General features: G+C 39.5%; 3 protein-coding genes, 1 long non-coding RNA gene and 2 other non-coding genes across 11 annotated transcripts; 1 reads left to right on the forward strand and 5 right to left on the reverse strand.

Annotated features, from left to right (window-relative positions):
* Positions 1-8,755: 8,755 nt before the first annotated feature.
* On the reverse strand, positions 8,756-16,426 carry sox19b (SRY-box transcription factor 19b). The gene is made up of 2 exons (XM_044342374.1): positions 15,322-16,426; positions 8,756-11,075 (listed from the first exon to the last, which is right to left on the reverse strand). Exons 1-2 carry the CDS (start codon positions 15,984-15,986, stop codon positions 10,814-10,816), a joined length of 927 nt encoding a protein of 308 aa, XP_044198309.1. The 5' UTR covers positions 15,987-16,426; the 3' UTR covers positions 8,756-10,813.
* A 28,201-nt stretch (positions 16,427-44,627) lies between these two features.
* Positions 44,628-57,379, reverse strand: eif4a1a (eukaryotic translation initiation factor 4A1A). Of its 2 annotated transcripts, none has more exons than XM_044340915.1 (11): positions 57,291-57,379; positions 55,863-55,905; positions 55,381-55,513; positions 54,007-54,146; positions 49,658-49,826; positions 47,991-48,100; positions 47,579-47,722; positions 47,251-47,388; positions 46,775-46,864; positions 46,068-46,147; positions 44,628-45,616 (listed from the first exon to the last, which is right to left on the reverse strand). In XM_044340915.1, the coding sequence occupies exons 1-11, from the start codon at positions 57,311-57,313 to the stop codon at positions 45,472-45,474; spliced, it is 1,215 nt and encodes a 404-aa protein (XP_044196850.1). In that variant the 5' UTR covers positions 57,314-57,379; the 3' UTR covers positions 44,628-45,471. The 2 variants fall into 2 exon arrangements, with proteins under 2 accessions (XP_044196850.1, XP_044196849.1); XM_044340914.1 differs by lacking the exon at positions 57,291-57,379 and adding an exon at positions 56,214-56,269.
* LOC122974565 lies at positions 48,740-48,880 on the reverse strand. The gene has a single exon (XR_006400417.1). It is a non-coding gene; the product is annotated as a small nucleolar RNA SNORD10 (small nucleolar RNA).
* Positions 52,683-52,822, reverse strand: LOC122974564. Its single transcript, XR_006400416.1, has one exon. It is a non-coding gene; the product is annotated as a small nucleolar RNA SNORD10 (small nucleolar RNA).
* An 85-nt stretch (positions 57,380-57,464) lies between the features above and the next one.
* On the forward strand, positions 57,465-59,679 carry LOC122973427. Its single transcript, XR_006400016.1, has 2 exons — positions 57,465-58,800; positions 59,298-59,679. It is a non-coding gene; the product is annotated as an uncharacterized LOC122973427 (long non-coding RNA).
* Positions 59,680-65,083: 5,404 nt separating this feature from the next.
* senp3b (SUMO specific peptidase 3b) lies at positions 65,084-97,479 on the reverse strand. 5 transcript variants are annotated; one of them, XM_044341017.1, is made up of 13 exons: positions 97,120-97,479; positions 95,438-95,488; positions 95,188-95,313; positions 91,573-92,256; positions 89,426-89,539; positions 87,315-87,426; positions 81,565-81,712; positions 79,198-79,245; positions 75,904-75,981; positions 74,628-74,765; positions 69,885-69,968; positions 69,616-69,666; positions 65,084-66,742 (listed from the first exon to the last, which is right to left on the reverse strand). In XM_044341017.1, exons 3-13 carry the CDS (start codon positions 95,273-95,275, stop codon positions 66,632-66,634), a joined length of 1,656 nt encoding a protein of 551 aa, XP_044196952.1. In that variant the 5' UTR covers positions 95,276-95,313; positions 95,438-95,488; positions 97,120-97,479; the 3' UTR covers positions 65,084-66,631. The 5 variants fall into 5 exon arrangements, with proteins under 5 accessions (XP_044196952.1, XP_044196951.1, XP_044196954.1 ...); XM_044341016.1 differs by lacking the exon at positions 95,438-95,488 and adding an exon at positions 96,796-96,837 and having other exon boundaries at positions 97,120-97,478; XM_044341019.1 differs by lacking the exon at positions 95,438-95,488 and having other exon boundaries at positions 97,260-97,478.
* Between the last annotated feature and the right edge of the window lie 46,700 nt (positions 97,480-144,179).

Here is a 144,179-nt window from a genome sequence, read left to right on the forward strand (position 1 = left end):
GGAAGATGAAGATAGCTCTAAAACCTGATCGATTTCCACCTCAGGGATATTATTAAGACATGGGTTTTTGTTTAAGATTAGATAAATATTCAGATAAACACTATCCTTTATATTAACAGGCTTTTGCTGCACTCAGCATTACAGATTGTCCTAAACAGAAAAAAAAACAGCAGCGGTTGTTTTGTTCAAATGCCTAATGCGACCTATGTTTATGACAGGCGGAAATGGAATGACTGTCTCTCACATCTAAAAGTGGAAGTGTTATATAGGAGATGACTGTTAGCAACATGTATCCTACTAACAATCACTGTTGGATATCCAGGCACCGGTCATTATTTATAGTCAGATTAGCAACTTGAGATGCAAGAATGGACTTGGAGTTGAGAGACGACCTCTATAATCAGATTGTTTCACAAGTAGCCAGTTTATGTTTCTCCACACAACAAACAAACATCAATACTTTTTTAAGTGTTTTAGGTCCAGACGACATTTCAGCCAATGCATTCTGCCTCTCTCACTCCCCACAGGGACTGCTTACCTGCATGCAGCCAAAGTATGACCATGGTCTTTCTAAGCCAAATTAATTTCACATAAATCTCAACTCAAAGAAAGAAGGACAACAGTCACATCTGACACCATAGACCATTTTTTGGCAGAGACAGAGGGTACCATCATCCCCCATACACAACCACCTGTCACATAACCAAAGTGCCATACTTAGATCATGTTATGACAATTGATCCAGCTCCATTCAGTAAGAAAATCTGTGAGATGCTCCAAAAAGCTAGTAAACCCTAGTGCAGACTACAAGACTTTGATATTCCAGAATTGCTGTGGAGCTCACATTCCATTTTTGGTCCCAGACATGTTGGTGTGGGTGTGGACAAACTATTCAACTGATCTCAGACAAGGTGTGCTGTTTAAAGTCTGCATTCTGACCCAGAGACTTGTATGTATCAAACAGAAGAATAAGCATTTTTATGCAGATGCAAATGAGTTTTACACAATCTCGAAACCCATCAGCTATCGTCTGATGACAATTTAACCTCTGGAGGCAATGGCGAATGTTTAAGGGCCAAGACTTCCTCTTCCGTGTGCCAGTCATTGTTTACCGTCTGATTAGCAACTTGATATGTGAGAATGGAGTTGGAGTTGAGAGACAATGTTTGTGACCGGATTGTTTCACAAGTAGCCAGTTTACGTTTCTCCACATAGTACACAAACATCAATACTTTTTATAGGTGTTTTAGGTCCAGACAACATTTCAGCCAATGCATTCTGCCTCTTTCACCCCGACATGGATTGTTTACCTGCATGCAACCAGAGCATGACCATGCATGGTCTTTCTAAGCCAAACTAGTTTCACAAAAAAAATAACTCAAAGAAAGATCAAGGAGGACATTCACTGACACCAGAGGCCATCTTTGACAGAGACAGAGGGTACCAGGCTTGTCCACTGCTGTGGGATTAAAACAGTCTTATCCAGTCCCCAAAACTGGAAGTACTTGAGCACCTTATGATAGGAAAAAGATCAGTATCCAAATCAGAAGTGGAGAGGGAGACAGTTATGAGATTGAAACAGTCTCATTAGTATTCACAAACAAATGTCAAGTAATGTAACTTGCAAAAGAGAATGCACAAATAAATGCAGAATGATTTGTATCTGTAAAGCTGTATCTGTATCTGTGCCTCTAATTTACCACTCGTATATCATCATTTGTACCTTACCAGTTACATTTGCTGTAGTGGTTATATGAATTTAGGACCTGAAACCTTCAGTGAACTGATCACTAAAGCCTTTTCTGTGTTGTATTTAGAGTGAGCTACAAGCAGCCATGGTGTGTTTTTCTGCTGTCGTCTGATCACATCTGATCATCTGTGCTGAACAGATTCCTTCATCTGCCACAGTGAGAGCCACCAGGATCTAACCAGTATCAGCAGGTAAGAATGTAGTTCTGACTCACAACACCATAGAAAAGCTAGTTAATGTTGCAGAAGTGACACTATCAATCTGTTGACAAGAAACCTGCAGAATGTTTGTCTACAAGTTAACATGGCAAAGAATTCAATATTGGTTGATAGTTTATCTCTTCACACTCACACTGCCGATGTGAAGTTGTGAAGTTGCAGTGATCAATTTGAGAGGTTGTAATCACTGAGTTGTGGTTGTACAGGAAGATGGACTCAAGTAAAAAAATAAATGAATATGAGTAAACGTTGGATTACAAGTTTGTAGCTGTCATTCTATTTCTCTAAATATCAGTTTACACATTTGTAAATATTTTGTCTTCGAATTCAGCTCGCATATGTGTGAATATTTCATATATTTCAACACAAGTTAAAATTTTTGTTCTACAAGTTCTCACATGAAGTCTACAAACTCGCATTTTGCAACATATCTACCTTCATATTAAAGTTGTCTTGGGGGAAACACTGTTAGCCATGCTGCTGCTGCCCCTTCACCTCACAAGCAGGCAACCACACAAGTCTTGGTCCTGATCTTGGTCTTGGTTTTGGGCTTGTTCTTCTTCTTCTTCTTGTGTTTAATTTAACAGCAGTTGGCATTCATAAATGTTGCATTATCACCATCTACTGGAAAGCACTTGGTCTTCCCTGCAATTGTGGATTTTGTGTGACACACGGTGCGGTACAACAGTCTCAAAGGGATCCACACTAATAGGTTGAAATTCACAAATATATTTCAATTTAAAAATGCTATATTGATGTACGAATGATGATATATGACTGGTAAATTAGAAGCACATATACAGATTTACAGATACAAATCACTCTGCATTTATTTGTGCATTCTGTTTTACAAATTACGTTACTTGACATTTGTTTGTGAATACTAATTAGACCTCTGATTTGCACTCTGATTGGATACTGATCTTTTCCCATCACAAGGTGCTCCATCTACAAGTACTTCCAGTTTTTGGCTGCAATTCAATTAAAAATGTTTGAAAAACTGTAACAGCATCTGGGGTAGCTCATGGGCCTGTCATGAAGGGCACAAGAACAGTTCTGTGCCAACATATGTCACTGTGTCAGATTAGGCAATCATAGTCATAAATTCTTTCTGTGATTTGGCTGAGGACCTTAACCAATCATTGCTTGGCATCTTTCAGGACTTGCATGATGTACACGGATGATTGGTAAGCCGTCATTGTTCCACCTGACAGCATCAATAATAAATAATTCTGTATGCAATCAGTGTTGTCTAAATAATGGCTCTGTCTCCTTCCTACATAATGAGGACCCTGAAAAGTCCATTATTTTCTATATCAGGAGCGCATTATCATCCATGACCACCTATCACAGGCAGAAAGAGAGGCTTTGTTCAAATTGTAATCCATTTTTTTTTAAATTAGTGGTGAGATCCATTTCACCAGCAATGTTTACAGTTAGAGCAATTTAATATACCTTAAGCACTTACTCAGAACAGTGGTTAAACTAACTTTTGAACAGACCTAAATTATTTCTATAGTTTTTCATTGCTTCACCTCTTACTCAGTGGACACACCTTGGCACAATATCAACATGACTTATTTACACACCTTAGCAAGAGAGCTTGAAATGAAAACCTGCCAAATGCACGAGTAAAAATAAACTGGAGGGTAGTGTCATCGACTTACTGGTCAGGTTAAGCACTAGGTAATTTGCACAAAGACAATGACAGCACATCCAACTACACCTGCTATTAACATTCATATGTGCAACAAGCTATGTGCAAAATAGTTTTGTAAAGTTGAAGATAAGCTAAATACACAGCTAAATAACTTTACATTTGCTTTACATTGTTTCAGAAAGAAAACATAATGTCCAAAAACTTGCTATCTTTTGGCTGCATATTTGAGGTGTCATACATTATTTTCCTGCTAACTGTAACTGATCTACACTCTCCTCTTCATTTTTAACTATCATATAGGACAGTCTTTTCTAAGTTTGTCTCTAGGCCAGCTTTGCTGTCTTTCATAGTGTCATTCTTGATATTACCACTAGATGGCCCAAGAGTGGTCCACACAAAGGGGATTTAAATTGAGTGTATTGTGTGTGTGAACCACTAAGGCAATTGTTAAATGTGGTTGCATTTTTAATTAAATATTTACATGTGTGTTTCTCATCTCCACCATGACTCCACCCCCATCACGCCACAACAGTGCATTTTGTGAAACCGATGGAGCAGAAAACACTGTCCACATTGTGTCCATTAAGTGTCCAATCACTGGTGACCTGTCCATCAAGGACATTTATCTCTGAATGCAAGACTAGATTTATTTCAGAAATATCATCCCCTCAAAAAAGAATGCTGTTGCATTCAATTAGATTTGGTCGCATGTACATGCTACAATTAAATTAGACTAGAATGATCTGAGGTAAATGTTTCCGGGTCATCGGCTGGTCATCAGGATTTTATTTTTTCTCTGGTTTTCTCTAAGTTCTCCTGGTGAGGTGTATAATCTCACAGTTCTGTCAATATTTTGCCCAGGGTTATTTTGCTGAGTAGGTGGTCTTGATTTCACTCAAGACTGACATCAAAATTACTGCACTGACTCAGTGTTATGTCATGACCATGCAAAATAGTTGTTTCTGATTGGGTAAAATCATTCCAACCACCAGGGGGGAGAAAAGGAACAGGTTGTTGTTAAAAACCAAGAGAGGAGACAGTTTTGTTGATTATGTCAATAATCAATGGTGAGGGATCAAGTTGATATAGGGACCATGCGAGTACATGCAAGAATTAGAGGATAAAATACACATCTGTGTGTATGTACAGACCTATAGGGATCATACATCTGCAAACCTCCTCTGCCTTACATGCACAAAATGCATGGGAACGCATGTATATACGATGGTGTTTGCCCTGGTATGCATGCAAATAGGGGCTGTCGCTCTGCTCCTGGAGCAGGTACTTTATAATAAAATCAAGGCAGCATTTCCATGACTGCTCATGAAGTGGTGGTTTCCTGGAGTAATGTTGCCGAACTCATTCCTGTCTGTGTTGATATAATTCCTAATTCCGCCATTTACTTGTTATAGTGTTCATTGAAGAGAGAGACAACAGTAGCAGCCAGTGAATGAGAGCTTGACCTGTCAGTCAGTGAGCGTAAATTAACCTTGCAGGAGAGAAGCTGGGATTCAAATTCATTTTCTGCAAAAACGTGGATCTTACAACTAGATTGTGTGTAAGCAAAGTGAATGTCAATTTGCACTTAAAACTCACCACCTGATTCTCTCTCTCTTGCTGTCTCTCTCTCTATCTCTCTCTCTCTCACACACACACACACACACACGCGCGCACACACACACACACACACACACACACACACACACACACACACACACACACACACACACAGGCTGACCACAGCTCTTTGTGGAGACTTTTAAGTCACTCTCAGCAGATCCATGGCAACCACTTGTTGAAGCCTCACTGCTTGTTGCTAAGTGATGGGATGTATTGGACCAGAAAATCCCTCTTTTGACACTCCCTCCACCCACTTCTCCACACCCACCCCTCTCCCACTCCCTACCCCATCCCCACCCACACATGGAGCGCAGCCAAAACAACCCACATATATGCTCTAACTTCCGCTAGTTACAGGGCAAAAAATGCTCCTTTGATTCTTTGCCAAAATCAACATGTATTTAAATACACTGTCAATTATCGAAAGTTATAAAAGCACCTTTTAATCTCTTCTGGAGAGCAAAGTTCTACATGCTCCATATGTTCTTATGTTTAGGTACTATCTAAGAATGTTTGAATTGCAGCAGTATTACATGAACCATGCCCAATGCTTTTCACTCAGTTTTTTACAGATTTCTTTTTTACAGATCAAAAAGTAATTTTAGATTTGGTTTATACAGCTCTATAAACTCCACTTTTTGGCCATACGTTCCAATGGTTCCAATCAACATGTAAGAGATTCTTAACAACTGAAATAAATGTTTCAGGGGGGATCTTAATCAATAACCGTGGCATGACTAAATAAGTACATTTTAACAAGGTCCATATGTATGTATATATGTGTGTGTGTGTGTGTGTGTGTGTGTGTATGTATGTTTAAACAAAATACAGGTATGTTCTTTAAGAATAACATTTCGATTAATTCTCAATGTTTAATCTGAAAGGCCCCAAGTGGTCCCTGAAATGGTTCTATGCGTCCTTAAGATAGTCCCATGGGTTCCAGGGATCCTCAGGGGGCTTAGATGGGTTTGAGGGCGTCTCGGAATCTTTCAGAGGGTTCGGTTTCAGTTCAGGGGGTCCTTACCAGAGTTCCACAGGTCCCCATGCAGCAAATAAATAAGAAATTAGAATAGTTTCACTATTATTTTATTAAACTTTACATCACGGGAAACCTCTCTGTACACAATTGACCGTTGCAACTCACAGGGCTTTCTAAAAACTCAACTAAATTCTTCATTTGGCTAAGGCTAACTAAAATGTGGCATTACCTATGAAATGTATTCGGATATGTGCTGTTTGGGAAATTTGAGAAGCTATTGATTTTCGCCGACCTCCCTGCATTTGTTCCCCGTTATCCTTTTCCCCCTGTTGATCCTGGTTCCCTCATCTTTCTCTCCCCCCTTTCCCTACCATCCCATCCCCTCCCCTCCCCTCACTGACCGATTAGCCGGTGCGGGGTTCTGTCCCATTTCCATGAGAAAGGCGGCGGTCGGTGAAAGGGTTAAGCTTGAGGACGAAGCCGCAAAAAGCAGCCCTAATTTTCTGCCCAGCGGGAGAGTGGGGGAGGCGGGGAAAGGGAACAAAGACGCCCGGGGGAGGAGCGGAGACTCCGGCTTTACTATATGCACCTGCGGCCTGAAAAGCCGCGGACAATGCGCCTCTGAAACGGCCAATTACGAACGGGCTATCCACCCGCTTTCTCTGTTGAGAGACGCAGGGGAGGAGGGAGACAGTGAAAGGGAGGTGGGGGGAAAGGAGAAAGTGAATTTTAAAAGAGGGTAAAGATAAGAAAGTAAATAATCGAGCTTTAAATCATTCTAGGCACCATTCACCCTCACCCATCACGTCTTGCCACCCCGGCAAGACACCCATGTTCTCCCGCTAATGTTCACTTTTGTCCGGAGTTTTATTCTGAGCGGCCTCAGGCAGCGCTGATGGCTCCGCCTGTGAAGACGCTGTGAAAAAAGTGAAAAAAAGGTCAGTTTTGATTGCTGGTATGCCATTCTTATATTCTGCAATGATGTCGATGAATGAGGTCATGTTTGAAGCAACAGCTGAGAAACACCAACACTCATCTGGTGACATTCAGATAACTGGATTTTCCAATTCAGAGGAGAAAAAAATATTAGGCCACTATTCATCTGGCCCTTCTGGAAAAAGACTGGTTATAGCCTATTTGAAAATAATAAGCAAAAGAATAAACTGTAAATCTATCAGCAATAATATCAATAAAACACATTAATGTAATATGATAACATTTAGGCTGTAACAAGTAATGCTTAGCAGTACGTATATTTATAAACTGTAAGCCTACAGCACTGTGTCGCTTTAGAGGAAAATTCCAATGTTTAATCTCCCTATAACAGTCTATATTTTACACAACTGCTGACCATTTTCCAAATCATGCTGTAGAGCTTCAGATTTTTTAAGAATAGCCTATATAAAATAAATTCGAAATCTTTAAATAGGCCTATGTGCTACAAATGTTTAAACCATCACAGTGAAAGTCAAATCTGCAAAGGTTTTCTTTAAATTTGATTACTGCTGCCTAGAGGGAAGTCTACTCTGCATTAACCTAGAATGATAATATAACTATGACACAAATTAATGAAGACTTGGTATTCAAAGCGAGTTTAATTACAGGACTCAAGCTAATTTTAAGCTTTCATATCCCATAGATATGAACAAAATAACTAACCGCCAAGAACAATAGGAGAACTAAATTAAAAACTATGAAAGGTTGAATGGAGGCTTACAAAATATATATACATGAACTGAATTGAATAAAACTTGCTAAATTACGAGTATTGTCCTTTAAATGCGTCCATATTTCGCTAACATATAGTATCAGTGGTGCACCAATGTTATTATATGTTAGAGTTAACAATTTTGAGCAACTTGAATTTTACTTGAGTTTTACTTTATGGTAAATTCTACTCCATTTCATTTCAGAGGAAAATATTGTACTTTTTACTCCATTAGATTCGTTTCACAGCTATAGTTATTAGTTACTTTTCAGATTGGGATTTTATATGAAGTTGCCATTTATTTTGAAAAAAACTAATAAGCTATAAGTTGTTAAAATTAGCTGTGCTTCGACCTTAAAATGCTTACATGTACATATCAATAAATCAGTAATAATATTCCAATATATATGATATATATGATATATATGATATATGATAAACATAACCCTCCAGGGCCATTTTGCATAAGTACTTTTACTTTTGATACTTTAATTCCATTTTGCTGTCAGTACTACTTGAATGCAGAACGTTTGAGGACTTCTCTTTGTGATATATACTTATGTAAAAGGTCTCATTATAGATTTCTATGATACAATGATGGAAGAATTACTATATAGACTACTGTTTACTACAACAATTTTGTGTTAAGTTTTATTATCTTTTAACTATCTTGATTAATCACCATGTGAATAAAAATGGCCTCCATAAAAGGAACTGTTCATGGGCAAAATAAGACTTCACTAATTCCATTTCTATTAATTCCATCATATACATACTGCCTTTGAACTAAAAGCACACAGACAAAATTTATCATGCAACATAAATGGAAAAAAAGGATTTGTACTTTTTATTAATATTGTCATGAATGCCATAACAAAGATTTTTTAATCAAAAAGGAATCAAGACTCTTAGTATAAGAGCCTAAAAATGTATACATTATTTACATGAATGCTACATACAGTAATTCTAGTATCTGGCAGCATTTACAAAAAGAGAATTCATTCTAAAAATAGAGATACAAGTCAGTGTAACAGTTAATTTTCAAATACTCGGGTAGCAATGTAAACATTCACGTATTACTTAAATATACCTGCTCTCCCCCCTTTTCAAAAATAAGTCAGGCATCTGTTTCTAGTGCGTGTTTACAGTAGTTAGTAATGAATGCTTTAAACTAAAGAACTGTAAATAGTCTACCACATGCAGCATTCGCAGTTTTTGTAGGTTGAAAATATACAAAAAAAGCTCCCTTTAGGTCCATAGCAGCACTAGTAACCAGACAGAAAAACAGACAATGACAGTACTGTCGGTTTGAGAGAACTAGGATTAAAAACACTGTAGTTTATTCTTTCATAGAATGATTTAATTATCCACAGGTAAAATTATCTGAAATAAAGTTTAGAAACAAAATGGAAGGTTTGTTAGAGATATAATCTGAAAATTTAATTTGATATATTCTCTTTGCTGGTGGTAAAAACACTTAGAAAGGCCATTAAAAACATGCCTGGAAGGCTTTTTGTCAGTTCAGCGTACTTGGAAGATATAACTTGCAAGTCTTAATGTGCTATTTGGAGTAAAACTACTCAACTGAAATACAGCCTTTCATATCAAATTTCATTCACTTAAATGATCAGCCTATACAATGCCTATTGCCTAGAGCAAAGTGACAATGAATACACAGAGCAACTCAGGACAATGCCAGAACAACACAACTGAACATTTACATCAAAAAAGTCCAATCTAAAACTAATTATAGCGAATAAAAACATACAGGCAGCAAAAACAGTGTCACACATCTTCTGAGACTCAAAGTTGTAAATCCAGAGATCTGGTGAGAGTGTGGAGACTTTCACTAGACCTACTGTTCAGCATTTTGTACACTTTATAGAGAACGAAGGAACCAGGCTGGTTCTACATTCTAAGCAACACCATAGATCATAGAAGCCAGTGTTTTATGTTCATTTCCAGTGAATGCAGTGCTGATTGTCCAACAGGTGTTTTCCATGTCATCCAAAATTTTCATCAATTAAAAAAATATAAAAATACAAGAGTACTAAACCAAAGCCAAGGCACAAAGAGTTCATTTTAAAAAAAAAACACCTCTGTTATTCAAGTTGTGCATTTCCTTCCCATTTTACCCACCCAGCTGTTCTCCAGCTCCACTCACACATTAGGACAGCAACAACAATTCAACAACCAGAGCACTTCAGCTCAGGTGATTTGTCTGTCACTAGCTGAGAGATTCTGATCCATGGACCAAGTTGGCATTTTATTTGTCTCTGTGCTGTGGTTGTACATGGCAGGGACTGGCTGTATGGTCAAACACTGGAAGACTAAACCCAATAACAGAACCAGTCTACAGGCACTGACTGGGTATGGTGGAACTGTAATGAGTGCCAGTGTCACAAGTTAGGGAGGTATTAAGGAGTCTTTGATTTTAAGTTATTACGGATAACTTCTAAAAAATATAAAAAGGCAAAGTAACATTTCCTAATGTGTACACAATAAACAGACATTGTCCCCGTCTTCACTGCAGTCCTTCATGGAGAGAAGTCTGCTGGAGGGCGGTGGGCAGGAAGAAGTCTCAGTTCTGTACGTGTGGTGGCAGGTGTGTGTGGTATTTATCTGAACAGATGTGGCACCAAAGAGGTAGAAAAAACTGCTTTATAAAATAAAAAAAAATGTAGTGATCTTGTGCCTTTAATTGCAGACACATGTGGAACTATAAGAGCCCTGAATGCAGGAACAAAATGTATTTTTTCTTCACATCTTGTGTCTCTTTGCCAGTAAAGTCCACCACACTGACTCCAACTTCTTCACCCACCCCTCCCCTCCCCTCCCCTCCCCTCCCCTCCCCTCCCCCATGATTCCCAGTTCAATTCTAGATGTGTGTGAGTGGGACGGTTCCAGTGAGGTAGTGCTGCTGGACACTGCTGTAGCCCCTCTGTGCTGCTGTGGGGTCACCGGCATCCCCTCCTGGTCCTGGGATGTACATGCTGATCATGTCCCTGAGGTCACCCTGCAGAGGACCCCGATGGTGGTTTGGTGTCCCCGTCGGAGGTGAGTGGGACACAGGTTCTGCTTTCACCATGGACATGGTCACAGGGCTCGGCTGCTGGGGACTGCTACTGTAGGACATGGGGCTGTGGGTGCAAAAGACATACAAGTAAGATGCCTCATCTGAGAGTTTAAAATATAAATATATCTGGTTACTGGGAGAAATCAGACTATGGGTTTATGTCTGATTTCAGGATGCACTGTTGCAATAACGTTTTCATGCCCCTGTCCTTTATGCACAAGTTAATAAAAAAGAAAAACGTAGCAGAAATGTAGCCATGTTAACAGGGCTTCTCTTATTAAGATTCCAGATTAAGAAAACATCTTTCTCATTCACATTTAATAATCAGGTTACTGAAAAAAACCCAATGATAATTGGGTGACTGTCATGTTAATTCAGTGATGATTAGAGAATGGGCCATGTGTGATGTAATCTGTTAGACACTTTGAAAAGGAAAACTGCACAATTTCAGTGTCTCCAACTGTAGAGTACAACAAGTTTGCCGTTTGAGGAAATAAAAAATTAAGCCAAACTTTGCTCCAACTTCTAACAACTGATATTCTGAATGTCTTCTTAACTTTTAAGTTTTATTTTAAAAGGAGTTATCCTTTCAAGAGGAGAATCAGTGTTCAGCAGCATTAAAATGAATGAACTGGGACTTGATGGAAATGATCATCGTATTACTTGAGTTCAGTCTTGGGAATAATTGTATCTAAATGTTATATAGGAGTGTTCATGGCACAAGTTCAGTAGACAGTAGAGGACAATTCCAGATTACTTGTTTACTGCACAACAGAGATGCTCTTTTACCAAAATGAAACCATGTTCACATTACATCATCATCATTACGTGTAAGTAGCTTTGTAGCTTTAATTTCCATTTGAGCAGTGACTGCTCTGTTTCTAGGTTAAAGAAGTTGAGGCATCAATCATGTATTACATTTGCAAGTGAACAAAAGGGTAGGCCAGTCCAAAACCATTTGAAATAGTCTCGAAACCTGCTATCACTAAAATTTAGAGGATTTTTAAGAGAAGAATATGAGTTATTCATAGGTTTTTGGTCCTGGAATATGGTTTTAAACATAAACAGCTTCAGAAATCATTAACTTAGTGGTGTTTACCTAGCTAAATTAACACTTAACACACTCATAAATTAGGTGCTTGCAGTGTGAATAAGTGTGCAGGTGTCTTTTTTCCATATGTAAATATAATTTATATGATCAAAAATACCTCAGAGGGCTTGTACTTCTTAATGACTTTACATTTAAGCATATTTTATTGACGTGTAAATATTTAAGTAATACAGACAATGCTAAATTTTACCTGTAATGCAATATTTTACATTGTGGTGTTGCTACTGTCACTTGCACTGCTTGGACTGTTACAAGAGGCAATGAGTCAGAGTACACCAGTGTTCAAACTACGACAGATTTTTCATAATGAGCACCTGCATGTTGAGACAGAGCCAGGATCAGGGAGAGTAACCACTGTATGTTTGGTCTACAGATCAACACTGGCCTAGTTTACAACCCCACCTACAAACTCTGAAAGCCTTCAGTCAGAAACACCTCTGCTATTCACCAGCCTGAGCACAAAAAAAAAAAAAAAAAAAAAAAATTCTCACTCTGAGTCTCAGTGGGAACATTCATTTCTCATTTAAAATGAACATTTAACCTTCAGGTACAACAAATTCATTCATTCACAAGAAACTGACACTCTTAGCAAACTTTTGCTAGGATATGTTAAGAAAAGTTAATCCAGTATGGGGGCTCCTATTCTGGAGAACAAAGAATTTGGAGCTGCACTGCTGCCATTATAATTCTGACCAGCACAGGAGGCTAAAAATTGATTTATGGATAATTCAGCTGGAAGCAAATTCAGTTTAACAGAGCTCCTCATCCTTGTGGAGGTTAATGCTGAATCCACACAAGCCTGCATGTGGAACTAAAAATTGACACAAGCAAAAAATATCCATCATCTAGCAATCATAGCAACGAGTTCACAAACAACAACAGGACAGTAATCCCAAATGAGGAGAAAGAGTGCAATGCACCCAGAAGTCATGGAAATGTGCACTGAAGTGTCACTGTAGAAACTTGCCAGCAGACAACATCCCACTCAGTTCAAATGGTTTCTCTGCAAAAAGCATGTCATTGAAGTGTTGAAAAAGTAGTGACTTATTTTAAACCATCTTATACCAGTCTAATTGGGTCCAGTTTTATATAGTTAGAACATCCTACTTATACAATATAATGAAGAAAATGTTTAAAACCCTTAATCAGTTGTATTTTTGCCATTTCTCAAACTCACAGCCCATAAAGATTTATGTCAGTTGACAAGATGTTTCTTTTTTCCTAACTACAAACTTCCCTGTGTTAGATTCCATTTACTATGCCACAAAGGAACAGGATGGACATCAACAGACTTGGCCTCCAACATGACTCTAAACTTTTGACTTCTAAAACGTAAGCTTCCGTGGAAGATACTTTTATTTGTGGGAGAAAAAAAAACAGTAAGAACAAAGATGTCTGAAATGATAACACTGCAAATCAGTCAAGGGAACTTCGAAATGATCAAATATTGAAATAAAGTTCAGCATCATTCACACTACAACATTTGTCAAAGTGTTCTATCTTTCAATTGTATCTACTGTAGTTTGGGGGACAGTAGACCTACGGCAGAAGGCAGAGACCCAGAAGTGTATCCGGACACAAGTTTAGGGTTAGCAGGAACAGGGGATTGTGGGTAGAGGACCACACACAGAGCAGTCTTGCCTGCCATCAAGTCATCCTGATCAACATTCCAGACAGGACCCAGCCCACAGCAGAACGCCACACTCATAACAAGTAGGCAACAGACTGAAGCCTGTTGTTTCTCAGAGTTTTTCAATGGCTCAATGGCACTGAATAATTTATCTCAACATTTCTTCCCGATTAAAGTCTTATTTTTAAAGTGCTCTCTTACAGGTCCATTTTACATCTCTTACTCTGAAGATTGAGTAGTTGAGTGGTTTCAGTGTCAGTGTATTTCAGGTCATTTGACATTACTTTTTCCTTTCTTGTTTGTTTTTTGTCCGTTGGTTTGAAAGTTTTATTCAGAAATTGTTAAAAAAAAAAAAAAAAAAAAACACTAAATCAACATCAGAATTCTCAGTCCCCTGTGAGAATTCAGGCACCCCTCTTCATGTCTGACAAGCAAATCCAGTTCAGCAACTAATAAAGCTAATTGTCTGTCACTGTTGTGGCATCTAAATATGATATTGGTTGACTACTTTTATTTTAAAAATAACTAACTTTTTTTAGCTGCTAAAACTATTTAAAACCATTCCTGGGGTTTGGGCAGTACAAATAAAATGGGGAGTCTTTCTATCCAATGATCAAGTCACAATCTTGTTAAAAAAAAAGAAAGAAAGAAAATACAACTATTCTGTGAATGTGAATAGAAGAGGCATACAGTATATGCAAGTGTAACTATGTCTTTGTTTTGTGTTTGGAACTGCTGACATGGACCCACTACAATAAGAATAAAAGATCAATCTAAATAAAAATCCATATTTTAAAAAAAATTATTAAACGCCTCATTCTAAATAAACTGATTCATGCGTGTGCGTAATATTTAATCTCTGCCATGCTCTCCACTTGATTTGAAAGTGTTCTGTGCAGACCTCTCTCCTCAACTGATTGTCGTTGAGAGGCGCTCCCTTCTTCAAATCCATCTTTTTTGGAGAGCTATTATCAAGTCACGTGATTAACACAGTTTGCCTTTTGTTCAGTAATTCCAGAATTTGTACATTTCAACAAAACTGTTTTTTCTGATCGCAGCAATCAACCAATAATCGGCCTACAGCGCGTGCTGGAGACCTTATTGGGAGGCTGTAAACAGGAGGCACCTAATTTCATCATTTTATTAAGCATGTTAGGCTAATTCTTGGGATATTATTTACTTTGGAGGCAACAAAAACGGCCTTCAAGGAAAAAAACTGCAGATAAATTAGGCGAAATGAAAACCACCATTCACTCAAATTTAATAGTTTTGATCCTTGTGGGAAAGTTCTGAAGGGTTTGCTTGATGGACAAAAGGGTCACAAAAATTACGATAAATCTATTATATCCTCTTTCTATAGGCCAAAGTATTTGTAAAGCAGGCCACACTTTGATACATTTTGGCCCTGACTGGAGAAATGAGGACAGGCTGAACAATCAATGCAAGGACATTCGGACCAAACTGCCTTTGTTGGTTAAACAGCGAAAATGGGACACAGTAAAAACAAAAAGTGATCCTAAAATGTACTTTAATTTACTGCACTGTAGTTCCCGTACAGCTGCAGCTCACCTGTACGAGTTGGCTCCGTTCATGTACGTCTGTGCTGCCGTCATTGCAGGTGGGTACTGGAGAGCTGACAGGTCATACCGGTGTAGCTGCTGTGTGTAGCCGAGCGCCTCGCCCTGCATACCGGCGTACCCACCGGTGGGGCCCCAGCCGTAGCTCTCCATCCTCGGACTTCCACCTTGGCCTTGCGCAGCCGCAGCCGCCAGCAGGTTACCGGCTGACAGCGGGTACTTACCCACCTGAGTGTCCTTCTTCAGCAGTGGCTTTGTCTTGCGGCGTGGCTTGTACTTGTAGTCGGGGTACTCCTTCATGTGGACGGCCCGGAGCCGCTTGGCCTCGTCGATGAAGGGCCGTTTCTCGGCGTCGGTCAGAAGTTTCCACTCCGCTCCCAGCCGCTTGCTGATCTCAGAATTGTGCATTTTGGGGTTTTCTTGAGCCATCTTGCGCCTCTGTCCCCTGGACCAGACCATGAAAGCGTTCATGGGCCGCTTGACTTTATCCATGGGGTCGCCTCCAGGTGCTAATGCCGTTTTGGAGCTCGGGTGTGAGTTGCCGTTGGTGCCCATGTTCCCGGTCATGTTGCCGGTGACCGGTGACATTCCTTGGGAGGTCTGATGAGACGGTGGCTGGCCGGTCGGCTTCAGCTCGTGTTCCATTATGCTGTACATGTTGGATCTGGCAGAGTTAAGATGAGTTACAGAACAGTTGAAACGATGAAGCGCGCAGCAGCCCTTTGTCGCCGTACACCTGGCGACTTGTGGCCAGGTTTCTCCACAGGTTTAATCGGGAGCACCGGGTGATCCAAATTAACTAATTACTCACGACACACCCGGGAGAGAAAACAAACCGCAGCGGACGACCGATTTGACCTTTTTTTTCAATTTTTAAGTCTGAATGTGGCAATCATTACTTCGATACTGAAACTTACAGAAAATATGCAAAATTCAGCGAAGAAACGCAGCAACTGCCCGTTTTCAGTACTATAATTCTCAGCGGAAAACCACTTGTCAGACGGCCAGCTCAGACACTGAACTCAGCTGCCTGTTAACTCCAAAACTTCCCCTATTCTCGTGCAGCCGGCCCGGTGGGGACCAATGGGAGAGCGTAAAGCTTCAGCCTGTGCGCGTGCATTTGCAACTGAAAAGGCTGCGATGGTGCCCGAGATACTTGGTGATGTCGGAGGTGGAGAGAGGGGAGGAATCTTAATAATCAATTCTAATCAGCAGTAGACTACTTAACAGATTGTTTGTTCACATTTAAACAGTGTTTTACCAGTGTTCTCTTCGTCAAGTGTGCGTATATAACACACACACACACACACACATACACACACACAGGGAGAGAGAGAGAGAGAGAGAGAGAGAGAGAGAGAACGTGTAAACTGCTACAAACTTGAAGGTCTATCTTGTTTTAAATTTACTCCGTTTTTGCCAGGCGAAACACACAAACACCAAAATATTAAATATAAATATATTTACGTTTAAAATTGCAAAGGGATAAAACAACAAAATATATAAAAGTAAAATAAATTACAAAAAATATTAGTAATTATTATATGAATAAAATCACATAACACAAAAACCATCAACAAAATATATTCAAAGTAAAGTTTAATGAATTATTTAGAAATTTTATACTTGGTGAAATCCTTCATAGGATTATTTTCCAGGAAGTCTGTTAATAAACCCTACATATTTTCATAGTATTTTATTGCAAATACCTTGACAGACTGCAAAATTTTCATAAACAATAAAAGTTAGATTTCAAATAAAAATGATGTACAACATTCACCCTAACCTCCTAACCTGTAGTTGGGCAACAAGGTGTAAACTGAGAGAAAATCAAGCCACAACCAATAGCAGTGGGTGGCGGCAGTGCATCACTCTATTGTTTTGCCAGCCACTATAAAATATAAAAAGAAGAAGAAAGGTGACCACAACAAACATGTCAGAGGAAATGCAACAGCCATTAGAAGTAAGAAGAAAAGAATTCAATTGGCAAAGGATCAGTATGTTGCCTCAGGTACCAGTCAGAAATGATCCAGGAGGTCCAGTTGGAGTAACAGATCTGTGAATTTGAAGGCTTCTCAGATGCCAAAAGACTTGCTTTTGTTCTCCATCCTGTTCTTGTGTCAAAATATGTTGCCCCTGTTAGAGAAGTGCAGTACCCTTGTCGCTCAGATATCAACAGATTTAAATGCACCAGTGTCCTGTGATTGTCACTGGTGGCAGCAGCAGAGGCCACTGCTCAGCAAAAGTTAGTCTCACTCTAAGTTACATAAAGCTTCCTATATATAATGTAATGTAAAGTACCACAAAAACAAATGTTGTTTAAAATGTTGTTTATGTTTAGGGCCATTTTAACTCCCTTGAGGTCTCCAGGGCAAAACTGTTTTTGGGCTCCCTCTTTATAAAGCAAGGGATCTCTGTTTGCAATACATCCGCCAGGTATTAAGTAGATCGGATCAACTGTTTTCAAGATATGTGAAGGACAAACATATACACGTCTGGGGACTCAAGGAAGTGCAGTGTCAAGTGTGAAGTTGTCTGGATGAGCGGTTCTTGAGAAATATATAAAAATACCTCATAAACAACTTTGATTTGCTTTTTCTTCGGCACATATAGTCAACAGGCAGAAATGTGGACAGCACCACTCTGCCATTGCAACAAACATTGTGGTCGAAAGTGGGATTACATTTGTAATGTTACTGACTTGAAAAAGTTGAAGAGACTTAAGCTCTACTATTGAATTGTGCACTGTGAACAAAACTTGGCATGTACGTTCAACACTTACTGCAGGATGTCTCAGACACATTTTGAACAGGCACTGCAGTTCATCTTACTAAAAAACAAGGAATCTCTGTCTGTCTGTCTGTTTGTCTGTCAGTATTTGTGTCTTTTCAATATCTCGAAAACCATTCATCTGATCAATTTCACACTTGGCGGGTATACTGCTGAGAACCCAAGGAAATGCAGTGTAGAGTGTGAAGTTGTTTGGACACGCGACACATTTAATTAATTTAATAAAACAGGGAACAGCGAGCCACTCAGCTCCACGTCTGAGTGCATGGGGGACTGTTTGATATAAACATCATCACATCACAGTGGGGTGGAGCTTCTGGGCTCTCACTTGCTGAGCAGGACAAAGGCACATTCCCCACTCAGTTAAACTGCCCGAGAGAGACGAACGAGCATACACAGGAGAAAAAAACAGAGGCGGAGGCAATAAAACTAGCCAATAGTAGCACAGACACCTTTGATTGGCAGCAAAATCAACCAGTGGAAGGCCATAAACTGCTTCTACAGTTCAACCTCAGTTTTGTTTTTTCTTCTTTCCTCTCCCTTTAGTCATCTCACAACCCCTCAGTTTTATCTGGTGACCCCTTTGAGGGGTCCAACCCCTAGGTTGTGATCCAATGGTTTAAATGACCAGATGATGAAGTCAGAATTCTGGAGGAGCGGCTGCACTGGGAGTGAGCTCCTGATTACATCTCACACTTGGACCTAAAAAAGTGGAACATTTTTCAAAATAACCTCCTAATCTTCAGAAAGGACTCTAAAGAAGAAGTCATAACATTGATCAGCAAGAACAGAAAAGAAAATATCATCTTACCTACCTGCTGTTACCAATATTCCAAAGGAGATACAGCACTAAAGAAGCTAACAGAAGAGTTATTTTATGAAAACAAGAGGAAAAATTAAAGGATCCTTGCTGGTAATGTAACCCACACATGCTGGACCTATCCAGTCACCTCTCTGTCAGCTTCACTAAATTTATGCACTTGTGTAAACTTTTTGTGAATAATATTCCATCTCAACATCAAAGGAAATGGTCCTGGCCACATGGATCTTTTGGGGATCCTAACTGATGGTGGCCTTTTCTCCCCCGCTGAGGTCAAGAGGAGGTTCCGGGTGCACCAGGCCAGTGCTGAGGGACTTAAGAGGAGCTTCTTCCCTCAGGCCACAGAGATCCTGCATGGGATTGCTGCCTAGGACTGTCCTCCGCGGCCGTTTATCATACCCCAGAGCATGCCTGTCAAAAAAAAGTTCAGAGCAGTTTTTCATCAGTGAAAAGACCTGGGCTGTGTTTCATGGAGTTCTTTTTGGACTACTGTGTCAATGTCAATTGACGGAAAACAGCTGGAACACCGAGTGACTTTAATTTGACAAGCTTGCATCATTAATTTCTAGTTGACATTGTGGATGTATGTGATGTGCTATTGTGTGTAGTGTGGTATTTTGTATACTGTGTCCTGTGTGTTTTTTGCTTGGTACTGTTTGTTATTGTGCTGTTATATGTTTTAATTGTAAGGGACTGCAGATGAAAATTAGCTTTAAGCTTACTCTGGTGCAGTGCATCAAATGTTAACATTTATGTTTAAAACTGTACACTGTCCATAAATGCAATACAATTGCCAATTGACGCTCCTTCACTGAGTTTTCATCATAACTTACTGGGATATTTTGCAATCTATTCCTCTGTCCTGCGGCACAGACAAGCCCAGGTACTAGAGCGAATCACTGATCCAGTGGACTGGTCATCTGCCACCCTGTTTTGGAGAATAGCAGGTCTCCTCTTCATGCTGCTCCTGCTCTCTGGAGATATTCAGCGAAATCCTGGACCATTGACCCCTGGAGCGTTGCAGAACTTCTGTGCTGATTTGTGACCAAGTGTGTCCAGGACTCCTCTGGTACCAGTGATGAGTGAGCATCAACCTTCTGAGCCAGGCTTTTCCCTTAACAGACTAAACTTTGTTAACACCAGGCATGATGATGATGATGATGATGATGATGATGTCTCAATAAATAACGTTTCGCTCCCGGACTGTGGAGACCTTGATAGGTCCAGTGTCTCTCACAAACCTGCTGCTGACACCACTGTGTGTCGAAACCCTGCAGTGAGGAGGCAAGAGGTTATTCAAAATCTTCCAAACTGTCAATCATGCAAAAGTCTTGTGGGACCCAAAGTTGAAACCGTTTATTTAGTAGACATTTTAACATCAGAAGCATTACTTCTAAGAGCAATCAGCTAACTCATCTTCTGTCTGACTCAAAGCTGGACTCTCTCTGTCTGACTGAAACATGGTTGAAACAAACAACTCCTGCAAATGTGTTCACGGTGCCCAAATGCCAATGTTTTAGAAGAGACAGACCTGATGGAAGAGGAGGGGGGGATGCTTTTTGATGTGAGAGACAATATCAGATGTGAATATGTGGTTTACAATGTGGGTAACACGTTAGAATATGTTGGGATAAAAATGTGTTATCTCAACAAATGTCTTTTAACATCATAGGTGTCTATAGGCCTCCTTCTGCAGATGACACTTCATATGATCAACTCACAGAAGTCTTGAAAGAGTGCAATCTCAATAAAGAATTATTATTTATGGGTTATTTTAATGTGAACTGGGAGGATAAATCTAAGAGGTAAAAACTAAAAATGATCACAGAGAAATTCCAATTAGAACAACTAGTAAAAGGCCCAACTAAGATTGCAAAATGCTCCAGTACACAAATTGATCTGATATTTACTTAAAAACCACAGAGAATAATTTAAAGTAATAATTTAATCACTAGCTTATCAGATTATAACCCTATGTGCAAGAAAAATGACTAAAAATAGATTTAGGACCATGGCAACTAAGACTAAGGCTAAGGTGATTAAAACTAGAAGAGACACTGACATGCTAATTTATAAAGCAGTGTTTCCCCTACAATTGTAGGGGCCTGGAGGGCCACCGGGCCAACAAGAGGCCCCACTGGGCCAAAAAATAATTTCTTTAATGCGAAAAATAACGCCAAATATCCATTCATTCAGAAATCAATAATCATTTGTGTTAGGAACCTCTGTACAGCACTGTTCTGAAACATGAGTCCACTTCTATGTCATTGCCTGGGAAACTTTTGAGGTGTTGTGAGTGCCACTGCTGTAAGACCACAAACATATGGGATGCAGGTTAGCTAATGGCACCACCTAAAGAGAAAAAGCTCTAACACAGGACACAAATAATCAAATATATTACAGTTTTCTCCAAAACTCTGGAGCCAAGCAAAAATACATATGGGGAAGAAGGTAGACTGACAGAAGTGGAAGAAGTGAGAGGGGCAGATAGGAGGTGGAAGCTCAAGCTTATTTTTATGCAATAAATGCAGCTTATTAAGTCATTCTCTCCTTTTGATCTGACCACACAAACATGCCATTCAGTGTGCCTCATCTCTTTAGGGTTTTTTTGGTGCGTACCACCAGGCCTGAAAAAAATTCTAGGGGAAACACTGTAAAGGTTTAAGGAACAAAGTTATCCAAGAGCTAAGAGAAGCTAAATCACATTTGTATCTCAATATATTGAATGAGGCAAAGGGCAACAGTAAATTGATCTGGAAAAACATTGATAATCTCATGAGGAGGGACCCAAAATTTTATGAGATTTTAAACTCAAAGTACAGGAAAACTTAATTGAAGATCATCTTATTGTTGCTTCTGTCTTTAATATTTTTTTACTTGAGTTAGGAAAAAAATTTATGAAAAGGAAACTGGATATTGTTCCTATAGATGCTACAGGCCAGGTTTTCGAGCTGGTAGAGACTAATGAGTTACAGTTAACAAAATCATCAGCTCCTTAAAAAGCTCCAAAAGTAGAGATGCTTTCCAATTTGACACCATGTTTGTTAGATCACACAAAGATATTTTAACTAACCCCCATTGCTTATTTAATTAACTTGTCTTTTTGTCAGCTCCTTTCCTGATGGAAAATGGAAAAGTGCCATTATCACGCCTATTTTTAAATCTGGAGACCGCCTTGAAGCCTGTAACTACAGACCAATAAGTATACTTCCAGTAGTCAGAGGTTGCTTAGAAAGTTGTCATTGAACAACCGACAACATTTCTTAATACAAGCAGTTTTGGTCTACATTGTATGCAATTTGTCTTTAGAGCAAATCATTCCACCAAAACTGCTACCTTGCACTTAATAGAGCAAATTAAATCAAGACTTGATAAAGGAGGAGTATTTGGTGCTGTATTTTTAGATCTGCGTAAAGCATTCGACACAGTCAATCATGATGTTTTAATATTGAAACTCTCTAGATTTAACTTCTCATCTAGAGCACTGGCATGGATGTCTTCATATTTATCTAATAGGATACAATGTGTTATAGTTTGTGATGCACTGTTCAGTAACATGAAGTGCACAATGGGTGTTCCACAAGGGTCAGTGATAGGTCCCCTATTATTTAGCCTATATACTAATGATCTCCCTCAACAGTGTCATGATGTAGAACTGCAAATGTATGCAGATGACACTGTTGTGTACACACATGCTGCTGCTAAACTAACAATTGCAGTGGAAAGGATCACACATTGGCTTGATCAATCATGTCTGAGTCTAAATGTAAACAAGACAAAGGGTATGTTTTTCTCTAAAACCATGGTACAACCTCCTAATGCTGATATTCTCATAAAAACTGAAAGGATTGACACAGTCACTGATTTTAAACATCTTGGTGTGACACTGGATCCAAATTTGAACTTTAAGAAAAAAACAGTTAAAACCATAAAGAACAATTTAGCAACTTTTAAACATATTAGAAACTGTCTCTCTTTGGACTCAGTCAAGATATTTATGCATGCTATGATTCTTTCCCATATGTCTTATTGAATCACATGTTGGGGGCAGGCTGGAGAAACAGCCATAAGACCTGTTGAGTCCTCATACAAAAAAACTCTAAAAACTCTGGACAAAAAGCCAATGCATATCCATCACTGTAGGGTACTGGAGAAATACAATTTACTGAGCTTTGAGAATTTCAGATTATTCTCAAATTTGTGCCTAGTTTATAAAAATTTAAATGGTTTGGCCCCTCCTCCCCTACGTGACTTTGTGTATACTTGCTCAGAAAGTTTTATTAGATCCTCCAGAATAACCTCTATACAATATTGTGCCATACCATTTCGTTTGTATTTGGGCAATCAGCTTTATCCGTGAAAGCCACAACTCAGTGGAATGCCCTACCTGATGGTATGAAGAGCTGCAGTTTCACCAGTACGTTAAAACCAAATTAAAAAATCTGCTAAAAACTGCTCAGCTCTGTAACCACTGACTCTAAATTTCATCTCATGGTCTTCAAATGAACGCAAATAATCTTGCTTTAATTTGACAAGCTTACATTAGTCATTTATAGTTGTCATTGTGAGTGTATGTGATGTGCTATTGTGTGTAGCTCTTTATTTTGTATTATGTGCACTGTGTGTTTTTTGCTTTGTACTCTTTGTTATTGTGCTGTTATATGTTTTAATTGTGACCTGCCTAAGGGACTGCAGATGAAAATTAGCTATAAGCTAACTCTGGTACAGTACATCAAATGGTAACATTTGTGTTTAGCACTGTACATGGTCCCAATAAATAAATAAATAAATAAATACATACATAAATAAATAAAAGTAGTAAAAGTCTAAAGTAGTTCAAACTACCTCCAAACTACCCACAACAATAACATGCTGCTTACACACTGATGCTTCAGTATTAATAATCTAATGATGTCATATGTCATATATAATAATATATCAGAGGGACCAAACCACTACTTTTACTGCAATACTTAAACTACATTTTGCTGCTGATACTTAGGTACTTTCACTTAAGTAGGATTTTTCATGCATGGCTTAAACTTGTAATGGAATACTTATACAATGTTATATTGATACTTTTACTTAAATAAAGGATCTAAATACTTATTCCACCACTGCTCATAACATTGTATTAATTATTCACTATCTACCTACCTATGTAAAACTATCTACCTGCAAAAGAGGCTATACGATGTTTGGAAACATTAGCCTTGATGTAAAATCAGTAAAATCAGTAAAGTAAAATCAGGGAGCCATGGTTCCAAAATAAGTCACTCGCTACAGGTATACATTGATTTACAGTAACCAGGTTAGCACAGTGCATAGAAACACGATTCCTGATTTCCTGTGTAACCTGATTTCTCAGGGTATCCTCATTTCTTGTGTGTATTTAAATGTGCTAAATGAAACAACTGCCCTGATATAGTGGGCTTTAAGCCAAAAACCACCCAGGGTCATTTGGCAAAAAGTTGAATCCCTCTTCATGTTCACCACAAGGCAATGCAGTGTCATCCAGCAACATATTGCATTGGCCAATCAAACACATTCCTGGTAGATTTCTTTGTTACATAAACATGGTAAGTCTACTGTTTACCTCACAATCTTTGAGAGTGAGGATACAACCTGTAGACATCTTGCATAGCAGGCATGCATTTTGACATCAAAGTACGCTGGTGCAATTTGTCTCTAAACTACGCAGAAAACTGGTCACGCCTATGAGTTCAGTTGTTCACATGCAGTAGTCAAGTCAAACAGCAAGAGGCAGCAGTGTCTAGCCTGCTGAAAAGCAAAAGAAGAAGGGTTCCACCTATCAGAGTGCCGGATTCATTCCCCCTGTCATCACCTAAATATCTAGCAGCAGGGAAGATCATGATTGACAAATGCGTAATGTCATTTCAAGAGACTGCAAGTCAACAGCAATACAATATCGATTTTATCCCTCTCGTTTCCCTCCTCACTCCAGCTGGTTGGTTCATCAAGTTCTTTTAACTCCTTTGCAAATGTAAATGGACTGGGGTGGATGTGGAAAGTTGAAATTGTGAATTGAATTAACTAAAATTAACACAGACCTGCCAACTCTGAGAAAATATTTAACATTAACATCATTAGCCTAATGTTACGTAATTTGCAATCTAGCTTGCTTGTTCACCAGGCATTTAAGTTGGCAAAGTAAAGTTATATTGTGTATTTGTCGCAGATTGTTAAATGTGACTTTTCATAGCACTGTATTCATAATTATTATTGCAGCTAAACCCCTAACCATAATGAGAGGAGCAGATCATGGCAGAAATAACGTTACCTAGAAAGTTAATGGGAGGTGTGTGTGTGTGTGTGTGTTGGCACTGCAACTATAACTTTGCCTACTCTAGGAAAATTTCTGACCTGTGCACTGGTATTTGACTTTTTTTTTCTTCTCGAAAACAAATATTTTTTAAAAATATTTATATAGAATAAATATTTGTAAAAAAAAACAAACAATTTTGCTTTGCAGAATAACATATTTTTATTCAGGCACACCCCTAGTAACTACACTTGTTAGGAGAGGCACACTGTAGTTGTACAGTGTAAACCTACATTGGTTAGTAGGCTATGTGGTAACCCAGTACAGCAAGCAGTGCCTCAGCCCTCACTACAACCCTGCCAGATAGATCACTGTCACACACGCACACACACACACACACACATATTTATGCATTTGTCAGTCAAGTGCTAGGAAATCTTACCTGTCTAACATATTTGTGTGTGTGTGTGTGTGTGTGTGTGTGTGTGTGTGTGTGTGTGTGTGTGTGTGTGTGTGTGTGTGTGTGTGTGTGTGACAGTGAGTGATGATTGAAGGCTGGTGGTTGTACATAATGTTTTTCTGTGTCTGAGAATGAAAGCATGATTTGTGTTGTGTATGTGTGTGTGTGTGTGTGTGTGTGTGTGTGTGTGCAGCATCTTACCAGAAGTGTGTATAAGAGTGGGCTTCCTTGAGAGTCAGTTGGACAGTGTAATATGCAGATTTGTGTGTGCATGCTGCAGGTGTGTATTTGTGACCATGTGTTTGTGATTAATTAGAAGTTGTGAGGCTCCAGTCTCCCATTTCCATCTCCACGACAACACTGTGTGGAATCCCTTGCAAACCTAGCCCTCTCCCTCCTCCACTCCCTCCTCCTCTTCGCTCCCCTGGCTTTCCTCTTTCAAAAACAACTCACCAGCACTCACATTCTCTGCTTTTCTTCATCTGTCTGTCTTCATCTATGGTTTCAGAGGGAATAGAATGGCAGTGCAGTTTTTTCAGCTCCTTCTGTCCCCTCTCAATCTTTACACTTGTTGCATGTGTTTGTGTGTGTCACATCAGACACAGAAAAAGCCAACATGGTAGTGGGTTTCCACCTTCCTCTCGATCAGAGTCATGCTCTCTCTGTTTTTTTGTTTTGATTTGTTTTGTTTTGTTTTGCTTGTTTGTTTGTTTGTTTGTTTGATGGCTATAAAATCTTCATTATCTACTTGGTTGTCACAGTTGGGAAAATTGAGGTGAAGACAGCAGCAGTTCCAGTCCTCTCCTTACCTTCCTGTCAAGTGGGTTTTTGTTCGCACAGTCACACATGTACGCTCCTATACAAGCGATGTCATACATTCAAAGTTATGTGTCGGATTTCCTTCAGTCCAGCTAGTGTTTGGGTTGTGTTAAGATATTTTCCAGTAAATTACATCTGAGTTTTTCTTATCCTATTAAATGTAGTCTTTGGTCACAAGGTCCACCGCAGTAAACTGGCTGTAATAGTTGGGAATGCCACAGTGGTGCATGTGTTGTCCTGTTTTTGTGGTATAAACTGCTAGGGTGGGTGTGTCGAACCCAATGTGGGTGTAAATATTCCCCCTTCTCTGGTTAGCTTTGACTGCTGCAGTATCACTTGTGATAGAAATCTGGCTCATAAATCTGTTCCCTGATATCTGGAGAGACAAAAATACCATAAACTCAGTTTTGAGTCACTACACAGGAAAGCTGTGGGATAAATAAGGAATGTTTAAAGAAATATTAATGTCATCAATTACATACAAATATGTTATGTATGCTACCTACCAGGACTGTTCGAAGTCACTGTCGGGATATTATACTGTAGGAATATGATTACAGGGCCTTGGACCAGGGAAGTAAGTGAACTAGTATTACATTTTTAATGTTGCAGTATTTGTTGATACTGCTTTCAATGTTTGACACAGTCCTGCTGAGTAACATAACTCTTCTGCCTTCATGAAATGTCTTAGACATAATCAGTATCAAAGTTCACATTGAGGTTTATTATTTTTTGCACATGGAAGAGTCCATGTGAACACTCCTCAGATTTCTGTTAGCTGGAGTTAAAAATTAGTTTGTGGGGAGGCTGATGGAGCTCACTGGTAAACTGAAACTTCTGTTAAATTGTGATGGGCCATGACAACAGTAGCTGAGGTGGCTGGTAGAGGGACAACCTACACAGATCATTATTTTTTAACTAGCGCCACCTTTTCAGTCTCATTACTGCCAGATTTACACATACCACTTGAAACTAAAAGCCTCCTTTTTAAAAGACAGCTTAAGGATTCCTTAAGTCGAGGGACTCGCCGATTTAAAACAAAAAAAAATCCCATAAAACGGTGGACTTGGACACAGGAGACCGCTGTTCATTTCCCATTTCCAGCTGCAAGTTGGGACAGTTTTTAAAAAAAAACTTAACTGCAATCATCCCCTAACTTTAACCCTGTGATTATTATTGTAGCCATGACAATGAAAGTTGCCTAACTTTAAGGACATAGTAACTTTAACCCACACCACATGTTTCTCTAACCTTAACAAAGTGATCATTTTAACCCAAACCCCGATGTTTCCCTAACCCTAATCAAGTGTTTTTTGTGCCTAAATCTAACCAGACCTTAACCACAGTATTGTCACATCACAAAACATCATTATTTTTGAACAGTGATTTGTAATAGTTTTATGTCAACCCACATATTTGATTGTTTAATTTGGAGGACTTGTTATTTAATGCAGGTATAAATGCACCAGTGCACATTGTTATTAGAATGCATCATCTAGATCACATCCAGAGGTTGTCTGGCTAGCACTGTAATCAGATCTCAGCCAGGTGCAAATGATATCTGAGCAATTTGGCCACATTCTCAAGAAAAAAAACAGGTAGCAGCTCACCAAACGGTGGACGGTCAGTGTGACGTAAATTTCCTCATTTGCCCATGTCTGTGAGGGACCATACGCACTAAAAGTGCACCAACTGCACGTGCTAGAAAAAAAAACAGTACACTTGCGTCATGTATGTACTAGGGATGTGCAGAGAGCCCGGTATTTGTATTTATATCTGTATTTGTTGAGGCAGCAAAATTATTTGTATTTGTAGTTGAATAAATGTGGAACAAGGATTAAAAATCCTATATTTGGTATGCTTTTAATTTTAGAAAATTAAAGTGTTACAGTAAGTGTTCATGAATAAATTACCTTACAAAGGAGGTCCCCACACTGGATCTCGAACTGGAGTCTCCCAGATTATAGACGACTGCGCCGACTACTGAGCTTAAACTCTTATCATTGCCTCATTGCAGACAGACCTCTACCTATTTATACAGCCATAACACAGACAGCACACTATGTAATGTATAGTGAAGAACTTCAAAGGCAATTATTTCTTTGCACTTTTCATGTATTGCCTTTTTTTACAATCTAACTTTGTGGAAAGGATAAGGGGACACAACAGGTTATAGAGAGTCCCTTGGAAGCACTTTGCGTGTGTCAGTAGCTCGGCTTTATCTCTGAGGAACAGCCCCAACTCTGGGAGTGATGTCCAAATTAGGAAATGTGAGTGATGTAGCAGGTGGATGTCACTCCCCTTGTTGAGACCTGCTGATAGACGTAACAGCGGAGCAGAGGAGAGAGACACGCACTGGTATTTGACATGTTTTTTTTCTTCCTGAAAACAAATAATTTTTAAAATATTTGTATGTAACAAATATTATTTAAAAAAAAAAAACACTACTTGTGCTTTGCCGAATAATGTATTTGTATTTGGGCACACTCCTAGTATGCACTATATTCCTATTCTCATTAAGCTGACACCATTTACTTTTTTCAACTCTGGAAAGTTATCACGGCCGCAAGCTCCTCTCATCCCCTTCAAATGCAGCAGACAGATAAAAAGGATGAGAGAAGAGATGCTGAGGTCTCTGAGAAAGAGAAAAATGGTTTGCCTAAAGCATGTGCAATCCAAAAACACAGATAAACAATATAACAAATATTAATGCTGTCAGGGATAAATATTATAAATATATAAATATAGGGATAATGTCCTTTCTTCGCTTAAATTTATGTTTCAGGAAACACTAAAATTCATGGCCATGCACAATGAAAGGATTATCTGTGCAATGAGATGACCACAAAAACTACAATACAGTTTGTTTCTGTGATGCTCACGCTTGGGACCCATAACATTTCCATCATTACAATCTGCCTTATTTTGTTGTTATTTACCAAAATTAAACAATAACAGAGGATGCAGTCAGTATATGGATACACTTCCATGTGCAATATAATGCCACTGCTACAAATGTTTTGATTGCAAATAGTAAAACTTCCTGTATTAATCCCCTTGTCATGACAGTAAAAATATTTTGATTCTTAAGAGAAACATTTGCAGGAAATATCTTGCCAGCAACCATCTGAGGATGGCTATACTACTCCAAATGACTGCATCTGTGTGTGACGGCTTAACGTCTGCTGATTACAAAAAAACAGAACATCAGCTAACATTACTCACCGACCCTGTCAGCATGTTGAGAGATTTAAAAAGTGAATGAAGTGACTGCGTCTGTGCCATCCATAAGTAAAATTCATGTAGAACCTCTCAATTTAGGGACTGCAAATGAAGACACTCTTCTCATTGCCACTGCTATATGATGACTATTCAGGGGGTCTATAGTTGGACAGGGGCCCTGAAACATGCCAGGGACTGTAGAGTTTTGATACAATCTCAGAATAAACTGTTTTCAGGGTTTTTTCTAGCAGTGTCTCTTTCATTTCTTCAAAATGTCTCAAAACACTGAGATTGATCATAATCATTTTAAAAACATAACTGAGACTTCAGTGGATATGTACTGACAGTCTTCACATATTAATACTGATGAGAAAGGGCGAATGAGTCACAGTATCGAAATCACAGAAAATTATCACCCAACTCTACATCTCTGCTGAGCTTTTCAGCTCTTTTGACCTTATTGGTTTGGTTTAACACATTTACAGGAAGGTTTAAGTCCAACAGCTCTCATCAATCCACGTAAGCCAATTCAGGTAAAGAAAAAAGCTTTGATAAACCCATTGTACATCCTGTCTGTTGCAGAGAGGGTGTTGCAGAGAGACTGGTGAACATAGTGCAGCATTTAGCAGTTAAAGAACCAGGTATTAGAGAGTAGACATGTAATATGTTAGTAATATCAACTTTATATATGACATGCTTGTGCTTTATGTTTGCCTTGTTTTGGTGTTTTCCTGCCCCCTGGTGGCTCAAAATATTTTAACACAGCTTTAAGCTAATTATGCCATAATATCTCCTGCTGACTCAAATGTGGACTCAGTCAGCATGTCAGAGTCAAGTCACATGACTTCTTTTAGTGTTAAAGAGCTTTGACCATGACATTTCCATTATAGCTTCTCATTCACAATACCCGCAAAATAATGAGAGGATTCAAATGTTATGGAACTCACAGGGGTACAAAAAACAGCTTGATGGAAAGGAGGGGAAATCTGAATGAACAGAAATTAAGTGGGATGAAATCAAGAAGTAAGGAGGGCAGCCGAGTGGGGGTGGGGTGTAGATTATAGGGTGAAAAAGAAGCAGTGAAGACAGGCAAATGAAAGCCACAAAATGAGGGAAGAAAAGGAGGCTGAAATAGAGAGGGAGAGCAAGGGAAGAGGAGGAGGAGGTGGGACGAAAGGATGAAGGGATGGATGATGAAGGGGTGGGGTGTGAGGGTTCGGTGCATGAGGGTGGTTTTGGGTGACAGGCCTCATTGAATAGACCTCTATTCTCCCCTCTGCTGGCTTCTCTTCTCATGCAAAACAGGCCTGTTCAGCCTCCCAGCCATCCGTCACACAACAGAAAGACCATGGCAGGCCCTTTACAAGCCTCCCACTCGCATAATCCCCCCAATCCAGCACCCAACAGGGGGTGGAGTGGGTGACAGGGATGTGTATGTGTGTTGGGCAGTTGGGGGATGGGCATGGGTATCTTGGCCACAGAGAAAATACCTTTGGAAGAAGGGCCACCTAGGCTGAGAGCAGGACAAAAACACAGAGAGATGCAGCATGTTTTGAGGCTGGATGGATGTCATATTGGGATACTGGGGGGTTAGGAGGACTTAACCAAACTGGGATGTGGTGGGTGTGTATCTGTGTGTGTTTGGCAGGTGGGTCATTGGAAGTGTTGCTGCAGGGAGTTATATGTCATGGACAGCTGGAGGGAGCACTGTTTTTATTTGTTATTTGTGCTTGCCTGTTCAGGGCCCATCAGAGCATGTGTATGCATGTGATGCAGCTTATATGTTATGTGTTTGTGTGTGTGTGTGTGTGTGTGTGTGTGTGTGTGTGTGTGTGTGTGTGTGTGTGTGAGTACCTGGAATTACTCATGCTGTGGGGACATAAATCTGTTAACACAGTCACATTGTGGGGATTTGCCTCCCTTTTGGGCACAGAAAGCAAGTCTCAATAAGTAAATCATTACATTTTAGGGTGTAGACTTGGTTTAAGGTTAAGGGCAAGTAAAGGTTTGGCAAGTAATGATTATGATTAAGGTTAGGGAAAGTCTAGAGATTCAGGGAAACAGGACAACGTATATTGGGGCAAGCCACACAAGCCTTCTACAGCTTTCTGAATAAACATGATTTTTACATGAATCACTTCAAACACTTGTCTCTGAGTTTAACTGAAAGTACACACAGAAACTGGCTACCTGGAATGGCCATCATGGTCAACTGCTTAGGATCTACAACTGCACGTCAGTTTGTTTACATGGCTGTGGGTACAGCCTCAAACATTTAGCATGTTCATTCTAGAGAAGTAAAAGAGTCCAAATTACTAGAATAAAATTACAAAATAGACACTGTGCAGTTTTCATGGAGTATCGCTGGACAATAGAGATGTACATATCATAATCTCTCACACAGTGTTTTACCTGTTGTAATGTTTTTTTTCTTACCGAATGGAGAGCTGAGCGTTTGGTCCAGCCGGCTTGGCCTCCAGATGATTCTGGGGAGGTGAAACATAAGTCTCCAGGGCAAGAATGTTGATAAGCACTTGCAAATATGTTTGATGTAGTTCACAGCTGGGATAATTCTAGATTCTATATTTTCCAAGTTTGGTATCAACAAGTCCCACTCTGCAGCAAAAGTTTTCCTTCTCACTTGGCAGGAGAGCAGTGACTGCAGGAACACCACCAGTTTCCCTGAGGTATGTTGTCTTTCCTGACAGTCCTGTTGCCTTCTTCATTTTTCTTCTTCTCCTTGATATAGCACCTATCTGTGTACTTCAGCTCAAACAAGTATGGTTCAGAATACAGTATTACCATTCTGAAAGTCAGCCTCATCTGCAGGATGGTTCAGTAAACTGGCAAGTTGCCCTGGATAGATAGTAGATCCCTATGCAGTTAGCCATGAAGGCTGCTACAGGCAGCTAGTTTCTGTGTTAACTTTTGGTCTGACTCAGAGACAAGCATTTTAAATGATTCATGTAAAAATCATTTAAAATGATTATTTGGAAAGCTTGCCCCGATATATGTTGTTTTATGTAAGTCCTCGTTTACCCAAATCCCAATAATGGAGTTGAGGAGTGCAAAGTTATCACGACCCATAGGGGTACAATGGCCACATTTATGAAAAATATACACCATGTTGAAATAAACCGGAATTGTGCCTTTAATCACCTTCATATCAGGATAGAACACTGTGAGGGTCCCAGAGACGTAAGTTCTACTGGGTGCAGAAATACCCCTTCACCTTTAACCATGAAGTTACCCTGGATGTACATCCCTGGGCACTCAGCTGAGTGGCTAATTTCTGTGTTAACTTCATTTGGACTCAGAGAGTCTAAAAGTGTTTGAAATGAGTTTGTAAAACTGAAGTTTATTTGGAAAGCTTTTGAAGGCTTGTGCTGCTTGCCCTGATGTATATCGTTTACTGGTGTAAGATACTGGTGTCAGTTAAAAAACACAAATCCCCTTGAGGAACATGGCTCATTCCCTTGGTCAGTATAGCAAATAATGTGTGTGTGTGTGTGTGTGTGTGTGTGTGTGTGTTGGGGGTGTGTTAGGGTGCATAACACACACAATGGGTGAAAAAGCAACTGAACAAATCCATGGTACAACATGTTAGATTTACCTTTTTGGAAAGGTTAAAACTGTACCATGTCAAGTCATTGAAAGAAGACACATTTTTTAAAAAGCCTGAACATCTCCCGAAAAACTTGTTTTTGCTGACCTCCAGTGGTACAGTGCAACAGAGCACACTTCTGATCACACCCTACCGCCCCCATCGGTGGTGCTGGGTGTGGTCAGAGGGGAGACATGCTTGACAGTTTCAACCAGAGCTGGAACAGCAAAACATTTGCTTTTCAGCTTGATGTTAAGTTACTCTTTAAAATCATATTACTGGCATTTGAGACATACATAAATCAAAGTATTCAATCTTGTCTCCTTCAGCCTCATAAAAAATTCTGATTTAATTAAAATGTGTTTACAGACTCACCTCCGCTCCCTGGTTGTATTATTATTCATGACACAGGTTAAAATGGAAAAGAAAAATGATGGTGAAAGTTGGTTTATGCTTCATTTATTAGACCTACAGAGAACACAAATCTAAGAACTGTTACTAGATTGATAATCAAATCAAATCTAAACTTGGTAGTGGCATTATACCTGAATTTGTTCTGTTATTTGTCTCAGATTAAAACAGTAGTGGTACGGTCACTTTATGTTTCTGTTCAACAAAATTCGGCCCTGAAAAGGGACCTGATATAATGTATATGATGTGGGTAATAAAAAAATATTGATCAGAAACACACCAGAATAATAAGTTTCCAAATTTCCAAACATAGTGCAGCACTTGGCCAACTGTACACATCCCAAGTGAATGACAAAGATGAACAAAGGTGAACTCTCACCTGCAAATCCACTGGAGCAGCTGGTGATCACAGTGAAAGAGAAAACACAGGCTTGAATGGAGGGAATATTTGTAGGACTGAAGTGTAATGTAGGCTACACGTTTGCATACCTTTAGCAAGCCTCATATTTAATATAATTCCATCCAAACTTAGACTAACACAACTCAATCATTTTGATCACTTTTCATCTTTTGCAATCACATTCACACAAATCGTCCCTCCTATCACCAAACTATGTTAATAATTTGAAGATGAGGACTGTCTAAAAGCAGAGGAAATTAACTGAAGATATTTGGACTCAATGACAAATTCCCATGTAAAATCAGTGAATAAGCATTACATCCTACTGTGAAACAATAGGAACATGACAAAAACTAGTGAATCTGATTGTGTACAGATCCATAAGATAACATATATGGACAGTGGTGGGTGACAATTATTTACCTGAATGGGGCTACAGGCAGTAAGGGCTTCTGTTTGCACGTTAGCAATGTTGTTGTTGGTGCACTTAGCACGTAGCAGCATTATCATATCACTTTGAACATGGTACAAGTCTAAAGTGAATACCGTCAGATTAACGTAAAGGCTGCAGCAGCACAAGATAAAACATGAAGAGAGAGCACACGTCTTGTTTCGCCTTTCGCCATCACTGTAATGAATTTGTTATCTCAATCATCATCTCTTTTGCACAAAGAAAATAAAATAAGTTAAAAATAGGTTAAACTTTGAGAGAAACTATTTTAATTTGTTGATGAGATTTTTCTCCTCTATAAAAATGATTTTCCCCTAGTGGTGTGATGGGGGAAAACATGGGGGAAAACAAAGTTAAAAAACCCTCATAAAACCACAATAATAATATGAGCAGCACTCTCTCCTTCCAGCAGAACTCACAGCATGTGAGCTAATAGGAATTAAATGAGCATCCCAACTTAATGCTCTGTCATTAAATGATTGTGAATGTCAAACTTTATACAAACAGGAAGTAGAATTCTCTAATAATACTGCCAAAATGATAATTAATAAGAACAATATCAGTGAATTCACTGTAAGAAGCGGAGTTGTGCCTAATTAAGGCTTAAACAGCAAAATAAGTACTAAAATCCATCAGTGATGCGCCTGTGAAAGGTCACAGCTTTGCTCTCATATTCTGCTTTTCTGCTTTAAGGCCTACTGTTTCTGTTATAGTTACAGCAATGTTAATATGCAAAAAAGTGGCAATAGCCTGTAAGTTCAGCTACCATACCATTTTGCCATTGACTACTCCTTCTTTGTCATGTTGTTGCCATCCGCTGGGCTGGACCACAGGAGCTGGCAATGATTAATATCAAACCTAATGTAAATACTTAATTTCTGAAAAAAGTGGAACAGAGTAGCTTAAAGTCTCTGCTTCTCTTACTATAATTATTGATAGCATGAGAAATACTAATAGGGACAGCCTCCCTTGTGTAGGTTCTTGATTGGCATCTCAGCTAATCACTCATGAATCCTGTGGTTTGGTTTAAGGGCCCCTTTTACACCCATTTACTTGTAATAGATTGAAGTGGGCTCAGGAAGAGGGTAGTGGTGAATTAGTGTGTATTGCATGCCTGGGATGGCACCCATTAGGAAAGAGAACACAATATAGATTCATTTTTGCTGTTTATGTCATACTGTAGATACTGTATATATGTATATATGTATATACTGTATTTACTGATTTCAAATCCGATAATTTCTTAAGCTTGTTGATCCTGAATGACCCTGAGCCCTGTGACTGGTGGGGCAACGCATGTGCGTCCTCTATCAACCTTAATCTAAATTTATAGATATAACAGCCGAAAAGGCATTATTTCTACAATGGAAATCAAATATTATCAGGAAAGTTCTTCCCGATACTGTTGCAGAAGTTAAATATGTTGCACTCTCATGTTGCTTTGCTTTTCAGTTCATCCCAAACCAGCTTGATGACTCTGCTGGTTTTCTTCTAAGGTACAGTATTTCTGACAGCCTGGAGGTTTTATTGGATCATTATCTTGCTGTAGGATGTACCCCTGACCAGCTAGGTGTAGACCAGAGGGTACTGCATGGCTCTGCAAGATGCTGGGGTAGTCCTTTTAGTCCAGGATGCCAGTCACTCTTTGCAAGTCACGAACTCTGGATCCAGCAAAAGAGCCCCAGACCATCATGCTTCTTCCTCCATGCTTTTATACAGACAGAGGGTTTGGAAGTCATCAGCTAAAGTTGGGACACCCGTCGGAATTGTTTGAATCAACTTTCATGGTTTTATTTACTTCCATTGCAGCAGAAAAGCTGTATGTTGTTAACCTATTACTTGATCCCTGAAAATTTCTTTCTTTTTACATTATTTTTCAGTTTTTGATAACTGAAAATTTATTTTACCTAACTATATTATACAATATCATATAAACTTAGCACAAAAAGTAAGGAAATTTGTGTTTGGTAGATTATTTCTTTGTTGTAACAAAGCTTCTTAGCAATAAATCTTATACTGTTGGAAAGCCTGTTTATTTCCCTTTTAGATGGTGCCATGCTGTCCATAACCTGGATTCCAGATTTTACAGGAAGCCAATGCAGGGGGTCGAAATACCTCATCCTGTGAGACGAGAAAGCACAAAGACTCCGGGGAAGAAGCCAAGTTAGTAACATGCATTAATGGTACATGAATGCATACAGATGGAGAGGAGGAAGAGGAGAGAGGAGCTCAGTGCATTATGAGAGCAGTCTAGGCCTAAAGCAGCATAACTAAGGGCTGGCCCTAACTATAAGCTTTATCAAAAAGCAAAGTTTTAAGCCTACTCTCAAAGTAGAGAGGGGGTCTGCCCCCCAGACCGAGACAAATTTCAAGGACTGCCTTTTTCCACCTATGTAATATCGCAAAAATCAGGCACATCCTGCCTCAAAAAGATGCAGAAAACTAGTCTACGCATTTGTTACTTCTAGGCTGGATTATTGCAATTCCTTATTATCAGGCTGCCCTGACAAGTCTCTAAAGACTTTCCAGCTGGCCCAGAATGTAGCTGCACGTGTACTGACCAAAACTAGGAAGAGAGATCATATTTCTCCCATTTTAGCTTTACTGCATTGGCTACCTGTAAAATCCAGAATAGAATTTAAAATCCTCACCTACAAGGCCCTTAATGGTCAGGCACCATCATATCTTAAAGAGCTCATAAAACCCTATTATCCCACTAGAATACTGCATTTCCAGAATGCAGGCTTACTTGTGGTTCCCTGAGTCACCAAAAGTAGAATGGGAGGCAGATCCTTCAGCTATCAGGCCACTCTCCTGTGGAACCATCTTCCAGATTCGGTCTGGGGGGCAGACACCCTCTCTACATTAAAGAGGAGGCTTAAAACTTTACTTTTTGATAAAGCTTATAGTTAGGGCCAGCCAGGCTTGCCTTGGACCAGCCCTTAGTTATGCTGCTGTAGGCCTAGACTGCCGGACCACTGAGCTCTCTCCCCCTCCCCCTCTCCATCAGTATTTATTCATGTACCATTAATGTATGTTACTAACTTGGCTTCTTCCCCGGAGTTTTTGTACTTTCTAGTCTTACAGGGTCCTTTGGATCAGGGTCTGGCACTAGCTCCTCTGGACCATGCCTGTTGCGGCCGAGTCAATATGTTGTTCATGTTATTTTTATTTTGGTGAACATTCTCAAAACCTATGTGCAATATTCTCTGCCATAAAGTTAAAATTTCTGTGTATTGCCAACCTCAAAATTTAACAAATGACCCATGAATGACGTAGCTAGAAATTCCTGGCAAAAGTTGGACAACTTTTGTGCTGATAAGATGTGTTGTGATGCTCTCTTTCCCTTGGGTAACTAGCACGTTTAAAAGTAATTTATTCCAGCTTAAACTGTATGGAAATGTAAAGACAGATCATTGCTAACATGTTTTTGAGTTTTTCCACTGGTTTTGGTCAGCAAAAATGGCTGTTACTTCTGTTAAATCTGTCGGAGATTTTCCCTCACTTGCATATTTTCTGACTTGCTGCAGGGGACTGAGAGAGAGTGTGCCACTGTGTGTCTGTGTACTGACTGTGCCCCATGGTACTCTTATAGGTACGTTATGGTGTTGAATTGTTATTTGTAATATTCTTGTATACTTTTATGGAGGGACTGCATTGAATAAGTAGCCTTACAACATGAAAATCTTTACTTAATGTGTATTTTTTTTTCTACATTAAATTTTGTTTCAGTGGATATTCATTTTACTCAATTATTACTTTCATTTTTGCTTTTATTGTAACTGCTGATTTCTAATACACTTGTGTAACTACTGTAAGAGCATACTTTTTTTTTTTAGTGTGCACATATTTTATTTATAGCAGTTTATTTTAACACAAAAAAGTTGGACAGCTTTTGTGCTGGGGACTGAGAGAGAGCCTATTATTATTAATCATATTTCTACTATTATTGTTGTTATGTTGTTATGCATCTCTGTGTCTCTCTCTCCTCTCTCCCTTCTCCCCTCTCCCGTCTCCCTCCTCCCTCTTTCTCTCTCAACCCAACCAGTCAAGGCAGATGGCCGCCCACCTAGAGCCCAGTTCTGCTTGAGGTTTCTTCCCGTCAAAGGGGAGTGTTTCCTTGCCGCTGTTGCCAAGTGCTTGCTCATGGGGGAATGCTGGGTTTCTGTAAAATTCAGAGTACAGTCTAGACCTGCTCTATGTGAAAAGTGCCCTGAGATAACTTATGTTATGATTTTGCAATATATAAATAAAAACTAAATTGAATTGAATTGAATTGATGGACTTAACTGGAATGACACCAAGTTTGGGAATGATGTACATACAGCCACGCTGCGCAATTGTGTAACATTTGATACAATTGTACCCTCGGGGTGCTACTGTAATATTATAAAATGATATTTCTACAGTTCTGTTGTCTTTAATAAAATGAAACTTGGTATACAAATTCTCCATGAGAATGTGCAGGGCATAATGAAGCACGGCACCAATAGCCCCACCATGTGGCCATTAGTGAAACACCACCATACTACCTATTAACTGCCATATCTCTTAAATGTAATATTTCATGGTAACCAAATTCAGCAAAGTTGTACAGATGGGAATGCTAAACAAGACATCATCATGTTGAAAAACATAAAGTTTTTCCACTGAAGATCAAAAGGATGATTCATATTAACAAGTGAAAGAAATGAAAGCAATATCCCAATTATACAAGATGAGGCAGAATAAAACATGAACAACGCTGACATATGTCAAAGGGTAACTGAACAAATATGTTAAATGTTAAGTTATCCACATTCACAAAATAAACTTCCTTGAAAGTGAAAGAGGACATTGACGTTGTGAGTGAACTTGAAAGACGAAGAGAACAGGAACAGGACAAAAAATAAGCATGTTACAAGATCAACACTAGATCTGTTCTGGAAATGCGTCAAAAACTGTCAATATAAAAACACTCATTAAGTTTCACAAAGGATCTGTCTGATGTGACAGAAAGGAGAAAAGAAATCATTTTTTATGTATTTTGTTCTCCATGGTAATATGTGACTGTGACCATATGTGTTTATGTTGGGGAAGAGCTCTATCTAGTGTTTGAAGACATTCTCATAATGTGGTTGATTGTTTACTTTGGGATGGAGCTCCAAGGCTAGGCTCCTGTTTGCTCTCATGATGCTAAATGTAAAGGTTCTACCAAATCAAAATGCTTCCTGATTGTCCTGTATGATATTTGATATGAAGGAGATTTTCCTCCTATTTGTGATGCTTTCAGACTGTGATCCCCCTGCCAATTAACTTAATTAGCATGCCATAATGAAGAAAGAACAATGTCTCCCTCTAGTGGAGTCAGTGAATACATTCAAAATCATTTTGATATTATTTGTGACTACAAAAAGGGGGATCAGATATGATTTCAGTTGGACATGAGTAAAATGTATAGGGGACACATATTAAAAGAGTAGGAAATCAGTCCTGCTAGCCAAAATTGGTCCTCTTTTAAGACAAGTACTTAGTAATGCTTTAGATTATAACCCGATGTACAACCTAATTATTTCCGATTTACAATGTCACACATGTTCTTGTGGGCCAACTAATGGTGTTCCAGTAAAGTATATACCATAAATTGTACCATAAAACATTTTCCCCTCTCCCCCTTCCTCCTTTTTTCTCTCCCCTCTCTGCCGGTCAAGGCAAATGGCTGCCCAACTAGAGCCTGGTTCTGCTTGAGGTTTCTTCCCGTTAAAGGGGAGTTTTTCCTTGCCGCTGTCACCAAGTGCTTGCTCATGGGAGAATTGTTGGGTCTCTGTAAATTTAACAGTACGGTCTAGACCTACTCTATGTGAAAAGTGCCCTGAGATAACTTTTGTTACGATTTGGTGTTATGTAAATAAAATTGAATTGAACTGAAAAAAGTGCTCTTTGTGGTAAACAGTGTTAATATATGGTGGAAACTGATTGGAATGATGAGTATACAAATGATCTTTTGCCTACATTATTGGAATTACCTCTAAACCTGATATTGAAAGTAAACATCCCTTTTAGATTTTTCAATAGCCTTTTGATTTCTTACTTAATTTGAAGGTGCCCAATAAAGCCAGGTCAACACAAGCTGATGACAGCAACGCAAGCTGATGAGGCAAGCGATGATCCTGTACCTGTGTCTCAATCTCCTGAAGTATGGAGAGCTGAACTCATCAACCTCAGCAAGCGTAAGAAAGTGGTTCTTATCCACAACACTTTTGCAACATACTTGGAGTACTTGACTCTGTTGGCAATGAATGATGGGACACCACTATACTGCTCAGAGCTGTTTTATAGTATTCTTCCTCAGTAAGGTAAATGCCCCAATAAGCCCTCAGGAATCTAAAATAAATGGTAAAGATTCTCCTTTTAACAACTGATGACAGTGAAGCTTCATGTTTCATATCAAATATCAAACAAATGTTAATAAATGCATCAATTGGCCCATGATGATTAAATAATTATTATGTACTGAATCCAATGAAAAATGCATATGCACCGTATATATGCAAGTATCCACTTGGGTACAGGGGCTAAATAGAGATGTTTACACCTTGAGTAAAATTTTAAGGAGTAAGCTATAGGCTTACGCTGCTGATTTTTCATTTGCAATATCAGCAAATTTATTAATTTAAAAAATGCTTTTGCTGTACAGACATTATGACTCTTGTCTCTTATCAGTCTTAAGCTATATATTTTTTTTTTTAGTGTAACCTACTCTTTAAAGTTTTTGCTATTCGATGTTCAGTTCTATGAAGTTTTTTTGATGTTCCATTTTGGTGTTGTTTTTGTTGCCTTTTATCCTTTTCTATTTCCAGAAAAATCTGAGGCACTTCAATCATGAAATGTGTGGGTATCATATGAAGTTGATGTGTTTAAGAAGTTCATCCAGCAACATACGTGTCTCATCATCAGTATGTTAAAATATTCAATTCAATTGAGTTAAAACATTGTAGGTGTTATGAAGAAACTGGGTCAAACTTGCCTAATGATTCCTGTTTTATTTCTACCTTAAGGTACCAAATATGTGACACTCAAATTCAAATTCAAATTCAAATAAGCTTTATTGGCATGGCAGATCAGAAATCTACATTGCCAAAGCAGTGAAGTGCGTCATGACAACTTGTCGTCTCCTCAAAATGACGCTGGAGTGTGCGAGGACGTCCCGTTTGATAAATTCAATTCCTCCGTCCTCGCATCTCTCTCTCTCATCCTTGCTGGGATGAGCTAAGACGCGAGGAAGAGACGCGGGTGAGGGAAACGGGGAGACACGTTAGCGTAATGAAAAGCACCCATGGACTTAGGAAAAGACAACTGTGGTGTTGAGAGTCCGAATCCACTTACACTGTGCTACGTAATTATGCGACGGCGGATGTTATTGACGTGGTCTGCTGTGGTGAAACTACAATGTTCTGAAGATGGACTACAAAAAGCGCATCTTAGATACTTCGCCCCGGTCGTTCTTACCGTGTTGTTTCATGCAGGCTATATAAACGTGCACAACACGGTGAAAAATATTACTTACCAAGGTCAGAATTTAAGTTAAAAAAGGACTATAAGCTACCAGCCTCAAAACAGAAACAAAATTATCACACTGAGAATGCTTGCTCACACTCACCCTCCTGAATCCCAATTATTGTATGAAAATAAAAGTTAAATGTATGAAAGATAGGCAGAACATGTTACTACTGTACATATCATCATTCTTAAGTTTCAAACATGATGAATTAAAAACATCATCTAACAAAAAACGTCTCATATCCCTTTTTCTTGAAAGACAGACTTCTGTGTTATGGTTAATATGCCGATTATGATCTGTTATTAGCCTGTGCATATAACAGCTTAAGAACCACCATACAACTCAGTAAACACCTTCACACGAAAAACGAAATGCATTGAATATTTGTTTATCCTGTATCAAACAAGCTGAACACAGCTTTCGACGGAGGATACACGGACCGCTGTGGATGTGTAATGTGGGTTTAATCGTGAGTTTGTGAATGGTGCGTCGCTTGCTGCCGCAAGGAATTGTGGGACGGAATTATCTTCTTTCCCGTCATAAAGGATGGTCAAGTGTACCCCTATGTTCAGGGAGATTAGAAGGGAAACATTGACGCACCTTTCCTTAGAATTTAGAGAATTCGACCAGCTCTTATCATGGCTGCCACTTAGATACTTCCGGGTCATTTCACGCAATTGGGAACCTTCCTAAGCAAAATGCACTATTCGACTGCAGCCATGGTATAAATGAACAGCCAAATTATGGGACGCCCAATGCCACTCTACCGAAACAAGGAAGCACCCGTTACCATCGCAACGGATAGACGCCGTGCTTGCACGGCTGTTATACTGTTTCACAGTTTATGAGAATGAGATATGAGGTAAATTTGACATTTTTAAATTCATTTTTATGTAGGCGATGCATGCATAGAGGCATTTGTGGGTTTTCTACAAATCAAGCGACCTTCGGGAAAAAGTGATATTCTCATTTTTGTTTTATTTTTTCACACTACATTCTGAGATTTTGTTTGAGACTCTAATGTTAGCGTGAGGGAAACAAAGATACGTGTGCTTGATCTAAATGCGTGACAAAGTAGAAAGATGGAACACTCACATGTGTATATGTTGTTTCCTCCATTCTCCTGTTGCACGTGCACTTCCTGTTAGGATTATCGTAAACCTGCACCGATGCAGAGTTGCTATTTAATGGTTTCACAGTCCATTTATACTCCGCGCTAATTTCATTGGGACGGCCCTTAATATGACAAACCTCCACATGAACGCGCAAATGGAGGGATAGTGGATAGGGCAGGGAGATATTGGCTAGTTTGGGATTGGGCCAAAGTCTGCAGAAATACGGATTTACAGAAACTCTGCATAAAGGGCTCAAAAAGTCTGCGAGGGAACCCTCACGTACTTGACGATTTGACAGTGGGACAACCCTAAGCCCTCGCGGATCTCGCGGGAACGCGCCTCAAAGTCCGTTAGTGTGGACATTTGGATTGGGCCGAAGTGTGAGTTAAGTGTAGTGTGTTGGTATATTTTAGACTCAGGACACACATGCTTACTACCTGGTGCTGCATGAATGTGGACTGAAGTGCTAAAGACTGCAAGTGTGGGTATTTAGACGGATCCATAATTACTCCTTCACCTAGACGATGATACTGTGTGGGATAAGTAAAAATTTGAATTACTACACCTGCGATGGTAGTTGTTCGTCTGTCCACGCCGGCAGTTGGACCAAACTGCAGTGTTGCGGTTTCGGAAGAGCTCTGCCATCTGCAGGAGCCTATCGCCGCTCCCCTTGTAGGTTGTGTAAATCAATTTAATACACAGGATTTGGCCATAAAAACTTTCATGATACTCAACAATGCAGAGGCCAGATTACAGTTAAAGGAGCAACCTTTATTTTTTAAGACCATTAAAATAAATACTATACAGAATCCAATGTAGAAAACTTGATACACGGTTTCTGTCTCAAAAAGGTTAACAATTCCATAAATTCATTTTAAAAAATAGCACTGACCATACACCCCAAAACATGACTGTTCTCCTAAACCAGACACCACACCCCATGATGACAAGCATTTAAAGAGTCAGACAGAGAGATGAAGAGAGATTTGGGGGCAGGTGGTTGGGGAGGGGATATAACCTCTATATACGTAATTATCTGTAGTTTGGTCCTTTTATGTCAGACGCCCCCCTCCCCCAACATTTTGACGAGGTAGGTTACAAAAAGTTACCACCACCTTATCAAAAATCCAATATTTCATTTAAAAATAAAATCTAAAAGAATGTCAGAGATGAAGATCCAACCAGGTCGTCGGGGTCGAGAGGCAAAGTTTCTTTAGAACTCACCGTTGTTTGCCTCCAAACGTCTGCGGCCACCAGTCAGTCTTCAACTGAATGCTAATGAGCAACTGATGGTACAAGTCAAGCAGTATGTACAATAGCATTAAAAAAAAAAAAAAAAAAAAAGAAACAGAAGGATCAAAATGGTAAACAACTCATTCATGATGGATTTTACTATACAGGTCTTTATTGAATATGCCCTGTGTACTCTAACCCCCAAAATCTGTTCTTAACATGATCATGGATGTGTGTTATAGGCTGTGTAAGTACACTGAAAATTGTTTTAACACTGGTTGGTCAAATGCAGCACTTCCTATTTCATTTAGATCATTGTTGACTTGAGTCCAAAACTGCGGTCTTAAGTACTCACATCTATCAGTCACCAGAACTGCAGCAGCTGGTGACATTGCACAGGTGCAAATCACACCCACATTTCACAAAAGCCTCAGTCATCTGTGTTTGCATCGTTCATGTTACTCATTGAGCCAAGTTATTGATTTAATGTTAAGCATTTGCCAACAGATCAAGCCATTGCTAGTATCTTTTTTTGCCTCCCCCCCCCCCTTCCATTATCAACTTTAATGGCTTTTAAATGTGCTTTTGGAAACAAGGTTATGTTTTGCACTCGTGGGAACCAGTTAAAAACTTATTTTATGGTTAAGTCCTTAGTTTGCAAAACATCGATGTGGAAATATCCAAATGAATGCTTCAAATTTTGAAGGCAAGGGATTAGCTGCAGGAGGAATTTAGGTGCCGATATGAAGTAATGAGACTATGGCGAGCAAATAAAGCAGATCAGCAATTCATTCTTCCAATCGAGACGACCAAAAAACTATTTCAGAGGTTAGGAAGGAATGATGGCTGCAGTCTTCCTTTCCTTACAATGTAGAGGGTTAAGTCAGGGTGGAATTTAGCCAAAGGAAGTTCTTAAAATTCAGATCACATAAGAAACAAGGTTTGACTTCTAAAATGTGGGGGGCGGGGGTGGACGAAGGGCGTGTGGATTCTTCTAGATAAGATCGGCCACATTCATGGGCATCTCCTCGATCGTGGTGTTGTAGAACGTCTCAATGTCCCTCAGGGTTCGCTTGTCATCCTCAGTCACCATGTTGATGGCTACTCCCTTTCGGCCAAAACGACCACCCCGACCAATCCTGACAGGACAAAGAATTCAGTTTCACTGGGCAAAGAACATTTAGTGGCTCAGCAGCAAGAGTAATTGGGAAAACTCGTGTTCAGGTGTCATACAGGATGGGAGATAAAGATGTGAAAGCTTCTTATATTTCCTGTCAAACAACTGAGGACAGTTGTATGTGTACATGTCAACATCAAAATTGTAATAATGACATCAACAATGTTTACAAACTTGCATGAACACTAGCATGAAAAACTATTTGAAATGACAGGAATAGGTATTTGAGTAGTTAAGTGGAAGCAGTGTTACATCTGACAAACCAAACACTGAATTTCAGTCACTGTATTTGATGGATTAGTTTGTCATCCAAGTGCTACAGTGTTTTCTTTTAAAAATAATTCCATACAACAGTTTTATTGCTCAAAATAATTTGTAACTTGATTCTTGGCACTCCTCAGTTGTGTTTTTACCTGTGGATGTAGTTTTCCCTGTTGGTCGGCAGGTCGTAGTTGATGACTAGGGACACCTGCTGGACATCAATACCTCTGGCCTGAGGAGGGGATCCCAGCAGCCATTAGTTACACAGCATTAAGTAATTTGACTAATCTCAGTCACCATTTCAGTTCAGTGCACTAGAGCTCAGAAGTAAAGCAATTAAAGATGCAACAGTCCATACACTCCGATAGTATTGTTTGTTGGTCAACATGGGCAAAAGTGATTGTGAACTAATAGACTCAGTGTCTATAGAAATGTGTACATCTTCTTTAAACCTTTTTATAGTAGATTACATGTAGGGGATTTCTGCAAAAGATACGTGCAAAAATATCATCCAGTCAACAGTAAGCCCCCTCTAAAATGTTAATAAAATCATAACATGAAAGGACTAGACTAAGTGTAATCTGCCATTTAGTTGTGAGTCAAGACTTACACCCAGCCACAGTGGAGGGCAGATAAATTTCTCTACCAAGGAACTTTCAGTCCTTCACCAACACTACAGATGGGAGGAGAGGGAACCTTGGACACAGCTGAATCTATAGATGTACATATAAATACTGTACATGATGTGCCTGTGACACTGTCAGCAGCTCGTGTTTTCCAGCATACTCATTAGTCCGCACTCTGTTGATCATCTTGGATCTAGCCAAAAGTTGGTGTAAAAAGCAGTTCCTGTACATACCAGCAGATCAGTGGTGATGAGAACTCGACTGGAGCCAGAGCGGAACTCCCTCATGATCAAGTCTCTCTCCTTCTGGTCCATGTCACCATGCTGAAATATAAAGCAGGACTTAAGTGAAGATAACAGACTGATTTGAATAACTGTTTAGAAGTCAGCGCTACCATGAATCAAATTTGTGCTCACAACAGAGCTGAGTGAGATACTTTGGTTATCCCTGCCAGATTAGGACCCTGTGCCATGGGGAAAAAAAAAAAAAAAAAAAACCCCACTAAGAAGACAAAGGATCAATTTACTCACGTTGTACTTGCCACAAGTACAACGTAAGTTAATCCCTGAAATCTTTGCTAAAACAAAACCCATTATTACAGTTTGTAATTGTTATCCTACTAGTCCACATTGTCTGAGCTGACTTTACTGTACATCCTTCCACTAGTGCAACGCCTTAGTCAGGTATGACAGTGAGTAAAGGATCTTACCAGAGCAGAGACAGTGAAGTCTCTGCCTTGCATCTTCTCAGTGAGCCAGTCCACTTTCCTCCTCGTGTTAATGAAGATGACAGCTTGTGTGATAGTCAGGGTTTCATACAGGTCACACAGCGTGTCCAGCTTCCACTCCTAAGGGAAAATCACCAGGTCAGACACAGCCAGCTCAAGAAAGTTATTATCTGTACACTGCATGTCCTTGCCCTCTACTTTTTCCCCCACAAGTAGCTAATTTACATTGATCATCCTGTATTCAAACTTGTAAAAATTCATCCTCTTGTCTAGTTTGCTGAATCCACTACACTGGAAAATGTTTCTCCACCTCTTTCTCCACATTGATGTAGAACTGGCGAATGCCCTCAAGGGTCAGTTCCTCCTTCTTCACCAGGATTCGGATAGGTTCACGCATGAACTTCTTCGTGACCTCCAAAACATCAGCTGGCATTGTGGCTGAGAGTAGGACAACCTAAAACAGACAAGGGCTGGTTAAAACCTGATCACTCATTTTCAGTTCTTGCATCCCTACATTCATGAGGCATTTTCAAATCACTTAGTGTTGTTAGCTTGATGTTTGCAGCTCATTTGAAATACAAATAAAGCTGCCCCCCGTATACATCCCGTTACAGACAGCACAAAGTGAACCATCTGAAGCTAATTAAAAGTCAGTTTCAAAATCTGTTGAGGTTCCCATGCTGTCAAAAGGCCCCAAACTGGTGCAGTGAATCAACTCCTACCTGTGTGCTGCTTAACAGTTTCTGGAAGATCTCGTAGATCTGGTCCTTGAACCCCCGACTAAGCATCTCGTCAGCCTCGTCCAGCACAAACATTTTGATGTACTTAGAAGCTGCAAAAAAACAAAAAAAAACTTGTTTGTTTTATGTACCCATACTTGTGTTATTTTAAAAAGGCTGGATATGAGAATACAAGGGATGCTAACCAATTAATTGCCATCATCAAAAAAAAAAAAAATACATTCTGAGTAACAGTGTTCTGCAATTTGTTTTGTGATGTAGTTCCAGTTTGCATCACTGGTGGTGACACTTCAGTTAAGAGGTGAGGGTGTGCTGCCTTGCACTGTTCACCGTGCCAGTCTCCAGAGCTGATTAAAGAAAGATTTAGGTCTTTATGAAAACAATGTAGAAGCCTGCAGCTTGGATATGGTATGAATCAAAGTGCTACACATTAAAATCACACTGGAAATTTCAAGCAAGTGGTTGCTGTAGCTCAGGAGGTAGAGCAGGCTGTCCACTAATCGGAAGATCAGCAGTTCGACCATGCATGGTAGCTTGCCGCCATTGGTGTGTGTGTGTGAGAGAATGGGTGAATGTGACTTGCAGTTTAAGAGTGCTTTGAGTGGTGGGAAGATTAGAAAAGGCATCATATAAGTGAAAAGCAAATGGTAAATGGACTGCAAATTAGCTACACAGCTCATGCTAATGTCAAAACTAGCAAATGACACCCTTTCAGAGGTGTGATGGGTGCTGTATTCAGAAGTAGTGATGTATGATCATGCCTCTGCATCCCTGCTGTCCTGAGGACTCCAGCCAGCAGAACGCCAACCAGAATAACAAAACCACCAGGGGTTTACAGAGTCAGCTGACACGCATGGGTTTCATCATTATACAGCAGTTCTTTCTGAATGTTTGTAGCTCACAATCTGAAGTGCACCAAGCTGGAAGGCTGGATATCATGTTCAGTTGAGTAAAATTGCAGCAAGCAACTGCCTAAATTTGGACAAAATCCTCTAGAGATATGCAATTCTATATTGCAACTTTAATTTATATTGTGACAGTCAATATTGTGGAAATTCAATTATAGAGAATTGGAATTATAATAACCTAATTTGTATACACTAATCATTTCTGCTCTCAAATATTTGTTTTGCATGACACACCTGCTTTCAGGCTGTCTCTTACTCCCATGCCAGCCAAACAAATCTCACACCAAATAAGACGTGTTCTGTTTGTTGCCCACAACCACCTGTATGTAGGACTCTATTAGGGACAGAATCCAAACAAACAGTTGCAGGCAACAAATAGATCAGTACTGACGTTTTTCCAAAACATCAGAATTAGCCGACATGTGAACACAACATACATGGTGTTGTGTTTTTGCAATTAGAAAAATCTGTATGCCCTGCAACAAAGTAAAACACACCCCACCCAGTGGTATTTACACTGGGTGGGGGGGGCCTGACGTTTGTCGAGTGTGCAGAGGCAAACTATAACCTTGATACAGGTACTGTGCATTTTTCAGTAAGAAGTGACTGATTTTAAATCTGAAGCAGGAATTGTTAAAAATTGTGCAAGTTATTATTCCCCTAAACCCTCCATATTCAATTGAGAAACTTTCAGTAACATAAAGCAACTCAGATTTGTCACAATTCTGCAGGATGACTTACAGAGGTTTTTGCGAGTTAACATGTCAAAGACACGGCCGGGGGTTCCCACCACAATGTGAGGGGCTTCAGCCTGCAGCTTCTGGACTTCACTGCGGATGCTGGTCCCTCCAATACAGGCATAGCAACTGGCTCCCATGTAGTCACCCAGGGCCAGTATCACCTTCTGGATCTGGAGAAGAAAAAAAAAAGGCAAAGAAACAATATCACTTGTTGATTCATGTGTTAGGCCATGAAAGCAGTAAACATTCATCAATGCATGTCATAGGTTGTTGGAATGCCGTTTAGCCAACTCACAAATTCAGAAACAACATTTACACAACTTTCTCTACTGTACAGCTGCTAGCTCAGACTGGCTTCCTACCGCAGTTTCTTGTAGCTTCTAGGAACGCTCATTTTGTTTTCCGTTTGAACACTGTATCCCTGTATGAGACACAGACGGCTGTTACTGTTAACAAGGACCAAAAAACCCACCACTGGCTCCTGCTCCCGTTTATGTTTAAAAAAAAAAAAAAAAAAAACCCCTCTGTGCTGAAGCTAGCATGCAGACTGGAGCTGCTTTCATGAGACAGACAAATGAATCAGAGCTCAGAGGATCACATATGGCATTAACTGACATGTGCAGCATCAAACAACAATGGTCAGACTTAAGATGAAGTAAGAAGCTAAAAAAAAGCTTTTCAGTGAAGCTTAAGTTTGTTAAACTGACATAATTTTAACTGTCCAGTTTATCTGCTACTGCTGCTTTACCTTATGGTAATGTAGCTTGATAGTTTGGATAGCTTGACTGCTGATATATTCCCACTGTGTGTTTGTCCACAATTACTGTAGTTATCATAAAGCTTAAGTTCTGTTTCATGCTCACTCAGACTTTAAAGGACGGCTTTTTTACATCTTCAGAGTGAGTAAAGGAATCGGGAGAGAACAGACAGAAGCAAGGAAGAATCGCAGGATGTAACGTTAATGGTGTTGAAAGAACAACAAGGAGAAAGTAAAGAACTGATTCAAAAAGAAGGTGCAACTGATTCAAGATTTAAATAAACAGTTTAAGGATGAAAGAGAAACACAAAGGCAGCCCAGGTGTCAGGTGATGGAGAGACATGCACAAATTCAAAGCAGGAGGCAGAAAAACTGGCAAGGTCTGACTTACACCTGTATCTAGATGAATTACTGTTCTGTAAATATTTTTAAAAGCACAATCTGTTATCCAAATGTAAACTAAAGGGCATCCTAACAAGTCAAAGTACAAGATTAAACCCTGCTATAAAAGCACAGATCTTTGAACACAAGTACTAAAACTACAAAACAATTCTATTAACATGTTTTCTTCAGCTGTTAAAAACGTTAGCCTCAGTAACCATTGTAAACAGCACTATGAGATAGTTTCAGTTAATAGGAAACAAAATGCTGATTCATCATCCATCTGACTGATTCAATCTCTGATTGCAATCATACCAGGAATGAAAAACTTCACATAATGAGTGAAGCTGCAATAAGTGCGGTAAAACGATCCGTCCATTTGTTAGAAGCTCTGGTTTAAAACCAGAGTGGAAATGGAAGCCTGAAGCCAAAGTTATTCTACTGACCAGGGCTGTTGCGGTGAAGGAATTTCCCCTGTAGTGGTTCAGGGTGGTACAACAGTGTGGTATCTGGTCTATGCGATATTAGCGCCTTTTGAGATCAATCAAGGTATGTTCGTCAGGTACTGATGCTCCATTAGGCTGACACATAATCAGACTAACACGGAAAACAACTTTAAATTTGTGGTGTGGCAGATCGTATGCAGGGTTTCCACCAGTGTATTGACACCCCTGCTGGGCCTAAGCATTGGGGATTTAAAAAAGATAAAATTAAGATGTAAAAACATGTTATACAAGTAGTGTAAGGAATGTGTACGCTCAGTGCGTAGGGAGTGTGCAATCGAGAGAGCAAGCGTGTGTACAGTGACAGTGAGGCTGCACCTACCAGAGAAACCCCGCCTACCATCCAAGAGCAGGCTGAGCAGGCAGAGAGCGAGTGAGTTTCTGCCGAAAACAAGCACCGAGACCGAGGAAGACATGAGAGCAGCTGCTCACCAATAGCTAGCATTATGTGTAATTACAACACAAAGCAGGACTCTGCTGCAGCAGACGGCTACAGAGCAGACACTTGCTATGATTGTAGCATCCGTCATCCGACTAAGTATTGATAACATGCTTTATTATTTTACAAATGAGTTTGTTTTTTGATGAACGTGGGAGCTGATATGCGAAATTAAATGGGTTTTAGTTCTATAAAAACAAGCAAAACAACGGTGGGGGCATTTAGCGAGTAATCAGTATATGCTCAAACACAGTGTAATACTGGGAACACCTTTACACACGGCAACATGCTTTGCTCAGCACCAACCCCGTTAGCTCACCCCGAGCCTGGCTCTGTTATGGGGGCTGGGCGCCAGGTTAGCTGGCACTCAGTGTGCAGCGGGCAGGATCCTCTGGAGCCACCAGACTGGACGAGCTGCTGAACATTCAATACACACACATTTAAGTGTAAACCATGAAGGCCTAGCCTCAAAAAAAAAAAAAAAAAAAAACCCATGAGAATGGGGTTAGGGCGGTTGCTTGTCACCCACCGTGGATGGCTTGTCTACAGCACAGTATTGCAATGTTGCAATTATTGCGATGGCCCTACTACTGTCCAATAAAATTTTTTTTTTTTTTTTTTTTTTTACTTGTCACTTTATTGAAAAGTCAGGATCCTGTAGGAATGATGACTGAATTCCAGTGATCCAATTGGTCAGTGGTCAGTCTGTTGATAGATTTTGATCCAATCCTCCAAAATTCACTTACTCCAGAGCAGACAGCATGAAGTGGGAGACTTACATACATTGTATTGTGTGTAAAAACTGCTTTGTCTGCTCAAGATTAGCTTATTTCTGTCTGCTGTTCTCTAGCCTCAGCCCCCCCCCCCCCCCCCCCCCTCCCCCTCCCCCCCCCAGGCAAGTATCAAAACTAGCTAATGATTCCCTTTCAGAGGTGTGATGGGTGCTGTATTCAGAAGTAGTGATGTATGATCATGCCTCTGCATCCCTGCTGTCCTGAGGACTCCAGCCAGCAGAACGCCAACCAGAGCAACAAAAACACCAGGGTTTACAGAGTCAGCTGACACGCATGGGTTTCATCATTATACAGCAGTTCTTTCTGATTGTCTGTAGCTGGCACCATAAGTTAGTATTACGTGTTCAGATGTTAGTCTGTTCCTGCTGCTGTGAAACATGCTGACCATCTGAAGTGCACCAAACTGGAAGGCTGGTTTGATTCATGGTGACAAACTTCACATTTTACAAGTTGGTCTTTCCACCTCCCCACACACACACGTTTGGTCAAATACATTAAAGCAGTTTTGCCTAAGGCAAAAAAAAAAAAAGAAAAAAAACGAACATATGCATTGGAATACTGCAGATACTTGATGGACAAAAGTCTGAGGTGTACATCTTAATTTTGTAACTGCAGCCTACAGTGTCAAATTACTACATTTGAAATTTGTTGGGCTGAAACAGTGTTTTCGTCTGTACATAGAAGTCCAACAGATTGCTGCACCTCAGGCTTAACCAGTGATCTGATCAAACACTAAAAACCAACTGGACCAGGGCACTGTTTCCCACAAGCATAATGAGTGAAGACAAGCTTACAAATGATTGTAGATTAGTGAGCAACTCCTACCCAGCCGTAGGAGGCCCAGGGCATCTTAGAAGCTCTGCATATTGCAGAAGGAACCAAAAACTGTTTAACTGTTTTGTTTCTGTTTCCCTTTTCATGAACACTGATATTTAAGTGAGATTTGAAGTAAAATTAGTGACAATGTTTAAATTACAAAGAAAAAAACAAATTAATCTATGGCCTTATCCATCCATCTTGTCTTTCTACTACTACTGTATTTGTATATGCATATCGTTACTGTTTTGTTACCTGCCTTGAGACTACGGATATAAATTAGCATTCTAGCCAACTCCGGCATCTTGTATTTTATACTTCTGTTCATTAATGTGCTCTGTACCTATCAAATAAAATAAATTAACTGATCATGTTCTATGAAAAATCCAGTTATGTGATTGGCTGTACCGACATGAGTTAAAGCAGGGAAGAGACTTGGCCTCTTACTTGCCATGTTTGTAACCATGATCTACAGAACTATAGAACTACTGAGAGTGTTACATGATAACCCAGCTCTAAAATTGATTACCAGCTACCTAAAGCATTAACCTGCTAGAACACTGAGTGCAATACTTATGTTTTTAAGATGTGTTTGGATTTAAAAAAAAAAAAAAAAAAAAAAGAAGAGAAGAAATATGGTTTCCGTGCAAGAGAGTCTACCTGCTGAGCCAGCTCCCTGGTGGGGGCCAGAACCAGAGCCTGGGTGCCTTTCAACTCCACATCAATCTGCTGGAGGATGGAAATGGCAAAGGTGGCAGTCTTCCCAGTGCCAGACTGGGCCTGAGCAATCACATCATAACCTAAAGAACAAAACACAGAATAACTTACTGGAAATATTTTGTCAGAGAGATCAGTGTCTTGGTCTGATACCCGACTTGATCCAATTGCTAGGGTGGTGATGCTTCAGTGATTTCCTCAGATCAGAATATTTTTAAAACAAGTAGCTGACAGCACCAGTTGGCCCTGATAAGTTGTTTTTTTTTTTTTTTTAAATGGCTAGTAGAATAAATTGTACCAGTAACAAAGTAGACACTGACAAGTATGTGCATACTAACTACAATAATTTTAAGGTATGACAGCAGATCACAATGAGTAAGGAGGTTTGGCAATGGATTTAATTAAAACAGCAGTGTAATTAAATTGTCAAGATTAAGTTACTAAAAGTAACAAGGATAGCTCATTCAGTTCAAGTATTTGCTGTAAGTATCCATGCATCTCAAGTTTTGGTTTGTGTGGATTTATTGTTTGGCCACATACAATAATATGAGCACCCCATGAAATAAGTTACACCAATTGCAGGTGTGATGTTTTAATTTATCCAGTAGGAGGCAGTAATACACTTTAAAGCTGGTTTGCCAACCACAAACTCCATTTAAAGTCCCATTCAAACAGCTCAAAATTACTTTTTAACAAGTAATTTCCTTGTCAACACTTGCTGCTTATTTTCTCAGCCATAATGAGACTTACAGCTCAGGTGACATATTTCATTGCTACTTGCTTGATTGTTTTGTATGTTTGAAGGGGCCATTTTATAATCATTTGTCAAGATGCAACTGACTGGCACCCCCCCTTCATTTAAAAAGGGTCAAACCCACTACAAAGTGACATGAAGATGTGATTTGATGGCACGGATTGCAAAATGGAGGGAGTAAATAGCAAGGGGAGAAGAGGCAGGCCAGAGGACACAAACACAAAGTGTCCAAGCTGAAACAAAGCAGAAACTCTGTACAGTGTATGTAAAACCGAACTAGCCTACCACAATAGCACCATGTCAAATGCTTAATCATCTCAGCAGAAAGTATCCAGTCCACAGTGTGGACACTACACGAGGCATTAGCATCACAACGATGACTATTGGTAGAATACTTCACATAATATAAAATTATCAATGGCTGCAGCCCTATACACATGTACCCCACTGTTTTCAGTGAGGAAAACAGCTACAATGATTGAGTCTCTAGGCATGTGTAGAGGCATATGCACACACACAAAGAAAGCTGTCAGAATGCTTTACTGAAGGTGCACCTTACTTACCCTTGATACAAGGGATAATGGCTCTCTGCTGTATAGCGGAAGGCTTCTCAAAACCATAGGCGTAAATTCCCCTGAGCAGAGCCTCGCGCAGGTTCATCTCATCAAAACTGTCCACGATCTGGTTCCAGTTGCTCTGTAGGAGGTGGGCCCAAATGAGGAGCAACATGGCAGAAGAAATTAAGACACTCATGGCATATTGCCTCACCACATTAGACTGGCTAAATGGCCTATTAATTTAAATACATTTATTTTTCCCTTAATATCAGTTCCATGGCTAGCACCAGTGTGTCAGCATCAAATTTGAGTCTGAGCTAAGCATTCATTTCTCTAAAGAAAGGTACTCTGCTATGTTTGAAGCGTTTCCACAAGCTTACAATAAACAATAAAGTATTCCATCCTCTACACAATAATAAAGAATTGATTGAAATTCACTATACTGTAAAGGTTTTCTATGTGAATTACTGCAGCAAGTTGGGACTCACCTCAATGATCCCATCTGGCTCCATGCCCTCTGGGCCATTGTCTCTGAGAATGACAAAACAAGGCATTGGTATTATTCCTTGGAGATTTCCTCCGCACCATATGACAGTTTAAAATTCATAGCCAAAAAAAATAATTCAAAAGCCATTTTGCGTCAACTTTTGCAGCTTTGCTTGGAGGGATATTCCTTTTCCAGCCCCTTTGTGTCTTCACTCTTCTTGTCAATATCTTTCTTATCAGACGCCTGCATTTTTTAATTAGCAATTTTCGATTTTATGCCACCTCCTAAACACGACGAACAGTAATTGTTGGCCTCCTCTATACGCGTTAGAAAAATCAATTCGTCTTTTTACCCTGGTACTTCTAGGCAAACGCCTTTTCGGAAGTCCGCCATTTCTACATCTTAGATTCAAGATGGTCGTTTCTCCAGTCAGGGCTGAAACAATCTAAAGTGAGTCTGTGGAAATAGTGCCCACAACTAATCACATCGATTTAAGTCGAACAGTCTACAAAATGCTACTTATTTTTTTAGTCTAACTTATCAAATTAAGAATGGGGTTTAAGACGTTACTCCGATGCAAATGCGAGATAGTAAGAATAAAGAAAAAGCTTAGCTAGTTGAAGCCGCGGCCCGCTACAGTCACTGCCAACAGGCCTCGGTCGTCTTTATGCGGCCTTTTATCACACTTGTCAAGTCAGCGAAACCTATTAACTCCTTTATACCGACACTAACCAGGCGTTTGTTTCACGAAGGCAGGGTATGCTTTCACCTACGGCAATGTTAGGGGAAAAGCTTCCAGCAACAGCATTTAGCGGCCTACGCTACCGGCATTGTCCAAACCGCTGGTTAGCACCAGCACGACCATGTGCGCCCATCCTACAAATAGAACAAATACTTTTAAATATGCACCGCAAACTCCAAAGTCCACCCCCATCCACCGTAAGACAAGCCGGAAATGTTACATTTAAATATACTCAGATGTAATATTACACTACAAACGACAGAATCATTGAAACAAGTAGAATTTAGGAAGGCCTAGTCCAGGCTCATTCACGTGCTACCCAAGGCGCCGGTTGCCATCTACTTTGTTTCAGCTATGTTCAGGACCTACGGCGATCGGCATCGTTCCTATTTCCTACAAACACGTTTGTGTACTATAAATTCAGGAGGCAAAATACACGTTTATAACTTAAAATAACAAAACCTTACATCTGAGCTCAACGTAATGGTTTACAAAACCGGTAAGGTTTGTGTGAGACCGGGTATCGGTGGGCCTTCACGTTACTCGAGCACAGAAACACCAGGATGCTCCGCTCAATGTCTACATTGCCAGGAGTAATCAATAACCAAGACAAACATACCGACGTTAACTTGTAAATCCATTTTTTAACACAGAAAATGATCATATCAGCATTAATGTTCTCCTTACCTATTATCATATTCAGCCGACATTATTACAAAGAAAGAAACTGCGGCAGAAATGTCTTATATACGTTGACACACACAAAGAGGCTTTCTCATTGCAACAGAACGCCGTCATTTAGCTGTAATCCCGCCCAACGTTACTTGTGATTGGTCAATCTGTACGTCGTATAAAAGTAGGTGGACCGTAGCGTCTGTGGTAGTGCACGATTGCATCACTGTTAGCGTTTCAGAGGGGCGGAGTTTACACTTTAACATTAAGCTGACTGAAAGGTAACTGTGTTCATATCCTCCGGGCCACCCCGGGTATCATTTTAGGGCCCCCAATTTGTCAACGCAGACAAAAGCCTGGACATTAGGGAAAAAATTCCCCATGCCTCATTCTGAACCATATTTCCCTGTTCGTAGCAAATCAAAAAATGGAAAATTACAACAGTGACATATTTTATGTGTAGTAATCTTCACAACATGAGACTGTTTGGATGAGTCATAGTGTAGCAATCTTTACACAGGTCATGGGTTCCGTGCATGAACTATAATTCATTTGCAGTTGTTCACGTTGTATAATGTAAAATCCCATTTTGGGGAGTATTTTTTCATTGTCCTAAGACGTGCAATGCAATTTAGTGCGCTAAAGTGTACGCTTGTTCCATCATCCAAATTAGTACAATGAGAATTGAAACAGGAAGTCGAGAGCCGGAAACAGGGACAACTCGCCTTCAAAGTAAAAGTTGCGCGTTTTGAAGCGTGTCGGCTGCAGCGGTCCATCTAAGTAGAGCTCTACTAAATAAATACATAAATAAATAAATAAGCAAAAAGCTTAAATGGCATAATTCCTAACTTCTTTTATACACTTTGGAGATGAAACTATGTCAAAGGAAAAAAGAGGCGGCGGGACCAACCCAGGAATTTTCAAAGTAAACGCACCGAGACGCACTTGAGCCGCTGCAGTCATTTAACGTTAAGTGCAACTTTATGTGTTTGTGGTCTTGTTGTGTGCATGACTTTAGGGAGTTAAACGTCTCTAAACATGGTTTAAACTATTTACCTGCCCACCAGTGTAGTTAACTGTTAGCTTCAGAAGATAACCAACGCTACCAATGTTAATTGTTTTGTAGGTAAACTAGCTAGTAGCTAGTAATAAGCTAGTAAACTAACTAGCTAGCAAACTGTTGTATGCTAACGTTACTCCTTTATTATTATCAGCTGTTTTGTACTTAATATGGATATTTGCTGTGTGAAATGTTTACATTCATGGTAGAAGTGAGTCAACTGGACCCTCTGCAGTCAGATATGTAAAGATTATGGCTGTTTTGAAATGCATTTTAGATTTATTAAGCTCACAAATGTGTACATTACCAGCGATGTGTTTGTGCATGCAGACTACAAAGTAAAGAAATGTTGTAAATAATATAATACATGCCATGTGCCCCTATTTGACAGGTAGTCTGATGCATAAACTCAACCTATGACTACAACAGGATAACCTGGAAACAGCGCGGTGAAACCCGCAGCTGGTAAGTAGAGAGCAGAGTCCACCGTTTAGACAGTGACACATTTAGGTCGTTTTGGCTCTGGCATATTTGATTTGAAATTAAACAATGACTCAAAAGGCATTGTTATTTATCTGACCTCAGTCCAGCTGAGCAGGTGTGTCACTTATCAAAAATCAGACCAAAAGCAAAAGTCCAGGTTGTAGTTCAGATCTGGCATAGAATCACCAGGGGAGATAGAGTCCTCTGGGATCACAGACTTCAGATAATGACTGAAAACAGTTTGACACCAAATATTATTATGACTAAAGTTTGTTTTAATTGGTCAAATGATCCCTGGTCCACTAAAGTTGGAGAGCTTTAGTTAAAAGTAAAAATTAAAGCTACAATTCCTACACTGTTCATCTGTGGATGTAAAAACCATCAAAGTAAAGACAAAATATGTCTCATAGTTATTTATTTTCTTAATGCAGTCTTTATTTAAGACATCTATTTTAAACTTAACAAAACATTTTCTTTAGTTACAGAGTTTCCAGAGGACCAGAGTAGAGAGCTTGTGAGACACCAGGGAAGACAGCTGTGGATGGTGTGTCATTCACCTCGGATTTTTGCTGGGGCTTCACATGTCTGCTTTCCGAGTCTCTAACTGTACCTACCGAGACTGGCTTTCACAGCAAAACATATACTCACAAAGCACTTTATTAGGAACACCTGTGCAATCTAATGCAATCCTGTAGACCACCTCTGCCATAAATTCTACTTCTACGAAGCACTGTATTTTAAATTACTGGATTATTGCCAGAGATGGTTAGTCATTGTACAGTTTATGTACAAATTAATTCTTCATCTTGTCTGTTCATATGACCTCTGTCTTCTTCAAAATAAATAAAAGGTATACTCTCACTTTGTTGTTGAAATTTTCATAATTTTTGTCCAGCTAACAGGCTTCAGTGGCTCATTTAACAGTCACTACTTTAGTGTTTTGTGACTTCAACATCCTATAGATAGTGAGAAAGGGAATGTGATATAGTTTTATGAAATTTGAGGAATTTAAAAAAGTGAATATAATCTGCACGCTTTGATTGGATGTAAGGCTTAATGTTGTTTCTAAAACTGCTTTGTTTTGCATAATCCTGAATCAGTATGTCACTAAGTGTGAATACTTGCTGCATTCTTGCAGGGTTAATCATTCAGGTGAAAGATGTATTTATTGATAATATCAGATGGCCTCCACATATGAAGTCAACCTGTTTCCACTAATCTCAGGCATGAAAGCAGACTTTCAATGCTGGAGTAGTTTCACACTATCTCTGACTGGCAGGCTTCAATGTGTGAAAATAAATGTTTTCCCCAAATTTTTTTTACGTTTCACTGTCATTTTTATTCCAAAATCATTTTTCAGAGTATACAGTAGTCAGTATCTTTTATTTGGGTTGGTAAAGTTCCATGTGTAACTACATCTGTGACCAAGATGCGTTGGTGGACTGATTTTACCCAATTTTATATGCTACTATTGGTCCACCAATATTTAAAAAAAAATATTTTGGAATCCTGCTCATGCCACTCCTCACCACGCCCTGCTCTGGTGTGTTCCTCCCTTTTTCTGTCTCCCTCTGTACATTCTTCCAATGTGGCCTCAATTTTGCCGCCACTTTAAGTTTTGTTCAGTTTCTACTCTGGGGGCTTTAAGTAACAATCATTTGTTCATTCCCTCCTAATTACACTCAATGGTCAATGGGCCAGATCATTAACACATTCAAAGATCTTTATGATGATGACATTTTGTAGCATTACCCAATTATGTTCTAAATACAGCCTACCCAGCTCCAATCTCTTAAATTACTTTCAGATTTGGCATTTTGTACAATATCATTTTGTTTCCTTCCCACATTGTCCTCCTGAATAAGTTTGGGAGGAAGTTCTAAATTTGTCCCATACTAGTTGGTAATGATTGGTCTCCAATATTTATTGTAGTATCATGCCATACAATAACTAATATCCAATAAGGGAGCATGCCGGCCAGTGAAAGACGTCCGTGTAGGCTGGTCTTGTGTTTCCTTGCTCATAGCTCCTCAGAGATCCCTCCTCGCTCCTCACTCCTCTGAGCATGAATAAAAGACTTGGGACAGCCTTCAAAATGGCGAACCAGAACAACTTCTTCAAGCAAGGAGTGAGGAAATATCAAATAAGAGACTTGGGATGTACCCAGAGAGACAGACAGGGGAACACAAGGAAACATTAGGGTAACTAGAGGCACGGCTAAAGCCATGACACACTTGTATGCTTTTGTTTGGGTACTGACTTCTTCTCTCTGTTTTAATACTTGTTTTATTTATTTATTTTGTAGGATTGTCATGCAGGTGGTGTCAGGGGGAGGGGGGTGTTCCTGTTGTATGTGAGTAAGGGAAATTAGGTCCATTAAAGTTGCTTTTAGGGTGACGGTGGGAAGCCAGACTGTTTCTGAGGAGGTTTTACACACAGTGCTAGTTGAGATAGAAGGAATCCTTAATTCCAAACCAATAGGATATGCATCTTCTGACATAACAGGTCCTGACCCTATTACCCAAAGTCTCCATCTTAGTGAACAACCAACTTGCTTGGACAGAGGCAATGGAGGAACAGTCAAGTACTAGCTGATCGGCTTTGGTCCTCCTTCGTGAAAAAATCTTCCCAACATGGAATAAATGGCAAAAGGACAGTCAGAATGTGGAGAAACAGTACTCCTATTAATGGACCCACCTGGAGGACTATGGCCTGTAGGAAAGGTGTCATGTATTGCACCCAGTCACAATAGAGGGACACGCACTGTGGAAGTCACATCTAGAGGGAAAAAGTATATTAGACCTGTGGACCAAGTAGTCATTCTTTTACTAACTCACTGCAAAGACTGCCACTCCTGATTAGACACCGACAAAGTTATAAAATGCATAAGGCCTGTGAGTCCCTTTTCCCTCCAAACCATTGTACTATATGTGCAGAACAAAGACAGAACCTCCATAAGTTTAAACATGACTGTTTCACCCTCATAATATTCTATTTGGTTGATATTTCATGGATTTGTTTGAATGTTCAACTAATTGTTTGTATTGCATTATATTAGATTCCTGTGTTTAATAAGGCCTGTAGATTACTGAAATGCCAGAGATTGTGGATGCATTAATGCAAGTGAAAATGATTTAATAGTTTACTTAATGTATTTAGTTCTTTGTTTACTGCTAATTATCAGATGTGTAATATTTTCTCTGCAATATTTATGTTTTAATCTATCTATCCACTTATCCATTCTTGACTGCAATTATGATGGAATGGCTCTCTTGCATGCTGTGTTTAAATGTGCACCCCACATCAGATGTCCTGTGAGCCAACCTCATCACTACCACTTTAGTTTTTTCAGTCATGCTATAAATAGGCCTACTCTGCACTGTTTGAATTACTGGTACTGTAATTCAAACTATATGTACATTTGTATAGTTGCTAAATTTACTGCAAAATAGAAATTAAGGAGCCTTTACTGCATAATTTGGATTTGTTGACGCATCTCAGGAAAAACCTAATACCCCTGCAAAATCAGCAGCACATAGTGTTTCATCCGTTTGCCTACTCTGGTAAAGAAAAAAACGAAGTAAATGGTTAAAACAATATATGGTTAGAAAGGAGAGATGTTGTACTTGTACATATTTTTTCTTGTTATAAAGAGATATTGAGCAAATGTTTTTAATCTCATGGTAGCAGCACTATGCTGTTGTATGCTGCTGTATATTGCTTCCACCATGACAAAAAATTGCTCAGTTTCTTCTTCCTCATTAAAACAAGAAAGTTTTCTCAAAAATTGTCTCATTATACTGAGATACTGAGCAATTTTGTTTTTTCTCGTGGCAGTAATTGGCTGATGTAATTTAATAATAATAGGCCAACTTAGTTCATTACTTCCACAGAATAAATATAAAAAGGTCCACAACCTAGACTATTCCTTGAGCTCAATAATGTTTTTATTTGACAATCAAGTTTTTCTTTATTGGTTTATTTCTTCATCTTTACTATTTGTACTCTTAAGAGAAAGGTGTTTCTTTCACAGCTCCAATATGGCCTCCTCTGGTGTTGCAAAGTTCATTTTATCGTCACTCTCTTGAACTTGCAGGACTGCCGTACTACTAAGCTTGGTTTTAATATCCAGTTTGTGAAACTGTTGTCTCAGAGGCCAGAATGCCGTCTCGCTTTTTGGAGCCAAAAGCAAGAACGGACATTTACAATAGGCTACTGTAAGATTTGACGGTAAAATGCTGTATTTTCTTTTTCACCGTCACAGTAATGGAAGGACAGAAGCCACATGTAACAATCAACATTGTATAATCATTGCTCATCCTCCTTTGTGGACTCTAACCATAATGTCAGTAAATAGAATAACATTTGTGCATCTGGTTATCCAAATAGTGACTGCATGTAATTTTTGCTGATATTAAACTGGTAGGCTATAATCCAAGCAAGCTCCTGGCAGGCACAAGAGAGCAGTTTCAGGTAGTGTCTAGTTTTAAGTTTATTTTCGGGTGAATGTTTTCTCTGTACTTAAGTTGGTGAATGCTTACATTAACCGGCCTGATCTATGCCTACACCTTATTTATCCCACTTGCAGTTCATCATTAATAACGAGCCTACTATTTAAAACACGTAACAACTGAAGTTGATTAAAATAAGTAACCAAGTTGGAAGATAAGTTGGCTGCTGAGCCCCAAAAGACCGAGTCGTTATATAGCATCACAAGGTTATTTGGTTATCTTAGCTCAACCCAGGTGCATTTCTAAGCTGTAGCTAGGTTTCTGCAAAGATATTGTAGTTTGTTGCCAAGCTGTACTAAAACCTGGGACATAATAGGTGATTTCCATGCAATATTTTGTACTCGCTCACACAAGTGTTAAGGTACTTCATTGTAATTAACTTCGAGAGGGGAACAGAGGCCAGCCAGGTAAAAGTAGTGTCTAAGTAGTAGTAATGCCTAAGAAGCAAGCTCAAAGTGAATCCTCCTCACCATTCTTTTGAAGAACTTGATGTCACTCCATAAGTGGTATGTGGTACTGGTAAGTTAGGTGTCCTTCTAAAATGTTTCTCTCACCCATCCAATTGATTCATTTCTTTCGCTCTCACTTTGTGCTTGATTTTCATTTTCACTCTTGTTTCTTTCTAACTCAGTGAACTGTCAGCCCTGTCACAGGGCGTGAACCTCAAGAATTAAGTGTTCAAACCAAAAGTATGTCATATTTGAATACTTTTAAATTACTGTTCAGTTCCATAAAGCTGCCACTTCTCCCATCCTCTTTTATGCTATATAGTAAATGTTATGTGTTTTAAAATGTAAAACTGAGCTGATCTAATTACTTATTCTCATTAGATCTCACTACTGGACCATTAACATTGAAGACACATTAAGGTTATTTACAGTATATGTCTGCAATTTACATTTGTTTTTATTATACAAATAAGAAGAAAACTTTTCAGTTTACTGTTACATTCACAGTTAGAAACTGTAAATGTAGATTACAATAGCAACACTAAAATACACTGTGAAAAAGTAATTAACTGTTGAAGTACATTAGTGACACTGTACAGTATAATACTGGCAACCGCAGCTGCCGGTAATTTACTATAATTTCACAGAGAAATTTGTTAGTGTATAGCTGTGTCAAATGTCTGGGATGATGCTGTTCTTAGGGATTTTGCTCATTTGTCCTTGTTCCTTAAAAGCTTTAAGAATCAATATTTTCTTAAGGTTATGCAGTTTAAATATAATGGTGCAGGGGAAACACAGTCTCATTAAAAGGGTGAAGGCCGTGCTCACTCTCAAAGTGGTATTCCTTCAGATTTACTTTCCACTTTTTATTTTCAAGAATTTAACCAGGAAGGCAACCATCCCCATTTTATCTCCCTGCAAAGATAACAATGCACATGTTATAAGCCCATCATGTTTTTGATGTAAAATGTTAATTTGTATTGTAGTTATTTATCAGGGCAGTGTACAATTTTAACATAAATGATGCACTGTACCAGATTTAGCTTCAAGAAGCTATAGCTGTTAGATAAATGTAGGGGAGTAAAAAATACAATATTTCCCTCTCAATGTAGTGGAGTAGAAGCATAATGTTGCATGAAATGGAAATAGTCATGTTAAGTACAAGTCTGTCAAATGTGAACTTTGTACAGTATTTGAATAAATGTACTTATTTACATTCCACCACCTGACCCAGGATTACATGTGGATTGTGTCATTATACAAAGCTGATATCCATGCAGTAGCATTAATAAAAAGCACAACCACTTGTTTGCCACGTATTTTTATTTTTAGCAACCATAATGCATTGTAGAAGATATATAAAACTGTCAACTCTGTTGCATCAACTCCTGTTTGAAAAAAAAAAAAAAAAACAAACTAGAAAAAAAACAACATACACACACACAGCTCTCAACAAAGTTGTCTTTTGTTATAAAAAGAAGAGTAGAGGAGGGTACTGTAACTCTACTGTTGGACACACTGGATCTGTTGTGTAGCTGTCATGGTCCTCACCAAAATGGATCTCAAGCTTTTAAAGAAATACTAACCAGAGGATCTTTTTTGTACTTACTCCAAAAATAACAAATTAGTAGTCCTCCTTTTAAAACAGTTTGTTTAAAGCAATAAGCATAGCAACACATTTACTGACAGAGATAAACACTCAGGAAAAGATAAATGCAATGTAAAGATACCCTCTCTTTGGGCCAATTTGTCATTCTGGCTTGTATTTGGGTGGCGATCCACAGAGGCTGATCCAGTCTCAATTTGAAGATGTTCCATTTCTAAAAGTGGGAAAGTGGAGGCAGAGGACGTTTACAGCCTGGGGGTAAATATGTGGTGTGTTCCACAGATGTTGTGTATAAGCTGATTTCCCTCAAAGACAAAACTCATTATTATGGCTATTCACATCAGAACCCAAAGCTGGAATGGTCAACATGGCAGCATCATCTGTGCATTGTAAGTTCCATTTTCAGCATCACCTTAAATCTATCTAAACATCTTTGAGGAAATTGTTAAATAGTACATATCTGAAATGTCACGTCGCACTACATGGCAAATACGTGCTGACTAGATAGATAGCATTGTCAACATAAAACTGGATTTAGTGTGGGGGAGTGTATTTTATGTTGGGTGATCAATGTTTTTCCTTGTTTTGATGTCGGCCGAGAGTTTCAAACTTTTGACATATAAAATGGAGCACAACATATTGTGTTGACTGGATGGATGGATGGAAGGCATGAAAATCCACTGGTACTACTTAATTAAAAGCTTACACAGACTGGTTCAAATTATTCTGCCATCCACCGCTGCTACCTCATACACTCACTGTTCAGCCATCTGACAGGAAAGTAGTAGTCAAGGTTGGACTAACTGTGGTCCAACCTTAAATCTGGACTGGATTCTTTAGATATCTACATGATCATCTTCATGCTCCCATTCAGACTGAAAAATGCAAGTGGACTATGAAAGGATGGAAGATTAGTACATTCCCAAAACGGAAGCTATTCTTGGCCTCTGTCAACCACAAAGGAATAACCATGACATGGAAATTAAATCAGAGTTGGCAAAGGGTGAAGAGAGGGAAGCAAAGGGAAACAAAGTGAAACAGTGACATCACCTACAGGGGAACACCAGTAGAAGAAGTAATTTCTCTGGATATTGGCAGAGAAAAATATAAGTTTTTTGGAAAGTTCCTCTTTTCTAGTCAATCATTTGCTCCCCTTGTTCTCTTCTTGTTATATCTTTGTCCCTCCATCTTGATAGAGTCAGGGGTGGGAGCAGGTGTAGATGGTGGGATGGGGTCGAGATGGTGGGTCACAGGGTGAGCTTGCAGTGACACAGTTCTTTGTACATTTGCCTCCTCAGCCGGGGCATATCCTGCTGGCCAAAGTTGAATGGCTGCCCTAATGCCAGACACTTGCAGTACTGCAGGATAGTATGGTGAAAATGAGAAAAGTTATTGACCTGCAGGGACAACAGATTCACAACAAAACTTTTGTAATAGTACATTTACTCTGGATGCAACATAAGTCAGTGGCTGTGTGTTCCTACTGAGATGGGCAACCAGCTTCATAGATGCTCTGGCCGACAATTTTAATGCAAGGCAACCATTTATCACTGGAGTAGGGTTGGCCAATATAAACGACAAACACTGAGCATAGTTGAAAAATTAGAAACTTTGATATACTGTAGATAAGTTACAACTGCTTGACAACATAGTAATGACCACTCTCAAATAAATTATGCTATTTCTGACTAAACATATGGCAGCCCTTTGCGAACAGCATACTTACCCAAATAGGCACATCAGGGTTCATTAAGTTAGCTAAACACACCATATGCGCTTACAGTCTCAAACATCTGCAATTAAACCAATCCCCTGGTACATATAGCAAGGCACTCAAACACCCAGCGAACAAACTGTAACATTACATTAACACATAACACATACAAGACATGTTGCCAATATACAGTACATACATATACACTGACCGAGCACTTTATTAGGAATACCTGTGCAATCTAATGCAATCCAGTCCAACAGCTCTAAATTCTATTTTTATGACGCTTATACATTTTCAGTCTTTGTTGACATTGTCAGACAATTAATAATTTTACTTTGTTTATTATTGAGGTTGTAGTGGGTGGTGGTGGTGTACTGGAGTGCATTAAACTGAAAAGTGTTCTTAATATTTTGTTCACCCCATTGACATACATGGGGGGACAAAATATTAGGAACACTTTGCAATATAATGACAATCAATAGAAACTGAAAATGTATAATTTTAAAATTTTTGTTTGTGCATTATGTTAAAAAGTGCTCCTAATATCTTTTCAAACCCCCAATCTTCTGATTAGTGGACGACCCACTCTACCTCTGAGCCACAGTGGGTTCATGGATTCATGCTATTGACGCCTAATTCGGACCCTACCATCTGCATGCCACAGCAGAAATGGAGATGCATCAAACCAGGTTACAATTTTTCAGTCTTTAATTGTCCAGTTTTGGTGAGCATGTGCCCACTGCAGCCTCAGATTGCTGTTCTTGGCTGACAGGAGTGGAACCTGTCATGGTCTTCTGCTGGTGTAGCCCATCTGCCTCAAAATTCCAAGCGTTATCTAAGTTACCTTAGCCTTTCTATCAGCTCCAACCAGTCTGGCCATTCTCCTTTGATCTCTCTCATCAACAAGGCATTTCCATCTGCAGAACTGCCATTCACTGGATGTTTTTATTGTTTTTTGCACGATTCTGAGTCAACTCTAGAGACTGTGTGAAAATCCAAGGAGATCAGCAGTTTCACAAATACCCAGACCAGTCCGTCTGGCACCAACAATCATGCCACGGTCAAAGTCACTAAGAGCCAGAGTAGGGGTTTCTGGCACAACTTAACCTACTTCCAAGGTGCATGGAGAAGGGAAAAAGTCCAAAGAGGTCAAACCTCCAGCAACATTTGTAATATATAGAACAACTTTATTGTGAGACCAACGTGTTTTGACTCGTGGCCGTCATCAGGGATGACCCTGACAAAATCACTAAGATCAAATTTTTTTCCCTATTCTGATGTTTGATGTGAACATTAACTCTAGCTCCTGACTGATATATTCCGTTTTCTGCTAATATAATTCTTTGGATTTTTCTGGTTCTGAATCTAGTAATATGGAGTTTTAATATTAAGGTTCATTAAGCTCAAAAGAAATTGACTTGTATATAATCGATACTTGTCATATGAAAAAAATACTGTGCTACAATGTCTTGCCATGTTACTCAGCCCTACACCAGAGACCAATTCAGGTCCTTAGTATTTAATATGCATATTTTATACATATACAGTACATTGTCAGCTGGAATTCAGGACTAAATTTGGTTGTAGTTGTGTTGTTGGTGTTGTCATTAACTCCAACAAATGTCAATAAATATCAATATTTTAACTGTTTCCCTGCAGTTTCCTAACTTTAATCATTTCTTCTTTGCAATGGATGAAAGCCTTTCTTAAATGAACTACCACTCTTTCTATCATTCTTTTTTTTTTGCATTTCTGCCTTGATTGTTGCTCAACAGTTAGTGTGTAACAGTAAAGCATGTTGCACAACATGAACAACAATTGCAGAAGACACTGAGTAGTATTTGTCTAAAAGCATTAATCTCATTTTGCAGTGGTGACAGGATCTTCAGCTTACTTGGGAGGAATGTTTTCCTGGTCTTGATAGCCTATTGATTTTTTTGGCAACATTTCAGAAGTTTGTTCTCCAAATTTGTTTGTTTGTTGTTTGTTCTTTTTAATTTAAAAGCTTGCAGAGTGATGTATATGCTTTTGACAGTCGTCATCTTTTAATCTGGTTCCACAGTTTTTACAGTACAGCAACAGTGTTTTTGTTGAGGTTGATGAATACATATGTTCTTCCTCACATTCACTGGGCTTCCAGTATTCTGACATATTTTTATTGTTTCGATGAAGCTTTTCTCTTCACCATATTGTACTCCAGTGTCTCTCCCTTGTTAGTTATATTTACATTGATGTCCTGCCCCCCTTTTCCTGTGAAAAGTTTATCACCTGGAGTAATTGACACTTGTCATTTGTTAATGCAGCTTAGGGAGAAATTGGGAGTTCTTAGTTTGATGTAAAAGGTGTGATGCAATTCAGAATCATAGTCATACAAAAATTAGCTCATAAAGGCCTGAATCAAGATTGAGATATTAATACTATTAATTGTGTGGCCATATTAATATCAATGTATGGCAAAAATGATAAGACAAGATTTCACATTTGTTTCACATTCTCAACACATGAGAAACTCACCTGTAGCACAAAGGCCCCACAGTCACTGTCGTTGTTTTGACGACCCACATTCTGCAACACACAATCCACAATCTATTAGCAATAGTAGTACAACTGTTGAAATGCACATCATAGACAAAGTTATGCATGTGTGACTTGCAGAATCAACAACCCATTTTCCCCCCAGTGATCGTTAAAGTTTTATTTTAACCTTTAGAAGGCTTTGTGAAATTAGTAACCTGAATCTGTGTCAAAGTTGAAAAAACAAAACAAAAAACAAAGCATCTCACCATTTTGAAAAAGCCTTTCCATCCCGTCAAAAAGTCTTGTTGGTCTTTTTTGATGGCCTCCGCTTGCAGATACTTAAAAATGTGCTGGAAGCAAAAACAACACAAGATTCAATGAAAGAATACAGAGATAAAGCAAAACAACACAAGTCACAGCCTCCTCAGTTTACACCTGGCATTAAAATGTATCCTGGGTGATCTGATCACAAGTTGACAGATAGAGGTGTGAATGCACCCAAGACACATTGAGATCCGATCGCTCAGACCACATTCGAAGGTGGTCTGCGCTGCACGTGGCCAAATTCATTTAGCAGTGTGAATGCAATGTGTCCTGGGCCACATTCTGGCAGACTACGCACGAAAATTGCATTGCTGCCTCCTGGTCCATGCACCCTCTGTCCAAAGCTGTGTTCAACTAGTTTGATAACAAGATAAAGACATGCATTACTTAGTTTTTCCGTTTTTCATGTGAATTTACCCCCCCTCCCCCAAAAAAAACCCCAAAGCCAATTCACATTTTTTCCTGTTCCCCTAACCTGTTTTCATCATAATGGAGCTCAGGATTTATCAGGAGGCTGCTTTACTCCAAACAATTTCACTGTATGAACCTCAAATGTGTGTGTACAGCTGACTTTTTGGAACACAAACAAGCGCATTAATTACAATTAGATCCTGACCGATCCTGTCAGCGTTTCAGGAGACTTAAATAATCAATGAAGTTACACTGCTGTGCCTAATGCGTAAATGCGCACAGCATCTCTCTCTCTCTCTCTCTTAATGGGGAGACACAGCTGCAAGGAGATCGCTGCACTTAACTCTATATTTATTATGGTCAGACCCGGCACTAGAGCAAATCAAGGACGGGCATTTGATTTTCATGAGGGGGCACACAATGCATTGTATATTTGTTTATCCTGTTATCAAACAAGTTGAACACAGCTTAGGACGGAGGGTACAAGGACCCCCGGTCCTCCCGCCGAATAAAAACAACAACGCATTTGGTCTTTGCAAATGGAAATGATGTATGTGTTTATTTGTATATAGAGTGGGGATGTGAGATCCAATCACAACTGGTCACTCAAGACTCATGTGGAGACACATGTTAATGCCAGGTGAACAGACATACTTAGAGCTGTCCACTTGTGATCGGATCACCCAAGATGCATGTTAATACCAGGTGTAAACAGGGCCAGTGATTTGTTCTACTACATTATTCTTTGTTTCCACGCACATTAGTTGGTTATATATAAGTTAGATTTATTAAGATTTCACATTCTCATGGACCCACTTTGAGGAGAAATAATGATTAAATATTTATGAAATATGTGAACATTTTCCCATACCGTTTTTTTTTTTTTTTACCACTGACGTGTTTAACGCAAAATCAGAGTACATTATTTGGAATTTAAAGAACAGATTAAGTGAACACCAAGCCTTGAATTATAAATGAAATGACACAAAATAATGACTTAATTTAAAACTGCAGAGCTACCACTCCCATCTTTCATCCAAGGATTAGCCCCACAAAAATCCAAACAACAAATAATACTGTACAACTTCTAGGCTTCATTAAAGAACATACATTAGATAAGATGTGTTGGCCATCTAACAAACCAATGTGACTCTTTTTTCCTTAATCAAAAGTGCTGTAGCTTTCAACAGTAAATAATCCTTTAGCATCTGCATGAGCCTCAGATAGCTAAACTAAACCAGACAGCTGCCAGACGAATTTTCACAATTTTATGCTGCTGTTCATCAGAGAAGGGTCCAACTGCAGACCTCATGTCTAGGGACTCCAGGTCTGCGAGCCAATTGGAAAAGAGCAGGGTCCCCATATGTGAGGTTATTCACTTCCTTGTCTGCCACAAAATGATATAACCAAATAGGCTACAAAATCAGATTGTCGTATGTGGTTATTGTATGTTTGTTACATTTTTCTCCTGAGTGAGAAGGAGTTAGAAAATACAGAAAAATAATGTTTTCTAATTTCTATATTGTGTACAGGTTTTGAAGGCAGTATGAGTTTAGGCACACATAAGTCACTGAAATCAAATACTGTCGCTAACAACATTTGTGTCGATATATTATACTGACAATCTGTTTCACATGATTTTATAGGGCTAATATAAATGTTAGCTTTCCCAACAGACTAACATCACCTGCACAGTCAACCAGGTTATATTTTTAGTATTTTGTTTAAATTTACCATAGTGTTTCTTTCACACCTAACACACTACAAGAACAAATATTTAGCTATTTTTTTACATGACAAAAATATTACAAGAACTCTCAAGCACAGAAATGTGACCATGCAAATCTAGAAAAAAAACAAAACTTTAAAAAACAGAATGCTAACAGAAGTGATGGACCTCAGGTATGGGGACCATGGGGAGGTTAATGGAGGTTTAATGGGCTGACGCTCAGAGCACCGTGCTGTCTCGCCATTACAAAGACATTTCCGGCTTTGTTTATACACAGGTCCATGTACATAAAAACAAATCGCCTGCATGCAAAAAAAACAGAGTTTAAGATGAGAATGTGTGGGACACACAGCTTTCTCCCTCTTTTTGATCATTCACCAACAGTAGTTAAAGGGATTCATTTTTAGGGATTTAAAATGGGACACTGAATATGATCTATATTTATGACATTGAAACCGGCCATCCCAATTTTGAGTGTTGAACTAAGCGGGCAATAATACCTAATGACCTTAAAATTGCTTAAGTAGTTCCTGTGTTTGAATCTGGAGACCAAAGTTCATTTAACAATTACCACGCTATTTGGATCCAAAATGGATTTAGGGAAAAAAAATATTCTACAGAAATGGCTGTGCTTCAACTGGTTGACAAAATTCATACTGCTTTGAACAACAATGAATATGCTTTAGGAATATTTGACTTATCTGTTTTTGACAGTTAATCATGACATTTTACTCCAAAAACTGTTACACTATGGTTTTACTGGAATCACTTATAAATGGCTTTACAGTTATATTCATAACAGTTTGTTATCATTAATGGATAGTCATCAGCCATTTTAACATGTGGGGTCACACAGGGATCTATTCAGGATCACTCTTATTTATTATTTATATTAATGACCTGGCTGCAGCATTGTCCTTCTTGCTCCCAGTACTTTTTGGCAATTTATTTCTCTCACATATTAATTTCTCTGTACTAATGGCTAGAGCTAATTCGGATCTAGGAAATATTTCCAAATGGTTCAAATTAAACAAATTATCTATCAATGTCAAAAAATCAAATTTAATCATATTCACATCAAAAATTTGTAAATATAACTCATGTCTCTCCATTGGAAATTAAAAAAAAAAAAAAAACCCAATTACCCAGGTCTCATCCACAAGTTTCCTTGGAGTCCTGAATGATGAAACTCGAAGCTGGAAGATTCATATTTGTTTTGTTTGGTGTTTGGTGTTTATTAACTCTTCATTATAACCTAATTTATCTGTACGTCATATATTGCAATATCATTTGGGGATCTACTTATCCCACATACCTTCATAAGCTTTATATTTTGCAAAAAAAGTTTTGCAGAATTGCCACATTTAGCAGAAGTACTGACTACTCAGCCGCTCTCTTCAATCAGCTCAAGATCCTATCAATTTTTAACATAAACAAATACAAAACTTGTTTTTGTTTTCAAGATTTTGCCTGATTCAGCCTGCGTCGCTTCCCTTGCCTTGTAAAGCATTTTTACAGCCCAATGGTGATGTACACAACTATAATATGAGACATGCCAAATGGTTACACCTCTCAATGTTCCATACTGGGCTCTGTCAATTCTCTATTAGATAGGGGGGCAGCTATGGAACAGTTATATTCAAATCGCATTTCAGTCTACTTCATACTACTCTAAAGAATTTCAAATATAAGCTTAGGACCTGTCTGATGAATTAAACTTAACTATTCAAACTGATCATATCTGACTATAATTGGCCTTTCTCTCTCTCTCTCTTTCATGAGGAGTTGACTCAACATACGTGTGCTTCAGTATGCGTGTGCACACATTCGCATGCATGCTCACACACATGCCAAAACACACACATTAGAAGTCGTTGTTTTATTTATGCTAACTATTTTATGTTTGCTTTTTCATCCTATGGTTGGTTGTTTGCTTATTTTTGTGGATTACATGACTTTTGTATTTGCTTATAATGCGTACTGAGGTGAGATTCCTTCTATAAGCCTCTGGGGGTTTTCTAAATCTCACCTGCACAATTTGCTTCCTCTCATTTGTTGTTGTGTTTCTGCTATTTTGTTTTAAAAACAAAATAAATAAAATAAAAAATAAAAATAAAAAAACAATCTTGATTTTTTGTATGTAGCCTAGACATTTTAACAGCTTGTGGTTTTACTTTTGTGATAAACTGGTGGTCCAACTCATTCTGGAAAAAGACATGGCTGTCTCTCCCTCTCTTCAATCTTGCAGTAGTACAGTATATTTTTTGCTGGACTGCAACAACAGTTATAAACGCAATTGTCTACCACTTACTGACTGACTGAGTGACTCCCTTACTGGGTGATGAAGCTACACCATTGGTTGGCCCAAGCTAAGTATCCCAAAATGCATTTCACACCAACCAACAGCAGTGGCGGAGATTAAGGGACAGCTTGGTTGTAATTCATATTTCAATTGTCCAATCACTGAGAGTCTCTAAGGGCTTTCCAATATTTTTTCAAAAATAATCTACTAGTATAAGGACTTAATGTTACTGTCCAGTCTTACCTTTGGGCAGCGTCTGTTGAGGGTCCGCTGGGAGTCAAAGTATGTAATGGCTCGGCGAGGAATGTCAACACTGACCAGCGACCAGTGGACCTCCAGATGGATGGGGATCAACAACAGATCCTTCTGAAAGATGTCAACCTGATAGAAGTATGACAAGAAGAGAGGAGGGGACAAAGTAGTAAAAGGAAATAATAATATGAGATAATAGAGTGAGTGAAGGCAGCAATGTTCCACCTAGCAGTTTTAATAGATGTAATTCAAGTTCAAGTTACACTTTATTTGTTGTTTGCACAAAATACGCAGTCATCTGTACTATGAAATACTTAGGATAGAGACTCAGGGACAGTACGGCAAAAGTAATTATACACAACAATAAGTTAAAGAAAGACAGAAAAACTACTATAGACAAGGAATTTACAATAGAACCAGTGTATATATAAATAGTGGGTGTTTGAGCAGAGTTATTAAATGCTTTGCTATGAGTATGGAGTATATATAAATTAAAGCAGTAATACAAATAATGCAAAGATGAGTGATGGAATGTGTAATAGATATAAGCAGTTATCACAATAGTGCAGGGCATGAGTGCAAGGGCAAGAGATCTTAGTTTCTCTAGTAGCAGCATGAACATTAAGTAACATGTGCAGTGGGCTGCATATTTCAGGTTTTTACAGTTAAGTAGCCTGATAGCCTGGTGAAAGAAACTGTCATTGAGTCTGCTCCTGTACTGCTTGCCAGAAGGTAGCATGGTGTGTTGGGTGGCTATGGTCCTTGGTGATCTTACGTGTCTTGCCAAGGCAATGAAAATTGTGAATATCCTCTATGGCAAGGAAGTTTGCCACCAGTTATGACATCTGCCAACTTTGCAACTTATTGTAGAGCCTGGTGGTCATGGGTGGAGCAGCTAATTAGTGATCATTCATTGATATTGGCATGAGAAGCAACAACAGAACAGTCGAGCTACAACCCTATGACTATCCCTTTGTCTTGATTATATGAATAGAAAAGGACGTATAGACAACATACGAACAATGACATTGACTATAATGCTTGGACTGCAAAAGGCTAACAACTATCAACTGATACCAGACAAATCTAAGAAAGATTTAGAAAATAAGAGGTCTCCGTTGGTAGGGATGGGGCATTCTTCTTTTGTAGCCCCATTTAATGGTATAAAATGAAAAGATTTACATAAAAACCTTATGTAGGGCAGTCTTGAAAATCCTGCTCAACGTTGTCACTGAAAAACAGTTCAAAGAATGGGACACCCACTTACATTTTTCGTCCACCGTTTGACTCCTTCATAGCCTTTTGTCCTTAGCTTATCATAAAAGAAGCTGTTGAAAAAGTGAACCTGAGGAAGAGAGGGAGAAAATTAAAAATAATGGTAGAAGACATAAGAGTTGTCAAAAAGGCTTATGCTGTGAACGTTCTCTTTATAATGTGATAAAACACCTCATGAACTCTTGCACAGCTGACAAACATCTAATAGTAGGACTTTCGCAATAAAAAAGTAAAAAGGTGAACAATGTTTGAAGAACTGAAACTTGATGTATTACTTTTACCAGAAGCGTTTAACAAAGTATAAGTCACACACTGTGTTACCGTTTACTGTCTCTTCAAACCTCTCCCCACTGATAAAACACAGCTTGTAATGGTCAGAAAGAAAAAAACAAACAGCTACTTCATAAATAAACAACTGTCTTCAGAGAAGCAGATGAAAGTACAAACACTCTCCAAAACTTAATCAGTGTTAAATCCATCAATAACAACATTCAGAGAGCAGTCCACTAAGAACATAAAATCTTATAATCTTGACCAGATGGCTGAACAATCAGCAACTGTTAGAAGTTTTGTGTTATTTTAACACTGTGGTGACCTGACAGTCTTACCTCCACCAAAATATTGGTAGTAAATTCGCAAGTAGGCTAGCAAAATCTTCGAAACTTCAATCTGCACACTTGTTGACATCAAATTTAATACTTCAAAGAAGAAGTAGTAAAGTGAATAAATGCACATTGTCCCTGGGCGATACATTTGACATCAATCATGACATTAATATGAATATTTTTCCAATATTGGATGCAAAAAATTTCATAAAATTATTAAAATATAATCATCAAAATGTTTTATACAATTAACTGTGTTCCACTGTTATGTATTAAAAGCAGCAAAAACCCTTAACATGCCTTAAACAATACCTTACATAACTTATTATGGTAGCTTTTTTATTAAAGATCCACTCCAGACATGTGTTCATATATATAGCATATAAAGAAAAACTCTGCTTGGAATAATAATGTCTTTGATAGTGGTTTTCCACAAAAAAGTTCACTTAAGTGCTTAAAAATTCTTTAAATTACATCTCTTCCTTCCTCATTAAAAATCCAGAATCTATGAATATGTAAATATTTTTAATTAAAAAAAATTAACTGCTACAAGATGTCTCCTACTTCACTGAAGAAGTCCATTGTGTATGTACACACCTTAGACTAGACTTTTCGGTGAGCACAAAGAAACTTTCCTCTTTTGGCGGATTGATTTGAAAACACTTATCTCGTGTCTGCAATTATGCACAAACGTACAGTAACAGTCAAAAGTTTGGACACACCATCCCATTCTCTCGAACAAGAAGGTGTGTCCAAACTTTTGACTGGTGCTGTACAGCATTCTGCACAGTGAAGGTCAAACATTACAGTCAGGTAACAATAAAAGGAAAACATTCTTGAGTAGTTGTTTAACAGATATTTGTAAAATGATAAAGCAATGTAATCGGTAATCTGAAAAATTAATCAAACAAAGACAATTTACTGTGGTTTAAGGCCATGTATTTATTTACTTTGGGTAATAAAGTTAAATATATATAAAAGGTAAATACTCTCAAGTTTAACCAGTTGTAATAAGCTTATTAATCTTTCAGCCAATGATGGGATATGAAATGCTATCAGGCCGTATCCCTGGGGGCCTGCATAAACAAAGGAGAGAGCAACAGGGAGAGATATGGTAGCAAAAAAAAAAATACAAAGTTAGGAGTTTGGTTCATTAATGGAGCATAACTGCAAAATTAGTTTGTTACCAGGTGCCTTGCCCCGAGTAGGTTGTTTACCATTAGTTACCCTTAGTAGTCTGACCATCATGTTTGCCTTTAGACCCTTTGGTTATCTCTGGGCATCAAGTGGGATTTTTTTGGCATTGGCCTTTGGAACAAATAAATTAAAAAAACGGAACTTGTGATGCATCGGTTGTGGATTTTTGTTCAGAATAGAACTGTCTGGTACTGTAAGTAACTGAACTACAACTCAAAAAGGCTCTGGTTAATGATTGTTGCATGGATTCACTACTTTGGGCTTAATACACTGAAACTGAAATTTGTATTTGGTTGTTGACTGATTTATGGAGACTAGGAAATGTTATTTTTGCATTTAATGATTTCCACCCCTTTGGGAGAAATCTTCAGCTTTTAGGGTTTAATACTAGCGAAATCATAAGTACCTGAGACCTGTTATCTGTGGTTAATGGCCTTTCCATTGTCATTCACTTAAAAGCACATAAAGATTTATTTTTCGGGTACTTTGCCATGCAAGTATTTAACTCACTTCCACCCGGCAATTATGTGGTTATACTAGTTTTATTTCCCTTTACCTTTTTGGTTGTTAATATCAATTTTTCAACCAGTACATAAACTGAAACGCTTGACTGTTTCCTGTAACCATATGACCACTTCTTGTGAATTGTTGTTCATCTCAACTAAACTAAAGCACAGTCTTCAAAATGGAAATAAAAGAGTAGTCCAGCCCCAAACTGCACAAATCCAAGTCACCCAACTGCATCTCACACACATTAGAACTTCAGCTATCTGCTCTACCAACATTAGATTACTCCAGGCACAAGATCAAAAAATAAGATTGTACCATATATGACAAAATATTAAGCTGATCATCATGACAGCGGACACTCCACATCTCCTGTTCTACTGTCTGTGGAGAACCAGGTCAAACATACAGCAGCAATAAAATAATGTAAAAATGGACTGCTCGAGCAATTTAGTATTGCAATTAAATAAAACAAGGGGAACTTACAGTAGAGAGATTTAAAGAAGAATGATCAAAGTCACTGCTGCAGAGGCTGAGATATCCTGATTTTTAGTTGCTAGTATGGGTCAAGCTCCAGAAATGCTGGATCTGCATTTCCAATAACACAGCTCATTCTTTAGACTTTATAACATCAACTTGCACAAGGACTGCAGATGAAAATTAGCCTTTTGGCTAAATCTGACACATTTACATGTTGTAAACTAATTAATGTGAGTTGTCCCTGATATATATTAATTAATTAATTAATTTATTTATTTATTTATTTAATTTAATTAAGCATCCCCTTAAAATTCAAGCTGAGATAAACTAGATGACATCATTAGGGTTATATTACAGCTTGCCTCAGAGCCTCCAAAGACATTTAACAACTGTTCTCACTGAGTAGTACTACATGATGAGTTACCTGAAACACATGTGTAAAAATCAGTGGAAAGCCCCTTAAGTGCGCCATTGTTATTTTGCTTTTATTGCCTTACCTTTTCTGGTACAGAGTCCATGACTAGGTCACCATACATGTTCATAACCTGAATAAAATAGAAACAAAGGAAGATGCCAAATGTAGAGAAACATCTTGAAAAAGGACACAATAACAGATCTGATCAGTGAGCAGTGATCAAACAAGGTGGTATTTAACCCATTTACTCAATTTGTCAAAAGATCATCTCTGCCATCTTAGATTCTTTCCTGAATTTCTCGGGGCTGAATCCATTTTGATAAATTTTGCTGGAGCTTGGTAAGAAGTCTTATAATTGCATTCATCTTAGCATGAAAAAAAAGAAACTGCTGCTGAAGCCCATCACTTGTCACTTGGGGGTTTCTTCGCAATTCGCACACACATTTTGGTTCAAGCATGATCTCTTTCATTTATCCTTCCAACTCAGGCCAATATGCCTTGGTATCGAGAGAGAGAGAGCGCGCACACAAGACAAAGAGCGAGCAAAACACCGTACACGAGAAAGAGCGAGACAGCACGCACAGGAGAGAGACCGAGGTGCATGTTGTGCACTACAATACATCATGGTAATAGAGCATCTCTGTGTGAGTTTAATAGAAAAAGGTATGTTTTTGACTGTATTCAAAATCATACATTTGGGTATATCTCAGGAATGACCAAAACCTGGTCCGTGGGCCACTATGGGGCCTCGGAATATTTACTACTGGGTCCCAAGAAAACTTTATGATTCAGCAAAAATAGCAGAATAATATTTTCACAACTTCATTGATTATTATAGGCTATTTTGGTGGTAAATGAAGCTGGGCTGCACTTTTCCTCATCACTTCCTGTCATGTCATGGCTGGAACACAGCTCTCACACTTGTTATCTTCACCTTTTATTGTGTGAATGCTGGAAGCACAACATATGTTATTCTACATTCTTCTACTGATGTGAATGCTGGAAAGCGTTTTTCCGCTCCATTCAAATGAATGGACGGAATGTTAAAATTTACCAATTTTTACACTTTTTCATGCATTTTCAACTCTTACTATTCATTCATACTTTACGCTACAAACTTCACTCAACGTCGAGATGTTCCACATCTTTCATACATTCAAGGTATTATTCAGTTTTCGAATCCCATTGAAACTTTTCAAAATATTCAAATTTGTTTGAACCTTAGTTATAATGGAAGTCTATTTGAAAAACATTCAAACCCACTCATCTTCAACATCTTCCAAATCATTTATACATTCATACATTCATGTAGAAACTTCTTTAAATGGGTAACAAGTCTTGGGACTTAATCACATTGATTCAACATTTTCATATCATTCATATTTTTTTACAAAATCACAGTTTAACTTTCATGAAATTTTCAGCCTTTCTCAGATTATTACATTTGTGTGTATTGTGCAGAATGTTCAGACCCAGAGTGAGTGAGTGAGTCACTCATGACATCATGCACTGTAGGCTCAGGCATAAACATTTTATCAAAGATCTTCAAGACATTATGATTTTACTCCCACAGCTTCCACTCTACAAGCACAATTTCTACATCTGGATGTAGACAAATTTGTCCTCTCTCATTCAATGTTACTTCTATTGAAATAGGACTCAGTTTTTGAATAAATCATTCAAAAAGGCAGAGTGCTGTCTAACGGTCTCATAGAGCCCAATGTTATCTGAGCTCATGATGGTGATAGATAAATTGTGACAGCTCCTTTATTTTAAATCATACAGACTAGTTCAATGTACCATCATTCAATGCGACTCCAGATCCCTTTAATATTATTAGAATGTCAGGGCTGCAAGCCTTATTTCCTATGAAAAGAAAAGTCTAAATATGGAAATCTCTTGCTCAGATCTTGCTTACTGTTTGCTGTGTGACATGTTAGCTCAGTGCAAAGCGTGGCTGTCTTACAAATATGAGGTCTTAGGTAAGATTCCAGGTAATATTACTTTTGTAATATTAGCTTTTCAATACTATTCAGCTATCCCGGTGGATTACTTTGTAACAGGAATGCAGTGTTTCTACTGATTTGTAAAGGCCTGTCTCTGAGTATTATAAAATTATAAACTGAGAACTATGAAATTACAAACATCTGGTAAGCCTTTAAACACATAAATCTATTACTGGACGTCCTGGATTGTATTTCACCTTCTCATCAGTGCTTTAAACAACACACTCTCAACAACAAAGCCCTCTGCTCTGTTTTAATACAAGGTTTTTTTTAAATCTGAATCCCCACTAAGACACTTTTTCAACAGTAGGTGGCAGTATATACATTCTATGCAAATCATCTGCATTATTTAACAATGCAAAGTTCTGCAACCATGGTGGTAATTAGCAGCATTCTTCATCAAAGTGTTAAGCCCACAATATTGAGATTGTGTACTGATGTACCTGATCGTTGAGCCAGTTCTGTCCATACAGAGTGCCCAGGTCATCCATGGTCAGAACATGGCGTTTGTAGTTGACTCTGAATGTTTTAGCCAGAGCTGATCCTGATGAACGCTGAAAGGACTGTATTAGGTGCTGGACCACTGCTTTCCTAATGAAGAACAAAAACACATGAGCCCTTTTCAGACATGGAATACATACCACTGCAGGCTTCATTTATCTGTTAAATGTGATGGCTTTTTGTCATTCAGACACTGATGACTTCATGACTTAATGTTCCTTAAAGATGATTTCAGAAATGACATTTACAGAAAGAGACACTGCTCACAAGATATTTGGCATGGTTTGACTGGTGCATGAGGGTGAGCAAGGAGTAAGAGAGAGTCTGAGCGAGAGAGAGCAAGAAAGAGAGAATCACATCACTGATGGATTTTAAAACTTATTTTGCTGTTGAAGCCTTGATTAGTGATCACAAGGGATGCTCATCCCCTCTTTTCTCCATGAATCTGCAAATGAAAATTGAAAATAGAGCAAGGGTCTGTTGGTCTCATTATTACCATCGTAAGACGTTTTTTTTGTTTTTTGTTTTATACATCTGTATATAACATATACATGTTTTCATACATTTCAGATTTCTACACAGAGAGTACGTCCTAGAATTAGTTTGGTTTTAAAATCCAAGCACAGCACAGTGTCTCTCCTGCCAGCTGCTGAAAATTCAAGCGCTAAACATCAGCTTTGCTGCACTAAACACCGCAGCTGAGAACTGAGAGCTTGGAACAGGAAACACAGTTGCTCTGCATCACGCTGTCCTACCATCATTCCTCTCTGTTTCCATCACAGTTATGTATTTTGGTCATTTAGAGACAAGAATCTGTAAAAGTTTACCACCTGTCATGCTGTCACCCTTCATTACTCTGTGTATAATGATGTGGCTTAAAAAAAAAAAAGGGCAGCTATTTGACTGACAAAATGCGAGTGGACCTAGGGGCTTATCGAATGATGCGTCGACTCAGCAACTTTTAGGGTGCAGCCTTAATACAGATAGAGAATGCTTTCAGCTTTTCAAATCTGATTTCTACATTTTGAGGAAAGAGCTGCCTTCATCCATAGGTAGCATGTGAGAGGCTGTTTACTCATATTGAATAGCCCCAAGCTGAGCATATTTTCACTGTACTGTAACACATAATAAGTATATCATGAATCTTACAACACTCATTGAACATATTGTACAGATTGAAACATCCACTACAGAAATATAAAAACTGGAAGACATCAAGACTAAGACTGTTGGTAAATTATTTTGTTACTTTTACACTTATTTACTCGCCATTATTACTCTTATTTAAAAAAGAAAAAAAAGGAAAAGACCCAATCGAGTATATCCAGATTCAACCTTAAAGATAGATCACTGTTGGAGATGTAACCATGTTGCAAGGAACCTTACACATAAACTATGGGAATGTCCAATAACTTAGAAGTACTGGCACCAGATACATAACTTCATTCAGGAGATAGTAGATGAAAACTTGGACTTGAGTCCAAAGTTATACTATTATAATGATTTGGAGGCTGTTGATTTACAATGTGTTTTGTTTTGAAGAAGTTGATGGCTCAAGGTTATGATAAGGAGCAGATTGAAATGGTAAATGGACTGTACTTATATAGCGCCTTTCTGGTCTTCCGACCACTCAAAGCGCTTTTACACTAAGAATCACATTCAGCGATTCACACACATTCATATGCTGAATGGTACAGGGGCTACCATGCAAGGTCCCAACCTGCCCATCAGAGGAAATGTAATCATTTACACACATTTACACACTGAAGCCACAGCCATCAGGAGCAATTCGGGGTTAAGTATCTTGCCCAAGGACACATCGACATGCTGGAGGAGCCGGGAATCGAACCGCCGATCTTCAGATTAGTGGACGACCCACTCTACCTCCTGAGCCACAGCCCCTCTGATTGTGATCAGAAGCTGATGAATTTATGTATTTTTCTTTCTCCTCTATTTATGTATGCTGAACATAACATGCCAGGGTATATATACTGAGCACGAGTTAATGTACTTGAGTTAATCACTCGGTCATGTCGACAACATCAGGAAGATCAGATCCTAACTGTCTGAGCATGCAGCACAACTCCTGGTACAGGCTCTCGTAATATCACGCATTGACTACTGCAACCCCTTAATGGCAGTCCTCCTTGCATGTACGTTCAAACATCTGCAGATGATCCAGAACGCAGCGGCACGGCTGGTCTTCAACCAGCCCAAAACAGCACATGTCACCCTGTTGTTCATATCCCTTCACTGGCTCCCAGTTGCTGCCCACATCAAATTCAAAATCCTGACACTCGCTTACAAAACAGCAACTAAAACGGTTCCCGCCTACCTGAAGTCCCTCATTCAGGTTTACACTCCCTCCCACTCACTACGGTCTGCCAATGAAAGGCGCCTCTTACCACCACCACAACAGAGCCATAAGTCACTAGCTAGACTCTTCTCTTCTGTAGCTTCCTGGTGGTGGAACAAGTTACCAAACTCTGTTCAATCTGCAGTCCCTCTCAATCTTAAAGAAAAGACCAAAGACCCAGCTATTTCACAAACACCTCTGCACTTGATGGACTGAAGGAAGAGAAAAAACAAAACAAACAAAAAAATTAAATAAATAAATATAAATTTAAAAAATCTGCTTCTATACAATCTATGCAGTCTATGCAATGCCTATCGGACTCAAACTTAGCTTTATGGCACTTATGTTGTATCAGCTCTCAGATGTACGTTGCTTTAGATAAAAGTGTCTGCTAAATGAAACTGTAAATTGTAAAGACAAGTAGAGCCCATTTCCTCTATAAGATATACTGATATTGAAAAAGTCTCTCCAAGAGGAGGTGGATGTTTTACTTTCCAGGAGGGAACACTATTGGATCCACCGTTTGAGAACTCTGTCACTTCATGGATTAAATATACATTACAGTAGTGGACAATGGAGTGTTGCACTGGGCCGTCAATAGTCAGATTGATGACACCGCCACACATACACACACACACACACACTCACACACACATAGCGCACTTATCACCAGCAACTAAAATGGAAACAATATGCAAACTACATCATTAATTCCACATTAAAATAAGTCCATTACAAAATTGTCTTCCAACACCTGTTAACTCGCCTGTGCTCAAACCACCAGCTCAATAAGCTGAAACAATGTGTTGTTTTGTGAGCTCACCAAAACCAAATCACCAAACCAAACTCCTATCAGCTATGTTGAAATGGCAATAAAGTACTGAAACTTTGAAACCCAGAAATTAGGCCATATATCTCACAGCAGCAAATTTGAGCATTGCCAACAACAGTCTTAACCAACTCTATAGATAATTAATATAGCAGGACTCACCAGTCACTTAAAAATAAAATCCATCCTTTCTGCAAAAAGCCTGCCTGCCTGCCTGCCTGCCTGCCTGCCTGCCTGCCTGCCTGCCTGCGTGAGCTCTGCAAGCCCCACGGCACACAGAAATACCTACGCTTATTGGTTGATATGATGACATCACCTGGGTTCATGGTTATGATAGTAATTGAAATCGAAACAAAATGATTTTAAAAATAAAAAAAATCATTTTAATAACATATTCTATTTTATCATAACAATAACATTATAATTACTCATTTGTAATATTTTATTAACTAAAAATTACACTTCGTAATGGTTGGGCCTGCAGAGAAGGTCCTGAAGGACCCCCTCTGATAGATTACGTCGTGAAGTGCTTTCTGTAATGTACCACTATTTTATTGTTTATTTAGATTAAGTTGTTTATGATATTCATCCAGAGCTGAGGTTTAACTTTTTCTATATATCTATTAGAAATGTATTCAAAATAAATGTATTTTTAACATAATTGAATATACTTAACGAAAAAATTGGAATTTAAAATTGAAATCTCTATATGTGGTATGAAACATATTGGTTTTTGTCACCTTATTTGAAGAGAATTGACTGTGTCCTACTATGACTGTTGATCTCGAAGAAGAAAACGTCATCTGAATAAAAGAGAAATGCATACGGAGCCAGAGTGTGCAACACTTTTTTCCTACTCTCAAGTCTACTTCCAGTGATCAGCACCTCACTACAACCCTTGGCATGCGTTACTTTTCCATTATATATAGACTTCTGAATTGACCATGGGTTACAGTGAGGCTTTTTTTAAGTTTGGAATGCAAAACGTCTAGAAATCAAGATTTTTTTGTAATGAGCCATACCGACTTTGATCAATCATTACCAAATTTTATGCATTAATTTTATGTTGAGTCATCAATCTGGATCATGCAAACCTAATTTTGTATGAACCTGTGCAGCCAATTACGAGATAAACTTTTCGCATTTGTGGTACCCGCTAGTGGCAGAATATCCCAAGACTGTGTAGCTAAGCTCGGATCTAGCATTCAAGCACGTGCACCAAGTCTGGCAACTTAAGCCGATTTTAATTTATGAGCATTTATTAGGGGTCCAAGCAGGGAAGCTGCTGAAACCCTATTTATTTGTTGTTGTTGTTGTTGTTATCATTATTATATGTATTAATAACTTTGCTCATTATTAATTTTTCTACCATACATTTTTCAGTTGCTAACTACTTCTGCATACTTTCAGCTACAGAAACCATTCAAATTTCAAAATATTCAGCTCTTTGAGGACATTAATGCTATCATTCAGATTTTTTTTTAATAACTTTTTTAAAGTATTAAAATTTATAATAGGAAATCTATGGGAGAAATGTTTGAAAGTTGATATCTGAAAAACTAAAATTGCTGAAGTATTCATACTTCATGGATGGCTGTCCCATGAGGAAATGCTTAACATATTAACAATATAGGCCACACCCATTTGCCCCTGGAAAAAAAATCATTTTGGATTTTTTGTAAACACATTTATATCTTCTGTTGGCACATGTTTCATCTAATCTTCACCAAACTTGGTATACCATATTTAGATGATCCTGAATAAAACTTATGAGTTTGTTTTGGGTTATCACTTACCATTTGTCTGTAATCGGTTACCAATATTTGAAGGCATGGACTGATGCATTTAATGGGCCATATCTCTTCAATACTAAATTCGATTGCAAACAAATTTGGGAATGATGTACATACAGCCACACTGCACAAGTGAGTAACATCTGATACAATTCTGCTCACAGGGGGCACTACTATAATACTATAACATGATATTTCTATAATTCTATTGCCTTTAATAAAATGAAACTTGGTACACAGGTTCTCCATGAAAATGTGCACAGCATATGGCCGCCCACCTACAGCCTGGTCCTGCTTGAGGTTTCTTCCCATTAAAGGGGAGTTTTTCCTTGCTGCTCTCGCCAGGTGCTTGATCATAGGGGAATTGCTGGGTCTCTGTAAATTATGGTCTTGACGTGCTGTATGTGAAAAGTGCCCCGTGATAACTTCTGTTATGATTTGGCACTATACAAATAAAATTGAATTGAACTGAATTGAAGCATGGCACCAAAAGCCCCACCCTGTGGCCATTTGTGAAACACAACCACACAACTTATTAACTGACATATTTCTTAAATGTACTATTCCATGGTTTCATACATTTTCTGTAAAAAAAAACATCTAAAAGCAAAAATCTTATCAGATGGGGGCCGTGGTCTAATTTGTGTTCATTTAGGGGTCCTTGATGTAACAAAGTTTGAGAATCACTGCTATAAACTACAGTGTGTATCTGACCTGTGTGGCTGTGAGAAGCTCTCATTGAAGATCTCCTGAAGCTTCTCCACGAGGTCATCAACATGGATGGGGATCAAACTACCATATTGTTGTAGGGACTCTTCAAGAATACCTGGAGACAAGAGAAAGAAATAAGACACTGAATGTAAACCTCATCTTCACAAGCTGAACAAGCATACAATGGTGCCCATTCAAGAGGGCCACATCATTAAACCTGTAGTGCGGATAAATGAACGTCCATTATATTGAAGCCCTTGCCAAACAAATTCACACAATGACGATTAAGCCTATCACCTAAACCTCTCTGTATTTTGCAGTATACAGAGTTTTTAAATCTCATGTCGGGTGTGACATTCCTGCCCTGGCCGTTTGGCCATTAACTGTGCAGCTCTGTTAGACTTTCCAAATGTAATAGGACCGAATGGATCAATTCTGATAGTGAGATGAGTCATTTTACAGGGGATTGTGTGATGCTCAAAACAATTTATCCACCGTTTTAAAGCCGCAACAGTAGGTTACTGCAGGTGGTGTACTGGCCATCAGGCATACTGGGACAAACCCCGCTGGGCCAGTGGACAAACAAAATATAAATTTTTGGGCTGGTGGCCCATCAAAACATATCCATTTTTACCTGCCCTTACTGTGTGCTCGTCATTCTGGATGCGCATGACAGTGTGCTGCATGCCTGTGTCAAGTAATCACAGCCAAGCGCCCCCCTTTACTCTCACTGCCAGATGGGGGAGACAAAAGTCCCCCACTCTAAGTTTAATTGTAACATTTTTAAAGTTTTGCATGTAACTTCAGCAGCTAGCTAAGACAAAAGGCTTCTATGACAGTGGTTCTCACAGTGGGTCCTGTGGCACCCTGGGTTGCCTTAAGGGCAGGCCAAGGTGCAGCAAAATTAATCATATCACTGTTCATTTATTGTGCATTTTTAATAACATTTCATCACATTTAAAAAAGTGGTGACAGTTACATTAACTATGCTTTATGTTACATTTCCAAACATATAAACAAAATTAGAAAAAGCAATAAATATTAATATCATCGTATCAAAAACTGTTTAATAATATGCAGCTATGCAGCATGACAACTCATAGTTGCCGGTTGTCAGTAACTCAACATTCTTTCTAGCTCAGGAGTTTTCTCGGAGCTCAGCAGTCGGAAAATAAAAGTGACCATGAAAGCAAGCAATGGTAAGATTTGAGAAGATAAACAAAGCTCAAAGAAATGCAAACATTTCTCAGCTCTTGACACAGAATCTAAGCTGGCCAACAACTCAAATTTGACTGAACTCTTCTCGGCTAATGGCTTAACAGACAGGTTTTGGCTGCTTGTGGAAGACGGATATCCATGATTGTCCACATTCACTGTGGTATTGTGCATTCCCAACATCATATGTGTGTGATGTGGCTCATCATTGGTATACATGAAAACAAGGCAAGAAATGGTCTGTCAGTGCTCTCCCTCCCCACATCAACAGCAGGTTCACATCACATTAAAGTGGCTTGTTTGGGTTTTTTTTTCCTTGTTTACTTTTGTAATCTCAGCATTCTTCTTGAAACTCCACCTGACACTTCAGACAGAGATTCCGGTGTGTTATTCTAATAGTAGCCACTACCAACATAACATCACTTGCAAAAAATTATCACACAGCTATATACAATTTTTTCATTTGTGCAGTTATAGCTGCCCCACATTAGTGATTCAAATAACCAGATCACAAGCCACTGAGTTGACTCACATTTTGTCAGTCTCTGTTTGCCACTTTAGCTGTGTCATTGTACACATTTAATAGCATGTTATGACTGTAAACTTTAAAAAACAGTCTCAAAATGACTAACAGGACACACATTTTTTATTTCTCTGACTGCGGAAAGGTGATGTTTTCATATCACAGATGATGAACAATGGCATTTACTATAAGTGAACCGGAACTGTAAATAATGAAGAAAAAACATCAGAAAAAATATTGAGTATTTAAAAAAAAACGAAAAATATCTATAGATAAGAAAAAGCATGATCCTCATGATCAGATACAAAAACAGCAGTTTTAAATGTATCTGATCTACTGTGAATGTAAGCGAATAGCCTCTATCTCTGATCCATACCTGTCACACAACTCATGTGTTCCTCAGTAAGAGCCAGCTCCACTGGTTTATCCTCCGCTCCCCGTCTCCCTCTTTCCTCTTGCCTGTCTGGAGAGCAGCCATTTGTCTGTTTATCTGCCAGAGAAAAGGAAATAAATTACACACAAACAAATTTTACTCTATGCAGATTCTTAGACTTAGTCATTATTTGTCTATTCATTCCAAGAAAGCAACCTGATGGGGCTAAAATGTTTTGTTATGACATAATTAACTCTTCTTAAAGTACAACTCCATACATTGACAGCCCATCTTAATTTAATATTGATCTTAATCTTAAAATTGCAAATATTTTAAGAAAAAAAAACCTTAGGGGGCTTGAAAGGGGGCTTGTTTTTCAATAACATTGTGTTTCCCACAACGGACATATTTACGATAGCCAGTGAAGAAATAAATCACCAACTCAAAACTACTCCATGTTTATTTTGTCTCAATAAATCCAAGGGTCACTTCAGCTTTTCTCAGGGAGTGAAAAGTGTGGAAAGCTGGTAACCCCACTATGATGACAGGAATTTAAGATGCTGCATTTCGTGCCCTGCTTTTTGAAAAATGAAAAATTAAAGAAAATTATTAAGTGAATTACTCCTTAAATAATCATTTTTTCTTTTCTCTTTCTGCATGTCAGTCAGCTTTGGAGGTTTGAAGGCACTCTGACAGAGCTTGGTTAACTGGTTTCCCTACTTCCACTCCCTTGCTAAGACAAAGTATGCACTTTCCCTACTGCTCTACTGAATGCACAGATTAAATTGATAATAGGCTTCTTGTCTAGCTTTATCTAACACAGCAAACATGTATATAAAAAGTCACAGTGTTCCCTGATAGGACCACTTATTTTTTGATGATATTCTAGTTTTCTTGGAAATCCTACGTGCAGACCCAAACCAACAATTAATGTATCATACTAACAAGTAATGTGAATGTATTGAGTACCACAGACAGAGCAGGAAGTCAAAAGTGTTGAGAGACAGATTTATGCCAAGGTTACACTACACGATTTTAGCCCTGATTTTCAACTTGCTGACACAATAATATAGTCAGTAGAATAATATAGTTTCTATCAGAACACATTGGCATACACACAAGCTTTTCAGTATTTGTAACCTTGTTGTCCTTGCCGAACCACAATACGAGAAGGCAGCTACGTTTTCGCTGCAAAAATATTTATTTACTTTATTTACCTTCATTTACTCACATGGTATCATGTCATTTTGCATATGTTTTAATGACAAAACATAGTTTAGAGACCAGACAAACTGCTTAGGGATTCCTTCTGGTGAAAGATATTGTAATGTGTGATCTCCTATCACCAGTCAGTCATGTAGTGTGCAAACCACAACGACTTCTAGATTCCCAATTACGAGACAGAAAGTAGTGTAAACAGTACAGCCATTTGACGACTTTAAAAGTCATGTAATGTGTAAATGGCATAAAACTACATTCAGACCAAATCCAGCAATCCAGCAGCAAGGTGGGGGCATGTTTTCTGAGGTACCAGTGAGACAATGAAATATGATCCAGGAAGTTAACTTGGAGTTACAGATTAATGCATTTAAGGTGGCTTCTGATAAGAAGCCACAACACCATGCAGCGGTTTGTAAAACTCACAAACAGGATTTTACAACTCTGGAAAGTTATCACGACGGCAAATGTTTTATCTTTTGTCGCAATGATCATGAGGTAAACAGCTGATTACAGCCTTCAGGTTACAAAGTAATCCACCATGAATGTGCACTTACATGTATGTGACTGGCCAATGCAGCGTGACATTGGGTTGTATTTCAGCAAAAGTTGAGTCCAGTTCAACTTTTTGCCAGATGGCTTTTGCGTTTTTTTGCTGAGCCCTGCACGTTCCCCCCTCCTGCAGCATAAAAGCAGTGCCCCCATTCAAATGAATGAGAGTGCTGCCATTTTTCATATATTACCAGATTTGGTCTGAACGGAGCCTTACATGTGGTTGGTTTTAGTCTTTTTATAGGATTTACTGAAAAGAAGAAAAATGTACAATATTGCCAGGCTTATCCTTTCAGCACTAAACCCTACTGTTCCATTTCAATAAATTCTGTCCACATCAACTAGCCTTCAATGGATAAAAATGTAGTGTATGCCAATACCTCTCTCAGATTCTGTGAATCTCTCATCACTGCTGTCGTCTCCTCCATCAGGGTATGGTGATTGCCGATACCTTCTTATCCTCCTCTGCTTCCCATATAGATTGTACCTTTGCCCTCTCAGGCTCCACCGGTGCCCTAGGGAGCAAACCCACTGGGCCCGCTGGCGCCAGCTCTTCCAGTGCTGGGTGAGCCTAAATCCTTGGCCTCCATGGGAACGCAAACGTTGCCAGCGCCTGAGCCTCCTCAGAGCCCTGTATCTGCTGAGATGGGACCTGAACAAGTCCCCTGTTACAGCCTGAGAGATAGTATCCTCTACAGTGACATCACCACCCTCTTCTGCCTTCTGCAGTGGTCCATAATATTGGTGTTTTTGTGAATGAAGATGCTGGGTGGACTGGGAGGGAAAGTCTGGGATATCCCACTCTACCTCTGCATGGTCTCCTTCCACCTCCTCCTCTTCTTCTTCATCATTGTTATCCCAAACCTCAAACTTGCCCTCTGCATCCAGATTGTTGTCGTCTTCCTCCTCACCTATTGCCTCAATCCTTCCCATCCCATCCTCGTCTGCCTTGTCCACAAACTCACCTCTCCACACCATCTCTTTCTGCCCCAATCTGAGGTGCATGGGGCTGGGTATGCTGTGGCCTGACACCGGAACTATGAGGTGGTCTCCAGGAATCCCACCTAAACACAAACATCAGCAACTGTGTTCAACCATGTGCCATCATGACCCAGAAGCCTTTAGGGTTTCATTTCAGCCTAATACAACTTGAGTTCATTTCACTGAGAATACTTACTGTGCTAAATTACACACCATTAGTCTGTCAGGCCACCCCAGTAACATACATGAAGGAGGCAAAATATTGGGAACACTTTCTAATATAATGCACCCCAGTACACCACTAACACCCACTACAACCTCAATAATAATTATCACTGAAAATGTATAAGCTTTGTAAAAGTACAATTTATGGCAGAGCTGTTGTATTGGATTGCATTAGATTGCAGAGGTGTCCCTAATAAAGTGTTTGGTGAGTATATAAGCAGACTGATGGGCTTTGATATCACAAAGCAGACAAATTCATAGATAGTAAAGCCTGTCCCTCCAGGAATTTAACAAATACTCCTTTATTCATGTCCAATTTTCATATTATTGATAGTATTATCAAATCAAAGGAACACTTGTATGTTTGTAATCCATTTCCATATTACCTTCCTACCTACTGTTTCTGCCTTCTCAGTCAACAAAGGCTTCTTACAGTTCTAAATTATAGTAGAAAATGGCTGTTACAATTTCCTAAAGCCTAAACTGACACTTTCACATGGTTTTTGTCAGTGTATTGCAAACCCGGTGGCCTGCCAGGTCTGAGTTGACCCCTGCTGGGCCCAAGCATTGGGGAATTTTTTAAAAAAAAGAGATGTTTTCCAAAACTAAAATGCGGGAACGAGCCAGACAACAACCGCCGCTCAGAACCAGAACCGGAGCACCCCGCCTGCCATCCGGAGAGAGACACAGCGAGAGCAGGCTGAGCAGGCAGAACGCAGGAGAGTTTTTGCTGAACATAAGCACCAAGACCCAGGGAAACATGAGAGCAGCTGCTTGCTAACAGCTACATGTGTTAACAGCATTGAGCAGGAGGGTGGGCAGATGTCTCACTCCGCTACTCTGTGCTGAGACTGCTGCTACTGCGGACGGTCACGGAGCAGACACTTTCAGTTTATATAATTGTAGCATCTGTCGTCCAACTAATTATTAATAACAAACTTAGTATTTTACAAATTAGAATTTTTTCATTTGATGAATGTGGGCGCTGTTAAGCAAAAATTAACGAAATGAGCTTTATTTCTAGAAAGCAAAATGACAATGGGGGCAGTGGGCAAGTGATGTAATTGGTGCCTGACTGGTAACACGGTAACATGTTTTGCTCAGACCATCCTCCATCCTCTGCACAGCGCCCTATTCCACCGGGAGCGTGTCAAAAGCGGACAGTCTTCACTGCTGGGAAGCCATCTGCCGTTTAAAGTCAGTTGCACTCCTACTACAGTAATTACAGCAGCCTAGTCAAAGCTGATAAAGTGCCTTAAGGCTACTGTAATTACTGAAGTAGCAGGGCAACTAAACTGCCCAATTTTGTCATTTTTGTGCTTCTACTATGGTTAAGTAGGCTACGTAGTTAAATTGTTTCTTTATTCGTCTGTTTTAATTGCGTTTATTGTTGGTATATGACCAGGAGTCTGCACGGGACGTTTTATATTGAAAATTGACCAGATGCTTGATGCTGTTTCTGTGTCTGACTTCCTGCCCAGCTCGATCTGCTCTGTGCTGTTTGACGCGGCCTCCGTAAAAAATAGACGAGGCACCTATCTTTAGCACAGCGGAGCGGAGAGCCACTTCTGGGACGCTTCTGAAACGCGCCGTTGGAATCTGATACATTGACTAGAGTGGCCGCGATCAGCACTGACGGCCGTGTTGGAGCTAGAACACACGCGCCCGGTGGAATTTAGGGGTTAGAATGCAGATAGAAACTTATCGTTCGCGTTTCAGCTGTGGATGTTTTGGCCGCTGCGGCGCCACACCGGACTGTGGGCGGAAAGTTGAGCCAGAGTCAATTTGAAGAAACGCAACCTGACGTCACTGCAGCTGATGGCCGCGGTGGCCAATCACAGCCAGAGATCAGACTGATTTTATTTGCCAAATTTCTGTGCACTCTAATTTCAGCTCAGTCTCGGCTGCATTTTGCTGTCATTTATGGTTGCACTACTCTCCTCTGCTGTATATGGTTCACCACAGGTGGGGCTGAGCGCTCCATGTGTGTGCTGCACACACAGGAGAGACGAACCAGGTGAAGTACTTGAGTTGATGACAACAACGCTCATTACATTACTGTAAGTGAACAAAAGCAAAGAAGAGTTATTTAATTTAATCTGCACAACGGGGGGCATGGGTGCACAGACCAAACCAACTATTTATTCATTGAATTAAAATGTGCTATATCAGGATAGGTATCATTATCAGGATATGAAATTACCTATATTGGGATATGAGATTTTGGTCATATCACCCAGCCCTATGTTGACTGATTAATGGTTACCTAAAGCCCTGAGACACCACTGTTTTAAAAACAGTGCAAGTCTTTTGCCATTAAGTGGTTCACTGGCGTGTGGCATCATTTATGCTTTCCTCTGTCCTCCTCCCCCTGCTGCTGATATGAATAGTCTCACTGCTGAACAGGTACTGCTGGTGCACTTATGACAGCAAGCAATAAAAGATCAGACCATAAAAAATACCCCAGGTTCTTAACATTTTAGAACTGGTTACCACTCAGAGCTGGGTTTTGAGGGGGCATACCTAGCCAGCTGACTGAGTTACTGTAGCGAGTCCATTTCTCTCATACACAACTTTTGCCTTACCAGCCCACTGAGAGGAATTTATCTCAGTGTTCCTACCCCTTCAGTTGGCACTAGGAACTGTATTATTAAAATCTCCAGAACAGTAGAGAAATCTCAACAGACTTTTTTCATTCAGCTTAGGCACTGCACACAAAAGCCCTGCAAATAATAATACAAGTATAACTAGAATGTAAACTTTTTATTGACCAGAAGTAGAATGCCTACCTCCTCCTGTGTCGTCCTGCCCCACAGCAGTCAGACCCAGGTCTCCCTGCCAGCGGTTCTGGGCCAGGCTACCGCCACTGTCTCGCATTATCCACGGACAACCCACGACCTGCGCCAGCTCGTCACCTACAAACAACAAACACAGTCTACAGCTGGGGTGTAACCACAAACTCAGCTCACAAATCTGTATGAGAAACTGAAGTTCCTTGTAAGTTTGGGTATTAGTCTGATTCTGAGTCTCACACAGTACCTGCTTGCTGTCACAGCAAGGTCAGCCCCATGAACTCAACTAATGTTGACTCTGTCTTAAAGACACAGTGAAAAACCACATCAGTGGTCAAAGCAAGCTACTTTACTTTCAATCTAAATGCAGCTTGCTAGTTATCTTGGAGTGAGAGAGACCATCCCTATGAACATATCTCCTCCACAGTAGGACCGCAAATAACTAAAAATATGTACATTATTGGTTAATCTGCAAATTATTTCGTCAATTAATCAATTATTAGTTTTGTCTATATAATGTCAGAAAATAGTGAAAAATGCAGGGTAATGCAGGGCCAATGTCATTAAGTGTGTTATTTTACCTGATCAACAGTCTAAACCCCAAAAATGACTGAGAAGCTGAAACCCGCAAATTTCTGGCATATTTGCTTAAAAAAAAAAAAAATCACTGAAATGATTATGCGACTAACAAAATAGTTCATTTTTGTGACAGTAATCAATTAATCAACTAATTGCTGGAGCTCTGCTCCACGATGCTCCACATCAGCCACAGCCCATTTATAGGATTTCTCCTCAAGGATGTATATTGTAATGAAAAGCATGTCTACAGTCAGTCTGGAACAAAAACAGGAGAAATCAACATTTACATTCACTGCCCTGGCCTGCCATAGTTAGGACAGTTGAGTTAACATTATGTCCAGCAAAAAAGAGAGGAGTCAAGTGGCCTGGTATGTGATAGTTATTCATTTTACCTTTGTTTCACTCCAGACAGAATGACAACCAAAGTCCCTTTAAAAATGTAACCTGTTACTGGATATGAGGAAGCAATGCATGATACTTATCTCGCTACTCCCCCTGAGCTACACAGTCTTGCTGGTATACAAAACACACCTCATCAACGCACCACTCATGCCCTCTGATGACAGTGCTACAATTGACACAACTAGCAGAAATGGCTGGTTATGCCAATTATATATTAAAATATTACAAGCTGTAAAAACGACCAATGACCTTCCAACAGAAAAGTGATGTGTTAATTCTCAACAGCATATGATGCAGTAATGGGATTTTTAAAATTATGTTCTCACTAACTAATATTATTTAATAAGTCACAACCATGATTACAATCTCAAGTCTTCTTCCAGAATACATAGAAAAAAAACTACTGTGCATTTGGGACTACACAACATGTGCACCTGGTCGGGGGGGAATATGTAATTTAGCATAATGGCTGAACTAAGAATGATTGAACAGCTGGGAGAATTAGCGTTCTAATAGTGAACAATTCTATGCGGCCTGTGTCGTGTGAAAAACATATTCTATGAGAAAAGCGGTTCTGTGATGACAACATTTTCATTTTTTTCCGGTGCAGGAAATAGTACCTACCACGGCTAGCTTGTGTGCGTTGGGCGCTAGCACCGTCGCAGTCTTTGTATAAACGGTAAATTTGAAATAACGTTCAGGCAAATTAACAACCTTATTTTGTCGACTATGGATGGACTCAACCACTGCAGCACATTTAAGAGCAACCAAAAATAACCAGAATACCTATTAGTATCTGCTGTCTATCCGTCCTAACATATTAGCAGGTTAGCCATGTTGTCGTTAGCTAGCTAAGCGTTAGGTAGGCACACCATGTTAGCAACAAAAAATAAAACGCCTGGCTTATTGTATTCCCAGTCTAGCTAGGCGTTGCAACTGTATGCTTACCGTTAACCTGCAGATTTATAAGAATGTTGCTTCCGACAGAAAGTTTGGCGTGTTCAATTCTGTATGGGTATCGAAACAAAACAAATGCTAATCGGTGCTAAACTTCATTCAATGAAAGGTATGGAGCAGCCAGATGTCACCTCCTTGCTAACTTCGATTTCTTTTAGGTCTTCCGGTTCAGAGGAACACGCAAATACCTACACAGACGCGGTAGATTACAGTAAAATAATCTATTTCATTTTTTAAAGGTCTGTGAGGAACCGAGAGAAGCGCTAAGCTAGATCACTGCAGAATTTTCGCTCTCATGTCATCTACATCAAGTCCGTCGCACAGCAAAGGCGTCACACCGAGTCTGCACAGTGGACGCATCATGGATGTATAACAAGACCTTACTTCCATGGATGTACCATAATAGACGCATGAATGTATTAGGAGAATATCCTTGGGTGGACTAAACTACGAAATAGCCTAATTTTGGTGAGATTTTTGTTTTCATTCCAAATATTATAAACACTATTTGATTGGTGTTTTTTTCTAAAGTATTGGTAATACTTTCTCTTTCCGTCAGGATTTTTATATTTTATAAACTTTTCAAATACATGCCCATTTAAATATTAGTTAAACATTTTTGAAAACACTTAGAATTCAAACTGCCTTAATTTTACTTGTTGTTTTTATTGTTGTTTATTTTATTTAATTTTTATTATCCTTTTCCTCTCTATTTTGTATTTCCTTTCATTAGACATGATGTAATTTCTACTTACAACCAGGAGGTTAATCACTCAACAGGGCTTGGGGGTCCATGTACGAAGTAATTATAATTCATCTGAGATCGTTCTTGTATATTGGGTAATACGTCTTTTGCAGTCCGTGCATGAAGTATAATTCATTTGCAGTTCTTCACATTTTACAATGAAAAAATCAAATAATTTGTGATATTTCCCAATTTTATGATCTTACGATGTGAAATTCAATTCAGGGTGCCAAGCGTCAGCTTGTTCCATTTTCCAACTTGTACAATGAAAATTGAAAGAGGATGTCAACAGCCATAAACAGATAGCTTGCCTTCAAAGTAAAAGTCGTGCATTTTGTACAAGAGGCAACCGCCGGGGCTTTAAAATGAAGCCAATGTGGAAATGCCAAAAACTCCAGTTCCCCAAATGGCCACTAGAGGCTGGCTCCAAAAGCGAGTCATTCCCCATAGACCCCCATGTTAAAATGCCCAACTTTACAGCAGAAATAAACATGATACAAACAACCTGATACAAAAAATGGTTTTGGTCCCTATAGCTAATTTCATGACAACTGTACGGGGGGGGGGGGGGGGGGAAGTCGTAAAGTTATGCATAATGAAGGACATGGCTGCTCTGAGTGACAGGTCTGCCAGCTGCTAGGTGGCTTGTTTCAGCCATTCGGCCCACCTCTTTGCCCATTTTTGATTGGCTGGGAGTTAGGCAGCATCACGCACTGCCAAGACGGCTCACTATGAGCTTCAAAACCACTCTTCAGCAACCAATGGGTGACATCACGGTAACTACATCCATATTTTTATACAGTCTATGGTTTTGAAGCGTGTTGCGTGCAGCAGCCAATTTAAGGGGAGCTGACAAATAAAAGAAAGCATATTGACATTAGCTAGGTAGCTAACTTAAGGCTATGTAAACAGAGGGTTGACTACACTGCTAACAACAAGCTTAGAATGTGTAGGGTGATAGAAGCACAACACTCACCTGCAACATTCAATGTCCGATCGATCTGCTCCCACAAATGGGCTTTTCTGTCTTTGTTATGACAGTTTCTGTTTGACCAGTGGAGGCTGGTGCATAGAGGCAGAGGAGGTTGCTCTTTCTCTATTTTTTGAGAGGCAAGAGGAAGATCAAAATATAAAAAGGAATATTTGGTTGAAATATACCATTACCATTACATCTCTGTATTATTTATAAAATACATTTTCTCTCTTCTTTGGAAAAAATCCATTATTGAAATTCTATTTAAAATGCTTCAACAGCAACACCTGCAGGGAAGGAGGAGAAAGGGCAGTGTGTGTGAAGTGGTGGTGGGGGGCAGTAGGGGATAGTGGAGGGGGAGTGGGGGACAGCAGCAGGCACCTGTCCTCCACAGGGCGGGATCTCTTACATCCATTTAATGTACTTAATTTTTTTTCATGCTAATCTATGATTGGCCAAGACACGTAAAATGATGCTCCAAGGGAGGACGTCCTCCCTAACCAATCAACAACCAGAATGCAATATTGACATCACGTTGGTCCAATGATAGTTTCCAGATTTCATCTTCAAATCTCTCCACTGTAAGGCAGAGTAGCAACAGTTGCTTGCGTTAGCCAACGCAACAGTTAACTTCTTGTAGCAGCCCTGAAGGACTCCATGGAAAAACTGTTACGGACTGTTGTAAAACTAATGGGAGAGTGGGGTTGGACTGTGCGGAGCAGCAGTAGCAGGAAGCTCCCGGGGAGACTGGCAAGAGAAGCAACCAGGAGAGTTAGCTTGTTTGTCATTGTTGCTAATGATATCAGACTGGTTAACCAGCAGCCAAAAAGTTCTGTTAACTAACAAACAAGATGACCAACAGTACGTAGACGTCTTGCAGGACTTGGTTCAAAGCTATAATAACAGTTATCATAAAAGTATGAAAATGATGCCTAGACAGGTGACGACAGAGAACACCTTGCAAGTTTTTCAAAACCTGTACAGTTCTCTTCCCATCTGGTACCAAGAAAAGTTAAAGATGAATTGTAAACAAGAAGATCTTGTGAGAATCTCCAAACTGAGAGGAGTGTTTGATAAAAAATATGAACAGGGTTACACCGACGGGATGTTGACGGTGTCGAAATGCATACTGCGATTACCCCCTGTGTACAAACTCAAAGATTATGACAGAGAACCTATCCAAGATATGCTTTACGAAGAAGAGTTGCAAAAAGTAAAGATAGCTTGAGATAAGAGTTATCAAGTGGAAGAAATTTTGGGCAAACAGGTCGTGAGGGGGGAAAAACAGGTGTTGGTACGTTGGAAAAACTGGCTTGAGAAATTTAACAGCTGGATCAAGGCTAGCGACCTGAAAAATGTATAAAATACCATAGGTGACTCTCATGACTTCATTACATGATGGATCAAGCCTTGGGTGAGGGGTTTTACGTCACCTTACCCTCCAATGCTAGTCTCAATGTATTTAAAAATAATACAAGTTCCAGTTACCATGTGGCAACATATTGATTTACAAGGTCCAAGGGAAGTGGCCCTGACAGAGATTTCATACCCACACACCTGGTTTAACCTCCCTGTAGAGTTAGGGTATTTTGAATAGAGGAAAAAAACCCCAAGACCCTGACACCGAGAGTGAAATCCAGCGTCAAAAGATTAGAGGGGGCTAAATTTACTAAATTTCAGCCCTATTCAAAGGAGATTTGAATTTCAAGCGGGTGCTAAATATCATTTGCGTTTTTTCCCACCCATGGCTTACATGATGGGGATGAAGTCAGGCGAATGGTTCAAATTTGACGAAAGGACGGCTCCCTATCCCACAGATATAAAGGCGGGGATTTATCAACTTTACTGTTATAGTGATATGGTACGTCATCAGCTGGTAGGGGACGCTTACACTCCTCTCTTGAGAACCGTCAGAATACAAGGGATTTACAGCAACATAGTCCACACAGTCTTTTAATCCTGCCTACTACCTGCCTGTGGCGAAGAAACATATTTAAAACATTCATATTGAGATTAAAACGGATCAAATTGAACCCATAAATTTTACATTTGGAAGTGTATCGTAAAACTCCATTTTAGACCCTTGAAAACCTCCTCCCTAAAAAAATGATGCAACACAATCCTCACCGTTTTGTGAGCTATTATGAAAACCAAACGGGGGGGGCGCACTCCCCGGTTTTTATGGCTTGCCCGTCATATGTACGGGAGAGGGATAGGCTCTATATTTTCAAAATTATTTAGTTTTGTATCACCTTTGATAAAAAGAGGTTTTGCCATTGCTAAACCTCATCTTAAATAAGCTGCTAAAAACACAGCCTCAGAGGTGATTAGCCACGCCATTGGTAAAATAACCGGTCTACAGGAACAGGGGTCTAAAGAAGGATCCAGAGGTATTATGATTTTGGCTAGAAGAGCGAGGAAGAGACCTCCGGGGCAGTGCATTTCAGAGAGATCTAAAAACGACGGTGCACTGAAAGGAGAAAATCAGTTGGTAGAAGCAATCCTAAAAGAAGGAAATCTACCCACGCAGCAAGATCCAGAGATATCTTTTAACACCTCATTTTTAGAAGCAAACAAAGATGGCTCTTTTACATCACAAATCGGCCAAATGCAGTATGGCAGAGCCCCCATGACACAGCTGTCTATCGAAGAAAAGCTTACACAGAAGTTTTACCTTTATTGGCCATTACCGACAATGGACCGAGTTTTTTATTCCCAGAGAAGGGATAAAATATTTGGATTTGTTACACCTCCAAGTCAAAATTACTACCCCTGGGGGGTCTCGTCAATTATCCTCTGAATACAATTTTCAGTCAATGCAACGTTATTCTAGGGGATAGATTGATATCACAATCCAGCACCACTCATCTGTACAGAGCTATGATCGAGACTTGGCTCAACTTTTCAGAAGATTCATTAAAAAGTCAGTTCAGCGCCAGGTTATTTTACAAAGACACGGCCAGCTCTCTAGATTCTGTGGTAACAAATAATGGCCCAAACAGAGGGTTATTTCAGAGAGCTCGGTTCACTGCCAGTTCTAGAGAGGTTCACCTATTGAGTCCTCTTCACGCTGACATATTTTTCAGCGAGAGGCTTCTTTTGAACACTGTGGATTTGAGAATTAAACTGAGCCGGGCTAACGACACTTTCAGTCACATGTGTGCCCCAAACAGTAACTTCCGATTAAAAATACAGGGGGCGTCTCTGTTTGTCAAGAAAGCTACCGTTTCCCCTGCTGTGCATTAAGGTCACGCCACGGCCTTACTGAAGGGTAACGTTTTTGTTTACAGCTGTTACGAATCTATTTTGGAGATCAACTCAAAATGACAAGTGTTGGTGGATTATTACTGAGAAAAGATGAATGAAAAGATGAAAGATGAATAATCACCAAGTGGAAGGTCTCATGCGTCATTTATTGGGTGATGCATTTTGGAGCGTGTGGGCCTCAGACCAGTTACCTTTACTGACGCGCTCGTTCAGACTTCCTGCCTACATGATCGTCAACACACACCCCGTCCATGAACCCAGAGAGCACTTTCTATGGATGAAGATAGAAGTGCCACTGTTTTTGACTCATTTGGATTCCCACCTGATTTTGCCTATTACCCAAAAGCCATCTTGCATTTTTTAGAAAACCGTTCTAAAAAAATATTGTTCCAGAAAAGTCAACTTCAAGACATTGTGTCTACGGCATGCAGTCAGTATTGTGTTTATTATTGATTTCATAGGGCCTGCAGGTTACCTTTTGAGGATGTGCTATCCTCGTATCATGATGATGTGATTAAAAATGATGAGATGGTAACCAGTTTTGTGAAAAAATGTCAACGTTGTATAATGAATTAAAGAGCCGATTCTTTCCACCAAACCATCTGTTCTTTAGAAATGTTCAAAGATTGTTACCACTTGTAATAACGTGTGTGAAAGAGAAATAAAGACAGACTCAAGACAATATTGTTGTACGAACCTTTTATTATTTCATTAAATTCATTCAAATTCAATCCAGCGTGGGGATAAAATGATTTTTTTCCGTTTTCTTTTCATCGTCTTTGCCGGTGTGACTTCATCTTCAACTTCATCTTCTCCTTCATGCAATCTCTCAGTTTTAAGCTGACGATATTCCTCTCGAGCTTGGGGGTTAGTCACCAAGGTTAGAGGGATGTTGAGTCGAGCTTGGGGGTTAGTCACCAAGGTTAGAGGGATGTTGAGTTCTGAAAGAGTATTTAAAAAACCTGTACAACCCTCAGGAGGTAGGGTCTGTGATTTTTTTTTTTATATGAGGCAAATATTTTTTTAAACAAGTCAATCATGTGTGACCCTTTTACTGCTTTTCCCTTATAAATCAACTCTCCCTTTGAAGTCCACCCGTCCTGGCTTTTGGCTAATTTATTAATGATATACTGAGCATTTTTAACGATCGTGTGGAGGAAGGTTTTGTAACACATCATCTGCCGAAATAGCAGGACGAAATGTCCTGGCTTCTTCTTCTTCTTTCCTCTTCTTCTTCATTTTGATTCGAGGTTATCCTTCTGCCGTCAGAGTCTTTAGCAACAGTCAGAACTTCCCTCCCCCCTTGTTTGATCAGGGTTAGGTATCTTTGCAGTAGAGCGTTGTATCTTTTAATTTTTTCATAAGGATTCACCCCCTGTACGTTTAATATATCCTTCATTTTTACATCCAAATCATTTTCGGCTGTATGTCTCACAGATGGAGTCTGATCGACCAAAACTGACCCATACGGTTAAACTGTTGTCTTTTGACTGGCCCTCTGTGCCATTTTTTCTTAGTTTTTATTAGTAAGTCCTCCTATAAGTTGTCCAACGATAGGAACAACTGCTGAAAGCAGTGGTAGAAGAAACCCTCCAGAATGTTTCATCAGAGTCCTGTGTTTGCCTTTTAGACTGTTTTTTTTATCCACCAACAATTTTCTTTTGTCTTTTGAGTTTGTTATATTGACTTGCTGACAGAGGTATATTGCCTCTTAAAACATTCAGAGAGAGTTCGCACAGAGATTGAAGAAAATCTGAGGAGCAATGACTAAGTACATCTTTACGTCTCTGAGGTGTAGCATAATAAAAAGCTTGCAGTAAAAAAGCATTTCTTTTTATCCGAGCCGACATGTCGATTTAGGAAGATCTCGATTTGGGTAGATAGATGACCGCCCACTGATCAGGTAAAATCCCCAACCTCAGTCTGTTTTGCTCTAGACAAGTAGGGGTGAGGTCAACGATTAAATATCCGTGAGGATCTTTAGTAGCATCTTCAAAACTTTCTAAAAAAAAACTTTTCTAAGAAGGAAAAATTTGCTGCGCTAACATATTTATCTGTAGCCTGTCTCAAGGGTTTTTAAAGACCAGGTAATTGCTGTTCAAACTGATGGTCCGACTATGTTTACCCCTGTGAAATACATTTAGCATCAACATCATGACACTCATGTTCTTGTGATGCCTGTATTGTGAAAATCCTGACTACTTCAGTATGGTCGGAGGCTTGAAAAATGACATCGTCCAGGATAATCAAATGATTCTGATCAGGCAGAAACAGGTTTTCATCTTTGAAAGAATCAGGTAGTCCTTCAATAAATTTAATATTTTTATTCTTCTTTTGCAGTTCAGCATACATGGGTTGAAAGTAAGTGTATATCCATACAATATTTTCAGGTACCTGAGACAAAACATCTTGACAATTTTCCAACACATTTTTTACAAAAAAAGTTTTTCCACAATCACTTGGACCCACAATCTGGCATGAAAAAGGTAGTTGCAATCTAGGGTCAAAGACAATTTCTTCAGTAACACCCAGGTATGATATTTTCAATATTCAAAAGGCAAGGTTTGACCTGTGGGAAGCAACCGTCTCTTCACGAAACTTTTTCTGAAATTATGAGTTTTTTTTAGAAGAAAACCCTTTTTATCACGTACAATGTTGTGCTGAGGGGTTTCAATGACGCCCTCTGCAGTGTGGTTTTGCACGTACCCCTCCACCAGCTCTTTGACGCTATCAAAGTTGATCCGTTCACAACATTCGTGCGTCTGAGTAATGCCCTTCACACACAGCACTACTCGCTTGTAATTACCCAATTTGTGGCGAATGCTTTGATAAACACATTGTCAACCTTGTTTGGGGGTGCGATATAGTGATCGCCGTGACTCCATTGAATGAGAGCTGTTGTGTTGTGATGTTGTTGTTGTGTTGTTTGAGGAACGAAAAGTATTTGATTTTGTACTTTTCCGAAAACATGTAACCGAAACTGATTAAAGCGGTCTGGTTAAGGTTACTTCTCTGTGCAAACTTTCCCCAAAAGCTATTTAAGCAGATCTTAGACACTTGGCTTTTAGCCGGGTTTGGTTTAATTTTGTCGGCATCTAGCAAAATGCCCTGACTGGTCATGTAATCCCTAATGTACTTTTCTCTACCTTCCTGATCAGCAGCTGCCTCAGGGGGGTACCCTGAAGCTTCCTGTTTACCCTTCAGAAAAGTGTGCATGTACTTGACAAAGATGGAATCGCAGTGTCGATCAAAGTGCCAAACCTCTGTGATCTTACCTAATCGATACCCCATCTCCAAAGCCTTAAATTCAGGAGTGACCCAAACCCCCGTCAACGGTCTGGCCCTTGTCGTCATGTGTACATGCACCGTCCTGAAAATTTAGCTCGGCATTACATACGAACACCAGTTTACCTGCAGCTGTTCTGTGAGGTAAAACAAACCCTGAGGTGGATAGACAACAGCCCTGATTATCCCAAAGTAGTTTTGAGGCTCTATAATCTGTGTAGATTATTTTAGGGTGTCCTAGAGAGTAAGGAAATGCGCAGTTGACGCAGGGATACAAGGATGTCACATCTACATACTGTACAGTTTCATTCGGCGCGCCATATACCTCAGCCTCACAGCATTCGTCCTACCACCGTACAGAGCGTTGCAGGGTTAGAGGTTGAGGAGCTTTGTAATGTTCGAGAAACTCCTTCAACCCCTGGTGGGATTTTTTTCATCTCAACCCAACGATGCTCTCTCACGGCAATCAATTTGATGCCATGGACAGACTGTAACATCTGTAATTTCTCTTCGCAGACCGCATGCAACTCTTCAAACAGTCTGCCAGTCAGAGGACAGGTCTCATGAGGCTGGACAACCATGTTAAAAAACAACCCAGAAACTCCCATGCATATTTCACACCTTGGACCTCTGCATAACCGTCTAACGTCTTATCTGTTTTTCACCCTCGTTCAAAGCGTGTTGAATGAAGATGTTCTCTGTACGCACTACCCACTCTAACCACTGGATGCTGGCATTTGAAAAGGATTTGAATTGCCTTCGACAATTGTCGAGAGATGGAACAGCCAGGGTATTAGGAGGAGTTGCTCGATCATGTCAGTTCGCCCTGTGCAACATCAGGAAGATCAGACCCTACCTGTCTGAGCATGCAGCACAACTCCTGGTACAGGCTCTCGTTATATCATGGATTGACTACTGCAACTCCTTACTGGCAGGCCTCCCTGCATGTACACTTAAACCTCTGCAGATGATCCAGAACGTGGCAGCGCGTCTGGTCTTCAATCAGCCCAAAACAGCACGTCACCCCACTGTTGATATCCCTCCACTGGCTCCCAGTTGCTGCCCACATCAAATTCAAAACCCTGACACTTGCTTACAATATAGCAACTAAAACAGCTCCTGCCTACCTGAACTCCTTCATTCAGGTCTACACTCCCTCCCGCCCACTACGCTCTGCCAATAAAAGGCGCCTGGTACCACCACAACAGAGCCCTAAGCCACTAGCTAGACTCTTCTCCTCTGTAGTTCCCCAGTGGTGGAACGAGTTACCAAACTCGTTCCACCAAAAAGACCAAGCTCTTTCGCAAACACCTCTGCACTTGATGAACTGTAGGGAGAAAAAACAAACAAACATACTTCTATGCACTCTATGCACTCTAATCATTGCCTTGTTGCACTGCCTGTTGGCATCTACATCCTATCGGGCCCAAACTTAAGCTTTATGGCACTTACTCGTGTTGTTGTCCCCTGACTAGTTCCTTGCTTGTGTTGTATCAGTCTCAGATGTACGTCGCTTTGGATAAAAGCGTCTGCTAAATGAAATGTAATGTAATGTAATTTTACATTTATCGCATTTTTTACGCAACTTGCAGTTACTGATATAGATTTGAGCCCTGACTCTCTCTGTAGGCTCCTTGTGTTTGGTAAAACAAGAAGGTGAACGACATGTTCTGTTACAGTCAGTGTAGACTACGGCTTCGAGCTCTTGTTCAGTACAGGAAGGGTCTAAGCAAACATTACAATGACCTCTGCATCGGTGAGTCAATAAGTTGTTATAACCCGTGTAACAATAATTGCACGTGTACTGGGTGCCTTGAAAGGCTTTCACGTTTATTACACCATAGTAGTGGTTTTCAAACAGAAACATGTACAGCGTTTCTTTGTTCTCGGGGTATCGGTCACAAATTTAGAGAGCATACGTTTAATAACGGTCCTGAAAAGAACTACAATTTTACAGTTCAAAACTCTTTCAAATTTTGGTAAATCATTAAATGTTACCACAGTCTGATCAATTAATCCGACTGTATTCTGAATGTCTCTGCCGCGCAATAACACTTCGTTATCAATGATATTGGGATAAAGCAGATAAGCCAGATTGATAGCGAAACACAGTTGGTTATCAGGGCCATTGTCTATGACATGCAGAAACCGTTTCTTCTTTTTCAAGATTTCGCTGTCTAATGTTTTTGCTAACATTCTTTTACCGCCACCTTGTGGGTTTCTGATGATCTGGGCTACCAATAGCAGATTACTGTCGGCGCTAACAACCGTGTTTGATTGTACAGTGTGGTCTATGAAAGACTGGAGTTGGTTTAGATCATGAGGTTCACCACTCAAGATGACAGATGCGCTATTAGGTAGATGGGGCGGCTGTGGCTCAGGAGGTAGAGCAGGTCATCCACTAATCGGAAGATCGGTGGTTCGATTCCCGGCTCCCCCAGTCCACATGCTGATGTGTCCTTGTCCTTAACCCCAAATTGCTCCTGATGGTGTATGAATGCGTGTGAATGGTAAGTTTCCTCTGATGGGCAGGTTGGGACCTTGCATGGTAGCCCCTGTACCCATTCAGCGTATGAATGGGTGAATGTGATTTGTAGTGTAAAAGCGCTTTGAGTGGTCAGAAGACTAGAAAGGTGCTATACAAATACAGTCCATTTACCATTTACTCGCACCTCAGCTCAAGTTGCACCAGGTCTTGTCGCACAGTGTGTTGGAAGGCCCATCGAGCCACATCCTCTGTGATATCCATCACACTGCAGTAATATGCAGCATAATTAGCAATACCTTGATCCCTAAGCATATTGACAGGCTGAGTAATTTCAATGTTGTTAAATCTTTCACGCATCACCACCTTCGGAGGGGTTGAATTTTCTTGTTGTGTTGTATTATGATCATTTTAAGTAATGTTACCTCCGTCTTGTTGATTTTGTTGTGAGGGCTCTGACTCAATGTATTGTGGGGAATCTGCCTGATTTTCTAAAAGCCTTACAGCATTGTTTAAAGCGCTAAAGCAGTTTCTGATTCATTTTGTACTTCAACGGTTTGTGTTTCAATTTGTACATTGTTTAACATTGACGGTTCAGAAAGGTCGGATCTAGGAGGTAACTGATTTATTAGGTCTTGAAATTGGTTTAAGACACTAAGCTCAGCAATAGCATTATCGATAGCAGCGAAGGGGTCAACAATGTTAGAACTGGTGGAGATTTCGTTTATTGGAGACAGTGATTCATTATCTTCGCAAAATAAATTTTGGTTTAACTCTTGAATTACAGTCTGTAGAGAGAGAGAGTTTAAGATTTGTGTGTGTGTGTGTGTGTGTCTGTGTGACGCAGAGAGAAAGGATCAATAAAAGTAAACAGAATATGAAGCTTTACATGTAGGATCATATAACTTATCTACGTATTATATATGTTGATATGTAATCAGAAATAGCCTATAAAGCTTTACATGTAGAACCAATATGACTAAGCTATGTAGTATATATGCTGTTGTTGTATCGTATTTATAATCACCATGTACAGTGTTAAACATAAATGTTAACATTTGATGTACTGCACCAAAGTTAGCTTATAGCTCATTTTCATTTGCAGTCCCATACTATTAAAACATATAACGACACAATAACAAGCAGTACAAAGCAAAAAAATACACTGGACACACACTCTCTCTCGCTACAATCAAATAAACACGTCTAACCATTTTCTAGACTAGAGAACCGTATATTTGATCCTAAATACAATGTAACCTTTAAGTTTTTAACATCTTCGTGGCAATATTAAATGTCTATGTTAGTTTGAGCAGTTTACTGGTAAACGTTTGTACATGTTGTTGCACAGAACTTAACATTTGTACGCAGTGCCTCCATGGTAAACACAATAGGCGTTGCACGTGCTCAGTAAGTCAGCATCATGGATGTATAATAAGAGCTGGATAGGGCACTGACGCTCAGCCTTGCAGCCAATTTTTTCCAGTGGCCGCTCATGGCATTGCAGCAAAAAATCCCCCAGCAGCCCAAAAAGTATTTTCCCTATAGACAGCCATTGTAAAAGAGACGTCTGTAAAACTGTTGACAAGACACCTCGAACTACAAACAGTGTCAATTATGACTCTTGCTATTATGAACTTGTTCCATGGAGGTTTTATATTTGTAAAACTTTCCACGAGCCGAGAAAAGCAATTTAAAAATCCGTGACGTCATCACATTGTAAAGTCTATGGGCCGAGCGGGAATTTGCGGGCAGGGCCAGTGGGGGAAACACTACTGCGAATATTCAGTGGGCCGCACAACGCAGAAGCAAACCCGGAAGCTAGAAACTTTTTTTGGTGTATGCGCCAGCTGCACAATTCCTATAGGACTGAATGGGTGCCATTTTTCGTCTGGTATCCAGCTCTTATAATACATCCATGGTCAGCATCGATGGAGGGTTTTATAACCCACTTCCACTCTCCGCTAGTTGGTTTGGGATGGCACTTAATATGGCGGACCCTCCACATGAACACACAAATGGAGTGGAAGTAGGTAGGGAAAGGGTGTAGGGGCTGCTTTGGAAAAGGCCCACTTTGTTGCCCAATATCAGACAGAACTGTCAACTCGATTCAGTTTAGTGGGTGGATTCAAAGACCCGACCAAGATATTTTCAACTAGAAACGCTGGGAGTGTGTGCTGCCTTCCCATGACGAATGTGCCAGTGAGAGTGCAAAGATAGCATTATGCCAAAAAGAGACAGTTCCCAGGGAGTTAGCAAGAAGCCTGATCTGTGATATAGCATTTTGGTTTTCTGTGTGAAATGATTAAAGATAAGTCACACTTGTATTATCACCAAAGCGTCAAGGTCACTTATGAACCTCAGAAATAATGACCAGATGGTTGAATATAACTAAAAAATGAGGTGGGGACTAGAAACTAAGCTCCACAATAGGAGGAGTTATGAAAATTATATAATATAAGGTTTTATGATTTTGCATCAGGTTTTTTCTTTGTCCCGCGACAAGGAGGCCTCGGTTTGCTCTGTATCTTTTTATATGCACAGTAAAACAATTCACATTGAACTCTACCAGCTGCCAGTGTATTTTTTGAGTTTTTCTCTTATAGGTTTTGAGTTTAATACTAAGTTGTGGGTGACCTGCAGATTTATAAGCCCATTTGAAGATTTTTCCAAGACATATGGCGAGCCAGCCAGGAGAGTGTCAGAGGCTGCTGAGGTCCGGACAGGGCATCTGTTAACCAGAACCAATGGGCCCACTAAGAGAGATAAGCAGAACCTTTTATCACATCTGCTAAATTGTTGTTCCTAGCTTCAGATTGTGTCTGCTCGGGCTGCAGGTAACTAACACCTCTCCTCTTAAGAACCTAATATTGTGAAGTTGTGTTTTAAGTATTATTATTATGTTAATATTAGTATGATTATTAATAAAACACTAATAAAAATTTATAGAAGCAATTAATTGAAAGACTGATGAATCAGAATCACATGGTATCTCCATCCTGGACCATTCATCAAGTTGAATCTGGTAGACTGGAATACTGTGGGATTTAATTGATTTAGAGGTCTATAAAAAAAGGAGCAAGTCAATCACATGATGTCTCCATCCTGGACCATTCATTAAGTTGAATCTGGAAGACTGAAACATTGTGTGATTTTTCACATAATAGTTGAAGAGAGTTCAATGTGATGTATGCATGTGTTGGTTGTGCTTTGGTGTGTGTGTGGAGTAAAGTGTTGGGATGTGTGAATGAATAACGCTTTGGTGTGTGTGTGTGTGTGTGTGTGGAGTGATGCGCTTTGGTGTGTGTGTGTGTGTGTGTGTGTGTGTGAAGTAATGCTTTGTGCAAGTTAGTGACTGCTGTGATGTGAGACCTTGAGATACTATGAACAGTAGATAATAGTGATTTAAGGGATTTTTTGGCGTTTAAATGTGAGATAGTGTTGTCTATGTTGAATTGTGTTGTTTGAAGAAATAATTAAATTATATTATGAGTATAACTGCAACCATGTAATAGTTGCAGAACATATGAGCATAAAAGAGAAAGGCCTAATTGCTAAGGAGCCTAAAAGGACAGCAATTTATGAGAATAATCTGAGATACAGCTATTTTGGGACTGCTATCGGGCCGCGTAAACCACGATTACCGCTACTATAGGGCTGACATCCAGAATTTATATCTGAGGTGACGCTATTTTTGGGGCTGCTCCAGTTAAAAATTATTAACTGAGATACTGCCATCTATAGGGCCAAGAAGCCAGATGTCTAAGATAGCGCTGTTACGGGGCTGCATTCAGAATTGGCTAAAAACTGCGATAACGCCGTAATTAGGGCTGAATCTAGACAAAAAGTTTATGAAGTGCACTATTGTATGATTTTGTAAACAATATGTTGAGCTCAGTTTAAATAATATTTGTTGTTGTAATCGTGTGTAGAATAAAAGTGATTAAATGCCTATTCATTTATTTGGTGATATTGATCGTATGCATTATCAACGGCTTGGTGAAAATGTTTCAGATCAGAGAGTCTATACCATAATTGAGGTGATTGAACGTACTCCACACTTAGTGCGGTGAGGCTGCATTAGACTTTTTCAGTGTAGGAAAGAAAGGAGGCAAGAGACTGCTGAGACTGAAACACAGCGGAGGAGTGCAGCAGCGGGGAGTCGCCACACTCTCGCTCTCTTTTTTTGTTTTCTTTTTGCTGCAGCCTCTGTGTGAGTGTGAAGGCAGGGTGATAATGGAGCTTAGACACGGGATACACAGACACACTTTTCTTTCTTTTTTGCAGGAAAGGATATAAATGGAATAGAGGAGTGGAGTGTCACGAAGGTGCTTTATCTAAATTAAATACATTTAAAAGTATGATAAATTACTAAATGGACTGCATTGAAACATGTTAAGACTGATTTTCCCAACATTTTATGAGAATAATTTTTGCAATGATTGTGAACAGCTGAGACACTAGAGTTGATATTGAGGTAACTCTGCCATGACCCAGAGAAAATAGCAATTCTACTTCTTAATTTTTTTTTAGGGGTGCTAGATGATACTGCAATAGAGGTTGAAAATAAACTATTAGTTAATCCCAGATTGGCAATTTCTGTAGTTCCCAGGAAAATCAGATGGGAGCTAGATGTGGGGAGATATTATTATATATATATCAGACTTAAACTTTTCAACAACATTGAAGCATTGTGAATGCTGTGTTCTTTTGGCCTGATAATTTGCACAGCTGATACACACTATTTGGGTGTTCTGAGCTAAATTCGACCCATATTATCCAAAGGCACCATTTAAAATTGTTCTTGCTTATTTTTACAGTTAGTGAAATTACTGTGGCTGTTGTAGGTGACAGCAGACCATGGTGATACAGTATGTTCTGAAATAGACAGGAGTGAGAGTTGGTGTGTGTATTGTTGGTGAGAGAAGAAAGAGGAGAAGGAAAGGGCAGGATGGCTTGGATCAACAATTCAGGAGAGCATTCAAAATTTAATGAACATCAATGGATTTGATTTTATTAACACTTCCACTCTTTCTTTTAATAAAAGTGAAGGGGTGCTCATAGCACACTGTTCTCTCTTGTGTGTGTGTGTGTGTGTGTGTGTGTGTGTGTGTGTGTGTGTGTCCGCCCTTTGCGGTGCAAACATGGAATAGAGTTTTTTTTTTTCTTTTTTCCCTCCTCCTCCCACTCACAGATACAGGCGCTGCTACAAGCAGCAGATTTTTTTTTCTCTCTGTTCTCTGTTCATTCAGCTTGGGTGCTGTAAATGAAAACTTTATTAAGGATTAAATCACCTGGTTATTAATGACTGATCTTTCCTGCAGAGATGGACGGTAGTGACTATTAAACATATACTCTTAAAGTAATTTCCATGGCTTAAAAATCATGACCAATCATTTGACCTATGACCCCAATTACCAATAGATATGTGGGTGGTGCAGAGTTCAATCTCAGTGTCTTTTTGCTGAGAAAATCCCAATTTAATTTTATTTCCTATTACCTTATATCTGTATTTAATTGTTTTATTGTTTGTATGTTTAAAAAGTTGAAATAGATGAGAAATTAAGAAAAGTTCAAGCAATCCTTAAATATTTTTTGGTGAGGATTAACCTATAAAGATGGTTTGACATATTTATTTTAATTGTAAAGTTTATGTACACCCATTTTTAGAATTAGATATATGCTCTCATAGAATATAATCAAGTTCCTGTCTAAATAGAAATAAATGATACCAGTCAACTCTAGGTTAATAAATGTTAAATTGTTGTAATGCTGTATAGGTTACAAGCTGAGGTTATATAAATTACTATTTAGCTACATAGTGTGTGCTTATAGATGGCACATTTAACATTGCCTGTTGTGATGAGGTAGAAACAAGCTTCAAATATCAAAAAGCCACTGATACCAGCAACAAGAGAGTAGGAAAAAGGCGGAAAGAGAAAGAAGTGTTGGGATGGTTTGTGCACAAGTGCACCATATATCAACAGACAGTGAAAAAGAAAGGAAAAGAAAGTCGGATTAAGAACAGGCCAAGCAGAACACAACACACAAACTAACTCAGCTGCAGTTGGAAGAACTGACTAAACAAAAGACAGATAAAGGAAACACACAAGCTCTGGTGCGAGCACCTGTGGTAACAACAGCACCCCCACAGGTGGAAAGACCAGTCTATAGTCAACAAACAGAGTCTACAGTCAAGCCTCACAGCTCCTGCCCATACATGTGTATGTCTACTAACCAGGGGGTAATTACAGACCACAGCAAGTTTGAGGAAGACCAGTGATGAGAGTGGGCCCCGGCCAGAGAGGGGGCTAGAGAGGCCAAACACAATCTGCTTAATATGGTTGACCACCACTCAACCAACCGAGAACACAACAAGGCCCAGGGATGCCTAATGACAACTGGGCCACAGGCAAAGAGACTGTCCTACCAACCCCTGGAAACTGTGGGTATGAACACAACTGAACAAACCCATAGGCCTATCATTACCTCTTCACTGAATTTTGAAATTTTACAGTAACCAATCAGACAAAGACTATGAAGAATGTTGGGATGAACTTCTTTTTGCCAGGCCCTGTGAGGGCAGCCCACTGTGGGCCCTGTTACTAGTGTGAAATGCGGGGCACGTGTGGACCCCACACTATGGGGCCCACAGTGGGCCCGGGTGGGGCTCACACAGCCCACCTGAGCCCACTGGGGCACGTTGTGGGCCCACAGTTGGCCTCAGTGGGGCCCAAACTCAGCCCATACTTTGGGCTGGGTGTGGGCTGTCCCACTGCTGCACCACCCAGGCCCCATAATGCGGGGCCCACACGTGCCCTGCATTTCACACCGGTAATGGGGCCCACAGTGGGCTGCCCCTGTGGGGCTCATTTTATTCCCACAGTGGCCCCACATGGGTCCCTAAGGGGCATGTTTGCTGTTGTGTTGGTAAAAACCCAAAGCCTATACAATTCTCCAATCTTTTCAATAAAGAAACCCCATTCAAATGATTACAGGTTGGTGCATGATCTACGCCGCTGTAGATGTAGAAACCCCAGTGATACCTGATCAACATGCTCTGCTTTCAAACGTTCCATCAGACACTGAATGGTACAGTGTGATTGATTATGTTTAGCATTTTTTTAGTGTGCCTTTACATCCAGATTTTTAATACCTGTTTGCATTCACATACCAAAGTGAGCAGTACACCTACACTAGAATGTCACTGGGTTGCTGTGAGAGTCCATTTTCCATGTTTAACAGAATGTTGCTTCAAGATTTGCAGCACCTAGACATTGAAAGCACACTGACACGGTGTGTGGATGCTTGCTAATCTGTAGCTCATCAAGAGGACAGTGTGAAAAAGACTCAATAGCAGTGCTAAAAGCATTAGCAGAAGGGGGTCATGAAGTAAACAACAAATTATAGCTTTTGTCAACAAGATGTAGGATATCTTGGCAGAAGACTAATTGGTGAAGATAGATTTATTGCTCCCTCACAAATTGAAGCAATAACTAAAGCACCCAAATCACAAACAGTGACCCAAATGCTTTCCTTTTTGGGAATGGCAGGGCATAGTAGACAGTAGATCTGTAGCTATGTGATTAAAACAGCATCCGTCAGGGCAATGATTAAAGCAATAGGGCAAATAAATAGTTCAGTACAGTTGCAGTGGACAGACGAAGCCAATGGCGCATTCAAAGGCATTAAAGGGGAACTACAATTAGTACCAGCATTGGGCACCCCCTATTACAGTAAACCTTTTTACCTGTATGTGGCAGAAAGGTCAGGATATGCAAATGCAGTATTAATGCAAGACATGCCTACTGGCAAACGGCTACTAGTCTACTATAGCAGTGGTGTGGCCCAAAGACTGCACACCCCATGACTGTGAGGCACAAATTTAGTCATTCCTGAATCCACACCCAGACATGCACAAAGAATTAGTTGAAGCTGAGTTTGTTTTGGCAGAAGAACAGAGCCCAACATCTGACTTATCCTCTCTCATCCTTAAGAAGCAGCCAGCATTTATAAAAAACTGTTTGGTTAAAAAGGGGGGAAAGCAGGGCCCAGATGGGCCCCACACAGGCCTCTGTTGAGGTCCTTCTGGTCATTTTCTGACCTCAACCTCTGTGCGATACACCTTGATTGAGGATGCACATGGTGAAGGCCATTGCGCAAGGGGGGAAGTGATACAGGAAGTGATACGGAAGTGATATGGACGTGATATGGAAGTGATACAGGAAGTGATACGGAAGTGATACAGAAGATCCAGGGAGTTAGGAGACAAGGGAATTAGTGGTCATTATATTTGACAGCTATGGTTGACAGATCTTTGGTTGATTGTCCAACATGTACTGTGCATAATTGAAGAAAAACATATTTGACGCCTATTGCTACCATTTCGGTGCCAGGTGGACTGTTCAGACAATGTGAAGAATTTTGTTGATATGGGAAAAGACAGAAGGGCACAAGGCAAACGCCACGTGCCGGTGATTGTTGATAGATTCAGTAGGTGGATAGAAGCTACACCTACAGCTAGGAATGATGCACAAGCAGTAGTGAAGTTTCTCATTAAGGAGGTTATATCAAGATTTGGCATACCTGATGAGATCAGTTCAGATAATGGTCCACACTTTGTAAATGTGACGGTATAGCTCCTGACTAAGTGTATGGGTATCAAGCACAGGTACGGGTGTGTGTGTATCATCCACAGTCGCAAGGGATGGTGGAGAGAGAGCAAATGGTACGCTGAAACTAAGATGTGTTGGAATTTGTGTGCAAGTGGGAAGCTTCAGTGGCCAGATGTGGTACCTTTGTCACTAATAAAGATGAGAATGTAAACTAACCACATGACACATTTAATCCTGCATGAAATGCTTACGGGTCGACCCATGCCAGTTGCAAACCTTAGAGGACCCTATAAGGGACCTCCGCTTGAACAGCTGGAAATGGAATTAGCAAGCTATGTCACACACCTAACTGCTGTCCGCAAAGCTATCTTTCAACAGGTGAAAGGAGCCACCGAAGGGAAAGGAGTAAGATCACAGAGGATCTCCAACAGGTGCAGTAGACGATGATGACTAACGACTAGGACTCACATGGTCCCACGTAGACGCAGAGTACAATAAGTATTTACAACCCATCTTAGATGACTTGCCTTATGGACCCATCTCTATATCTCAGTCACACACAATCCATAGGTTAACAAGGGCTTCAGCTCAGTCAGTTAGGATATCCATTATTTGGGACTTCTTGTGCCCCTTATGAACTTCGCATAGCAAACATACAGTGTAAATCCTGGACAAATAGAATTTATACGCTGCCTGGAGGTATAACCCTTGAAATTAGCACTCTCCAATTACTATACTATTTTGATCAGGTACGTCACAGAGTGCATCACAGGGGGGATTATGACAGTTGGTGTATTCCATTAGAGACAACTGCTGATAGAGAAGTGATCACATTGAGACTAGGGCCTGTAATATTGTTTAGTACATATGACAGTTTAGCATGATATGGCAGGAAAGGTATAGAGCATACAGCTGAAAAGTTAAAGGCTCAGTATACAAGATACAAAGGCAGGTACTATATCTCATTAATAGAGTCAGTTTGTTGATGCCTTATGATGAGGGAGAGATACTAGAAGATGTATATTGTACGTGCAAAGACTGTTTTGCTGATTGTATTTTAGATCCCCAGTGTCCCAAAGCATGGAGACAACGCTTGACCTAGGACACCTATGGACCGATCTGCAGGAGTCCACAGATCAGTGGATGCCGCCAATGGATAATCGAACAGATCAGGACCAGAAGAGGATGTGCCACGACGTGCGAAGAGGATGTGCAACAACCAGTAACCCATTACCCTGACTCGGCACTGCAGTTGCCTGGTGTTTTGAGAATCAGTGCATGATGTGGGGGTGTTAATAACATCATAGGGTAATGGAGAAAAGAAGGGACTTTCATACCAAAGATTTTTTCATGTTTATTATGCGTGTTTCCAATGAACTCACTCTGCACTCTATGATTTTTTAAAAGTTTTATTGTCACATTTACATGGAACTGAGGCCTGATCCAATTTAATCATGTGTTTTATCCTTTGTTTTTTTATTTAGGTTATATTAGTGTGAATAAACTAGCTATTATCCAGGTCTTAAGACCAGCAGCATATTCTGCAATATTGAGTAACCATAAGTTACAGTATGTCATATGTTTTCACTTGAATCAATGCTAGCATCACATCATATGCTTACACCAGCTTAGAGCAACAATGTGATTCTTTTATTATGATATTATATTATTGTATGGTTTTACACTGTGAATCATTGAAAAATTGAAAATATGGGTATATCAAATAACTGAAAGTAGTTGTGATGTTTTGTGATTCCTCCTAGATACTGCAATGTCAACTCACTGGATTAGTTGATCACTTACTTATGAGAAATTTCCCTCATCCCTCATAAGTTAACAGAGGTTTTCTCTTGCAACTCAGATCAGGAAGGTGTAGGCAAGGTGCGACTTTTACTCACTCCCCGCCAAACAGGGAGGAGAGGTTTTCCACGCCATGCCCTGCAATGACTCAGGATGGTATCCACATTTATGGTCATCTCACCACAGGCGTTTTGTTGCTCTACGGTATGACTGACTCCATCATTGCAGGTAGAGAAGTTATTTTGATGCGACTGTAAAGTCACAAAGGGGGAATTGTGGTGGAAAACCGCCTTCTCATGACGAATGTGCCAGTGAGAGTGCAAAGATAGCATTATGCCAATATGAGACAGTTCCAAGGGAGTTAGCAAGAGGGCTAATCTGTGATATTGCATTTTGGTTTTCTGTGTGAAATGATTAAAGGCTTCCATGTCCATTTTTAGTGTGAGAAAAAGGTGGAAGATGCTGAGACAATAATTTTTAAGATAAGTCACACTTGTATTATCACTAGAAACTAAGCTCCATGATAGGAGGAGTTATGAAAAATATATAATATGAGGTTTTATGATTTTGCATCAGGTTTTTTCTTGGTCCCGGGATAAGGAGGCCTCGGTTTGCTCTATATCTTTTTATAAGCACAGTAAACCTATTCACATTAAACTCTACCAGCTTCCAGTGTATTTTTTGAGTTTTTCTCTTATAAGTTTTGAGTTAAATACAGAAAAAAATTGTGGGTGACCTGAAGATTTATTGGCCCATTTGAAGATTTTTCCACAACAAGCGCCTGCACAAAAATGAAATGAAAAATGACAAACGGGTGCTGGGTGCTGCGAGAACAATTGAAATTAAAGCTGTAATCAGCCGGGAACGGGCCCTTGCACCTTGTGCACATTGGAAAGAGTGGCAGCAGTGGTATGGCTACTGGAAGTCGATTGACACGGTGTTGTGTCAGATTGCTGAAGGAAAATATACCAGATCAAAAAACTATCTTTTGAAAATAAAAAGGGAGTCAGAGGTCCAAGCAGCAAAGTGTTCTTTAATGTCGGCAAAAAAGGGGAGCAATTAGCATTTTTACAACGAACCAAATCGCTCCGAAGGTTTTTCCTTCGGGGCGTAGTTTTTATTCCCTAGGGTCGGCATAGGTCACACCTATCATCCACCCTCCCTAATTTTTGGCCAATTATTCTATTATCTTTATCTCCGTCACTCGTTGTTGGTCAAAACTCTTCAAAACAGGTTTTGAGCTGTTTGAGGATATGTACTAGCATATTCAAGTCTACCTGGTTATATCCAATTTTTTATATAAGTATTGGGAATCATTTTACACCATTATTGCCAAGTTGTCTTCTGGCCTTTTATTTTATTCTAGTCATTTTACACCCTTATTTCTTGATCTCCTCCAGAGAGTATTTTTTTTTAAAAAGGTGAAGACTTTAGTGCAGACCCAAGCAAAGTGGCATGTAATACAAACACACTCAAATTTCTCCAGTGTATGATTATGATTCTTCTACCGTGCCTCTATACGTACATTGTGATTAAATATGGTTCATGAGATTATAACTACACCAATACAAATTGTATCACACTAGCCCTTATTGCTTGTAAACTTATAAAATCAATCTGCATAGCTTAATATTGTCTTTAAGCACACCAATGACATTTAATGAAAATACACCACATTTCCCCCCTTTGGGACTAAAAGTCCCATCGATAATGCTTTGGGATGATAAGGTCCCATTGCCAATCGATACATATGTGCATTGTATTCAGGTTCGCATATCATGTCATATCTTAATAACAGGGATCCTGCAATATGGGGAATGGGTGACAAATACATCAAAGTCATAGGGGTTCAAGCACATCCATTTAGTTTCAGTGTCATAAGTATTAGTAGTAGTCTTAAGTAGTAAGGAAAATGAATCAAAAACTATCATTGGACAATACAGTAGTTGGTTGATTGTAGGACTATGTTGATTCATCATTAGCAGCTAAATGTCCGATTTATGACTAATCACCACATGCAATCAAGCACACTTATTTATTGATTAAAATCAGTACATGTTCACATAACACAGGTAACTTAAGGTTACTCAAAATTGCAGAATATGCTGTTTTTTTGGTCAAGCGACCTAAAGTAATAGCAAGCTTAATACACACTACTTTACATTTCATCTGAGCCCACAGGCCCCTTGAAATACATTTTAACTCTGTTAACAATTGCCTTTATGAATGCCGTTGTGTCATCTTATTGTGTCATTTTATTACATAAAAGATTTCTTTGACCAATTCCGTCAAGGGCAGAAGGATGGACAAGCACTGACAATATTCATGGCAGTGGTAGGAGTTCGAATATGTCGTGTTCCGTTGCAGACGACCATCGAGATTGACAGTTAGTACTCAGCTGTCCTATCTGCTGAGGACAAGCAGGTGCCTGGGTGACCATAACAAGTTCTGCAAGGTTAGGGATTCAGGGCCAACACAGTTCTGTCAGACCATCTCTCTTGAGGTGATACATCTGCACAATCAGAAAGGAGAGTATGACCACAGTGGTCACCCCTGCCACAATGGACTTGTATGTTGTGGGGGAAGCAACCGTCATGTTTGGGGCGTATCCTGTTGGTAGAGAAAATAAAATCCTTTGGGTTTTCCGACTTTCCTTTCCCCATATTACTAGACAGTACACATCTCTGTTGTAGTCAACAGAGACTGTCAGGGTGAGATTGCCTTTGTTTGTGAACGTGTGGTCTGTATTCATCAGTGTTGTGACTGCAGTGTCATTACTGGCCTTTACCAGGGGAAAAAAAGAGCCATTGGATTTCCAGGGGAGGCTTTCCTGTAGCTGAGCAACTGAACATAATCCTCACAAGTCCCTTTGCTGGGGTGCTATCAAGCACTTTGGCATCAGTTCTTATTCTGGACAGTCCTTGTACTGAAAGACAAGTCTGCCGTCTTTGAGACCCACTTGGATAGAACAGAAGAACAGACATAACAGCCCTCATAACAGTCCATGTAATGTTGCTCAGTGCGATGGATGAGGAGCGGTGAGATGAGTGGGCAAGAGTCAATGTCCTTTGATAGGGATTATTCACGTGAGGTCCATGTTTCTTGCTGTAGGTGGCCAAGTTCTCTAGGGAACCATCTTCAGACAGTTTTTGCCATGTGACCTGGAGCACATCTGTAGAGTTCTGTAGTGTACATCTGTAGTAGGCATCTCCGCCATATTCAGCTGTTGTATCTCCGTGTGTTATAATGTGGTTCCCCCGACCCTCACCAGCAAAGTAGAAAGTAGCAGGAGATGTAGCACAGCCATTTGGGTTCCAATTTTTATCCGTCTTGTACGGCTTCGTTCGGCAGGGTCTGTAGAGGAGCATAAACAGGATAAGAGGGATTTTCCTGTACTGTGGGTTACTTTCACATTAGTACTTCATTTTTACACAATGACAGTCATAGAGGCAGTATTTCACTGGCAGCGTAGGCTGTGTGATGGATGATGCTATGGTCAATTATGGAAAGCGAATTGCGCTGCTATAGTCGGGACTTGGAGTAGAAGGGGCGGAGGACCCATGTGGGGTGGTAGGAGACAGTGAGGGCCCATAATGTGGAGATTGGTGATGGACTCTCAGTTCTCCCAATCCCATAGCACTGCGATACCCCGCCATGGCTAGTTGATCCTTCATATCCTTGTTGCTGTCAGTAAGTTCTCTGTTCTTTCGCCGGAGATCTCTATTGGTGCGCAGAAGGTCTGTCACCTCCATCAGTAGTTGGCACCTTTCCGAGGTCCATTTTTGTCTCGCCTCATCTCTTTCAGCTGTCAAGCGAGTCTTTTCTATGATCCACTGACGTTGTTCTTCCTTCAGTTGTCTGTGTGAGATGCGAGTGCGCTCCTGGAGAAGACGGGCCTTTTCCACTCTCTGTATTTGGCGTAATTGTGCAGCTTCCTCCAGAGTCTGGCTGGAGCCCACAAGGGCCTTGTATTGCCATGCTGGCATAGCACCCACCTCTCTTCAAATAGGGGCTCTCTACGGTGCATAGCTGACAGGTGGTCGTTGCTGGGTTGTGGGAGGTCGTTGCTGGGTTGTAGGGGTCTCAAGCAACTGTCGTAGAATGGGGGTAGCAGGCATGCCCTTAGCTTTGTTCTGGGGAGGCAGTGGTCTTGGGGATATTGGGGTGGTAAAGGGTGGTGGTGCTAGCTTCAATTCTGTCAATGAGTCAGTTGAAGTTGAAGGACCAGATTTTGGTCCTTCCCGCAAGGAGGGTGGAGCGGGCAGCAGGTCAGTCACCAATGAGTTGTCGTCAATTTCTCGTTTAGTAGTGGAGCTGACGCCCTCCCCCCCTTTGATGCCTTCCGATTCAGTGTATGAGTACTGCATGGGTTCCAACGGCGGTTGTGGTTGCTGTTCCTGGCGGGTCCTGCCCCTCAAGAGCCATGGAGTTGATGGTGGCTCCAGGTGGGTCCTGTCGAAGGTGGCTCGTATGATGTGGAGGGTTGAGGTGGCCGGCCCTCGGTCCAGGTGGGTTCTGCTGATGATGGCTGGAATGTCCAGGTATACACACCGGCCCAACCTGGAGCTGCATTTCCCCCTGGTGTTGGTCCTGTTGGCATATGTAGGCCATCCTGGTAATCTGCATTGGATTGCCCATCCATGCCGTAATAGCACAGCCACTGTTCAGCCATGTCTATCTTAAACGGTCCTTCTTGGCTGATCCCACTTTCGTTTGAATACTTTCACGTAGACCCAGTCACCAGGCTCGACTGTCCTCAGTTGTTCTGGGATTTCCACGTCCTTGCTCTCGGCCACAGTTCTTATCTGTTGAAACACAACCTTGTGGCCATATGAAGTGGGTGGCCCTTCATATGGCCCCCTACGATAGGGAACCGGCATCGGTCTCCCTGTAAGCGCTTCATGCGGTGTTAGATGCATTAGTCGGTTAGCTTGTGTTCGCATAGACATCAATGCCAACGGCAAAGCATCCACCCAGTTAACCTTGTATTGGCTATCTGCCATAATTTTCCTGAGCTTCGTCTTTAAGGTACCATTTGCCCTTTCCACAGCCCCCTGAGACTGTGAATGGTACACACACCCAAACTTTTGTTTGATCCCTAACATCTTTAAGGCTATTTTAAGTGTCTCTGCTACAAATGACGGCCCATTATCAGAACTGATAGTATCTGGTAATCCAAATCTTGGAAAAACCTCTTTGCACAAGATTTTAGCTACTGACCTACAATCCGGACCTTTCGTCGGGATCGCTTATATACATCTGTTGAATCTGTCAACTACCACCAGGATGTATCTGAACCCCTTTACTCGTTCTGTCATGTCTATGAAATCTAACATCAAATGGCGAAACGGTCCTTCTGGTGGTGGGATGTGTGCTATTGGTGCTGAAAATGCTTTCCTTATATTATGCTGTGCACACACCTCACATTCATGCAATGTTCTATCCACCATAGCCGCTAAATATGGCCACCACCATACCTTCTGAAGCCTTCTCAATACCTCCCCCCTTGCACAATGGTCCTGACCATGTGCATCACGAATTGCAACTTGTATCAGTGATGTGGGGAGAACAAAGTGGCCCTGTGCACTGTGCCATAGCCCCTGTGATCTGTGATCTGTTATTTTAACCGCCCCCCTTTGAAGCCATGCAGAGTGTGCATATGAACCTGACTGCTGTTGTGCTGCAATAATGGATGCTAAGTTTGTTAGGGGTTCACAATCTTCTGCCACTAGCTGTGGTCCCATACATGTGGACATAGCTACACGTTTTGCAGCCTCGTCTGCCAAGTTGTTACCCTTCGCGATCAATGAGTTTGTTTTTTGGTGTGCTGCGCATTTGATGATAGCTAGTGCCTTAGGGTGATGTATAGCTTCCAATACAGCTGATATAGCCTCCCCATGGGTTACTGGGGAGCCATCTGCTCTCAAAAAACCTCTTTGTTTCCAAATGACTCCATGAACATGGCATACTGCGTATGCATACTGTGAGTCTGTGTAAACATTCAGCGTTTTGTCTGCAGCCAAATGACATGCCGCAGTCAAAGCCTTAATTTCTGCCAATTGTGCTGAACAAGGCTTAGGCAATTTCAATGTTTGTACTTCCGTAAAGGTATCGTCGGGATGCAACTGTATTATAGCATATCCAGCGTGGTTTCCTGTAGCATCCCTGAAACAAGAACCATCTACAAAAAGTGTAGGTTCTGCAATTATAGGCTGGTTATGTAGGTCTTGACGAGGACGTAGGAACACATCTGTAGACTGGACACAATCATGCGGTGTGCCTTCTATAGGCAGCATCATGCGTGTGGCTGGATGTGGCTAGTGCATCGTTGAACTGTGAGTTCTGGGGCTGAGAGGATTACCTCATAGCCTGTTCATCTTGCTTGTGTTAACACAAATCTGGGGCTCGTGATCAAAGCGTGCAGCTGATGAGATGTGTACCAAATGGTTGGATGGCCCATTGTGATAGCTGATGCCTTCTGAAAGGCAAAGGCAGCTGCTGCTAACCCCTGATAGCAGGGTGGCAGACCTGTTCAATGTTGTCCAATTTGGTACTGTAGTATGCTAGTTGTTGCTTACCTGTTGGAGTATCCTGCATTAGGACCGCACATGCATAGCCTGCTTTTTCTGCAACATATAAATGAAAAACATTAGCATAGTTAGGATTACCTAACACTGGTGCTTGTTGCAGGTCTTGTTTTAAAGCCAAAAATGCGCCCTCAGCTTCAGCAGTCCATTGTAACTCAGCTGAGCCATTTGTTTGTCCTGCAGCACGAATTAGGCCACGTAGTGGGGCTGTTTTTATAGCATAGTCACAGATCCAAGGTCGACTAAATCCAGTCATTCCCAGGAATGACAGCATGTGGCCCACTGTCTGAGGTTTTGGAGCTTTTGATACTGCCTCGATTTGTGAGGGAGCGATTGCTTGTTTATTGCCACATAGCTGTCTTCCTAAATACTCTACCTGTGGTTGGCAAAACTGCAATTTGTCTTTGCTCACCTTATGTCCCCCTCTTGCTAAAGCCTGTAGAACTGAGAGTGAGTCTTGTACATATTGTTCTTTTGTCAGACTACAAACCAGCAGATCATCTACATACTGTAGCACTGTGCTAGTGACATTTAGATGTTGCAAATCATTGGCTAGAACTGTTAAAAATTGATGGGCTGTCCACGTAGCCTTGCACAAGATGTGTATAAGTATACTGCTGGTTTTTATATGTAAAGGCAAACAAGTATTGTAAGTCTAGATGCAATGGTACACTGAAGAATGCTGAACATAGATCAATGACTGTGTACCAGCAGGCATCATGAGGAATATTAGATAACAGAGTGTGAGGTCCTGACACACCATGGAGAATATTTTTCCCACCAGCTCTTTCCAACATTCTCTGTAATCCGCGTGTTGTTGGGTTTCATCATACATCATAGTACAGTGCAGTGGCAGTTGTGGTTCAGATGCAGAGGGCAGCTCTCTTTGTACCCATGCTTTCCAGGTGTTCCACTGGTGTATTAGAGTTGGGCGGCCATTGAATCCAATGTACTGCAAGCTGAACATGAGTAGTTGGTTTTTCAAATTCCTTTAGCACTTGGACTGCCATCATGCCTGAAACACTGTCTTTTAAGTCCAATTTGAGACCTGTGTGGGTGCAGGTGATAGTTGCCTTTAGTGGACACAGGATGTCTCGTCCCAATAGGTTGATAGGGGTGCTTTCTGAATAGAGTAGAGGTGCCGTTATTGATTTTCCTGATAGTATCGTATGCACCAGTCATGTTAGGGGAATTATTTGGGTTGTCCCAGAGAAGCCTACAGTTTGGATGGATTGTCCTGAGAGGGGAAGTGAGGAACCTCCGCTACCAATACAGGAGTATGTGGCTCCTGTGTCCACCATGAAGGTGTATTTTCGAATCTGTATTTCAACGGCAACAGTGGGTTCTTCTTGTGGTTGTGTTGAGATGACCAGTGTCATGTGTACCCCCTCTGGCTTCTCTAGGCGCCCCTATTGCCAATCTTTGGCTGGTCCCACCCATGGATTGGTGGGGCAGTCCCTTCGGCGGTGTCCTTTTTGGTTGCACCCCCAATACAACAACGGCTCTGAATTTTCAGGATTAGCAGACACTGTGTGAATGGGTAAAATATTATTTCTTTTGTGCATTACATGAGTCTGGAGATATGTACATTTGATGAACTACATGTCATTTAGGCTTCACTTCCAGTTGCCTGTAGACATACTACATAAGTGAGATATTAATGCAGCAATACATTTACCAGAGGGCAACTGATATTGATATACATTTTCATGAACAATGGACATTGCATATAGGAAATAACTATTACTTCCTGTGTTCACTATGTGACACCAGAGAACACCCACTAATTATATGTGTCTATATATCATGTAGACCACACCATGTACATTTTATGTAGATCGGATGTTTGTCACATAAGGCTGACTTCCTGTTGTCAGTAGGTGGCGCTATGTCTATGACTCAATATTGACATGCAGATGTGTTCAATTCAATTCAATTCAATTTTATTTATATAACACCAAATCACAACAAAATTCATCTCAGGGAACTTTTCACATGGAGCAGGTCTAGACCATACTCTTTAATTTACAGAGAGAGCAACCCAACAATTCCCCCATGAGCAAGTACTTGGCAACAGCAGTAAGGAAAAACAGCAACAACAACAACAACAATAGATACATGACTAGCAGCAACAAACAGCAACAGCTGGAGAAGGACAGAAGAAGGACGCCAACACGTCAGCATGGTCTATGTGGTTTCCTGCGGATGAGAAAGCACAAAGAACTCCAGGGAAGAAGTCAAGTTAGTAACATGCATTAATGGCAAAAGAATACATACAGATGGAGAGGAGGAGAGAGGAGCTCAGTGCATCAATGGAAGTCCCCTGGCAGTCTAGGCCTATAGCAGCATAACTAAGGCCTGGTCCAAGGCAAGTCTGGTCGGCCCTAACTATGAGCTTTATCAAAAAGGAAAGTTTTAAGCCTACTCTTAAACGCAGAGAGGGTGTCTGCCTCCCGGACCGAATCTGGAAGATGGTTCCACAAGAGAGGAGCCTGATAGCTGAAGGTTCTGCCTCCCATTCTACTTTTGGTGACTGTAGGAACCACCAGTAAGCCTGCATTTTGGGAGCGCTGTGCTCTTGTGGGGAAATAGGGTACTATGAGCTCTTTAAGGTATAATGGTGCCTGACCGTTAAGGGCTTTGTATGTGAGGAGAAGGATTTTAAATTCTATTCTTGATTTTACTGGAAGCCAATGCAGCAAAGTTAAGATGGGGAAATATGATCCCTTTTTCTAGTTTTAGTCAGCACACATGCAGCTGCACTCTGGACCAGCTGGAGAGTCTTTAGAGACTTGTTAGGGCAGCCTGATAATAATGAGTTGCAATAATCCAGCCTAGAAGTAACAAATGCATGGACTATTTTTTCTGCATCTTGTTGAGACAGGATGTGCCTGATTTTTGCAATATTATGTAAGTGAAAAAAGGCAGTCCTTGAAATTTGTTTTATGTGGGAGTTAATGGACATATCCTGATCAAAAAGAGCTCCCAGATTCCTTGCGGTGGAGCTGGAGGCCAGGGTAATGCCATCTAGATTAGCTATATCATTAGATAATGTGTTTCTAAGGTGTTTAGGGCCAAGCACAACAACTTCAGTTTTGTCTGAGTTTAGTAGCAGAAAATTGCAGGTCATCCAGGTCTTAATGTCCTTAAGGCATGTTTGGAGTCTAGTGAGCTGATTGGTTTCATCAGGCTTCATTGATAAATATATTTGGGTATCATCTGCATAGCAATGAAAATTTATGGAGTGTTTCCGGATAATATTACCTAAAGGAAGCATATACAAAGTGAATAGTATTGGTCCAAGAGCAGAATCTTGTGGAACTCTGTGTCTTACTTTTGTTTTCATGGAGGATTCATCATTAACATGTACAAACTGATATCGATCTGATAGGATAGGATTTAAACCAGCTTAATACAGTTCCTTTAATGCCAATTAAATGTTCTAGTCTGTGTAATAGAATTTAATAGGATTTGATGATCAATTGTGTCAAGTGCGGCACTAAGATCTCACAAGACAAGTACAGAGACAAGTCCTTTGTGTGATGCAGTCAGGAGGTCATTTGTGACCTTCATCAGTGCTGTCTCTGTGCTATGATGCGCTCTAGATCCTGACTGAAAATCTTCAAATAAACTATTGTTATCTAGAAAGTCACACAACTGATTGGCGACTCCTTTCTCAAGGATCTTAGAGAGAAAGGGAAGGTTAGATATTGGTCTATAGTTGGCTAATATACCTGAGTTGAGAGTTGGCTTCTTAACAAGAGGTTTAATTACAGCTGCTTTAAAGGACTGTGGTACATAGCCTGTTATTAAAGACAGATTGATCATATTTAGTAAGGAAGTGCTAATTAAGGGTAAGACTTCCTTAAGCAGCCTAGTTGGGATGGGGTCTAAGAGACAGGTTGAAGGTTTGGATGAAGAAATCGTTGAAGTCAGTTCAGGAAGGTCAACCGGAGAAAAACAGTCCAAATGTATGTTAGGTTTCATGGCTGCCTCTTAGGTTCTTGAGTTTGTGGATAAATCTGTGCCTGTTGAGGGCAGAGACTGTTGAATTTTGTCTCTAATTGTTAGAATTTTATCATTAAAGAAGCTTATGAAGTCATTACTACCGAGAGCCATTGGAATACATGGATCAATAGAATTATGACTCTTTGTCAACTTGGCAGAAGTGCTGAAAAGAAACCTAGGGCTATTTTTATTCTCCTCAATTAATGAAGAGTAATAGGTGGCTCTGGCATTACAGAGGGCCTTCCTATGTGTTTTAAGACTATCTTGCGAGATTCTTCTAGTTTGGTGGAACGCCAAATCCTTTCAAATTTTCGTGATATTTGCTTTAATTTGCGGGTTTGGAAGTTATACCATGGAGCTAACCTCTTATGTTTTATTATTTTCCTTTTTAAGGGGGTGATGGAGTCGAGTGTTATTTGCAATGAGCCTGCAGCACTATCAACAAGATTATCAATTTGGGAGGGAAGTCCTCTGAAGTGTTGAGACATGGAAGTGAATTCAGCACTGCTGGAATTGCTTCCTTAAATTTAGCTACAGTGCTATCAGATAGACATCTAGTGAAGACATTTTTGAATAGTGGTGTGTAATCCAGTAATTGGAATTCAAAAGTTATCAAGTAATGGTCTGATAAAATGGGATTTTGTGGAAAAACTATCAAATGTTCAATTTCGATGCCGTAAGTCAGCACAAGATGAAGGGTGTGATTAAGACAGTGAGTGGGTTTATTTACACTCTGAGAGAAGCCAATTGAGTCTAACAATGAGATAAAGGCAGTGTTGAGACTATCATTATCGACATCCACATGAATATTAAAGTCACCTACTTTAATGACTTTATCTGTACTAAGGACTAAGTTTGATAAAAACTCTGAGAATCCAGATAAGAATTCAGAGTACGGACCAGGAGGACGGTACACTATAACAAATAGAATTGGCTGTAAGGTTTTCCAGGTTGGGTGAGAGATATTAAGAACAAGGCTTTCAAATGAGTTATGTTGACTTATGGTCTAGGGTTGATAATAAGGCTTGAGTTGAAAATGGCTGCGACTCCACCTCCACCACCCAGTATCTTGAGGAATGTGAGTGTTAATATGACAGGGGGGAGTAGATTCATTAAAGCTGACATATTCCTCATGACACAGCCAGGTTTCAGTAAGACAAAATAAATCAATATGATGATCTGAGATTAGATTGTTCACTAATACAGCTTTAGATGATAGTGATCTAATATTTAAGAGTCCGCATTTAATTCCCCTATTTTGTTGAACAGGTGCAGACATGGAGCAGAAATGTATTCAAAAGAATAACATTATACTCTGGTTTCTCAGCTACAACTACTATAAATAGAATAACTACCCATGAGTTGTGAGATCTGTGCACAGGCATCTGTGCACACCTTCATCTCTGTGAGGAGTTGGGTCATGATGTCAGTGGCTGCAGACTCTTTTCACACAGGATGCTGAAGTCAATACAAAATGCTAATGAAATAAAAAAAAAAATAGCTTATTAAATATTGATGAGTGCATGATATGTATCAACACCATTGCATTATTTCTGATTGCAATAAACATATATTGGCTAAATGCCTTTAATGAGACATCTCCCAAGCTTCATCTTTGCTCCTTTTCCTTCATATGCACAATGAAGGATACTGAACTGATGGGATTGACCAACTAAATATGTATCAGTAAGCAGTGCAGAAAATACTAATCTTCCTTTGACACTTGCCAATCTGGTTCTTTTACTCGTTGAGAATCTGTGTGTTATGTTAATGGAGAAAGCTAGTAATATGGTTAGTTGAATACTCACCATTCTGGTGTTGGGACCACATGTGGACTACAGTTTACCACATGTTTCAAGACTCCAAGAAACCTGAGCCCTGGGGGTTCGCACCCAAAGTGTGAAGCTCCACCCATGGATCCAGGTTATCAAAACTAGAGATTCCCCTCTTATCTTTCTCTTTTCTCCATGAGCTGCAGCAGGAGCAGCTCCTCGCTCTCTTTTCCCCACGAGCTGCAGCAGGAGCAGCTCCTTGCTCTCTTTCACACCTCCAGCAGCTGCTGGAGCAGCTCTCTGCTCTCTTGTGTGGCCTGCTCACAGCAGACACACACAGTCTTCTTTACGGCAGAAGATGCGAGAGCCTGCCTAAGACTCAGAAACTAAGTTTCCTTGTGCCAGCAGCTAACACACAAGTCTGCTGGCCAGTTTAACAAGTACAGGAGCCGCGAAATGGAGTTAGCTTGCCGCTAACTCTACACAAAGGAGTGACCTGGGCCGTCTGCACGACTGGAGTGCTGTCTCCCCAGCAACGCCTGCATCTTTCAGCTTCAGAGCCAAAGCCTTCTCAGCCTGACTCACCCACGGATTCACCGGCTACAAAGCAGGACACCACAAAGCATCTCTTCCTTCATGGACTGGTAACAACTGGGCATAGCCTAGCAACACAGTGAAGCATAGTACGGCTAAGCAAGAATGTTTAACTCAAACAATGTACTGTACGTGTATTGATTTGGTTAAGGTTATACATTGAAATGTTGTTGTGATGTCCTTGTTGCCTTTAGTCAGGTTACCGCATAGCCACACATGTGCTTGACATGCTTAACACATGTTACATCCAGTAACTAGGCCTTGCATGCAACTAACCTCGTTTTAACCTGGCACCTTTAGCATACACCAATTGGCCTTGAATAGAGAACCACACAGTTAAGAGGTTAAAACCTAGTTGGCGAACTTTGGTTCAGGCAGCACATGTGGTTCAAGACACCACATGGTCTGGCCTTTTATCTCTGTAGTTCCCTTTATCAGCCAAATTGTCGGCATGCCATGTGCTCAGTCACCAGGTGACTGCAGCCATCTTGCTATTGTCTTCCCTAGACACACACACACACACACACACACACACACACACACACACACACACACACACACACACACTTGTATATAGGTACACTTAGCTAGATTAGTATTGTTTGTTGCTTTTACCCTTTTGTTAAATAAATGCTTTTGGATATACCTGTTGTCTGTTTTAATGTTGCACAGGAATGAGTTTTGCCAACCCCTGCTCTGTGAAGAACTCCAAATCCTTCAACCTTAACTAGCTATTGATATGGTGAATTTGTTTATAGTTATTAAATTAATTATTAATCAAAGTCCCAAATTCATAGATTAGTACACTTTGAGACTGAATTGGCTATCTTTTTCGCTGAGTCCAGGGTGGTGCCCCGTTATTATTAATTCTTATTAATAATTTAATTGATTTTAATAATTATTATTATTGCTGATAGCCAAACTCGTAGCCATGGCCCAACACTGGTAAAAGTCAACCGACGAGACTGGATGACCCAGGGCCCTTCTTTTTCTGTTTGCTGAGCATGGAGGTCGGTTGCTCACTTGGATCATCTCTAACTCATTATCATCATGAAAATATAATAAGCATGTTAGTGACTAGTAGCATTAGCTATTCAGGACTAATAAGAGGCAGTGCCATGGCCTAACCTTTTTCCAAAGAACACGTGTCAGCTGTGGTATTGTAGTGTAGTATAGCATAATTAATGTTCTGTACATTGTAGACTACCAATACTTTTTTCACTGTCTGTGGGCTTACTTGATGGAACTTGTTTGTATGTGGTATGCAATAAATACGCATCAACATCACCAAGCTCCCGACTGACATAGCAGTCCCTGAGTGGTTTATAACCCTGAAACGGGACCCTGTCAGGTAAGATAAGGAATTTAAATGCTTGTATGTTTACCACAGAAATTATTCTGCCATCACTGTTGCCACTAGTGTTGCAAATTAGTGAGCAAACAGCAGTAAACATATCTAACTTTAGCTAAGTTACTTTGCTAGTGTTAGCTTAGGTTGTCTGTATAATGTTTGGGTCCCAAAACTAAGGCCTATAAAATATTTTTGTTTAATTCCAATGTTTTTATATTTTTTATGGCCCTTAATATTTTAACACTCACATAAAAAAAAAAACCTTATCTGGAAAGCTATGTTTGGACATTAATATCTTGAAAAGTATTATTCCTAGCCTCACCAAACTTTGTAGGATGGAGGACAAACGTGTTCTCAGTATCACTGAACCATTAAAGGTTGTACTGCTTGCCCATTGATTTTCTGTAATGCCCTAGATTTGGAAGAAAGTGCAAATTCCTAAACAAGAGTGATACTGAGAGTATTATAAACCCATTTTTGCACCCATGTGGTATCAGTCATTATTTTTTCTTTAAATACAATCTTTTATTAATTTTGTACCAATATTTGAGGTCTCAACTAGGGATGTGCAAAGAGTCCAGTATTTGTATTTGCATCTGTATTTGTTGAGGCAGCAAAATTATTTGTATTTTGTATTTGAATAAAAGTGGAAAGAGGATTAAAAATCCTATTTTTGTGATGCTTTTAATTTTAGAAAATTAAGGTGTTACAATAAGTGTTCATGAATAAACTACCTTACAAAGGAGGTCCCCACACCAGGTCTCGACCTGGAGTCTCCCAGATCATAGACAACTGCGCTGACTACTCAAAAACTTTACTCATTGCCTCATTGCAGGCAGACCTATACCTATTTATACAGCCATAACACAGAGACAGCACACCATGTAACATATAGTTTAGAACTTCTAAGGTGATTATTACTTTGCACTTTTCATTTATTGTCTATTTTTTACAACCTAACTTTGTGGAAAGGAGAAGGGGAACAACAGGTTATAGAGTGTCCCTTGGGAATCCTTTGCGTATGTCAGTAGCTCAGCTTTATCTCTGGGGAACACCCCCAACTCCAGGAGTGATGTCCAAATTAGGAAATGTGTGTCATGTAGCAGGTGGATGTGACTCCCCTTGTTGAGACCTGCTGATAGACATTACAGCAGAGCAGAGGAAGGAGACTAAGAAAACAATTTAACTGACCTGCATGCTGGTGTTTGACAGGGGTTTTTTTTCTTCCCAAAAACAAATAATTTTTAAAATATTTGTATGAAACAAATATTTGTAAAAAAAAAAAAAAAAAAAAAAAAAAAAAAAAAACAATAAAAAAAAAACACTATTTGTGCTTTGCCGAATAATGTATTTGTATTCAGGCACACCCCTAGTCTCTACCACTAATGGAAATGAAGATATTATTATGTATTAAACAAAGCATGGTAGCATTTTTTGGTCATTTTTATAGGACCAAAATGGTATGTTGATTAGCCAGTAGGAACATGAAAATGTATGTGGAGAAAAGCTTTAATGTATGCTCATTTAGTGTACAAAATGCCATGTTCCCGAAGTGGCATGTCCTTCCATGTTCCCTTCATAGATAAATACACATAGTTAAAGGCATTGTTTTAACTCTAGGAAAAAATGTCCATAATGAAGAAGCAGGGTCTTCCCTTATTATCTGAATTCAATTCAATTCCATTTTATTTATATAGCACTAAATCACAACAAAAGTCATCTCAGGGCACTTTTCACATAGAGCAGGCCTAGACCATACACTTTAATTTACAGAGACCCAACAATTCCCCCATGAGCAAGCACTTGGTGACAGCGGTAAGGAAAAACTCCCCTTTAACAGGAAGAAACCTCAAGCAGAACCCAGTTCTTGGTAGGTGGCCATCTGCTTTGACTATCTGTGTTCATTTGTGTCCCATCCTCTGAAATATTGATTGGAATAAAGAAATACATGTTTTCTGTAGGCTCATCTTACTATAGGTCATTAATGCAAGCTGTATTCTTTACTATCAGGGTATACAGCTTTCTAACATGCACACTGTAAAATTACATGTATAAATACATCCAACCTTTTATTTGGAAACATATTTAGATATTCCCACAGGAGCTTGAGAGGGCATTTCAATTGGAATTTTGACACCAAAAGTGCATGGTGACAAGTAAATGTAAATGCAATAGACTGAGGGCATTGTTTTGCTGGCACATTGAAGTACCAGTGCCAAAATGCATTACATTGAATAAAGAGACCAAAAAACATAACAATATAAAATGCAATTGATTGAGCATTTCACTTTAATTTTTAATCAAAATAACTGAAACTGAATTGAGGGTTGCATTTCCACTTTACATATTGAATTGCCAAAATGCATTTTGCAATAGGCAACTTCCCAAAATCTCTGTTTTTGATTATTGTGTATATTGTATATCGATGAGAAAATACTATTTTTTAAGTGTTTTTCTCAGGTGAATGTCCCAGAGTACAGTTTTAACAGTAGAGAGATTGAAAACTGGGGAAATATGAAGAAAACAAGTTTTTGTTTGACTTTACTGAATCACTTTCTAGAACCACTGTTTTTCATCATTGTGAGCTATATTGATGAAAAAATGCTACTTTTCCACCATAGAGGTGGAAATGTGGTTTTCTTGGCAGATTGTCTCAGAGCACAGTTTTTACAGCAGTAAAAAAACTGTACAGCAGTGGAATTTAAAACAGGGGGAATGTGAAGAAAACAGGTGTTTCGCTGATTTTTTGGAACTCTTTTGAAAACCATTGTTTTTCATCATTGTGAGCTATATGGATGAGAAGACACGATTTTTCCACCATGGAAGTAGTGATTCTCTTGTAAAAATAACTCCCAGTGAAAAGCAGACAGATGTGGAGAAAAAAAGGTTTTTGTCTATCTTCCTGAAACTATTTCTACAATCACTGTTTTTGATGATTTTGGGCTAGACCTGATTAGAAAATGCTATTTTTCCACCATGAAAGTGGAAAGGTGTTTTGCTTGGGAGAAGCTCCCAGAACACAGTTTTCACAATAGACTGCAATGGGCAAGCAAACACATGAAGAAAGAATGAGGCTGAGTATTCTAAAAGACTTTCAAAAACCACTGTTTTTGATTATTGTGAGACATATTGAAGAGAAAATGCTATTTTTCCACAATTGGAGTGTACAGGTGTTTTTCCTAGAACACTGTTTTTATAGGAGACATTTTGAAAGCGGGGGAAAAATGAAGGATACAGGTTTTTGTCTGACTTTTGTGAAACACTTTCAGAAAACAACTCTTTTTCATCACTGAGAGCTATATTGATAAGAATACACAGTTTTTCCACCATTGAAGAGTTTCACGAATGATAGACAAAGACCTTCATTTTCATTTTCCACTGTTTCTGCTGTAAAAACACTGCTCTTTTACCTTCACCCTAGAAAAACACCTTTCCGACTTTCATGGTGGAAAAATTAATGTTTTCTCATCAGGTCTAACCCAGACTCATAGAAAAACACTGATTGTATAAAGAATTTCACTGTAGACAGACAAAGACCTTTTGTTTTCACTTAGAAACGTGTTTTGTCTATATCTTTTTCTGATCAGATCTAGCCCAGAACCATGGAAAAACAGTGATTCCATGAAGAGTTTCAGGATGGACAAACAAAAACCTTTTGTCTTCCGTACTGTCCATTTTCCACTGTTTCTTCTGTACAAACAGTATACTGGGAGCTTATCCTTAGCAAAACACCTTTCCAGTCTCATAGTGGAAAAAATTGTGTTTTCTCATCAGATCTAACCCAGAATCACAGAAAAACAGTGATACCTTTTTCTTTCACTTCTACCTGTTTTCCACTTCTTCTTCCTTAAAAACAGTGTTTTGGGAGCATCTCACCAGAAAAAGCCTTTCTACTTTCATGGTGGAAAATAGCATTCTCTCATCAGATCCACACTGTAAAAAAAAAAAAAGTTATTTCAAAGAAATTTACTGTATTATTTTACAGTTTTTTTCTACATTAAGTGTTAATACCATAAAACACAGTAAATTACATTACATAAAATAAAGGCTGCAATCTGTAAATTAAAATAATGGAATATTATAGTTTTTTTAACAGGATTCAATTACTTAATGGTCTTGAATGTTAAATTACATTGAATTCTATGTAAAAATACAAAAAATACACATCCTATTACTTAATGGAAAATTAAGGCAACTTTCTGTTTTTTTACAGTAAAACTTAATGACTAAATAACTAAATTTAATGTAAAAAAATGTAAAAAAAAAAAAAAAAAAAATGGTAGAAAGTCTGGCAGCAAAAGGTGCCAAACAGTTAGTGTCAAATAACAGTAAAAAATCCTTTTGTTATTCTACAGAGAATTTAAAAATATATATATATAGATATCTATTGTAGACATTATCTGCATTTTTACAGTCCAACTATTGTAAAATAAAAATAGCAATTCATTATAAAATATTGCTAGGATGTTAAACAAATGTATAAATCTGCACAAAAAAAGGAAAACATTGAAGAAATACCTTAAAATTACCTTATTTAAATGAAGGCTTGTTTTATACAGTATTCTTTTGTAAATTCATAGAATTATCCATTTTATCCTTAAGAATGTCACATCAAAGCATAGATTTCTGGATGTAAAACACAATAAAGTTATGTAAAATTATATTCAAATTACCCTCCTTTAACACCCATTAAGGGTATCTTGAGAGTTTTAGGCTTTAATTGTATGTGATTGTCTCATCTATTTACAGTAAATTCCAAGCAAATATTGGTTTTATACTGTACAAAAAATGCATGTATTCATACAGTTAAAGCCCAACTGTGGGACTTTTGTCTCTGGCAATGAGAGTAATTACAAAAACACTACTGACACTTGCTTACATCATAGGCTCTGCCGCAGACTACTCTGTTGCAACTGTTGTGGCTGTAAAATGATGGGTACATTTTTTTGGGCATCACGCAACCGCAAAATGAGTCGTTTCACTGTCAGAATTTCATCCATTTGGTCCAAACATTTGAGAGTCTAGAGGAGCCACACAATTAAATTATTTTGTCCCCATTCAAGTTCAGATACAAGTGCATAACTTGAAGCCTGACAAGATGGATTCTCTCGTGATGTCATGATCTTGCGAATCCAGCTGCCTTGCAAGATAAGTAATCACCAGCAGGTTCCTGGCTGCTGTTTAGTAGGGGTCACACCCACAATTGTTTCAGTAACACTGAGGAAAGCCTAGAGCTGAGACGTGTCTGTATTTTGCCGGTGTGCATCGTTAAAAAAGTGATATACACTTATTTGTGAGAGCTGACAACTTCATTTGTTCTTTTTGTGAGATGCTGCCCTGGCAGTGTTTTTTGTTATCATACATATTGACATGCTTATTTTAAAAAAGATAAGTAATTTCATTTCAAAAACTGAAGGTAGCTATAGTAAAGGCTGTAAATCCACTTTAAAAATGTTGAAAGCTATCTCTCAATACATTGTGTTAGACCACAACTTGAAATTGCATATGTAGTATCCATGAGTTTTTTCTTTGTGAGGGTGCAATCATTTGTAGATCTAATTTTTCTTCTCTGAATATTAAAACCCAAACAGTCAGCTTATGTTCATCAATCAGAGAGATGTATGTAAGACTCAGATTTGATGCTAGGACTCAACAGTTCAAGCAAGGCTCGAACTTTGATAATATGGGTAATATGGGGGTGAAGTGATGTAAGACATGGATGAAAGACCTTAAAATAGTTGAAAAAAAACGTATAAATTTAAACATAGAAAATGTCTCTGTAGACTCTGTGCTTCAGACAGATCAAAAAAGTGCACGCAGATCAATCATTGGATGAATCACACTGTGGGAAGATGATCTCGACCAATGAGTTCTGGAATCTCAGAATCTCATATCAGTCATAGTAACGTTAAAATAAGACACATTTGTCAGTTGACCAGTTACATGTTTAAGCTCCTAAACATTAAATAAAAAAACTGTGGCAAGTTGTGACCTGAGAAAGACTTTGAGTGTGAGCTAGTATGCTAGTGTTAATAAGTTTAGTCATCCTGCTTGATAAGTTACTAGTACTATTAATTAAAGAGACATCAGACCGCCCAACTGCTCCTATTTACTGCTAGTAAGTACATTAACAGTAACCTGCTGCCTACCAGCTAAGTTAGTGTTGGTGTTTGTGTTCCTCGACTTTGCAGCAGCAACAACTAGCAATAATCAATCAAACAGCAATCAAACAGCAATATAGCAGCACAGTAACAGCAATATAGCATGTAAGACAGAAACACAATGAAGTAAGATTTACAGTGTGGTAGTGATATGTATAGTGTAGTGTTTGTAAACTGCTGTGTGAGTGTGTGTGTGTGTAATGTGCAGACAGGTAATTAGTGTTCATTTTTCGTAAGCCTGGTTGTCTGGTGGAAAAAACTGTCCCAGAGCCTGCTGGTCCAAGCTTTGAGGCTTTGGTACCGTTTACTAGACAGCAGAAGCTTAAACAATTCATAGTTGGGGTAGTAGCAGTGAAATTGACACATAAACACATAAAAAAGCATATGCTGTGTGTACCGGGACTCTGCTGGTAGAATTAAGCATTCGGGAAGAGTCTGGATCTAATATGATGAAAAGTGACTAGATTGTGTGGAATAACATTGAAATTCATAGAAACACATGAAAAAGCGTATTCTGTGCATGCCCTGACTCTGCTAGCAGAATCAAGCATTAGGTGTAAGTCTGGATCAAATCTGATGAAAAGTGACTAGTCTGTGTCGAATAGCAGAGAAATTGATAGAGCCACTTAAAAAAGCATATGCTCTGTGTGCAGTGACTCTGCTAGCAGAATCAAGCCTTAGGTGTGAGTCTGGATCGAATATGATGAAAAGTGACTAGTCTGTGTGGAATAGCAGTGAAATGGCTAGAAACACATGAAAAAACATATGTTGTGTGTGCCAAGACTCTGCTAGTAGAATTAAGCGTTTGGGATGAGTCTGGATTGAATGTGATGAAAAGTGACTAGTTTGTTGTGAACAGCAGTGAAGTTGATAGAGACACATAAAAAAGCATAAGCTGTGTGTGCCGTGACTCTGCTAGCAGAATCAAACATTAGGTGTGAGTCTGGATTAAATAGGGTTGGGGTTAGGGATAGGGTGAAAGTGCTCATGAAATTAGTGATTTTGGATGATTCAGGTTCAGATCTGATGAAAAACCACTAATATCTGCAGCATGACATAGGAAATGCTGCAGATATTAGTTTTGCCAGGATAACAGCGGATATCCACTGTTATCCTGGCAAAACACTCTTTTCTTAATGCAAAGTAGAAAACAGCCAAAAGAGAGATTATGAACTGCTATTCTGTGTAAGGTGAAAGTGCTCATGAAATGAGTGATTTTGGATGATTCTGGTTCAGATGTGATGAAAAACCACTGATTTCTGCTCAATGACATGGGAAGTGCCTTTTCTGCTGTCATCCTCGCAAAACACTACTTTTGGAGCCTCAGTACATGGGAAAAGGCCAAAAATGACAGATCCAGATATCATGCTGTGTATGATGAAACTGCTCATGAAATGAGTGATTTTGGATGATCAGGCTCATATATGATGAAAAACCACGAATTTCTGCACGATGACGTAGGAAGTAGCTTTTCTGTTGTTATCCTCACAAAACACTCTTTTTTGATGCAAAGTCGAAAACAGCCAAAAGAGAGATTATGAATGACTATTCTGCGTAAGATGAAAGTGCTTATGAAATTAGTGATTTTGGATGATTCAGGTTCAGATCTGATGAAAAACCACTAATTTCTGCACCATGACATGGGAAGAGCCTTTTCTACTGCTATCATCGCAAAACACTACTTTTGGAGCCCCAGTACATGGGAAAAGGCCAGATACCATTCTGTAATGATGAAACTGCTCATGAAATGAGTGATTTTGGATGATCTGGCTCATATATGATGAAAAACCACTCATTTCTGCACAATGACATAGGAAGTGCCTTTTCTGTTGTTATCCTCACAAAACACTCTTTTTTTGATGCAGAGTAAGTAGAAAACAGCCAAAAGAGAGATTATGAACTATTATTCTGTGCCTGATGAAAGTACTCATGAAATGAGTGATTTTGGATGATCTGGCTCATATATGATGAAAAACCACTAATTTCTATTGAATGACATGGGAAGTACCTTTTCTTTTGCTATCATCGCAAAACACTCTTTTTTGATGCAGAGTAGGTAGAAAACGGCCAAAAGAGAGATTATGAACTACTATTCTGTGTAACATGAAAGTGCTCATGAATTTAGTGATTTTGGATTATTCAGGTTCAGATCTGATGAAAAACCACTAATTTCTGCACCATGACATGGGAAGAGCCTTTTCTACTGCTATCATCGCAAAACACTCTTTTTTTGGTGCAGACTAAGTAGAAAATGGCCAAAAGAGAGATTATGAACTACTATTCTGTGTAACGTGAAAGTGCCTATGAAATGAGTGATTTTGGATGATTCTGGTTCAGATCTGATGAAAAACCACTAATTTCTGCTCAATGACATGGGAAGTGCCTTTTCTGCTGTCATCCTTGCAAAACACTACTTTTGGAGCCCCAGTACATGGGAAAAGGCCAAAAATGACAGATCCAGATATCATGCTGTGTATGATGAAACTGCTCATGAAATGAGTGATTTTGGATGATCAGGCTCATATATGATGAAAAACAACTAATTTCTGCACGATGACGTAGGAAGTGCCTTTTCTGCTGTCATCCTCGCAAAACACTACTTTTGGAGCCCCAGTACATGGGAAAAGGCCAAACATGACAGATCCAGATATCATGCTGTGTATGATGAAACTGCTCATGAAATGAGTGATTTTGGATGATCAGGCTCATATATGATGAAAAACCACGAATTTCTGCACGATGACGTAGGAAGTGCCTTTTCTGCTGTCATCCTCGCAAAACTCTACTTTTGGAGCCCCAGTACATGGGAAAAGGCCAAACATGACAGATCCAGATATCATGCTGTGTATGATGAAACTGCTCATGAAATGAGTGATTTTGGATGATCAGGCTCATATATGATGAAAAACCACGAATTTCTGCACGATGACGTAGGAAGTGCCTTTTCTGTTGTTATCCTCACAAAACACTCTTTTTTGATGCAAAGTCGAAAACAGCCAAAAGAGAGATTATGAATGACTATTCTGCGTAAGATGAAAGTGCTTATGAAATTAGTGATTTTGGATGATTCAGGTTCAGATCTGATGAAAAACCACTAATTTCCGCACCATGACATGGGAAGAGCCTTTTCTACTGCTATCATCGCAAAACACTACTTTTGGAGCCCCAGTACATGGGAAAAGGCCAGAAATGACAGATCCAGATACCATTCTGTAATGATGAAACTGCTCATGAAATGAGTGATTTTGGATGATCTGGCTCATATATGATGAAAAACCACTCATTTCTGCACAATGACATAGGAAGTGCCTTTTCTGTTGTTATCCTCGCAAAACACTCTTTTTTTGATGCAGAGTAAGTAGAAAACAGCCAAAAGAGAGATTATGAACTACTATTCTGTGTAACATGAAAGTGCTCATGAATTTAGTGATTTTGGATTATTCAGGTTCAGATCTGATGAAAAACCACTAATTTCTGCACCATGACATGGGAAGAGCCTTTTCTACTGCTATCATCGCAAAACACTCTTTTTTTGGTGCAGACTAAGTAGAAAACAGCCAAAAGAGAGATTATGAACTACTATTCTGCGTAAGATGAAAGTGCTTATGAAATTAGTGATTTTGGATGATTCAGGTTCAGATCTGATGAAAAACCATTCATTTCTGCTCAATGACATGGGAAGTGCCTTTTCTGCTGTTATCCTTGCAAAACACTACTTTTGGAGCCCCAGTACATGGGAAAAGGCCAGAAATGACAGATCCAGATACCATTCTGTAATGATGAAACTGCTCATGAAATTAGTGATTTTGGATGATCTGGCTCATATATGATGAAAAACCACTAATTTCTGCACGATGACATAGGAAGTGCCTTTTCTGTTATTATCCTCGCAAAACACTCTCTTTTGATGCAGAGTAAGTAGAAAACAGCCAAAAGAGAGATTATGAACTACTATTCTGTGTAACATGAAAGTGCCTATGAAATGAGTGATTTTGGATGATTCTGGTTCAGATCTGATGAAAAACCACTAATTTCTGCTCAATGACATGGGAAGCACCTTTTCTGCTGTTATCCTCGCAAAACACTACTTTTGGAGCCCCAGTACATGGGAAAAGGCCAGAAATAACAGATCCAGATACCATTCTGTAATGATGAAACTGCTCATGAAATGAGTGATTTTGGACGATCTGGCTCATATATGATGAAAAACCACTCATTTCTGCACAATGACATAGGAAGTGCCTTTTCTGTTGTTATCCTCGCAAAACACTCTTTTTTGATGCAGAGTAAGTAGAAAACAGTCAAAAGAGAGATTATGAACTACTATTCTGTGCCTGATGAAAATACTCATGAAATGAGTGATTTTGGATGATCTGGCTCATATATGATGAAAAACCACTCATTTCTGCACGATGACATAGGAAGTGCCTTTTCTGTTGTTATCCTCGCAAAACACTCTTTTTTGGTGCAGAGTAAGGAGAAAACAGCCAAAAGAGAGATTATGACCTACTATTCTGTGCCTGATGAAACTACTCATGAAATGAGTGATTTTGGATGATCTGGCTCATATATGATGAAAAACCACTAATTTCTGCACAATGACACAGGAAATGCCTTTTCTGTTGTTATCCTCACAAAACACTCTTTTTTGATGCAGAGTAAGTGGAAAATGGCCAAAAGAGAACTACTATTCTGTGTAACATGAAAGTGCTCATGAATTTAGTGATTTTGAATGATTCAGGTTCAGATCTGATGAGTAATCATTAATTTCTGTTGAATGACATGGGAAGTACCTTTTCTGTTGTTATCCTCGCAAAACACTCTTTTTTGATGCGAAGTCGAAAACAGCCAAAAGAGAGAATATGAATGACTATTCTGCGTAAGATGAAACTGCTTATGAATTTAGTGATTTTGGATGATCTGGCTCATGCATGACGAAAAACCACTAATTTCTGCTTAATGACATGGGTAGTACCTTTTCTGCTGTTATCCTGGCAAAACACTCTTTTTGATGCAGAATGAGTGATTTTGGATGATCTGGCTCATATATGATGAAAAACCACTAATTACTGCACGATGACATAATGCCTTTTCTGTTGTTATCCTTGCAAAACACTCTTTTTTGATGCAGAGTAAGTAGAAAACAGCCAAAAGAGAGATTATGAACTGCTATACTGTGTAAGGTGAAAGTGCTCATGAAATGAGTGATTTTGGATGATTCTGGTTCAGATCTGATGAAAAACCACTAATTTCTGCATCATGACATAGGAAGTGCCTTTTCTTTTGCTATCATCGGAAAACACTCTTTTTGATGCAGAGTAAGTAGAAAACGGCCAAAAGAGAGATTATGAACTATTACTGTGTGTAACATGAAAGTGCTCATAAATTTAGTGATTTTGGATGATTCT

The sequence above is a fragment of the Thunnus albacares genome, chromosome 22 (genome assembly GCF_914725855.1).
Source record: "Thunnus albacares chromosome 22, fThuAlb1.1, whole genome shotgun sequence".
NCBI classification, from domain to species: Eukaryota; Metazoa; Chordata; class Actinopteri; order Scombriformes; family Scombridae; genus Thunnus; species Thunnus albacares.

Bases quoted from the DNA above. Each gene is read 5' to 3' on its own strand.
- sox19b (XM_044342374.1), bottom strand. From the start codon at position 15,986: ATGTACAGCATAATGGAACACGAGCTGAAGCCGACCGGCCAGCCACCG. The intron at 11,076-15,321 runs GTGAGCTGCAGC...TTGCACCCACAG, and splicing joins AACGGAGCCAACTCGTACAG to CCCCATGTCCTACAGTAGCA.
- eif4a1a (XM_044340914.1), bottom strand. From the start codon at position 56,254: ATGGCGGACTTCCGAAAAGGCGTTTGCCTAGAAGTACCAGG. The intron at 54,147-55,380 runs GTAAGTAAGGTG...TTTGTTCTTTAG, and splicing joins CATTATCCCTTGTATCAAGG to GTTATGATGTGATTGCTCAG. The intron at 49,827-54,006 runs GTAGACTCTCTT...TTTCTTCTCCAG, and splicing joins CCAGGGAGCTGGCTCAGCAG to ATCCAGAAGGTGATACTGGC.
- senp3b (XM_044341017.1), bottom strand. From the start codon at position 95,275: ATGCGAGACAGTGGCGGTAGCCTGGCCCAGAACCGCTGGCAGGGAGAC. The intron at 92,257-95,187 runs GTAGGCATTCTA...GTTTGTGTTTAG, and splicing joins GCAGGACGACACAGGAGGAG to GTGGGATTCCTGGAGACCAC. The intron at 69,969-74,627 runs GTAAGACTGGAC...TTTTGCTTCCAG, and splicing joins TCAACAGACGCTGCCCAAAG to CACATTTTTAAGTATCTGCA.